This window comes from Rhinichthys klamathensis, unplaced genomic scaffold (genome assembly GCF_029890125.1).
Source record: "Rhinichthys klamathensis goyatoka isolate OS25496 unplaced genomic scaffold, OSU_Roscu_1.1 h1tg000567l_1, whole genome shotgun sequence".
Lineage (NCBI taxonomy): Eukaryota > Metazoa > Chordata > Actinopteri > Cypriniformes > Leuciscidae > Rhinichthys > Rhinichthys klamathensis.
In genome coordinates, this window is record NW_026607033.1 from 29,889 (window position 1) to 151,784 (window position 121,896).

Below are 121,896 nucleotides of genomic sequence, written 5' to 3' on the forward strand. Positions count from 1 at the left end.
GGCCTGTAATTGACTAATTCTGTAGGATCAAGTTGTGGTTTTTTGACAAGCGGTTTTATCATAGCCAGTTTAAAGGTTTTTGGTACGTATCCTAGAGACAAAGATGAATTAATGATATTAAGAAGAGGATATATGACCTCTGGAAACATCTCTTTCAGTAGCTTAGTCGGTATAGGATCTAACATACAAGTTGTCGGTTTAGATGAATTAACGAGTTTGCAGATTTCTTCCTCTCCTATAGCAACAAATAAATAAAAAAATTCCTCAGGGAGACTACAATGCACTTCCTGATGCGATACTGTGTTAATACTGTGACAATGTTAATACAAAACATTGTCTTACTCTAGTGCGATTTCATATAGCTGTTCTCCCTGTTGACAGCATTATTACCAATACTAAATTATTTGATAGACAAATCAGTAGCAGACCATGAGTTGTTGTCTCATATGTTCACCCGTTTTAGTGCACTTCCATCGTAGAGACCAGCGAGGATCCGTGGTTGAGGTGTGAGCATTGGTCTTGGTTTCTCCAGCTGATTTGAGAAACCGGATGGCCGAGACATCTGTCTTCCATCTCCACTAGTATAGACAAACATATGCAACGGCTCACACACGATGCTCATCTCCTGCTGTTTATGGCTGAAACAGACAGAAAGACTGCAGATATATTTACAGTGTGTGGAGAGGAATGAAGTTTCGTGTCCCTTCAGTTTTACTGTGGACCGTTTATCTCAAGACGACTGGACTTTTCAAGACAGCTGAAGAGTACAAGTGATAAACGTAATTTATTAGACATACTCATAGCCTTTCATCTTCAGTTGTTTTAGTCAGATGTACACAGATAATTTAGGTCATCTTTCTGCCTTAATATTTATTTTACCTCTACACAAATAAGGCTCTGTGAAGTAAGGGCCATCAAACCAGATCCTCTGCATTTGTTATCTCGTCCGTCTCAGTCACACAAACAGCCCAAAAACCCTCCAGCAATTCAATTTAGTGTTTTCGTTATTATCCAATAACTTACATGGCTGCATGTTTTAAGCGAGTCTTTGCAAGAACCACCATACAACACCAAAGATCTTAAAGGGATAGTTCACCCAAAAATGAAAATTCTGTCATCATTTACGCACCCTCAAGTTGTTGCAAACCTGTATGAGATATTTTGATATTTGAAGAACGATTGGAACCAAACAGTTGTGGGGCACCATTGACTTCCATAGTAGAAAAAAAAAAAATACTATGGAAGTCAATGGTGTCCCACAACTGTTTGGTTCCAATCGTTCTTCAAAATATCTTCCTTTGTGTTCAGCAGAAGAAAGAAACTCATACAGGTTTGCAACAACTTGAGGGTGAGTAAATGATGACAGAATTTTCATTTTTGGGTGAACTATCCCTTTAAGAAAATAAATATGTTTTTAAGAAAATATCTAAAAACTTTTTAAGAATTTTCAAAGAATTGCACTTAATAACATTCTTACAAATTCATAAGATATTACGTAACATTTCTTAAGATTTCGTAGATCTGACCCCAGATGTATCTTTAACATTATTTTTTTAAAGGACTAGGCCTATATAAATAATAAATAAAAAAGATCTATATAAATATAAAGCTTTTACATACCTTTCTGCTAAATAAAATCTTAAATCAGCCTTATGTGGTTTGCTGGTCTTAACTGGTCCCCAAACCTGGTCAAACTGGTCTGTTTGGAGGTTTTAGAGGGGTTTTAGACACTTTAACTGGACATCTAAAACTTGCTAAACCAGCTGGTTTAAACCAGTGGTTCTCAACCAGGGGCCCAGGGTCCACTAGGGGGCCCCAGAAAACTTCCAAAGGGGCCAAAGATTATTTTAAATTATTTAAAGTAAAAGACAAAACAAGCATAAAATAATCTAAAACAACTACAAACGAGATACTTCTATAATCACTCCCTCAGCAACTGTTTTATTTTTTCTTTGAAGGACCTGGATTCCCATGATCTTGAACTTGGCCACATTATGTGTGATTTATAGTCCAGGAAATGTCATGCAATCTTATAACAAATATGTTATAAATCGGGATAAAAACATTTATTTATTTTATTGGTTTAAAAAAAATCTATTATTTAATCCTTATTCAGTAAATCATAAACAACTTGAAAAGTCATGGAGGCTTCAAATATTGTAGTGGATAATATGGAGCATTATTGGAGTCAAAAAGAATCCAACCACCGGTTAAAATGGGATTTAACTCTTGCTGGTTCTCCAGCATGAAATAGACCATCCTGGGCTTTTCTGTAATATCAAAAGTTGGGAGAGTGAGACAAATCAATGTCATTTATGATGTCACAGTAACAATTTGAAGTAATATACAAAATAAGACATTGATTTATTAACGATATTTTCCGAATATGTATTTATGCATATTGCAGGATATCTTGTATGAGGAAAAGGGTTAAGGAAATCATGAGGAATTGCGGTAATGTATCTCGAGAAACTGTTGAGGCTCAACCCCTCAGCGTCTCATACACACAGACACACTCACACACTAGTCCTGCAACATTAGTGAGTGGCTGACTGCATGCGAGTGTGTGGGACAGACTCTATACCCTCCCACGGCCGCTCTGCGCCAACAAGAAGGAGTTTATTCAACGTCCCGCTGCTGATTTCTATTTGTTTGTCACTAACTTCGTATCTACTCACGTCTTAGGAATGCCATGGCTACTCAGAATAACCAGGATTACTTCAGGTCGGTCAGCAGCGAGTCCACCACATACATGATGGTTCCGGCGAACAGCCGTGGTCGAGACTCGCCGTCAAAGTTATGGATCGCAATGGTCGTGATCGTGGTGGTCGTGCTGCAAATAGCCTCGACCACCGGACTCTTTGTCTACTTAAACATGTCTTTAACGCAGGTAAGCGTTTTTTTTAAGTTGCACTGATTATTTTCTTGTCGATATCAGATGAACAGGCCGTGTCTTAAAACTTTGTGAGTTTTTTTGGGCATCACAGGCGCGTTCGAGGCGAAACCTACTAGTGCACTGACTAGACAGCATGTTTACTCGTGTTACTGTGCCATGACTCCCCAAAATGCTGTCAAGGTAGGCAGCTCACAAAGACTGCAACAGAGGAGAACTTTTATTAAGTTGCAGATCGGTGATGTATCAGTTAATATTCCGAGATACAAAGAAAATAATGCTACTATGATAAAAGGCATTAACATAGTCAAAGGAAGCAAAGCACTAAATTGTGATGGGAAAATTGTTAATTTAATTTGATCACTTGAGGCTTTGAATTCACAAATAATCAACACCATAATTCAGATCAAACTGATTTCAGATGAATCAAATCACATTTAATGTGTGCTCTCGGGTAGTAATAAAAAAACATACAAATAAAAACAATTATTATTAAGTATTATTATCATCATAATAAAAATCCAAATATCTAAACAAAAAAATCTGCACATGAACAACAAAAACATGGTTACCCAATCAAAATACTGAGACAAGGAAGTTGTGTACTTGTTTTGCAACATTGTATTGTGTTGAAAACACTACACAAGTTCCCATTCTTTACTGCCTAGCCTGGATGTCAGCACAATAAATAGACAGTGTTAAGGAAATACACACAACATTCTATGGGTTGCACTTTATTTTACCATCCTGCTTCGCATGAACATACTATGTACTTATTGGACATACTAGGTACTAACCCTGAACCTAAATGTTGATACCTTACATTACCCAGTATTTTCGTGGGTAAGTACACTGAAAGTCCATGTACTGTAAAATAAAGGCCAACCATTCTATGAATCAGAATCACATTGTTGAGATTATTGGATAAGTGTCATTTTGACAACAAGTGTACTCAACAATATGAAGTGCATATCTCTCATGCTCTGCCTTTTTGTGATGCGTTTAGTCATACTCTGACCCAAAACCCAGGTTGAGGTAGGATTCTGTAAGCCCTGTTGAATATTAATAAACTTTGAACCCATAATAGGGTTATTTCAAAGTCAAATATGACAAAAATATCTGTAGTTACCTAGGCTGTAATACTCTCAATATAAAACTACCCTTCGGTCAGCAAAGCCGGTAAAACGATAGCGCTCGGTGAGATAAGACTGATTGTTTCAAATAAACGCTCTACCTCTGCGGGGGAAAAGAAAGTGAGGTTAATTCACGGTCACACTGCGAGACGGTAAACACAACAGAGAGGATAGAGGCAGAAGCTCCCACGCAAGTCATCACCGTTAAAATTGCAAAGAGTTCCGGGTGACCTATTTATAAATAACTACGATTCACACAATCAGCTTAGATTAGGTGTGGGACTGAGCTGGAAGGTAGTGCAGGGGCATGGTACTGTCTGGTGCCTGCAGTTTCTACCAGCCTCAATCTCCTTCTCCCTCAACTGACACGATACATGTAGTTCTAGACTGGCCCCTCAGCAACAATAACAGAAATTCATTGTAAAGCAATACCCTGCAAGCAAATGTTTGTCTCCTCTCAGGCTCCCCATGGTAAACCTCCTGTGACATTTTCCATTGCCAAGATCCACAACGTCTCACTCTCTCACCCTCTTGTTTCCCCTCTCCTTTACATTTGGTCTTTATTCTTATTCAATTTTCCTCTGTCTTTCCCTTTCGTTCTTACTGTAATAGCATGCTTTTTATGGAGAACATATAATTACATCTAATTGTGGCTGCTTTTCTCTGATAATTCTTTGCGGATTCAAGTTACGTTATGTTTGCCAGGCCCGAAGAAGGCATGGATAGATTCCAGTCTTACACACTCTGGTTCAGCCTCAAATACAAAACTGACACAAGGACAAAGCTCTGTATAAATGTCACCGATATAAAGCAACTTTGAGCTATAAATTTGATAAATGTATAAATTTCGTCCTGCATCTAAATTCATTAGGTAGCACAGAGTAGCTACTTTTATTTTTCATCTTTGCTAAGTAAATTAAACTAGGCCAAGCAATGATTCACTTCTCGGTATAAATCTTGTGTAACGCACAAGTCGCGGGCTTTTCTAATAAATCTGAGAAAAGGTTTGAAATATCTCCCGGCCTATTTCAAGGGCCCCGAGTTATGATGAAGTTTCAGTCGTACATGAACAAAAAGCCTTAGGAAAATATTTTCAAGGATTAAACATCAACGTGGTGTTAGTGAAGGATTAAAGATTTTTTCCCCCATATTGACGGTCATCAATTCAACACAACGACAAGCTGAAAAGGAAAGAAAAAAGAACTGAGGTATTGAGTGAGAATGTGCTGAAAAAAAAGAAAACACATATGCACACGCTCTCTCTCTCTCTCTCTCTCTCTCTCTCTCTCTCTCTCTCTCTCTCTCTCTCTCTCTCTCTCTCTCTCTCTCTCTCTCTCTCTCTCTCTCTCTCTCTCTCTCTCTCTCTCTCACACACACACACACAGCTGTTGCCTAATGAACATTCTTTAGCACTAACATAAATATCCTGTGCTCATCTTGGTGCACTGGCCAGATGGGATGCTCACAGTGTTGTCCTAAAAGACGAGTAAACACCTCCATTTTACCAAATTATCAGAGCCTGCAAGGACAAATAAAGCCCCGGTTTACACCAACAGGACGGCTAATAAACAATGCTACTCCCTCATTTAGCGCCATTAGCACAGTAATGAAAACTCTGCGGACTGAATGTTCCAAAGACATTTAGGGGCATTTTATCTGTCTTTATTTGACAATAATCAAATGTAACGGTCTTTTCTGGTGTGATTAGCCCCAAAAGGATGCTAAAACGTATTCAGTCCAGTAACTTGAGTTAAACTAAGTTCATAATTACTCCAATCTGTTCCTGTCATGTTTAATTTCTGTATTAATTATGTGCAGAGAAAAAAAAACAAATCCTGCTTCTCAGAAGTGCTTAGATATTCTAGCAGGACGAAACGACTGGGGCCCCATTTGGTTCGGGAAAAGAAACCGGGGTCCACTGACAGGCACGTAGTTGGTATTCTAGAAGTGTAACATTCAGTCAGACAGAGCAGAACGGGACAGCGATGGCCCGAGACTTCATAGAACACCCAGAGGGCTTTAAAAACGCATCACAATGGACTCTTAATAAGGCCTGTCTTCATTGGCCATTTACCAAAGATTTATGAGCCAATGAGAGGAGCCAAGACAAAGGTGATTATGAGAAAAAAGAATAGTTGCCCTTGGCAACTGGGGCTTTTGCCACACACAATGGCACGGGTCATTGTAAAGTTGAATGTTTGTATGTACAGGTGTGTGCTAGAGGGCCGATGGCATGCTGAGAATGCCCTCTATCACTAACTTTAACTCATTGTTTGTGTCACATGCGCTAATTTTAGAGAAACTCGTCATTGAGAGGAAAGCACCTACTGAACTTGTTTGCATACTTTTCATTGTGTGAGTCTAAATAAAACTCAAACTTTTATCAAAATGGGGGTTCCCTTCTTATCGTGACATGATTTGTTGCTTTTAGAGACTAGTCGACCCAAAGCCACAGCATTGCTTTCTATTGACTAGACAGGTTTTGACTTCTGTGTGGTCTTCTAGAGAAAGAGAACAATCTCCTCTGAGTTTGTTCTTTGCCAAATGCACAAATTGAATATTTGGCTGAAGTTTCCTTTGAAGACCTGCTTAGACAAACCTGTTGTCCTCGGGGAATTCATCCGAAGTTGCAGAGCTTCAGCCCTCGCAGATCATTTAGATCACTACCAACTTTCTGCCTGCTTTCCTTTCTTTGAGACCGCAGGGGGGAACTAGAAAAAACATACACATGGATCAGGGATAGACGAAAAAGAGAGAAGCGAGAGGAAGGGTTAGACGTTATAGTGAGATGCAGAGACAGAGAGCCCCTGGCATGGATTTAAGTTACACGCCTGGTTTCTTTATTTAATCCTTTCCCAAAAAAGCAATGGATGTGGAGTGAAGCAGAAAGTTCAGTGGTGGCTTCTTTTCCCCAGCTACAGAAACCAGGGCTAACACTGAAGCATTGTTCCCCACTTCCTGCTGCCCTCACTGGGATCAGAAACCCTCCTGAGCGCCACTAGTCTCACTACCAATGACTCAATACCAACTTCTATGTTGATTTTACCGCGACAGAGCTACATGGTTTTTGTGAGTAGGCCCATCTGTGAACGATTACGTATAGCAATACTGTTGGAGTTTACATGTATCAGGGTGTAGCAGCATTGACCCAGAGTTGTTTAATCTATTTGGTGTAACTCACAATGACAAATGATCAATTGCTGGCTCACACTTATCCACACCCTGGGCAGTACTTCAGATTCCAGGTCATTTGTGACTGACCCATTTCTATGAGAGAAGTAGCAGGAAGAAGGAACTTACAAGACAAGTAGTTGTTTACAGTTATTAAGGCTTTGAACATGTACACGCAAGCACATGTTATGACACATCAGATAAACTGGGTTTCGTGATAAAAACCGTTTCTGTTTTCCAGGTAAAAGTAGATCAGATGGCAATAGCTCAGGTGGTAAATATAGCTTATTAGAGTACAAAGCAACCCCTAATTAGAACACTTTTACAGTAAGGCTCAATATTTGAGTATCATGATCTACAAATGAACAGTACTTTTACAGCATTTATTCATTTTAACATATATTCAGGGCTCACTAATTCGATTTTTTTTCTGCTGGTCTCACCATAAACGAATGATCCACCTTCAGTTTTTGCAAAACTTGTTTGAACTACCGTTCAAAAGTTTGGGGTTAGAAAGATGTTTAAAGAACAAAGAAAGAAAGAAAGAAAGAAAGAAAGAAAGAAAGAAAGAAAGAAAGAAAGAAAGAAAGAAAGAAAGGAAATGAATGCTTTTATTCAGCAAGACTGATGAATTAAATAGATTTTTTTAAATTAACAGTAAAGACTTTTTACAATGTTTTTAAAAAAATCTATTTCAAATAAATGCTGTTCTTTTTGGACTTTATATTCATTCATTCCACAAAAACATTAGGCACAATTGTTTTTAACTGTGATAATAAAGGCAAATTTATACTTGTGCGTCGGACCTATGCCGTAGCCTCTACGCTGTAGGCTACGCATCGGTTTTCATTTATACTTCTGCGTCGTTGTTCGCGTTGACGTGCAATTACACATGCAGAGGAAGTGTGTGAAACCCGAGGAATGGGTTTCTAAAAGACCAATCACAGTGCTTGCGGTCCGCGTAGAATTGACGCGTTGTTACATGTTTGGAGAGGTGCACGTCAGGGAACGGCTAGAATTCGACGCAGAAGTATATTTTGGGCTTAAGCATCAAAGCTTGAACTTCAAATCAGCAAATGATTTCTGAAGGATCATGAAACGGTAATGGAGTAAGGGCTGCTGAAAATTCTGCTTCGCTATCACAGGAGTAAACATTTTAAAGTATTCAAATATATAGCCTAAGTTATTTAAAATTGAAATAAAATGTCACAAAATTAAAAATTTTACAAAATTTTTAATCGAATAAATGCAGCCTTGGTAAGAAGATCTTACCGAACTAAAAAAAATTTGTTACGTTTTTTAGTAACATTTGACTCACTAAACATTTTTTTTCTGTACAAAAAAGCAAATATGCAACATGAATCCAACACAATGCAAAACATTACTGATAATTTTTTTAGTTTTTAACTCATTCTGATGCTTTCAAAACTACTCGACAAAACCTCATCTACTGAATGTTAGCCAGATAAAATGATCTTGGTCACAAATCAGAAGAATTATCAAAAGCCATGTTGAATACATAACAGAAAACCAAATGTTTAAGTTCGCAAAAACAGATGCACAAGATAAATAAAAGTTAAAACTCAAAGCCCAAAACTATTTTCGTTGCATCTTTATTGTTGACCCCTGATATATAGTCAGTAATGTTTACAAATTGAACCATATAGTACACCAAACTTCTTAATGTACTTTTCTGCTTACGCTGAAGTCATTTTAATATGCTGATCCAGGACCAGCTCAAGCTTACCCATGAGACAAAACCGCGAACGGGTTGTCGATCAACACATATGTACAAGTCTGGCCTCAGTCCTGTAAGTGCTTCCAGGACTAGGCTCGTTTGTGCAGTTACACAAGAAATAGCAAAACTGATCTCAGATCAGTCTTGAGGTCTTCCTGTGAGCGCAGCCCATGCTCAACATGGGGGACCCTCATTACCTGTCTGACTCCCTTTGAAAACCGTAACGCGGCGAGAGTTAACGAAACACACCTTCTGCTGCCACGCTCCGCCGGCGACTGGAGAGTCATTAGGAGCTTTGGCGGACCGTGACTCAAGGCTTCGAAATTGCGCACAGAGATCCTTAACTGGAAACATATATTTCTTGGAGCGGCTCCGAGTTTCTGAAAAGGGACAGAAAGAGAGAGAAAGAGAGTGAAAGTAAGAGCAAGGGTTTCAGTGCAAGGTCATTTGAAGTACCTCATTATGTAGGACATACCTCTCCAGCTGGCTCAAGGTCTTTGAGCTGAACTTGTTGCCCATTGGCTTTCCATAGCAAGCCCCGTTGCAGATGTCCTCATCTACTTTCCAGGAAAGGGTCAAGAGGGATACTTGCCCTTGTTTTGATCTTCAGCCTACGCTTCGGCCTTGAGCAGATTGTTTCCTCATTGAGCATGCCTTCAGCCCCCTGTTTCCCAATTTGCTTCCTAAACCAAAGTGCTGTTCTCATCATTTCTTGGGATGACGTGGCATTCAAACCACATTTTATTTTACAGATTAAGGGGTTGTGATTTGGACTTGTGTTCTAATTTTCATTCTTTTGGCAGGTTAAGAGTCAGGGGGTTACAGAAGAGCTGCGGTGCCTTGGCTTGCTTAACGCCCTGGATAAAGACCGGGACATTCCCGAAGACCTGGCCCAACTGTTTGGAGAGCCTTGCATCAAATTAGCTGAGGGTATCAAGGCCTATATTTCCAAGGTGAGTTTAAGTCTCAGTTTGATTTTACTTGTTGCACAACATTCTGCCTTCATTTGTCATGATATCTGTCGAGGCAAGCCATGTCTTAATAACAGCTATTAAAAACATCATCTGCCTTTATAATGCATCGGCACAACAGTTGCAAGTGAAGTTCCTCACTGCGTGAAGCAACTTGCCATTACCATAAATGTGTCCTGGCAAGTGATTACAATCTCCTAAGGGAAGAAAAGTGGATGGTTGAGTCATGGGAGAGTTTTTCAGGCATTTATGCTTGTATATGCAGCATTGTAGAGGGTGACTCACCCCCTTGTCCTGATCATGAACCAGTCTAGCAGTCAGAGCTCGGATTTGTAGGAAATGTCTTGGTTTTCCCCTGGCGTGGCTGGTTATCCCTCCAGCGTCCAGCTTTTTCCCTTCACAGCCTTCCAGTGGTTTTGACATTAATAAAACTGACATTTTTGATAGCCTAGGGCTTTGTTCTAAAAAAAGTCTCGCTCTAAAGGTGTGATTGAAATTGCAAAGCATCAAGTAAAGTCAAACACTTATTTACATTAAACACACTACCATTCAAAAGTTTAGGTCAGTAAGATTTTTTTTATGTTTTTGAAAAAAGTATTTAATGCTCACCAAGGCTGCATTTATTTGATCAGAAATACAGTAAAAGTATTACAATTTAAAATAACTATTAATGTAATTTATTCCTGTGATGGTAAAGCTGAATTTTTTTGCATCATTACTCCAGTCTTCAGTGTCACAATATGCTGATTTGGTGCTCAAGAAATATTTCTCATTATGATCAATGTTGAAAACAGTTGTGCTGCTTAATAATTGTGTGTTCTTTGATGAATACAGAGTTCAAAAGATCAGCATTTATTTGAAAAATGTAAAATTATTTACTGTCTCTTTTGGTAAATTTATTAATTTAATTGATCAAATATTAATTTATTTAATAAAAAAAATCTAACTGACCCTAAACCTTTGAACGCTAGTATTATATGTTAAGGTAGATAACCAATAAATGGACAATATTAAAATGTCATACTATTTTGTCTAAATAAATTACATTTTAAACATGCACAATTATATATTCATTATCCACCAATACAATAAATGTAATAATTTTACATTTTTTATTTTAAATAAATTGTGCATCCCTACTTGATTTTATCCACCAGAGACTGAATAAATAGCTATTTGGCTATTGGTGAACATTATTCAATAGCCCACATAGAATAAGTGCGATCAGCAGAAAAGTAAAAGTTGTTGCAGAAGAGAAAGAATTGTTTTCTTTGGAACAACCCACACCAATGAATCAGTAACAACTAAACCAGGAAACATTTGTTTAGAAAGAAAATAGGGTTAATTTTCACTTCACTTTAGGCATTTTGCATTATGGTGTCGGAACTTCTAAATGCCATGTTTTTTTATTTATTAATTTTCTGTGCCACCCATTTGTTTACCCAAGTCTCTCAGCTCCGGGAATATGTTATCAGATTTTATGGAGCATGTCTACCCTGTCCTACACCCCCCACCCCCCACTCCTGCCGCTATGCGCAACAGCCCGTGCGTACCGTCAAATCTTTCACTACTAATTGAGTGAGGCTGCAAACAATTTATTGGCACTCAGAGACAGAGGCATTTGCCTCTTAATTAAAAACATATGCGCCACTTCTGAGAGACCCAATTATGGTGCGCTAAAGAATTCCCTGATCATGCTAAGGGATCGGTCAGTGGAAAAAGTAAACAAATAATGTAGAGTTTTGCCAGAGCATATGGGGCAGATTGTATGCGAGTCCCAAAGTACATAAAGAGATCAAAAATAAAGTCTATGTGCATGTGTCATGCGTGTTCACGCGTCAATATGAATAAGAGAGTGAGATTCAGATTTACATGAAGAAAGAAGACATTTACACAAAGACAAAGAAACAGGCCGAACAAGCACACGCCAAGGCTTCGGGCTCTTTTCCAGCTTCATGTCAGCACAGAGGTAAAGCACACAGAAAAAGAATGAGAGGATAAGGAGGATCGAGAGAGTGTTCGCAGCGAAGGCAGGGAATGAGTGAGCGAGGAGAGATGAAGGAAATGCATGTTTCTGAAGCGAAGACCTTCAGAATCCAGAGAATGCCAGAACACCTGGTAGTTATTATGGAGGACTCAAAAAAAAAAAAGCAAATAAAAAAAGTCATACATCCTCCAGATTCTCGACTTTAGCCGGACTCAGCACACAAGCGGCGTACAGACGTGAAGGATATGCAAACCACTGACCATTGTTGCTCCTTGACTTTCCATAGCCCTTGTTGGGCTTTGATAATACAGAACAACTGCACGGCTAACAAGAGTGGAACGCTGCAAGAGTTCGGTTCATTCACCAAACAGATGGCTGCGTCCACAGAGAATCACGCAGGCTCACGTGCAGAAACCCTAACGTGAGTCAACAAATCAAAAGACACTACAACATCTCGGCCAGAATGGATACGATCCAGCCCAGAAATGATATCAGCATTCCAAGGAATATTATATCCTCAAACTACACCTGAACAGGAACCCCGCAGCAGCCACTTGAGTCCTCTCAATATCCCTAAATCCCTCCTCAGTTTCCCGCAAAGCTAAATGGGACGTTTTGTCCCCGTTCCCCGCTGGTCTCAGATTCTCCTAATGACTCATTAGATGAGGAAGCATCTCGTCTTCGGGGCTGAGGCAGCGCTGCATCACCACCGGCGTCTCAAACAGATTTACGATGAAAGCAGTGATCATACTCGGGGCATTCCGCCAGCCTCAAAGTTTTCCGCCAGCCTCAGAACAAACACAAAGGCCATCTCTGTCTGCCCTCTAACCTTTATCTTCTGCATGATCATAGCTCAAGGACTGTTTTCGATGATGTGGTCGGTTTTACTACATGCGGTTTTTCTGGAAGAATGTATTGTTTGTTTCGTAAAACTACGGGAAACTACTAACTTGTGGACACGGAGTGGGTTTGGTAACAAGTGAACCCGAGATTTGCTAGGGTGGAAAGAAAGGAAAAGAGAAAGAAGTTAATAAAGTAATAAAGGCCGGTCCAGTTGGTGTTCTCATGTTGCTCTGCATGGAGTACACGATGGCTCGCCTCCTGCCAAAAATGTGCTGAGCTCTCAAAGCTGGTATTACTTAGAGTCGAATTTCAACGAGTGCTCCACAGCGACCTTCCATCTAAAAGAGAGAGAGAAAACGAAAGAGAGATTAAGTCGGGTTTAAAGCCTCGGAAGTCTTCAAGCCCATTCTCCACACCAAAAGAGAGACTGAAGACAGCCTGTCACATCTTTAACACCTCATTAAGTGTCACTGTGGCAGAGATCCCTGACGAGAGAGAGAGACAGGAAGACACGGGCACAAACAGAACTAACCCCGACTGCTGTTTTTAAAAAGCAGGGTAGGGTTGCACCAGCTATTTGTAAGACTTAAGACCTAAATGCAGACATAAAGTTCACACAAATCAAGCTCTCACTGATGTAATCCAGTCTGTCATATTACTGGCAGACCAATCGCATTACATACTCCCGGTCGGAAGATTTCATAAATATTTAGTTTAAACAAAGGGTTGCATTTGATTTAAGTGCAAGAGTCCAATGATCACATTTTCAGTGGTCGTAGCATAGTTCTCATTTATGCTAAGCTGTACCTTACGCACAGCTGGAGCAAACCGGCCCCAGGTGAATAGATACAGACTTCTACAGAGGGGGCGGGAAAAAGAAAAAGAGAGATTAATTCTCACAGGGCTTAAGGTCAGATCCAGGAGACTGTTGTGCTCTAGTGGAACGGTAGGTCTCTGGTGAAGGGGGCCGGGGGACAGAGGAATGGGGCCGACCTCAGACGGCAGCCAAAAATGGCAGGAAACAACTTGTAAGCATATACACACACCCCATTCATTCAAAGGCCCATAACAGGCGTGCACTGATTTTATCCAGCAGAGAGTGTGTGTACAGTATGTGTTTGTGTCTCAGTTCTGTGGGTTATTAGCCCTTTACCTGAGTCACGCTCTGGGATTTACTGTTTGCCATGCTCTACGCCTCAAAGAAAGCAACAGTTATTTATTAATAATCCTCCTGGAGGAGGGGAACTCGCTGTGCTTCAGTATCTCAACGGCAGAGTAATCTCTGGCACTGGTGGCCACATAAAAGTATTGGATTGTCGTCTCCACTAAACTCAGCTGGAGAGAACGCTAATGGCTTACTTCGCACGCTGTGTGCATGCACTCACCCGCTTCCTGCTATGAATGGAGGAAAAATCTTCCTCGGCTGTACGCCTTTTCTGGCACACGGGTGTAGGGGCCAAAGGTTTAACTCTGGGTGTGTTTATTGTTATTGTTGAGGGCTTTGTATGGGTCTCCACCTTCTGAACTCTGTTGTGTTTTCCAGAAAACAGATTGCGTGCACACTTTAACTAGGCCTTACTGATAAATGCTTGTGTGAAGGATTCTTACTGGAATATCTGTCATAAATGAGAACCATTCCAAAAGGAACAAAATGGGATCAACTAACAATTCCATAAGATCTTCCTGGATAAACCAGGAGTTTTCAATTCTTAATTGATTCTTACAGTCTTATATTATATTGTCTACAACCTGACTTGACAATCCTTTCTGTCTGTCTGTCTATCTATCTATCTATCTATCTATCTATCTATCTATCTATCTATCTATCTATCTATCTATCTGTCTATCTGTCTGTCTGTCTGTCTGTCTGTCTGTCTGTCTGTCTGTCTGTCTGTCTGTCTGTCTGTCTGTCTGTCTGTCTGTCTGTCTATCTATCTATCTATTTATATATATATATATATATATATATATATATTCTTATCTATCCATCTATATATACTTCCATCCATCTATATCCATCTATCCATCCATCCATCCACCTAGCTATCATGTCCTAGCAACCACCCAGAACACCCTAGCAAATGCATAGCAACCACCCAGATCACCCTAGCAACTGCATAGCAACACCCTAGTAACCACCCAGAAATTTCTAGCATTCATCCATCTTTCTTCAATATCCGAGCATCCACCCCAAACACCATAGTAACCATCTTGCAGTATCCTAGCAACAGTCCAGAACAACATCATAGCAACCCTCTAGCAACCACCCAGAACACCCTACCAATTGCATAGCCTATCCATTTATCCATCTATCTATCTATCTATCTATCTAAAAATAAATTTAAATAAAAGCAGGAAAGAGGATTATGAAGACAATTGAAATGATTTCTATGAATCCATCTTTTTCTCTTTTTCCTTCTCTCTCTCTCTGACATGCAGCATGTACACAAACATGCCAAAACAGCCTTTATCTGCTGCAAGATGTGGAATTGATTTCAGGACCATTTACTGCACCAGAAATTAAAGTGAAAAAGGGAAAGCTTTGGTCAGAAATCCATCTCTGCTGTGGTCTGGGTGAGATTATGTCACGTTATAAAGCCTGCAGGCGCTCGGCTGTCTGATGAATGGAGAGGAGAAGAGAGAGAGAGAGAGAGCCAAGAACAACAGAGACTCCATCACACACTCACGCTTGAGTTGATGATGCCAGACAGAGAGGGACTGGGGAGGAGAGAGAGAAAGAGAAGGGAGGAGAGGGAATAAATTATTATTCCTTAAGAAAAAAAAACATCTTGTTTTATCAAACTCAGTCATTTCGAAAAGCTTAAATTAAAGTGTTTGTTTAAAGAGCCATTCATATTTTAGCATAGACAGTACACAGCAACCGAACACAACATAACGTACTGCGAAACACGGAAAGGCAAAACACTATAAATTTTATAGACTAAAATAGATTGTAAAACTTACATGCCAAACTTTATATTTATCTTAACTCTGGCATTTAACCTTTATCCAAGAAGGATTCAAGAAAGTGGAAAGAAAATGTTGAGTTGGGTTAATGTTTGGCTTGTTACTTAGTAACTTTTTTAAAATCTGAACAGCTTTATGGCTAATATGGAATTGAATTTTTTTTTCACCACTTCCTTGATGAGGTTTTTTTTTTTTTTTTTGCTGAATGATATTAATACAGTGATTCAAACACTGACTACATTTTTAACAAGTCATCAAGAGTTTTCAATTCGTTTAATTTAGTTCAATTAGGTGAGCTGAGGCTGGCCCGAGGCAGTGGAAATGAGCCAGTAATCAGAGTGTTTTCAGTTCAAGACCTAGTCGGTGGAACTAATGATCTGGATACTGGGGTTTGACTGGTTGAAATATGGCTGTCACAGACTACTGAAAAACTGCCCTTTAAAAAGGTGACCTCAAAAACTATTCTTAGTCGTCTCATACACCGGCTGACTCTCCAGCTCAACACAAAGTGAACATTTCTGTCCTTAGAAACTGCCGACTTCAAAGGCTGAAAGATAAATAGGACATTTTACAACAGAAATGTTTCTGTTTTGTAACTTGAGGTAAATTTGATCTGCCTGTGAGACAAGAAACCAAAAGGAGGAAAGACAAGATTATAAAACTGAATCATCCAGTTTCACATTCCTGTTGACAATGTAGAATTTGTGAAGTCATCATATGTCGCTCAGTTCCCTGTACTAATGGAAGTTGTTGTTTGTTTCTGTCACAGGTTACAGACAGCATCATCTCCAAACAGGCTTTACATGGTGAGTATATTATCAGTCATCATTTCTTAACAATTGATACGGAGGAATAATGACACAAAAATAGACAATAACAAAACGCAATGCAGTTCAAAGAACAGGTTAAAATCTCTTGCACAACACCGATATTCATATTTTATGATGTATTTGAATGTGCTGACTGTCTACTGTCTGTCTCTTTCTCAGAAGCAAGAGCCATGCCCCATTCATATAATACATCAGGGTCAAAGTTCATGACCACAGTGACACAGAGGCCATCAGCCCACCTGACCCTCAGCAGCCTACCAGGTGAGTTTATATATAAACAATAAATAATACTACATTTAAATATTACATTTAGTCTATAAAACTAATTTAATTTAACCATAAAGCTTTAGGTCAAAAAGTCTATAGGGTATCACATTTTATGTTTGTTGTGTTCAGAACAGCTTGAAAGTCTGTTAGTGTGTGATCCGCAGTCGTTTAGTGCATGATTTGCAAAGTTGAAAAATGTCTTTAAACAAAAAGATCTGTTCAGATGTTAAAAGTCATGTAGTATATGTCCCTTCATGCACATGACCCATCCGTCCCTATGAAAAGCCTGGCAAACAGCTGCAAAGGAGAAATTGATTATACAACAGCCTGAAATTGTTTAGTTATTTATAATAATATCACTAAATATCCCAAAATCTTGTCTGTTCCTTTGAAGTTCATGCTACTCGGATCAAAGTCCTATTTACTGCATGCATGCCAGGAAAAAAAAGAGATTTATTCAGTCACGCATCTCAGAAGGAAATGAAACCGAGACAAACCAGCTTTGTTTTTGGAGCACGAGTCATGAGTCTGATCATTAAACTGCAAGGACTTTTTTTTTCTTTCTTTTTTTTTACACGTGCATGCATTATTCACAAACCTGTCTGCATAGTGCTTGATGATGGATCACGTACACGCACTACGAAAATTGCACATGCCGTTATCTTCAAAAAGCCGAAATTGTTAAATCCTTGAGAACATCTATATTAACCGCCGTAGTGGGCTTTCCTGCACATCTGTACTTCATATGTGTTTTTCTTTATCACTTTTGTCAGAAGAACGGCCCTTTAAAAACTTGTCGAAGCAGTAAATCAAAGAGCAGGTCTAGCGTTATTGATCTTCTTTGAGGAATGTGGCTCATTGTGTTTGAGGAACACGCCGCCTGCTCCTCCATGTCCTCTATACCTCCCTTCCTCCCCAGCCTCTTTCTCTCTGTTCTTCGATTTTTCACTCTGTCCGTGACTTCCTCTCCTGTGCAGCCATACCTTCCTGTTCGGATCTCTTCTGTACTCTTAAGACAATCCACCAATCTTTCATTCCTCCCTTTTACCTTCTGAATTATGTGCCTTGCCTTAATCAGAACCTGCTCCTTGTTTTGGAACATTTATTCTTATTTTTTTATTCTTATTCATTCTTATTTTACTACTGAATTTTTGGGGGGTTTTAATTATTTGCTTTTCCACATGATTTATAGTATATTTAATTGTGCGTGCTTATTTCCCCTATTTTAACATTGAGATTAACTTTATGTGAGTTTTAAGTGACGCCAAACGTAATCTTTATAAAAAATAATATTTCCTCGCCATTGACAGAATTTTCTGTCATTCATGAGACAGTGCTTCCTCGCCATTGACAGAATTTGTCGTAGTTTGTAAGAAAAGCAATAAAAGCATTGCTTTTGCACATTTTCTTAGCTTTTAGTTCAAAATGTTGCTTTTTTATGAGACTTACCCACATTCAAGTGTTAATAAAAAAAGAAAGCATAAAGCTAGAATAAAATGTTTTTGTTTTGTTGTTTTTTTAAAGCAGAGGCTATGTTCTTTTTTATATATTGCATGTTCAGATATTCATACAACAAAATATTCTGGAGGCCATGAAAATTGTTGAGAAAATTATAAAAAATCCTTTTTTTTTTTTTTTTTATGCTGGTAGGAAAGAGTTAAATTTAATCTTTAGTGAATCTCATAACGAATATCCATTTTTCATACTGTACATTTATAATGCAATGCCGGAAACAATTGATTTTAGTTTTTTTTTGGTGATTTATTTTTAATTTATTTAACCAAAACTAAATTATTTAAATTACCTAAACAAAATTTTAATATCAAGAATTTATCAGTTATCAGCCATAACAAGAAAATAATTAGCAGCTTTATTTAATATCCGTGCTTCCCCACATAACACACATTCATGGTTTTTTATTTAATTTATTTGTATAGCTATTTTCATAATACATATCATTTCAAAACAGCTTTACAGAAAATGCATGTGTCGACATTACAATCTAGAGTGATCTGCTATCAGAGGAGACTGTGTCCAAGTTATGGATTTCAGCAATGCACATATACAAATCACACAGTTAGCTAACAATGTATTCATTTAAACAATGTATTAATTTAAGGAGCAGAAGGAATGAGCTCATTGAAGTAATGAATACATTTTCATTTCAAAACATTTCATTTTGCATGATTCATCATCAGTAAGTTATTCCAAAATGAAAAGGTTGGCCTTTAATGTTAGCTAACTATTAAAGTAATAAAGATTATGTCAATAGTAGCAAGTAATGTCATTTTAGTTTGTAATGATCACTTTTCACAATCCAATCACTTCCCTACGGATGAAAGATCTGCCATACCTTTTTGTTTCGTTCAGTGTTACTTTAGTATTATCTCTATACTATTATAGTATTTATATTTTGAATTAGCTTTAAATTTTAGTCCAAGTTTATGTGCTTGTTATGAACATCAAAAAGTTTCACTCAAAAATACATCACTTATATATAAATACATTAGTAATAAAACAGTTTGCGAATGCCGTTTCGTGCTAACCAACATGAGTCAAACTCCAACCAGCTCCAAAAGTTGGTTTCTAGTGATCCTGAAGACCTTGATTAGCTGGTTCTTGCATGTTTAATTAGGGTTGGAGCTAAAGTTCGACGGTTTGACTCCCCTGTGCTAACCGAAAGTCCGTCTCCTGCCTTTTTTTCAGCTGGTGCTCAGTACTCCACCCCTCAAGCAGACCTGCACCAGTCCTGCCGCCATCCTGTACGTTCCTGGGCCAACCAGAGCTTCGGCGCTCATCTACACAACATGACACTGGCCAACGGGCGCCTTCGCGTACCCCAGGATGGCCGCTACTACCTGTACTCCCAAGTGTACTTCCGCTACCCCTCTCCCAGCGAGGGGGATCAAAACAGCGTGAGCCACCAGCTGGTCCAGTGCATCTATAAGAAAACCTCCTACCTGAGGCCGATTCAGCTTCTGAAAGGAGTGGGGACCAAATGTTGGGCTCCAGACGCAGAATACGCCCTTCACTCAGTGTACCAGGGCGGCCTGTTTGAGTTGCGAGCGGGAGACGAGGTCTTCGTGTCAGTCTCGTCTCCTACGATGGTGTACGGCGAGGACTCTTCTAGCTATTTCGGAGCTTTCCGTCTGGATCTGTAAGAGCACGTCAGAGGAACTGGATCGGGACTACATTACCCACCGGGTGGAGCGTTTTGGAGCTGCGACCCAAAGAGAAAAGACTCATTTTAATCGTTCAAATTTCCTTTCTTTAAGACTTTGAATATGTGAAGGATGCATGAATGAGAGACATTTCGGACAAGGTTATTTCTTTTATAGACAGAGGAATGTATGTATATTTCTACAAATCACATCAAAGATGTGAATCTTTGAAACGGTAGCAAAACAATGAACAGGAGAGACAAAAACTCACACAAAGTGAATCTGTGCCAACGGTGTGTAAACGGTTTGATGTGTGAACTCCACTCGCTCTCGTCCGCTGGAGGGGAATATTTTTGTGTACGGCGGATCTAAAACATTTTTAAAAACAGAGATATGAGAAGAGAATGATGACAGCGGGAATGTGGAGGAAAGAAAGATGAGAAGGGGAAGTATGTAGCTCTACCAGCCTCAAAGGAGCATCCTGGCAGGTTGCAGTAGTGTGGAATTCTCCCCGTCCTGTCGGACCAGCGGAGCAGCATGCCCGGACAAGAAAAGGACCTAAAAAAAGTTCACACGCACACATACACAGAGGAATTCAGCTTGTTGTATAGACTGCATTTGAAAACACTCATACTCCTCTGAGTATTTATGGCTTCCAAACATGCAAAACACAGCGATAAGATAAATACACATTCGTTCAGTCTCAGACACAAATCACTTTTACAGGTCTCCCTCTGCTGTCTGGTCCGGGGTGCAGGAGGAAGTACTGTCAGGGAAAGACACGTGCTCCCCAGCTCACGTGGTCCCGGCCACACGAAAGGTTAAATAAACACTACGATACACGGTTTGTTGAAATGTCGCGCCCATATAATGCTTTGTTGTTTTTTTCTAGTGCTGCACACACATAAAAAAACACACACTTTTCTGATAAGTGGCGCTTCATACTTGTACATCCATCTCTTTCTTTATGTGGTTGGTTGGTTCAACCTGTGTATATATTGTATTTAATTCAGAATCATGAGGTTTGGAATTGAATGTATGAGCGCTGTGATGTCGCATGAGAATCCCACAAAATGAGCCCCCGTTACGTTTACGTTTTAAACGTAAAAGCCGTGGCGCTCTCAAAATGAAACGGCGCTGTGAATCTTGATACGAGCCTGTTTTTTCGGAGGAAAAAGTGTGTTGTTTTTTTTGAAGGAGGAGTGGGTGGGGGTGATTACTTTCCACTGTAAATGATCAAGTGCTGTCACAATGGTGTTTCTGAGAGCAAGCACAAACACTCGCTTGGGTTTCATTGTAAACCACAAGTGCGTTTTCTTCTCTCTGGACTTTCCCCCCAGTTTTTACTGATAAAGTGAGTGAGGAAAAGGGCCCCTGCCAAGACAGTGCCTTAAATCACATTATACAGCGAGAGCGATCGAGCCAAGACTCTTTGTGGCATTTAGCTACGGACATAATGCTAGTTATACTACACATTACAAAACTTTACTGACTCTTATCAGCAATTTGTCTGGATAAAGAAACTCGGACTTTGATTTAATCCAAAGATGGAGAACAAATTGTTCTTCGGCAGGTTTAGTCCATTTCTTTTGACTGGTATAATGGTATAAATATCCCCATACAGGGTGCCTTTTTAGGTCTAGGCAATGTGACGTCAGATACCACTAGGTTTTGTATGTGTAAAAGTGCCTTTAGGTTGTCGTTATGCACTGATCTGAGAACACTTTCAATCTAAACACTAACTTCTATCATGTTAAGGGAGGTTCAAAGCGTTTTAGATCAGTGTTGAAGTCATACATGACCTCATCAATGCTTAGAACCACATCATCTCACAGCCCAGTGAGACCTAATGAAAAATTGTCATCATTTACTCTCATGTCCTCCCAAACCAATATGACGAAGATGATTTTTTTTTTTTAATTGTATGTTTGTTTGATTTTTGTCCATACAATGAAAGTCAGTAGGATAACGAACAACATCCGACTGCCTTGACTTTCATTGTTTAGAAAAAAAGCATTCTTTAAAATGTCTTTTGTGTTCTGCAGAAGAAAGGAAGTCATACAGGTTTGGAACAAATTGAAGGGAAAGTAAATGAAAGAATTTTCAGTTTTGGGTGAACTTTCCCCAATGGAACCTGGATAATCCCACTAATTCGCACTAACTGAGCTTATTATCCCAGTCGATCTGCTCCGGCCCGTCCAGGGTCTCGTGTGAGTGTGCACATGTGTAAACAAGTCGAAATATGTACCTATCTGTACAACATGGAGGTCGTAGTGGGGTGAGGGGTGGCCAAGAAAAAGAAATATGGCTGAATTCCATCGGATCTAGACGGATTACTGCAGGACTTGCCCTCTGAACCACGAAGAACCACAATGTGAACACAGAAGACAAATGTATGTTAGGTGCGTACATACGTGAGTGTGTTTTTTAATGAATTGCTTGACTGGTTTCTAAAACAGTGGATATGATGGTTTGCATACTATAAATCTCACGGAGTTCTGCGGAGACTTTATGGGACTGCTGTGAAAAACTTAAGGGGGGCAGAACACCATGAAATCCAGTGAGCAACGTGAACTGTCAGTTAAAAACAAAAAGACTATTGTGTTTCCTTTTCCAGCGAGAGTTTTTTTTTTCTTGGGATTGTTAAATTCTCTGACCACCGATCTGTGGGACTGTTTTCCATTTAAAGAAAGACGTTATGCACTGTTTACCAATGTCGCGTCTCCATCTTGGTAAGAATGTACTGATATCTCTCACACTCTCCATCTTTATTGTATAATTTTACAATGTCTGATCTGTGTTGTAAAAACAGAAGTTCAATGTGTCATTTTCAACAATTAAAGTGCCTTTTTGAATCATGAGTCATAGTTTGATAATCTCTTTAGGTTGTGCATTTTTTCCCATACTGATGACTTCCAGCAGGAATTCTACACCATTTGTTTTCTTTTTCTTTTGCCAAACTTGCACACAATACCACAACCTACCCACCCACACACCAGGACACACATGGTTCTCTCACACAAAAGAAGATTTCACACACACAATGTTTGTTTTTCTATCATGGTGGGGACTTCCCATTGACTCCTATTGTTTTACACTCTTTAAATCTTTTTTTATTGCTTTATACTCTTTTTGCAATTTTTTTAAATTAAAATCTGGGAAGATTTTAATCAGATTTTAATTTTATTAAGAAATGAATGCTATTCTATTTATTCAAGCAGGACAACTGTTTTCAACATTGATGATAATGATAAGAAATGTTTCTTGAGCACCAAATCAGCATATAAGAATATAATTGTTTTATATATATATATATATATATACAGTATATACTGACCACAAACTTTTGAACAGTATATATATAAAAAATATATACAATTATATTTGAATATGAAGATTTGCTGCTCAAGAAACATTTGCTTTAATATGCTTTACATTTTAATGCCAAATAAAAACAATTATTTAAAAAATATATATTTATTTATTTTACTTATGAACAGGGCATAGGAAAGATCTGAAAAGTTGTGGGGCACATTACAAACCTTACCAGAACAAGAATATATCAAGAATATTAATTATATGACATAACCCTCACCAATAATTCATAACTAATTAGCTGAAAATCAGAGTGGGTGCTAACTATTTTAGGATCTCCACTAATTGATTATACATTAGTTTGATTTACCTTTTGGAAACGGCAGAGGTTTCTGTCATTTTAATGATAATGCCATATCTATATAATGACTGCTGGTCCTGCTTATGAAGCATTTTAACCTTTGATGACATTCCTAAAGGGATGTTTTGTCAGACAAAAAACCCACATAAGTGTATAGTCTACACTTAAAGCCAAGTTTAAGATCACTCCCCAGCTCTCTGTTCTCATAAGTCTTCCAGACAACCAGCTATGAGTCACCGTCATTCTCACTTCACACACAATCTCAAATACAAAACACACTCAGAGGCCACACACACTTACACACCATTTGACTAACCCAGTGTTGACCACACACCAGTCTATTCAGTTTTAGATGTGGCCACACACACGCTGTCCGAAACACACACACTCGTTAAGACAACCTGCCCTGAGCACCCAGACTGCCCTTGTTCCTGCCTGCACAAATATACCCTCACTTCATCACACATTCCCCTTGCCAGCGCTCCCTAGCAATCCGTCACTCATATGTGTCATCGTTAAAGCTTTTCTGCCATTCATTAAGACCACCAGGCATTCCTATTCACACACCTAAGTTTGTCCTCCCCAATTCCTAGAATCCACCAGAACACTCCGGAATGTCACAGGAATCGCATCCAGGCACTGACCGAATCATTCAACATCTCAGCACACACACACAGGCCTCACTTATCTCATTCATTCGTGCAGAGCCTGGAAAGAGTAAACACAAATAAACAAATGGGACAGTTGGCATGAGGGGAGCAACGGCTGGGCTGGAGATTAGCTGGATCATCTCCCTCCGGTGAGACCAAGAATCTCCGCCATCATCCCTCAGGTCGACATTAGTCTCCTCTCCTGTCTGAGGCACAGAAATTAGGCCAGTTTGTGATCACTTACTGTGACGACTATTCTTGCCGATTCTTGATCATGGGGATGTAGTGTACCAGCGTGCTCCCTCTTATATTCTTGCCTCCCTAGATGCTGTGTATCATGGTGCCTTAAGATTTATTACGAATTGCACATTTTCCACACATCATTGTCCATTATACAATACAGTTTCTTGGTCTTCTCTTGCTGTACGAAGGAAAATGCACTGGTACTCATTGATATACAAAGCAATTTTGGGGGTTTTACCATCTTATCTTTGTTGTATGCTTAAGCAAAAAGTAGCATTCACTGCGTTCACAGTTTTATTACAATCTGCATGTACCTCGAGTTAGAACTAATTTAGGTAAAACTGCTTTTAATTATGCTGCACCTTCAGAATGGAACTCTCTACAAATGACATTGAGGCTGAATCATCTGGTGTCTTTCAGCAATTTTAGAACACTTATATGCGCTAGAGAAAGATTTAATGATTTGCAAATGCTTCTGAGGTTGTATTTTTAATACTAATTTATTGTGTGTTGTATTGTTTTATTGTTATATGTGTGTTTGAACCTATTGGGCCGCCTATCTTGGCCAGGACACTCCTGTAAAAGAGATTTTAATCTCAGTGAGGTTCTCTCCTGGTTAAATAAAGGTAAAAAAAAAAAACCTTGCTACACTCAAAAAAATGGTTTTGTGGCACTGTTCTTTTTACCCAAATATGTTTTGTTAAAGTAACACATATATTTATTTTACCACCAAAACACTATTGTATTGCGTTTAATTAACTTAACCTGTATAATTTTCAACTATACTTAATTATCATTCGTTAAACTAATGTAGAGAGTTTAATTTCGCGATTCAAAAAACCCTGGATGTGACTATTTCCAACGTATTGGATGAAGATCCCGTGTGAAGAAAGTGGAAAGTTGCATGGCCTCAGAGAAAATATAAAGTTAATCTAAAGGCAAAGTCTTTCATTTCTGTGAGTATTTCGGAAAGTCTGTCCTGGAATGCTTTAAATATATTGCAATGAAAAAAAAATATTTTGGCTGCTTGTTCAAATTGCTTCAAATGAGCTTAAGCAACACAATTGCTAAATTTTGTCCAAACTTAATTTGATTGTGTTCAATCTGCTTAAATATGTAAAATTAAAGTTTACTTAATCCGTTTGTGTTGGATTACATGAATGATTTGTGTTGCATTAACTTAAACTGGGCGGTGCTTGTTAGTGCCCAGCATGCTTTGCATATAGCTGAATTAAGAGAGAATAAATGTTGAAATTAAGTGTTATTTTATGTGTTTTCGAGAAAATGAGGAAAGGGGAAGACTTTATAGTGTGTGATTGTGTTTAATGTTCAATTACATTGCAATTATTAGAACCATTTAAATTACAGTGGGTCACCATTGTGGAGAAGAGTGGAGCATTTGGTTAGGATGTGGACTTATTACTAAACTATAACTTTTGTTGCTGAAAGAGCATATACATCTTAGCATTTCATATGTTAATAAGTGCTATTATATGCTAATAGCAAGCTATAGTATAGAATTTCAATTGAGAAATTATGTAAATCCTACATACTTTTATTTGTCAGTGAAGATTTAAATAAACTAAAGCATGTTCACTAAACTTAGCCGGTTTAAGTTACAGGGAAGCAATTCCATTGATTTGTTTGGACTCATTCAGTTGTGTTGTCACAACACAAGGAGCTTACATAGATTCAAAAAATCCCATTAATGTTAATAAAACGCAATTTGCTTGTGTGGAACCACTGTCCATAATTAAATTAAGTAAGTTTAAAGAGTAATTTTTTTTGAGTGTAGATCTAGATCTCTAGACATGAGAATGAACCTCATTGGTTCTTGCAGAAGCTCAAACGTGCTGCGTAACACGAGAATGAACCTCATTGGTTCTTGCAGAAGCTCAAACGTGCTGCGTAACACGAGAATGAACCTCATTGGTTCTTGCAGAAGCTCAAACGTGCTGCGTAACACGAGAATGAACCTCATTGGTTCTTGCAGAAGCTCAAACGTGCTGCGTAACACGAGAATGAACCTCATTGGTTCTTGCAGAAGCTCAAACGTGCTGCGTAACACGAGAATGAACCTCATTGGTTCTTGAGGAAGCTCAAACGTGCTGCGTAACACGAGAATGAACCTCATTGGTTCTTGCAGAAGCTCAAACGTGCTGCGTAACACGAGAATGAACCTCATTGATTCTCGCACGTCAAGTGAACATGCTTGAGCTTCCGTTTACCACAACTGATGTTTGAGTTGATTAATTTTTATATGTGAATAAAAGCCTAAATTTAATTAGTTCATCATATAAAGCGTTTGGGGCATATAAAGTCTCTTCAGAGAATTTTGGACTAAACTGCTCAATTCATATTGGATTAGTTTTACAATCTCTTTATGAACTTTTTGAACTGTCAAAGTGTCAGTTGTGTGGCAGTCAATGGAGGGACAGAAAGCTCTCAGATTTCCTCAAAAAAGATCTTCATCTGTGTTCGGGTTTGGAACGATATGAGGGTGAGTAATGACAGAATCTCTAACAATTTAAATCACAAATCACTGGTCAGGAAATTTTCAAAAATTGCACAAATACTGTAGATAAAATAACATACCTTTCCATCGCTTTTTACAGGAGGAAGAGTCAGTGTTGTTCCTCGGTCCTCACAATGTTGATGGCTTCAAATAGTTCATGAGTAGTTGAAAAACGTCTCCCAGTTAGTTTAGGTTTAAAGTGAGACCAAATATTCACTATATCAAATCTGGACTCTGATCAGGCCAAAACATGAGCCTGATGGACTTGTTCTCAAGGCACTTCTTTGTTGTCTTTGCAATTTGGGCAGGATCATTATCTTGTTGAAAAACAACATCTGATCATTCCTCTTTAGATAACAACTTTTTATAGGAAGCAAGCCATTCTGCAATATTCTTCTGTACTCCAAAGCATTAAATGCCTTTTCACAGTGAAGTAGCTCACCAATACCAGCAGCAAAAAGACTCCCCACACATGACAGCTCTTCCTCCATGCTTCACTGTAGTAGAGATGCATTTATTGTTATATTTCTCAGCAGATTTTCGAAGATACCGCTCTGGAGCTTCAACAAGCAACTCGTTTTTCATTGCTACTCATCACTCCACACACAGCTTCCCATATTCTGCCAAAAACTTCATTCTGTCTGAGGTTTTTCTGAGACAGCAATGGCTTTTTAAGTAGAGCATTTCCTTAAATTTAGCTAATTTCCTGACCAATAATTTGTGGTTAAGCCATTTTGGACTCTGCCCTTTTTCTTTCTTTTTGCCCTGGAGTGTAATCAGTGTATTTGCAGAGACACATTTTTGCCCATACAAAACTCATTCCCACAATGCCATGGTGTTGTTATATGGTTGCGAAGATGTCCTCAGTGTTTTCAGTGTGGTTGTCATGTGTTTGCTAAGATGTTCTGGGTGGTTACTAGTTAGATGATCACTTGCCCAAGCCAAAAGAACAGTTATTTTGAAGGGAAGATAGTTACTATGGAAGAGTGTTATTTTAGTATCAGTTATAATACTATTATATCATTTATTCATATTTTTAATTCACTTTTATTTTTGTTTTCCTTTTCATTTTAAGTTTTAGTCATTTTAGTAGTCACAATTACGAGATAAAAAGTCACATTGTGAAATTTTGGTCTTACATTATGAGATATAAAGCTGTAATTGTGCGATATAAAGTCAGTTACCTTTTTATTTATTTTATTCAGATGTGGAAACATGCTTCCATACATTACTCAAAGCATGGCATAAGTAATGTGCTGAAGTTTAATACTTAAAACTTCTAACGTCAAGTATATAAGTGATATTCGTCTAAGCAAACACTATCAATAAAGGAAAATTAACCTAAAATGAAGATTTATAAGGGTGTGTTTCATTCAAAGATCCATGTAAAATTATCCTCCAAATCATCTGAACACAAAAAGTTGCCCTGGACGGATCATTTCAGATTGTTGCTACTTCAAGAAGCATTTGTCCTTTTTCAAAAGAAAATACTCCTTATAATAAAGCTACAAAATAATAGTTATTAAAATGTTGGCCTTCAAAAGATGTGAGAAAGTCAGAATTCAGTAGAATCAAATAAGACTCGCCCCAAAATCCTGTGGTGTTTTAAGAGACCCTCAGCAATTTCCTTGAAATACCACATTTAACATGAACCAGTGTGAGCCACCAGAGCGATTTAGGATTTTAGGGAATAAAAATGCTCATATTTCTGGAATTTTAATGTCTTGGAGTCTTTGATTATGTAAGATAACCCCCCCAAATATATATATATTGAGGCCACAAGCGAGTCTTTACATAGCTGAAGCATAAACACATGCTCTTTGACCTCCAGAATGAATGCAGTCTGCATGGTATGCATCATTCAGATTTATTCAAATGGACAAAAGTTCATTTAACAATATGATATAATCAACGTCACATACAAATACTGCAATCGAATTTTTGTTGTGGAAAATAAATACATATTAAAGTTAACATGTCGTCAATAAAAAGACAAATACATCATCTCGGAGGAGTGCTTTGGAATAAATCATGCATAATTCTTTTGCTTCCAAACAATTTGGTAATAACCGTATTGCCTTTTTGGCGAGAAAAATCGCAGGTTTCTTCGGATCTACATCGTAAACATGCTCACTGACGCCTGTAAAAGCAGTTTACTCAGGTTTAGCATTTGTCCTCGGCCCTAAACTGGCTATTTGCGTAGAAAAAGGCAGACACGTTCTCAAGTAGACGCAAGCTAAACAGCTGTTTACTTGCTGCTTGTTTGCCTTCCTGACTTAGTTAAAGCCCACGTTCTGTAGATAAGAACATAGGAGGTCCTGTTTTACATTAGAACATTTCATTTGGTCCCGGTCCTGGCCCGGCTCCATTTGCACCAATTGAGTGTTGGGTTACAGCGCAAAGAGGCTCAGCACCCACCCGGATTGCAGGAATGAGTGGAAGTCCTTCGTGCCAAGTCTCTCCAATAACCCCTCGTGTGACACAGAGGGGACCTTTGTGAAACAATCCTTGCACTGACCAGTGAACACTGTTTAATTAACCTTTTCTCCTCTCCCTCCTCCCATATTCCCATGTTTTCCTAGGGAGGCAAAAAAGAAAGCCATAATCTCTCCTTCCAACACCCCTACGGCCCCCCACACAAATACACACACACCTTTTCTTTCAGTAATCAGAGCGCAAGAATTTCTTTTTCCCTCCCGCTCTATTATAACATTGCAGAATCGCCCGTTGTTTAAAGACTGGACCGGAAATTGTCTTTCTAAGAGTGGAAGGCGGTCAGGGCTGCGTGGCGGTGCTTGAGGGAAGCGGTCGGGGACATCCTGGCGACCGGGAGCCCAGACGAGCAGGAGCGAATGGGAACAATAGCCCTCCCCGACCTCCACGGCCCGAATCAAACTCCCGGGAATTACGGCTTGCAGGGAAAGAGAGCGTTTAGAGCAGGCATGAAAATAGTCGAATACCTTTAATAGGCCATAAAAACTCAAATACCAATGCAGGGGGGAAAAAACATGGAGGGTGGAGGTTTTCAAATGCACCGAGACGAAAGCCGAGCGAGTATGCCAAGGAAGAGGACTATAGTATGAGTTTAGCCCTTTCGTGACAGGGAGGATCTCGTTATGTCATGATCAGATCCTCACAGCCAAACAAGGGAGGTGCCGAGAGATGCTTTGCTGAGGTTGTCTGAGGACGACAGCGTGGATACATGGGAAAGAAAGTGAGGATAACGGACGGAGGAGTGGATTCACATCTCCAAAGACTGTATGTAAGGGTCCAGGTGCTCAATATGAGCATAAAGATGTTGGGGGAATGTAGAGTCCCGAAGGTAATGACATGAGAGAATGCCGCAACACACCCAGTGAGTGAACCGGGCCAACAGTCAATCAGATGGTACACAATATCCAGAAGGAACAAGCTGTGAGATTGTGAGTGCCTCCTGGTGGTGCCGAGAGGGAATTGCAGCTTGGTTCATTTGGGAAGCTGAGTGGAAATTGGCAGCCACTACAAACTTTTTTGGAAAACTTAAGCCAATGGTAAGGCTGAATAGCTTGTCGGGAGTAAGAAAGAGCTGAGAGTGAGAGAGACTGAAACAGAAAGACGGAGGGAGAATCAGGGCACTTCAACCCAATGTGAAGTATTGAAAGCATAGTTGACTCAAAAATGAGAATTCTCATCATTTACTCACCCTTGTGTTGTTCCAAATCTGTACCACTTACTTTCTTCTGTGGGCCACAAAAGAAGATATTTTGAAGAATGTTGGTGAAGTTGAAGAGTTTTTGTTGCCATTGACTCTGATTGTATGATGTAATGTCTTATGTTCCACAGAAGAGAGTCATACAGGTATAGAATGTCACAAGGTTGAGTAAATTATGACAGAAGTTTTACATTTTTGGGTGAACCATCCCTTTAGACACCTTATGTCGTAAAATCAACTAGTTTCTCTCCAGTTGTAGTTGAATGTACATTTAAACTTAAAAGAGTGGTACGTGATCTTCAAAACTTGTCTCAAAGTCTTCAGAGTGACTAATGGAGGAAGTTGAACGGCACTACTGTGGGCATTTTGTTAGTATGTATAAGTGAGAAAGAATAAGTGTGGCTTTTTCAACATGATACACCAAATCTCACTGCATTTCTACAAAAGACGGCACATCTTCCCACAGGGATCATTCGACGCACGCAGGTTCAGACAAGACAACCTCAACGCACGTTTCACAGATCATTTCAGGAATGTTCTCACCCTTCTGAAGTTCCTTTCGAGGTCAGACGTCACTCCAGGGAATGAAAACCCTGCTAAAAAATAGCTTAAACTACTGGTCTTGGCTGGTTAAGGTCTCGACTGTTGGTCTGGTAAATGTAAAAAAAAAAAAAAAAATTAAAACCCGCAGCCTGAGACTAACAACCATCTTAAGCTAGTTTAAGCTGATTTTTTAGTAGAGTAAAGCACCATAAATGAATTAAAAGCTCGAAAAGAAGTCGCCCCAAATTTGAAAAAACGTGTTGGCAGGAAAAGCATTTGGTCCACATACCGAAAGTCCTAATGGCAACCATTCAGATCAGGACTGAAATGAGTTTCACAGGTGTGAGAGAACAGCATTTGTCACATTAATGTCTCTGTAGCCTCCGGACAGGCTAAAGGACAGCTCCTGTCTGAACATGTCCAGTTCTGGAGCAGCAAAAAGCTGCCTTAGGCCAATCTCATACCACTCTAGAATAGCAGTACCTCAGTGACACACACAGTCCAACCACCACCATTATCATCATCATCCATCACCATCCTCACAGGATGATTCAGTGTGCATGTGGGTGTGTGCAGGAGTGTGTCCTGAGAGTCTTCAGTTGAAGAGGATAGAATCCGGGTCTCTGTTGGCCATCTGCGCCATGTGTTTAAGAACATCTTTTTTAGTGATGATTCCCAGCATACGCCTAAAAGGGCGACAGAAAAAAAGAGTCAGAAAAAAGGATTCTTGTTTTTAGTTAATACAAATCACTGATCTGTCAAGTCAGAAAATTATTGAACAGATGGTCCTAGTTAGCATATGCATGAGAGAGACTATGTTTGCATAAAATTTCAAGGCCATGTGTACTAAGTGTGTGCATGTGCGTTTCAAGTCTACTTTCTTTTTATATGATGTCATTTCCTTTTATTGTTCTAGATAGACTTGAAGGGTGGATCATAGGGACCGAGAAAGACCAACAGCCACGTCGATCTACTCAACATCGGGAGCTGATTAACACACGCACACACACACACACACTTTAAAAGGCAAAACAACTGCAACTAGAATCAGCTTCAGCTGTTTTGAACAAATATGGCAGGAAGCGCTCTTATAAGAAAGGACCTATGTGGAAACAAAAGAACAGACACTCAATATGGCCTTTTATAAGAACATAAAAAACATACGGATGAAAATGTCCCATCTCAGAGGTGCTGAGATCATTTTATTCAATCAGTGCTAAACTGGATATTTGCAGTGTATTTCTTGGTTCAATTTAATTGTATTGCGCTATTCACAATGCATATCGTTTCCAAGCAGTTAGTGAGCGAAAGTGGTGAGGAAAAACTCCCCAAGATGTTTATGTAGTAGTGAATGCAAAAGAAATCTTGGGAGGAACAAAGACTCAGCAGGGGAAGCCCTCTTGCTTGTGTTGGCATATATTTAAACAAAGTATATTTTAATAAACAGTCTAAACTGCAACGTGGAGACAACAGATCTGTTCCCAAACCTAGTGAGCTAACTTTTGACACTGCAAAACACAGCAAGGCAGCATTCAAACTGAGGCAAAACCTAATAAATGACTGATGTGAAATGCTCAACACCTCACTCTATTGGAATCAATAGTGAGTCAACTCTCCCATATTTGTATGATACATGTTGCTAAGATTACCTATTTAAGCTAATCTAACCTATTTCCTATTATGACAAAGCTGCTCAAAAACTTATTTACAGAAACCAGGAGTATAATATATATTAAATATATATTAATAATATATTAAAATAATAACAATAGAAGTAATAATACAAATAATAGGCTAATAATTCCATAATTTTCAGAGTTTACACTTTTTATTACCACTTAATTCAAATGACTTTTCTAGTCATTTGTGATAGTTTTTTCCTCGCAGCAATTTCTCCGATATTTCTACCCAAACGCTTGATATAACTATGAAAATGTACATTCATTCATTATGCAAATTTCCATTATTATAAGATTTTAAGTCCATGACTTTTCCAGGTCTATAAATCACAATTCTTTCATATATCCAGGTTTTCCAAAACCATAGGGTTTTAAAAATGAGTTGTTGAGAGAACAAAAAAAAAAAAAAACGTATTAACCCTGGTTGAGAACCACAGACCTATATACTTTTTTCAGTATGTAATACAATTTAACATTATCAACATTTCTCTCAACTCTTGTCCAGCATTTTGAGGCATTCTAGGGTTGCCTTATCTGACTGTGATGCTCAGAGTTTGGCCAAATGTTAAATGTATCTTAGAATATTGCACAGTGTTGCTGCCACAGATGTTGCCTTTAATGTTAGGTAGCTCAAGCTCACTAGATTTTGGAACAGAGCTAATGTGTGACTTTTAGGGTGAGATTAACATATTTCAATCTGACTTCTAAAGTTGTAAATGAGACATTAACACTAAAATGCAGTTTATTTCAACTTGGTTCAGTTGAATCTAGCTTGAGATGCCACAAAAATAATTATACCCTCATTCTGCTTCTCATGGGAGAAAACAAATATCTGCTACACGCATATCTCATCCACTTCTTTAAACGGATCACACAGCTGTACACGTCACCCATTCCCACAGACTCACCCGTTCTGAGTGACGAGGCACTGCCGCAGGCCTAGCTTGCGGAAGATGTCCACCACGATTTCCATGGGTGTGTGCACAGTGACCGTGAAGGGGCTAAGATCCAAGATGCTGTGCAGTTTGACAGCAGGAGGAGTGTTGGGTGACGCGGGCAGATCACATTCACTGAACAGGACGGCAGACACGCTGACCACACCTTCCTGATGCCGACGTGCATTTTCTGAGATGATTGAGTGAAAGTTATGCAGGAAAAATATGAAAAACAGGAAAATTAGCAGTATAAACGCAACACTAATACATCAGTTACAACTTACAACAAGGGTTAATTAGCAAAACATCCCACGGACAATCATATTGCACACAAGAACTGGCTGAAATCACTGCTTCCAATCTAATTGGCTGGCTGCTCTAAACATGTCTTGGAATAAGGATACAAAGGTTTATAATTAGTCAGACAAGAAACAAAGTCGCGCTTACAAGGCGCCAGGCTGACAAAATCTTGTGCTATCAACTCTTTGACAGAGATTCAAGAGTTTGGTTTGGGACACTTAGTAGCAAGAAAATCAGATATCCTCAGGCTCAACTTGATCTCCCAAAATTTCAGAAAAATATACAAAAACTGCTTTCAGACTGTGGTTGGTTGCGTCAGTCGGCTGGTTTGCAAGACTCCTAACAGTCAAACTGATGTCATATATTTGTTTAATCTACCGTTCAAAAGTTCGGGGTCAATTTTGTTATATTTTTGAAAAGAAGTTTCTCTTTATGCTCAGCAAGGCTGCATTTATTTGATTAAAAATTACAGTAAAAACAGCAATATTGTTAAATATCATTACAATTTAAAATGACAAAGGGATAATTCACCCAAAAATTTAAATTCTGTAATTAATTACTCACCCTCATGTCGTTCCAAACCCATAAGTCTTTTATTCATCTTCAGAAAATAAATGAAGATCTTTTTGAGGAAATCTGAGAGCTTTCTCCATTGACAGTTACGCAACTACCACTTTGATGCTTTAAAAAGAGATTATAAAACTAATCCATGTGAATTGAGCGGTTTAGTCCACATTTTCTGAAGAGATCGCTTTATATGATGAACAGATTAAATTTAGGCTTTTATTCACATTTAAACATTGATCAGCGAACATAAACAGAAGTCTAACCTTGATATGCGAGAACAAACCTCATTGGTTCTTGCGGAAGCTCAAACGTGCTGCGTAACCAGTGTTGGGAGTAATGTGTTACAAAAGTAATGCATTACAGTAACATATTACTTTTAGCTGTAATGGAGAAGTGTAAGGCATTACTAATCACTTTTCAGTAATATTTTACTCGGTACATGTTCAGTAACGCTTGCGTTACAACACACTTTTAGCCCAAAATTTAATTGTTAAAAAAAGAAAAAAAAAGAAAAAAAAAGAAGAAAAAAACCAGCAAGATCGCGAGACATTAACGAATGCAAAATGCAAGTACGATATTACCTGTTCGTGGTCAGTCAATAGCCGCGTGTGGGGTTCAAGTTTGTAAATAAAGACTAAATGACAGCTTCTGATATATTTGTATAGCGATTAATTTCATTCATCTCCCTCTTGCTGGTGTACCTTTGTATTGTGTGACATAGTCCAGTGAAGGTTTAGGGCAGGTTTTACAGGAGTGTTGCGAGGCATGATTTCGTCCTCTGTGCTCGCGCTGGCCAGTGGAAAAGTGGCTAATGTATGAAGATAGCAGAAGACGACTGTCCATTCGCGAGATGGACGTATGCGCATTACTTCGAGTTTGTCAGAGATAAGGACAAGAAGAACGTAATAGTCAAATGCAAACTTTGTCTAAAACCGAAAGAACTGGGAGCACTTCGACTCGGCGCAGTAATATCATCACTCGTGAAAAGTCCTCTCCCCCCTCTCCCTCTCCGGAGTGATGATATTACTGCGCCGAGTCCATAGATATATATGCGCCAAGTCGAAGTGCTCCCAAGCACTTGCTATGGTATTCCACCATACATTATAGTTATCCATTTTACACGCTTAGAAAGTGCAACGTTTTATTTTGTGTCACCATTCTTGGTCGAGTTACACTACTCGTGTAACTGTATTTAAATAGGGAAAACATGGAGGTGTTTGGTCGCTTCTCTGCTTGGATCCTAATGAATGAACTGGGCTAAGCTAAGTGCTATCAAAGTTTCACCGCAAGACAGAGCGATTGAGTGCACGCACTGAGACGAGAGAGGTATGTATCAACTCGTCTTAGTTAAGGGAATAACATAGTTTAATATGAAAAAAACGGTGGAGTATCCCTTTAAAGAGGCCGCTAACTCTTGTGGGTCGCCACCACTCACCATACTCATCCTTAGTGCTGCTATCTCTGACTCACTCACTGGACCGTCGTCAACCTGACAAAAAACTGCATACATATGCGGAGCTCGCCTAAGGCGGGGCTAAAGATTATGTGTCCCTAAAGAACCCGCGTATCTAACAGTAGTTCCGCATTACATTAATTAATTTGAACGCGAGTTTAATTATTTTTATACCGTGTATTCTCCGTGTAAATTCATGCACCGAACCGCGACGCCAGTACCATTTCGGTTCAATACGAATACATGTACCGTTCCACCCCTAAAATACATGTATATATACATTAACAGCATAAATATGTGGAGCACTGATAAAAATAAATACTCACCTAAAGATATTACCAGATCCCTCCTCAACACAAAGCCCACCAATCTCTGAGACTGGTGTGAGATCACTACAGGAAAGCCACTGTAGGTGGTGTCTCCGATGAGTCTCTCCACCTCCTCTACAGTCATTCCGCTCTGCGTCAGCACAGACAGCGGTGGGCCGCTCCGCCGTGGTCGCATCACATCCGTGGCAAGAGTCTTGTGGCGGAATTCCTCTTTGGCTTCCAGGAAGGGGTAACCGTTGAGACGGATGTGGGCCTCGTAGATGCCCTCACGACCCAGAGCGTCTGCGACCCATTTGCTGGTCATGGCAGCAGCCATGAGAGGCACAATGTACTCTAAACCTCCAGTCAGCTCAAACATAATGACCACCAGAGAGACTGTCATACGGGTCACACCACCTAGAATGGGAAATTAGAAGGGAAAAAAATACAGATATAAACCACTAACCACAAATATGAACAACAATAATAGTGAAGATCGCCTTGGCAAGCACCAATAATTAGGGTGTATAAAGGAAATAGCTCATTAAAAGTGCGACAAAGTCGATGACTAAGCAAGGTCAAGCCATGTTCCTGAAAGCCAACATTAAATGCTTCTGCATGGAAGACTGCACAAGGCAATTTGGTTGTAACTGCAAAGTAAAAAATAAATCATCTGGAAAACGAATCTTCAGTAAATTTTTCACAGAGATGGAGCTAAATCCCCCCTCACCCAGACAGGCTGCTGCGCCCACCATGGCGTACAAGCCCGGCGTGATGCAGTACGCCCCAGGAGAGCACCAGCCTCGGAAAACATTCCAGTCATGGTGGTAGATGGCCAGCTGCTCCATGCCCACACCAAGAAGCCTGCCTGCTATAGCTCCCACCGCCATACTGGGGATGAACAGACCGGATGGCACCTAGAGAGGAACAAAGAGCAAGACAAAATAAATAGATAAAGATGGCAGAACTTACATGTTATGCAAGCAGTGATTTGTCAAATTCTTAAGAAGGTTTGATTGTGACTAGGGTTGAATCGATTTTGGCTTCGTTATTCGTTTGTTACCCTAGGTAACAAATCGCCTCAGGTGATTAATTTATATAGGCAATGTAACCAAGGAAAACTAAATAATGTGTAATTGTTGAGTCCAAATTTATTTGGATGACATTTGAAATGAAATAAAATATTTTTTTTACTCTCATTAAAATGCTGACATTTCTGACATAACAATTACTATTATTCTGTGAAAAAAATGCCAGCCAAACTAACTCGTAGTCATGTGACGAGAAAAACAAAAAATTTTATGGTTTTCTACTTCTAAATTTCCAAAATTATACTGTAACTGTACCATGGTAATTTTGTGGTGCTTAAGTGTTTGGCTATTATTATATTGTATAGACAATTTGGCTCTTTTTGGCCCCGATTTGGCGGTTGAGGAATAAAACTGCAATTTACTCATGGAGGAACATTTTTGTAAAATTTTAACCCTTGTGCATCCTTGAGGCCATTTTTGTCTTTTTTTTTTTTAAATGTATTATTACTTATATATATATATATATATATATATATATATATATACATTTTGCCAACTGCATACATTTTGGCACAAGTGTGTATTTATATTGGAATTTTACCATTTATCATTTACTTTAATGAATCTATTTTACACTATAGGTACACAAAATAGTTAGACTTAAGACCTCATTAAGATGTTGTGTGGGTGCAGTACAAAACTTTTTCCATTAGATCCCAAGTACACACACACACACAATTTTTTAGTACATCCATAGCACACTCTGACAATCATACCATCACACCCACACAATTATAGCTCCATAATTTATCCAACTGGCTCTAAAATTCGCTAAAGCAGATAACAGGGATAAAGACAAAGACTATAATTTTAAATGTTCCTGGGATTAAAAATTGCAGTTTCAATGGGGACATTTTTGAAAGCTCTTCTTTTTTTTTTAGATATCAACCTCAAGTTTGAAACAACTTTTTTGTTACTTTTTTTTTCACAACTTTGATATTCTAGCAGTTTTTGAATTCAACATGTTTTATTAAATATATATAAAAAAATGTGTATATATATATGGGGAAAGGTGCATCTCCCCCCGTGCAGTCAAAACACATCTAGGTCTGTTACCTTCATGCCAAATGTAGCCACAGTGATGAACATCTTAAAGATCAGTGCAAGAGCAAGCAGCAACATAGCCGTATAGAGCTTTGGCCCCTCCGGACGATCCGCCAGACCGTTAGTGACAGTAACATTAGCACTTCCTGTTCTGCTTCCACTGTAGTCGCAGATTCTCGACGAGTCCAGCAGACTACAGTCGTTGAACAGCTCGGAGATCAGTTGGCTGCCACTCATCCGAGTGTACTCATTCGGGAACGCTAGCAACGCTGTGATCAGGGTGACCAACAGAACCTCGAGGACAGGGTAGTGCCCAAGGCAGGTGTTCTTTCGGAGACGGCACCAGGCGATGTTAGCACGAATGAAGAAAGCCCCCCAAAGGCCACCAAAGATGCCCAGAAATATGAAAGGTATGAGTTCTAGAAAATGCCAGGGAGTGTGGAACTCCACGTAGAAAAGGACCAGACGGCTGTTGCCGAAGGGGTTAATGGAGCGAAGGGTGAATGCAGCAACCAGAGCAGCGAAGAACGAACGCCACAGAGTCTTCAGAGGGAAGTAGTAGCTGACCTGAAAAAGACAATGTGAGAGACATTTGTCACTGTCAGGTGTTAGAATAACATTCAGCAGATGTTTTCAACGTAGATAATAATAAACCACTTGGGAGCAGACACCACAGCTATTTGTAGCTGCGTGCGCATTGTGGTGGCAGAAAACAGTGGTAACAAGTGGAGGAAAACAAGCAAAATCCAAGGAATAAGAGAAAATGTCTTCTTGTGCCTCTGGATGTCAGAATCGGAATGCAAGTAAAGATGGCTTTCTTTATTTTTTAAAATACTGTCGTCAAAGACGCCCTTTGAGGCCGAACGCAGACATTTATGGTTGCAAGCCATTAAACAGACAGACTCGACTGATGAAACCTGCGATCTACTATTAAAGCATTAATTTGATGTAAATAATAGGTATATATAATATTCATATATGCAGTTCATCGGGGACATTAGCCCTACAGTTACAGCATAAAATAACATTCAAACCAATAACATTTTTATCTCACATTTCTGACTTTTTTCTTGCAAGTTTAAATCCCAAAGATTTTTCTTTTCAGAACTGAGATATAAACTCTAAATTACTTTTTTTTTTCTTTTTTTTTTACCCATTATTCTTTTATATTAACCTGTCATTTTCTGCCACCAGGTGGGCTCCACCCACAAAACACATCATCGCTGTGGTCTAATATCAGATATTTGTGTCAATAGCGTGACTTGTTTTTTTCTTTTTCTTTCAAGAATGCATTAAAAACGTAATACATTCAGAGAGTCAAATGACAAGAATACATTTAAGATATGTCTATGTTTTAAATTACCTGAAACTTTAACTTTTTCTTCTCACAAAAAATATTTTATTTTAACCATATTTTATAGTATTATTAATTTCTGAAAATGTTTTGTTGGCCAAATAAAATGATACCACAATGATATATATGAAAACTGAATCACAGAGATTTATTTTCAGTTTATTTGGCTTCCAAAAGGGATAAAACGCATCAGAAACAGTACTATAAAAATAAATGAATCTCTTTGTTTATGGCAGGACTGCAGAAATATAAAGCGCTCACCTCCTCAAGACTGAAAAGCACCCCTCCAATAGGAGCACCGAACGCTACGGACACTCCCACTGCAGATGCTGCAGACAACACCTGATACACACACACACACACACACACACACACAATGAATATTTACTTAATTTACAATCCATTCCATTTCTATTCCCTAACTAAAATGCACAATAAAGAGCATATTCAACCTCATAAATATATGAACAATGAATTATACAATTCAATTATATAATCCTGATCACGTGATTCAGGAGGACAGCCTAGAAAAAGCCTCGTCTGTTCACGATTTCTATTACCAATTTGGCACTGGCAACTTCCATCAGTTAACAGAGACCAAGCCAAGAGGTTTATATCAATGTATTACATTACAAGTTTTGGTCCAAGACACAAAATACTTTTCTGTTACTTTTCTGTCAGTCTATCCCACACTCCCCTCTCCCTTATCACTTCATCATTCAATTCCTCCTCTCCTCATCTCGCTCCCCAGTTCCTCTCACCTCTCGTCTCTTGGCCTCATTTCGACGGTATTTGGTGAATAAATGGCATAGGATGTTTGCGCAGCAGCAGGCTACATGAACCAGTGGACCCTCTTTCCCCAGACTGAGGCCGGAAGAGACGGCCAGCACCAGCGTGATGGTCTTTATGATCAAAGTCCACTTTCCCAGGTACCCACGGATTATGAAGCCACTCAGGATGGTTTTAATCTGCAAGAATTAGGGATAGGTTATAAAGGATTCAAAATTATTCCCAAAAACTGGCCATTTTCCAGACCAATGGTTGAGGAGCAAATATAATTCACTTAAGCAGTTTTTCTTGGCATATGAACATGTCTTAATGGATCGTTTTAAAAACGGTCCTTAAATCTCCACTGACAACTCCTCCACATGAATTTAAATCAGTATTACAACTGCAATCATCTAACATGGGTTTTTTTCAGACAGACAGTGTGACTTATGTCAGAAAGCCCTGCATTGTTCTCTCTGCCAAGGTTAGAGTGCAGAAACAATTGTGGTTGAACATCTGAAAACATTTTAAACATCTGAAAACTGCAGAAAACTGTAGAAAAATTGTTTGTCTCTGTTCACTCTCTCGCTTTACTCACAGTTTGACATATAAAACTGAAAAAAGGTGTTTTTAGTCTCATTTAAAGTGAAGCTTAAGTATGTAATTTCTGCACCACTAGAATTGCAAAAGTAACTAAATTTTGACCATTTCTGAAGAAATTGTGATTGTACGGCTAAAGGAAAATTGTATTGTAGGTGGAAAGAACTTGAATTTGTGAAAAGATACATGGCTCATCATATGCGAGCATCTGAGGAGCTTCTCACCTCTGGTATTCCTGAACCGCAAGCATAAGGGGCGAAGGCTCTCACCAGAGTCACTGCCAGGAAGGCGAAGAGAAGAGCCCAGCTCACATACATGAAATAACTCACCACATACGCACTGGCCCCCTGCAGGACACACACAGGACACAGCTGAAATCAAGGGGGCTTATACACCGTCACCCCCTACAGGACAGTTAGAGGCCACACTTATTCTTACATGCTATTTACTCACATTCTGAAGTTGATAATCATGAAATGAATAATGAGGCATTTAGGAGAATGAGACCTCCTAATTGAGACTTGAAACTCCCTCCCTAATAATATGTATATCTTTATTCTAGATTTACATGAAATGTTGGTTTAAAGGTCTTTAAAAGAATTCCTCCAATTCTCAATAGACTGGATACTGAAAAATTGAAATTACTGCAATTCAGTATTTGTGAATAAAATAAATAAATTTTAAAAAATGAATCCGAGATGAAGATGTTTTACTGTAAATTATTAAACTTTCTACATTGTAGCTTTGTCTTCATACCACAAGGGGGTGATATATTACCATTCAGAAATCTGGGGTTAATAAGATTTTTTTTTTAAAGATACTAATACTTTTATTCAGCAAGGATGCATTAAAGTGACAGTAAAGATATTTATAAAATAAAAAATAAAAATCTATTTAAAATAAATGCTGCTCATTTGAATTTTCGGTTCATCAAAAAAAGAATCCTTAAAAAAAAAGTAATATTAATATTACTGTTTTCAACGTCGTTGATAAGAAAAACTTCGAAGAAGAACTTGAGCAGCAAATCAGCATATTAGAATGATGTTACACTTGTGGTGTTCCCGGTCAAAAATGACCGGTCTACAAAAGATAACTTGTGTAATACTTAAATAGTTTGTGTGTTTTAACGTGTGTGTGTGTGTGTGTGTGTTGGGTAGCGTGTGTATGCATGTATCCACACATGCACAGGTCCAAGGGCTCGACGTTTGCAAGCACACATGCACATATGTGTACATGAACATAATGAACATGCTCCTGAAAACTAAATATTTATCTTATTTTCAGTCTCTCCCATTCACTTTCAATGGCCGGCTATTTTTGACCGGGAACACCACAAGTATAACTTTGTGCCATTTTGTACAAATAAAAGTTTTTCAAAACAAACTTCCTTGTGAAACATTAAAGTAGACTAGTGTGATTAACAGTGCAATTTTTTCATATTTTATTTAATATTTCCAAAATTATACATAAATAATGCATTTTTTACTCAAAAATTTAGATGCCTACTCTCAGATAAATGAAGCCTACGATTAATCAGAAATATAAAACCAGTCCTAATTGAAAGAGAACAAGTTGACAAAAAGATTGAATCCAATATTGGGTGATAATATAGCATAACAAGATTTATAAGCAATTTTTTGTAGGCTGGTAATTTTTTACCAGGAAGGATTAGTTTTAACTTTCTGCTCTGATTTAAGACCTTTTAAGGCCTCATTTTTGTAAGGGTAAATTTACACTTTTTAAGACCTGCAGAAACCCTGATATTAACAGATTTCTTTTATTTAAAAGCAGCACCATGAGCTGCAACATGGGTGTAAATTTAGTGAATGTGAACTCTTCTTTACCAATGGTGCAGACGGAGTTAAATTTCCCGTTCAGCTCTGCCAACTGAGTGGAACCAAAAATTGAACCCGATCCGGAATTCTTAGCCACACACTTGTCCCAGCATTTCTTGTGCTTGGCACTCTCCTGGTGTTTAATCAAGCTCTCACGCTTAAAATGTGTGGATTCAGTGGTGAATGCAGCATTACCTGCAACCTCTGTCCCACGGACTTTACAGTAAACGCAATGCATGGAGCCATTTACATAGCGGAGCATAGCGAAGTCTTTTACATAGCCATTAACAAAGCAAAGTCTTTCAGTCACTCTCTCCAAAAACTGTAAACCTTCTCTTCCGCTGGTGAATCCACATTCACCACATAATCGCGTTTACCAACTCCAGGAGTTACATTATCTTTAACTTTATGCAGCTTGCAAAAGAAAGCTCTGTTCTTTTCATCTTCTCTCTTCAGCTCTTTACATTTTGTGCGCTAGTTAGCTCCCTGTCACGTGACAACAGAGCGCAGTGAAAGGGGTGACTGATGGCTACTATTAACCAATCTAAAATCTGCCATTAAGTTAAGAATGTAAAGAGGATGTTTCATTGGTTGTGTAACGTTGGATGGAACGGTGGACCGGTCCCTCTATCAGCTCACAGCAGGCAGCAGGCACATACTCTGTGCAGTAATTAGCAAACGTTTTGTAGAGAAATGAAAACAGGTCGCACCACAACAATTATTTGCACTCGCACAAATGCTCCCAAATATTTTTGAGGTTAAATTTCGGAAGCATATGTGACCAAAATGGTTGCAATTTCGAGCCTTTGATTACATATGTAATATGGTGCAATGGTAACATGGATCTCTGTCACGCAATGCTTCCGTGCGGGTTGAATATGGAACCCACCTCATTGACTCCAACCATGAGCTCTGCCCAGCTTTTCCACTGAGGACACCTGTCTCTTTCCTTGAAAGTGGTTTCATTGGATGTCCAGCAACAGTCCTCATGATTAAACCAGAACCCGTTTAGGCACACGCCCTCTTTAAGGTCTGTCATCCAATGGGCGGCAATGTCTATACCTCCAGCCAAGGCCCCTGGTGAGGGAAGAGATGGGACACAAAAGACATTCAAGTCACACATCATACGAATGCATTTTCACACAATAAAGAATTATCGATACTTTTTACGTTTTCTAAATAGAATACGAGTGGTTTTTGCCCATGAAACCTAGCCATCATGATGCTAGGATATTGTGGGAGGTTGCCAAAGTATTCCTTTAGGGTTGCAAAGGGTGTTTTAAGCATTTTTAGCTAGGTGTTTGCTTACAGGCCCAAGGCAAACTACCCCATCCTCAAGTCCCTATGACACTCTGGTCCTTTCTTCAATGCAATTGTATGGGATATGTCAATTGATTTGTTGCCTTTTTGTTAATAAAATCATAGGTTTGAAAGCGAAACAAAAAGTAATAGCACACCTCTTATCAACTTTTGTTTTGATAAGTATAATCCTTAGGGCTATGGGATTTTAAAATCACGCTTTGGTAAACAATAATTACTGAAGTGATAATTATGACATACCAAGTCATAAATGTGTCATAATTTGTATTTTATCTCATAATTGTACTTTTTTGTTATAGTTATGATTTACGACAAAAGATTAATTTCTTATAATGGTGGAATGGGTTTCTATACTATAAAAGCCCACTTCCGACACATAAGCAAAAACAATTATAATGATGAAAGTCATAATTATGAGATACCAAGTAAACAAAATTGTGTCATAATGATGACTTTATCTTATTATTTTGACTTCTCATAATGACACATTTTTTATTATATATATTTTTTATTATATATTTGTATTATATATATTTTCTAATATGCCAGAAATGAGCTTCTATACCTTTATGATTCAATACAGTACAGTACTGAAAGTATGCAGGTCTACTTAGAAAGTATGCAGGTAAAAATCGTCATTGTACTTTGTGCATTTAAGGTCAGGAAACAAATAGAAAGATATTAAACAATCAAGACAGCAACAAAGGCCAAAAAAAAAGATCAGTAGGGGCTCCTGACCGTAAATTTAGGTAGGACAGATTCTGGGTCTTAGTGCTAGTTTATGATAAACTATTTGTAAGCTTTATATTGTAATTGCTGAACACAGGTAGAACACTTTTGACAGAGGTTGCGTTATTCAGCCTGAGGGTGGCACTCTAATGTTGATTGATAGTATTCTATGTGTGTGTCAGGTGTACTTAAAGTCTATCTAAGAATTGTCTTAAAGAAATTTTAATTAGCCCATGATTTACTCACCCTCAAGTCATCCTCCTAGGTGTATATGACATTCTTCTTTCAGACAATGTATATATTTAGTAATGCTGATATTTACGCTACGCCATGACGCACTATGCTACTTCCAATGTCACAAGTTGCGTAAGTTGTGCTTTAGGTGCAAGTAGACTGCGTATGGTCGTTTGGCCGAAAGCTAGAATTTTACTTTGTAACGTGTTAAAATATGAATATTTTTCTTACACAAACGCATTGCTTCGCTTCAGAAGGCCTTTATTAACCCCCCAGAGCTGTCTGGAACACTTTTATGATGGATAGATGCACTTTTATGATGGATAGATGCACTTTTATGATGGATAGATGCACTTTTATAGACTTCAAAACAGAAACAGCCATTCACTGCCATTATAAAGCTTGTAAGAGCCAGGACATTTTTTAATATAACTCCGATTGTATTCGTCTGGAAGAAGAATGTCATAAACACCTAGGATGACTTGAGGATGAGTAAAAAATACTAAAAACAGAGCTGAAAAACGGGTCTGGTCACCCTACATAAAGACAGACAAGCCAACTAGTTACTGACCTGATGCAGACTAATATACACATAGTTGAAGCGGATCGATCAATTAGAGCAGGGGTTCCCAAACTTTTCAATTCCAGGACCCACCTAGACAAGAATAATCTATCTCAAGACCCATCAAAATTTTTTAAAGCATGAATGTGGGGTGGGGTGGGAGGCGTTAGTTCTCTTTTTTCCTTGTCATAGTATGAATGACATATAAGTTTAATTGCAATACAAACTTATGGCACATTATAAAAAAATTCAAGAATTAAAATAGCAGCCTAATAGCTGTTTAAATAATGTGAAGAATACTGAGTAGTTTTTGTCTGCTGTCTCAACTGATTTACCCAGACATGGCAGAACAAATTTAAAGAAATGAAAAAGATTAAGTAAGCTTAATCTTAACTGAAGGTTTGATATGACAAAAAATCTGAATATTAAAAAAAAATAGACTAATAATTTTATTTGGTAGGTAGCAAAATGCATACGAGGGAATGCAAACAACGCACTCTTACGACGACCATATCTCTGAAAGACAACAGCACTGTGTTGAACAGACGACAGAGATTAATGCGTTTCCCAAAAGCATTGTATGCCTAAGTAGATCGTAGAACCATTGCCACCGATGGTCTCTACAATCAACCTAGCTCACGCTGCTTTTGGGAAACGCAGCCCAGACCTGAATGAGCCTTTCGTGACATTTGAATTCTCCGGTGTAATGCGATCTCATGCAGAATGCAGAGCAGTGATTGGAGTAAACGAGTTTCTTTTACTCGTTGTTAATAATCTTTAACTGTCACCCCCCTTTTTCGCAAAGACATGAAAATCACTATCCAAACTTAAATGGTTGTAATTAAAGAATGCTTTGGAATAAAGACCTTGTTTTAAAATAATACATTTGCCCGATTATTGTAGACGTGAAATAAATTATGAAAGTGAAACAGAAAAAAAGTTATACAAGTTTGTGTTTATGAAAATGTACAATGTAAAAATAGAATTATTTATATTTTATATAAAATATATATATTACAAAATATATTTTACTCTAAAACTGCAAGAAAATGAAAGCCAAAAATTTGAACAAGTTGTGTTCCAAATTTAAGGTTGATCTAAAAAAAAAAAGAGCTTTCAGTAAGAGTTTATTTGGGCGCAGTACCAAACTTTTTCACTAGATGGACAGTCAAGCTTCCTTACTAGTATAGTAAGCTTCCGTATAAAGGCGCCTCTATTTTCATATATGTCGTAAACTCGCGCTGGGGTGCGTTTCCCTTAGCCAACTATGGTCGCAAGTTGGTCGCAAATCCCATTGAACTCTATTGGTAACGACGGAACTTGCGACCATAGTTGGCTAACGATGCTTTCAGGAAACGCACCCCTGATCGGCCCAAAATCTGGCATCCGACCAGCACGAAAGGTCAATGTTTTAAATGATCTGAACCATGTATTTCCATAATTTTCATACAATTTATGAAGCAGACATCCTATTCAGAAGTATTATGGGTGGTTGTATTTGATTTGAATTCAACCTCTAATAAACGCAGAAAAAAGAGCACATATGTGCATTATAGCTCGCAGCAGCATCACAAATCGAGAATCCATAATATTTTTCTTTATATTTAAAACTTTTTTCTCGTAAAATTGAATTGGTGTTATCTTTTGAACTCTTGGCATGAAAACAAACTGAGGTTTCTACCAATCTTTCATGATTTTTCATATTTATTGCCATTTCAAAATAAAGGCCTAAACACGCATGAATATGAAATATTCTTGTTGCAAATTGATAAATTACTGCTTCTCTGTAATTTATAAAAAAAAAAAAAAAAAAAAAAAACAGCCACCAAATATGGAAACTAGAGATTGTAAGCTTTCAAATGATATATAGTTAATATTACTTTAGGTTTTTACTAAGATTTTATTGTGAAAATTGTTATCACAAGAAGTCACACGCGTGTGCTTCATGAAACACAATGCTGACATATTTATCTAATTAAAATCGCACTAAGCACTATAGCGATTTCTATTTAACGTTGGTACATCGTGCAACCTGTTTGTATGTGTGTCATTCATGAAACGGAAATTTTGCTGCAGCCAATAGTGACTGCGTGACCCACATCTTCCCAATCTGCGACCCACAGTTTGAAAAACCCCTGAATTAGAGTGTGGAAATAAACAGGAAGTGGGCAAGACGTGGGCTGACCTGACATGAGTCCAATGAGGAGCATAAGAAGCCAGCCAGAAAAGGCATCACTGATGCTGATGAGCAAGGCTAGTGTAGACTGCTTACTCTTATTGGTGATCTGAAAGAAACACAAGGTGTTAGAGCAGGAAATGTGGGTGGAGTTTCAAAAGCAGGTGGAAACCCCGCTCACCTCTCTATGTCGATCTCTGTCTTTAGACTTCTCCCTAACCCAGTCGATGGTGTTGAAGTCCTCATAGGTGCCAATGCCAGGAATGGTGTCATCCAGTAGATCCAACAGCTTAGGACTGTTGTATACTCTCCAATCTGCTTTACAGCGGCCTACGTCTACAGGAACAAAACACAACATAAATACTCATGGGAAACCTGCAGACACTCTGTATTTTGCGTGCAGGATTGCATGCCTATGCTGTTTTTCTATTGTGAAAGCAGAATGCAAATAAAATGCCAATTAACGATGGACAATTCCCATTGTGGCCTGAGAGGAATTACAGATAACCAGTTCACCATTACATTGTCAATCAGAGCCGTTAGCGTGTGATATCGCTGGCAGGGCAAAGCCTAACGCACTGTGAATGACCCAGACAGACTTAACAAAAAGAAAAGGACTGATGTTGACCTCAAATGCTGACCATAAAATAACAGTGGATGAAGTCAAGTCAAAATACAAGCCAGTTAGGACAGGATACAAATCACTGTTACATATGTTTACACAGTACATAAAGCACTTTTATTTTACTTTTAGTGTGTTTACTTCAAAAACAATGACTACCCTCCAGAGCACAAAATTCTTTCATGCTTCTTTAGTAAATTATCTTATTCCAAGAACTAGGAGACATGTAATGGAACGCCACATTAGAGTCAATACTGTGAACTCACTTTTGTACAGATTAGACAGCAGTTAACTGGACAAGGCTGCGTTTCTTAAAACCAGATTGTAGAAGCATTAGCACCAATGGTCTCTATGCTTTTGAAAAACGGAGCCCAGGTCATTTTGGCTACCATCTAACTAACGTCCGTATGCAAATAAGTCAAATGACAATGAACTGAACAAATGTTTCAGATCAAACTAGTTTAGCTGGTTTAACAGATGTAGAGCGAGAGACACCAGGCCTTCACACTGGTTTTAAACCAATGTGTGACACAAATTGAAAAAAAGATTCAGGTTCAACTTGAAACAAAAGGCGTCTGACAGCAACATCTGACACATAGGACAGTAATGCTGCTGGCTATAAGGCCGCATTTCATGCTTAATAATAGGACCAGTTTGTGAAGTCAGAATCTTTGTCTGAGCAAAATAAAAAAATAAATAAAAGGAATAGCTCATTGCAAACTTGAATGATGTGTTGCTCCAGAGACACACCAGTGAAAATATTTCGAAGAATGTCTAAACTGTTCTCTTCCATACAATGCAAGGGAATGGAGACTTTGGCTCCAAAAAATACAAAGCTATCATTTTTTGTCATAATTTTTTGGTTTGTTCCTCCTGCCAAACAAAAATAACGTTATATTGTTACACATTAAAATCTATTTCAAACCTTTCTTTTCAATCAAAGAATACTGAAATATATCCGTTTACACAAAAATATTAAGCAGTAAAAAATGTCCATTGATAATAATAAGAAATGTTTCTTGAGCATCAAATCAGCATATTATGATTTCTGAAGGATCATGTGACACTGAAGATGGGAGTAATGGTGCTCTGCCTTTAAAATAATAAATTACATTTTAAATTATATTGAAATAGAAGTTTTTTTCAATCTTATCAACCCAAAAATTTTGACAAAAAATAATGACAGTGCAGACTAAACTCTTATTAAATGACTACTGACTACAGATGTTTTTGTTTCTCCTCAAAAAGAAGAAAAAGATCAACAGTGGAACTCGGTGCGAACTAAAGTTTACAGGAAAATAAAGTTAAAGGAGAAGTGTTGACTGTAATTTGAGTCTTGGTGGAAAAGAGGTGGAGGTTTAAGAGGAACCAGCAGCTCTGTAAAATGAGTCCGTGTGTGTTCTCATTTAACTGTGATCTCACATGCTGTCATGAACAACAGCAGCTCAAACTAAAATAAACTCTCAATCTACTTTCTTTTAGTTTCCTCTTTAGCTTAATTCCCTGGTGACTCCCTCGATCCAAATCGTTCAAGCAATGAAATTATGCGAATGCTGCTGATGTCTTTAACAATCCCACTGAATATGAATATGACAGCATCAGTTCTCAACGAGTGGTAAAATGCATACGATGGCTGTAACTACACTTCCTTCCTGTCACAGTGAGTCATGACTGCCAAATCATACAAACAGAAAACCTCAGACAGAATTGTGCTGACCTGGTTTGATTCTGTGTCCATGAGCTGCTAAACTATCTAAAATACTTGTATCTTCAATATCGTTGATCTCTGCACTTTATCTCTCAGTGCACCACTGAAAACTAAGCTGAAACACACACAGTGCATAATGTTGGCTTAGGCTCACACAAGTCTCCTCCATTAGTGTTTTGCCATTGTTTTCTCAATGATTAAAAAATCATTGAAACCTTCAAGATAAAAGCCTTCACGCTAAACTTAAATTAGTCTGAACAACCACACAAAACATTCATACCAAAGAAAATTACACTAATATAATAGTACCACAAACATATGGGGGAAAAAATCTCTAACTGTAATTTTTCTGATAAAAGTTGTGATTATGATTTAAAATGCGACTTTTTAAGAGAGTTTCAGCAACAACAAAAAATTGCTTGCTTGTAGGGCTGCGCAACTTGGACAGAATTTTAATTTTATGTCTATGAAATAATATTATTACTACTACTAAGTAATAAAATAAAAATGACTAAATAAAAGCTAAATAAGAAATATGATTACTGTAATTTCACTGTAAAATAAAAAAATGAAAAAAAAAATTTACATTACAGCTGTAAAATTAGAATCCTAATATTTATGGCTGTTTTAATTTCTTCATTTTCAAATTTTAAACTAAACAAAATAATTCAATTTAATAATATAAATAAATTTAAAAAATAGATTAAAATTAAATAATACATTTAACAGTTCATAACTATAGAGTAGAAAAATACAATAATGTGACTAAATAGAAACTCATTTAAAATATACATTTTTCAGTGTTTCAATTGGGTGTTTATAAAAGGTATATGCATTTTAAATTTTAGGATGAGGGTCACACACAAGGATGATCATATTTGGGGTCGGTGGCATCTATAAGAGTGAAAAAAACCTTGCTTTAGGGTCCTGGGGCCGTTTGCAACAGCTGTGCTTAAGTTGCAACTTAGCCTAGTTTTGACGTAAATGGGCACTAAGATACAACTTATGCACTACTAAATATTTCTGCATTGCACCATTACACTTAGTTGAAGCGTAACTCTACGTATAAACTAAATATTTACGGAAGCCTCCAATCAGGAGTAACGGTTACTAAAATATCAGACAGACTGCGCTGCATCAATAAGCATTTTACCTGACAGACTTTAATTCTTTAGACATATATGATAATGCTGACATTTACACTCGCTTACATTTTAAGAAAGATAACATTATGTGAGTAGATTACTTTGTTAGCGGCTCATCAACACGAACCCGTCCTACAGCGCGCCGCTGAGTGCATCTGTCCCATCGCTCTGTGTTGTGCATGTCAAATAAAATGTTTTTTTGTATCATCACTTGTTTATCCTTATTCAATTTGTTTCAAATACAGTTTCTGAATGTTATTTACATATAAAAACAGTTATGTTATTCATGATTAAGTGCTTTACTTTACAGAGAGTTTACGACCTACTCTACGTTCTGCCTTACGAACAAATGGTCCAACGGAATAAAGTACAGAGTTAGTTACAAACTAGCTAGTAGTTACTAAGCCTCTAATGTGGGCTTTACGTTCCAATTTAAGAAAGAACTTACGAACGGCTGGTGCAACCCTACTGTCTTTGCTTCAAAGACAAAATAATATAGAATTAAATTGTTTTTCAGGTTGTACCTTTTCAAGCAAACAATATAAAACAGTTCAACATAACAGTAAGAGTATAAGACAGGAAGGCAGTGAAATGGGGAAGAAAGAATAGATTGTGAAATGCACACATCAAAAGAGGAAGTTCCTGGTCTGAAAAAAAGGAGTCTGTTTGTGACATCACGCACGGCATCATCTGTATCTGTGCAGACAGAGAACAGAGTGATCTGGTCCCACCACAATGACGTGACTAAAAGATTAAACCTACATGTTTTACAAAACAAGTACATGATCATGGCCATACTGACCATTGAGGTATTTATATTAGCCTACCGTTACGCTTGACAGAGGCCGAGTCTCAATTCTATCACAACACTTCACTTTTTAACAGTCAAAAAGTGAGATGTAGGATGCAAGTAGCAAAACGTAATATAACTATGTTATGATAGAAATGTTAATATCCAATGATGCATTTTCAGTAGATTATAAGCATGAGATTAACAATGAATATGTACAAATTGTGAATGCATTTAATCAACTTGGTTACACTTTACTGATAGCCTTTCATTTACCGACTCAATTTTAACCCTCAGACCTAAACCAGAATATAGTAAAACGTGTGACTTTGACAAAAGTATTTACAGGATGTGGTCAGGACAGACATTTAGCCAATATAGATTTAATAAAAATAGATCAAATGCATTACTTCACAATGAATTCTAGTTCTTTACGTTTTTTTTCTTTATACGTCTCCTTCTTTATTCCTTTAATTTTTCACAAGACCCCCTTAAATGTCTGCATCCTTAGTATACTGATATGTCCACTGCTGGTCTGACCTCAAACTTTAAAATACATTAGATAATAATTAAAATTCTATTATCATCCTGTTATTATTTACCAATGAAAAGTTTTATTAGAACAGGAAAAAATATATTCATTAAAATGTTCATGACGATTTGTTTACTTTTTTTTTTCACTGACACAAACGAAAATGAAAAAGGTGGACGTGGTTTTAAAGCTAATGTTATCCAATCTTTGCCCTCAAGATTTCTTAAAATGCACAGATGTAGACCAAGGGAATCAAATCCAACCCCAACCCCCCCTTGGACCTTGGTATTTCTAAAACCGAGTGTACGGCCATGTATATGATATGACGTTCAAACTGTAAAAGTATAATCTTTATTTATCAAATGTTTGTAACCAAAGCTTAATATCTAAAAAAACTCGTTAATCTTGCAAAACCATAAAGTTCTTTGATAAAAGCTTATATATGAAATAAAAAAAGTACACTGCATCCAATAAAGGTTCATGTCAACATATGTCGTGCCTGAGTACGCGACCCTACCTGTGCTGTAATCTCGGTCCAGAGGCGGGACATCCTCACTGAAGTCCATCGTAACATCTGAAATGTCCACCAGCTCATCATCACTGCTTAAATTGTGATAATTATCATCGCAAAACCCTCCGTTGTCCATCATCCCCCTGTCAGAGCAGAGAGAACATAAGGTCATAGGAGAGTGAGTGCACAAAAAAAAGTCATTCTTATTGAATTCATCATCCTCAGAAGCCTGTTGCGAAATTATGACGCTGTCTGCAGAGCAGATATGACAAATCAGGAATAAACCAGAAACAGTTCAACCGCTGAATGTCATTGTTAATGAATGCTTAACGTTGATATACTAAAAGGTATTGACTAATACAAGGTGTTCAGAAATCGTTCAGCTGGTCGCACTGTACGTTTCTGATTCACTAAAAAGAACCGGATTATATGAGTTATTTGTTCAGGAAACGGCAGGCTACACTGGTCGCATTGTACAGCTATGGCCAAAAGTTTTGGCTGTGACAAAAATATTGAGTTTTGCAAAGTTTGCAGCTTCAGTATTTGTAGATACCGCCTTCACCATTGCAGAGCTCACTCAATATTGGCAGGTGACACGATTCCATAGCCAACTCCTCATAAGGAGTCCTGGCGCTTGCTGGACACTCTAAGTCTAAGACGTCCTGAAGCATTCTTCAGAGCAGTTGAACCTCTCTCCTAGAAGTTTTTGATGATCCGGTAAATTGTTCTTTGAGATGCATGTGAGGCTATTTTGATGCAACTCGATGATGGCTGCACATCTTTGGAGGTAATCACTGCTAACACCAGAACACAAGGATTTGAAGCACTTCTTCCCTCCTTTTATAACAATCTGTCTGCTCTTATAATGCAGTTCAGAATGAGTGATTTTACCTGACTAGTACTTTTTCACACTCTCACATATGCTGACAAAAAACAGTGATTTTTTTTTTTTGCAATTATTTAAAATGCAAAAAATTTATTGTGTCATGATTTACTCACCCTCACGTTGTTCCAAGACCATATGAATTTCTTTCTTCTGCTGAACACAAAAGAAGAATTTTGAAGAGTGTTGGTAACTAAATAGATGGTGGGCCCAATTGACTTCACATCAACTGTTTGATTACCAATTTTCTTCCAAATATTTTCTTTTGTGTTCAACAGAAGAAAGAAATTCATACAGGTTTAGAGCAACTTGAGGGTGTGTAAGTTAAACGATGACAGAATTTTTGAGTTAATAAAGTTAACCCTTTAAAAAGAACCGGCTGATAACAGTCATTCATTCATTAGTGAATCGCTCTGCACTGTAACGTTAGTAGAGGCAATAGCCGTGTTAGTGTAAGAATGAAGTAGTGCAGAAAACACTGTCAGGCAATTTTAAAAATTAGAGAACTGATTAAATAACTGTTCAAGGAACAGAAAAGAAAAACATGCGGCTATACTATTTTTAATGGAATCGGTTCTGAATAAGAACCGGTTCTCCGTTTCTAATCCTACCGCAATGAAATGATGCATCGGTCTCCCACCTTTCACTGACGGGACTCCTCTGAAATATGATGATAGTGAACCTCAGTCAGGGTTCAAATTTCTCTACCACTTCCTTTCTATTTCTTAGCAAACGCTTTACAAACCAACTGATACAAAGTTACACAATTCCCCAAAATACAGCATCACCGACCGTCTGAGGGCTTTTGAGTAGTCAGTTACTTTTAAACTCTAAGCAAAACAATACCGATTTATTGACCGTGTACCGTGTTGTAAAGTCATCAGATAAGTTGTCAATTATTGTAGAGCTAGAGCAATAAAGTGACCCAGAGTTAGTGAAGTCCTCAGTTCAAGTAGCTGATAAGAGTTTTGCCTCCGAAGTTTTACCTCATCTAAACACAGCTGTCAATTGTCTTCGTAATCTGTCACTTGACTTTTAAATCGACGCTAATTTGTTCTTTTGAATGATTCAATCAGTCTAAATGATTCAGTTGCCTGGATCCGAACAAAAACATTTCTGATACATACCTCTTGGATTTTTAGCGTAGTACTTTAAGGCGCCAAGTCTTGTGATCTGGATTTTAAAGTGCCTCGGTTAAGCAATGCCGACGTAATCTTTCCCAGCTGTCTGCCAGTACCGTCAACTGGTGCGTCACACTTTACCCGGCAAAAGCATCTCACCGCTTCCTCACTCTTCTTCAGTGCAGTCACACAGACCTTTGGCGTGGGATAAAGTTTGAAGTGGAAGGGGTCTGTCCATGTACCGATACATCGCTGAGGGATTTTAGTTCAAGAACTGTCTCCTTCCTCAACAAAGTGAACTGTTTAGGGGTCAATAGCGCCACCCAACGTCTTGGTTCATTTTGTTGTTGTTTTTTATTTTAGAAACAAATTCTTTTGTTCAGCAAGGATGCATTAAATTGATCAAAAGTAACAGTTGAGACTTTTACATTTTGACAAAAAGTATATATTTTTCAAATAAATGCTGTTCTTTTTATCTCTATCCATCTAATAATTCTGTATTCTTTGTTAATAAGAAATGTTTCTTGAGCAGCGAATCGGCTAATTAGAATGATTTCTGAAGGATCATGTGACTGATGATCTGATGATAAGATATTCATTTAAATGTTAATATATATTAAAGCAGAAATCAGTTATTTAAATAGTAATACATTTACAACATTATAGTTAAAAAATCTATCTTTAACAATCTTTAAACAAACTCTTTAACAGTAGTGTATATTAAAAGGATAGTTCACCCAAAAAGGGTTCCAAACCTGTATGCGTTTGTTTCTTCTGTTGAACACAAAATAATATATTCTGAAGAATGTTGGTAATCAAACAGTTGAACAGTTGAATCAACAGAAGTAATCTCATACAGGTTTGGAATAACATGAGGGTGATGAGTAAATTATGACAACATTTTAATTTTTGGGTGAACTATCCCTTTAAACATTCTGTATTGTCACATGTAATACCAACATAAGAATACTTGCAAAAAAGCAGAAACAGCGATTAATTTCTTCATCTTTTATTTATCATTTTGTCTCTCTTCAAGGGTATCAGCAGGACTGTTTGGTGTGCGTTGTCACCCATAATAGGGGCAAACATTCAGAGAGAACAAATACTTTATCACATTGTTAAAGCTGTTAACACAAGTTACAGGTTAGGTTGTCAAATCTATGTAGGGGTGACCAGGAACTAGAGATAAAATCCTACTCCATTATCACTAAACCAGCAATTCATGTCTAGTTTAATTGTCGATTTGTAGTATTGTCTGCTAGCTTCCAGCAAATCCAAAAGCAATGCACAGTACATCCTTGTTACATCTTTGTTTCCTATTCTAAGAATAGAAGTCTATCATAATATATCTGAGTAAATACAGTTCAGGCTCTTGAACGCAGCCTGGCATGTATGGAGAATCACACTCTAGTGCTATATTATAGTTTCACTGGACTCAAAGCAAAGTTTCATACAGGGCCTCATCATTCCTGCAGGTCTTATTTTGTGTGGTGTGAAAAACAGAGTTACAACAGTATATGTGGAAAGAGCTACAGTACAATGCTTCTCCAGGACAAAATTGACAGATCATGACTAAAGTGCTAAAGTGAGGAGCTCTGCGGGTGGAAGAACACATCATGAGCACCAACAGGCCAATGAGAGACAGGCAGAGATTTACACCTAAACATACACAAACAACACTCATATTATGGTTAAGGCAGGTAGTTTCAAGCAGTCAGAGTGCGTGACGGACATGTCCAGCAGGAATTTTACATTGAATATGGTACAATTACAGTCATAAAAGCCCAAACTGCGTATGTAATAACTGCCTGTCGGAAACTAAAACAGCCTAAAATTGTCATTTTGCCACAAAACACAAAAAAGACCACATTAAGGTGGTTTCTCAAATTGTTTCCATAACAGTCACCATCATGCTGTGAAATGTGGCAAAATACAGACAAGTTTTTGCTATGCTTTGACCTCACAGTGTACGTTTGGTTCTCCTGGATGAGGCTGTGCTATTCTGCTGACGTGGATAGACAAATACATCACACCTTTTTATAATACTTCACAGGAAAACTAACATTCTTACACCAACATATGCTGTATTTAAACATGCCACAAAACTAGATGCGCTGACAGCTCGTTGCTGGAGCAGGGATGCAGAGAAATTGTGTGAGGCATTCTGGCTGTCTGACGACAAGATGGAGTAACATCTCGCCTTTATACATCTTCACAATGTTAAATAAATTGAATGTGAGAACAGCTACAACATTGGAAGATTTTGATATTGTGGAAGGACTTAGCGGGGGTCATCTGGGGCTGCGATCTTCTCCAGACTAGGCTCCATGCCCCAGATCTCACGGGCGTACTGGCCGATGGTGCGGTCACTGGAGAATTTGCCACAACCAGCAATGTTGTGGATGACCATCTTGGTCCATTCTTTAGTATTCTGTTTGAGAATTAGGAAGAGGAACAAGCTTCGAGTCAGTTCCAGCATTGTTGTGTTTCTGTTGTGTAAAGCCTTTGAAGAACAATGAATGTTAAGTACTATTTCCATCTATACATTTCAAGTGAATCGTATCACATATTTCCAAATAAACTGATGGAACAGCTATCATGAATGTAAAATGACATGCTAGTATACTCCTAATAAAACAAAATAAAAATGGTAGCACATATACACATTTGAAATTTAGGTAAAATAGACCAAAAGTATTAATCGCTCATCTTGTTCACATACACTACCGTTCAAAAGTTTGTGGGCTGTTTTTGAAAAAAAAAAAAAGTATCTTATGTTAATCAAGGCTGCATTGATCTATCTATCTATCTATCTATCTATATTAAATACACTGAAAACGGTAATATTGTGAAATATTATTACAATTTAAAATAGCTGTTTTCTATTTGATTATACAGTAAAGTGTAATTTATTCCTGTGATCAAAGCTGAATTTTCAGCATCATTGCTCCAGTCTTCAGTCTCACATGATCCATCAGAAATCATTCTAATATTCTGTTTTGCTGCTCAAGAAACATTTCTGTCTTTCATCATGTTTTTCAGGATTTTTTGATGAATAGAAAGTTTAAAAGAACAGCATTTATTTGAAATAGAAATTTTGTAACATTATATGTTTACTGTTACTCTTAATCAATTGAATGCATTCTTACCATTAATATCTATATAAAGGCTGGATATCTCGTCCGCGCGGCTGGCCAATGGAGGTCTACGTCCGCACCTGGCGGCCATCTTGTCACAGGCAGCTCGCTCACTCATAACATTGTGTTTTAATGGTGCATGTACTTTTTAAATAACCATAACTTGCTCAATTTTCTACCGATTTTCAAACGGTTTGGTTTGCTATAAACGTCAGAGATGTAGTTATGACACTGCATACTTATGAATAATAAGTGTATAAATAAATAATCATCCAGAATTATAGCCACGTTAACGTTAGTAAGAAACCAAACCGTTTGTAAATCCGTCAAGATTTCAACGAGATAAGAGTATTTGTGTTCGTGCTGATCACTCATCTTACATCAGATACCACAGAGTCCGGCAGAAAGCCTGCCTGTGACAAGATGGCCGCCGGTGATGACGATAGAGACTCCGCCGTAAGACATCTAGCCTTTATATAGATATCTATGATTCTTACTGAATAAAAGTAAAATATTACTGACTCAACTTCCTGAAAAACACTGAAACATTAGTGGCGTCATACAATATCATATTGTTTTAATACAAACCTTATACAAGGCGCTGACTTTCTCCTGACTTTTAATGTAGTCTTCATAGTCAGCAAACACCTTGAACCTGCAATCACAACCAAAATGTAATTTATATGATCACTATTAAACAGTGACTGTATGCGAAAGAGTGTTAAATTATTATGGTTATTATTAAATCACAACTATGAGTTTTGGTTTTTCTTACCTGTCATGGTGCATCAGCATCTTGACAATGTCTTGAAACTGGTCAGGCTCTGCAGGGCTGAAGAATCCTTTAGAAATCTGATCCATAGCTTGTTTCAGTTCTGGAATGCGGTTATAATACTCCATGGCATCGTATCTGGAAATAAACAAGCTTCAGTTAAGTTAAACAAGACTGTATCTAATACCCTCATGTGTAACCTTTCCTTTAGTACAAAAACTGAACAACTCTTTATCATTTTAATTTCTTCCTTATTTTGCTAATGACTACATCTGTCTATGTGGATGACGTTTTCATAAAATAAATGTCAATGGATACACTTTTTGTAAACATTAATGAATGAATACACTAAAAAATCTAGACTAATGCTACTCAGAAATATTGTTCATTGAAGCTTATGTCGTCACCCTTTCTTATCCAAAGCTTCCACATCCTTCACTCTCATGCCGAAGATGAAGAGGTTCTCCTCTCCCGCCTCTTCAGCCATCTCCACGTTAGCCCCATCCATGGTGCCGATGGTCAGAGCTCCATTCAGCATGAACTTCATGTTGCCTGTTCCAGAAGCTTCTGTTCCTGCTGTGGAGATCTGCTCGGACAGGTCAGCCGCAGGGATGACTGTAAAACGACAGAAAGAAGTAAGCAGAGCGAGAGGTGTGAGTAAATAAATAAGACAAGAAGCTGATCCAATATTAAAATCTGTTAGTAAGTTTGCATGATACCTTTCTCAGCCAGGGTGACCTTGTAGTTCTCAAGGAAGATGACTTTCAGACGATCTCCCACCACACTATCATTATTTACCACTTCTCCAATTGCCGTGATCAGTTTGATGATCATCTTAGCTGTGTGATACCCGGGGGCGGCCTTGAAGATGCATGATTTAACCAATTAGCATTCAGATTTCAGTAGAACAGATCTGACTGGTCAGTGAAGTGATCATTCTCACCTTTCCTCCAATCATAATTGTCCTTGGAGTCCAGGCCTTGTTAGGCTCCTTCTTGATGCCTGATCAGACAAAATAGTCAAGTTAAGTACACTGTAAAACAAAGTTGTAAATAAAGTAAAGATTATTGGAGTACGTTTTACAGGAAAATACTCTTTCGGTCTTTCCACTTCAAAATATCATGTTTAATTTAATGTTACTTGCAGTTTCTTTGTAATTATTTGTGAAATTTATAAGCAATTTCTGAGAGAAAATTGTTTTAAAAAATCCTACACCAAGGCCCAGTTTCACAAACAGCTAGGGCTTGGATTAAGGCAAGATTATGTTATGCAATTAATGTTCCAAACTTTCCAGTAGCATGCTAGAGATATGCATTAGTTTGTTTCGAAACTTGTAAAAAGAGAAATATTTAGCTGTTTCAAGAGAAACTTACGGTTGTAGAGGGTGATGATGTGCAGACAGTTCAACAGCTGCCTTTTGTATTCATGGATCCTCTTCACGTGGACATCAAACATGGAGTTTGGGTTAATCTTCACCTTATATTGTTCCTCTAGAAGCGCTGCAAATTTCATTTTATTCTCCTGAAAACAGCAAGGCAATAGATATGCCATGTAATGTTCATCCTTCTCATACAAATTATGATTATTGCACTAAAGTTCACTTTGAAAGTGGATTCTGTCTCACCTGTTTGACTTTGGCAATGTCTCGAATTAAAGCGTCATCATCCACAAACTTCAAGAGTTTCTTCAGCTGGCATAGGTCACGAATGTAGTCCTCTCCAATTCTCTAGCGATTAACATAAGATAGGGATTTTCGGTCAAATGTATTTCCGAAGGTTATAGTACTTTTTGTATGTTCCTCACTAGTGTTTACACATGTAATGATAGCTTTTTTTTCTTATCAGCAATGTTCCTCACCTCAGCGATAACCTCAGCCAGTCCAGGGTTACACATGACAAGCCAGCGACGAGGTGTGATACCATTGGTCTTGTTCTGAAACTTCTCTGGGTCCACTTCATAGAAGTCCTTAAAACTGTAAACAGAATCAACCCCACCAAATTAGATCCAACTGTTTTTTAGCCGTAAACATCTGTGAGTTATTCACCAGGGCTAATTCTGAGGCAATGTGATTAAGTCATAAAGAGGGACAAAAAATTGTGAAATAAACTATTTGGAATTACATATTGTTGAATTTGCAAGTCTATGAATGTCATTGCACTGAACAATGCTTGTGCTATCTTTCTTTAAAATAAATGCTACTTAGTTTATACACTACCGTACAAAGTTTAGGCTTTATTTGAAAGAAATTAATGCTTTTTTCAGCATGGATGCATTAAATTGATAAAAAGTGACAGTAAAGGCATTTAAAACTTTAAATTACTATTTAAAATAAATGCAGTTATTTTTAACTTTCTATTAATTAAAAAACCCTAAAAAATAGCATGTTTCCACAAAAATATTAAGCAGCACAACTGTATTCATTGATAATAATAAGACATGTTTCCTGAGCAGTAAATCAGCATATTAGAATGATTTCTGAATGTGACACTGGAGTAATGATGCTGAAAATTCAGCTTTGCCATCACAATAATAAATTACAATAAAATATATTAAATAGAAAACAGTTGATTTGAATTGTAATAATATTTCCCAAATAATATTACTGTTTCTATTGTATTTTTTATATAAAAACATTAAAAATGTCATTGATAAAAAATTAAAAACCCAAATTTTTTACAATATTATATATTTTTAAATGTGGCTTAAGTGTCCAGATACTTTTTGGGGCTACTATATATTCTAATATTTAAAAAAAGTTAGAAGACATACACAGTGTCTTTAATAATGTCGGAGTGGATTTGTGCCACGCCATTGACTGCATGAGAGCCAACGATGCAGAGATGAGCCATGTTGATCTTCTTCTGACCTCCCTCCTCAATGAGAGACATGCGTCTCATACGCTCATAATCACCAGGGTAGAGCGCAGAAATCCGCTAAGAAACAGGAAAGAAAATGTAAGGTCAAAACAGAGTGAAATGTACATGGGAAGTTACTTTTCTTCATCTGAGATTTCCTGGATGTTGAGTCATGCAGAGCAGAGGAGGTTGTTTAAATAACCTCACACAGCACAATTTACTCCTTATTTGGAGTCAACACAGTCCTACATTCCCAATGCAGTGAGTTACAGATCTCCCAACCCCTTCAAAAAACATTTATTTTTTTATCTACAATAAAATTAAAATGCAATGTTCCATGAACATAATGTCAGTTCCCAGACCTCCAGGTGACGTCGGTTAATCTCGTAGATGATCTCTAGGTGACGGGGCAGAAGGTTTTGGAACAGGTCAACGGGCCAGCGTTCCAGAGCTTCTGGTAAAACAGTGTGGTTAGTATATGCACAAGTACGCACAGTTATGTCCCATGCCTGAAAAGAAAAAGAGAATGAAAGAAAGTCACAGGAGAGTGAGAGAGAAAGAGAAATTAGAAGAGGTAGAGGTAGAGGAGTACAACATTATGGTGTTGGTCTACATGGGCAAATTTTCATTCTAGAAATCAACAAATTTAAACTTTATGTATGGTAACACTTTAAAATAAGGGGTAATTTGTTAACATTAGTTAACTACATTGGTTAACAAGAACTAATAATGAAATACTTCAACACTCTTTAAAATCAAGGTTCCAAAAGAGGGTTTTCGCAGCAATGCCATAGAAGAACAATTTTTGGTTCCTCAAAAAAATGTTCAGTGAGCAGAAAGAACCATTTTTTCTTCTAAATTACCTTTTTCAATGTTGAAAAACCTTTTGTGCAATGAAAAGGTTACATGGATGTTAGAGGTTCTTCACGGAACCATAAATGGCAATAAAGAACCTTTATTTCTAAGAGTGTACAACATTTATTAATGTTAGTCGATGTTAATTTCAACATTTGCTAATACATTTTTAATCAAAAGTTGTATTTGTTGACATTAATGCACTGTGAACTATTTTTACTATCTACCATTAAGTAAGATTAATAAATGCTTTAAAATATATTTATATATTGCTCAACATTCGTTCATGATAGCTAATGCATTTAGAAATGTTAACAAAAAAAGAAAAAAAACGTATTTATGTCCCTGTATTACCCTTTTATCAATTAACTGAATAGTCCTACAGTTTGACTGCAAATCCTTTTTTAAGCATGTTAAAGGAGAAGATGTGAATTTCTCACTCACCGTGTCCCACATCAGTTTCTCGTCATCCAACAGTATTCTCATCAGTTCAGGGATGGCCATTGCAGGATGAGTGTCATTCAGCTGTATAGCAACCTGAACGACACAGAAAAAGCAAAGAATCTCTGTAGTAGTTTTTAAATGTGAAACCAACTATGTTTATCCCAATGCATTAAGTTTTATTGCTCAGTCTCATTAATATGAATAAATGACACCAGATACAATGTGAATTGTGATGAATGTTCTCTACATCCCAGCATCTTAACATAAAACAAAGTGCTCCAGGGATGTCCCACCTTATCTGGCAGTGTGGTCAGATCCATGCGCACTTCCTCAATTGAGCCAAACTTGGAAGCTTTGAACCTGCGGATGATGTCTTGGAGAGTCGCAGCCACCACAAAATACTCCTGCTTCAGACGCAACTCTTTCCCCTCAAAGAACTGACATACACAAACAGGAGCATTCGTTTACATTTAGGCTCCAAGAGTCATGAGATTTGTTTCTTTATATGAACCACTTGAGTTGCACTCACGTTGTCGTTAGGGTAAAGCACACGAGAGATGTTCTCAGCAAGATTCTTATCCAGAACGGCCTGGATGTAACCACCAACATTAACTGTTCAGGAAGACAGAAAGTCAGTCATAAGATATAAGGCTCAAAGATACAGTATACCCATTCAATAGTTTGGGGTCAGTCAAATTTTGTCGAAATAAATTCATACTTTCATTCAGCAGGGATGCATTAAATTGATCAGAAGTGAAAGTAAAGACATTTATAATGTATTTATATATTTTATAATATATATTTTTTATATATTTATATATTATATAATATATTTTTTAAATAAATGCTGTGCTTTTAGACATCAAAGAATCCTGAAAAAATGTATCACAGTTTCCATAAAAATATTAAGCAACACAACTATCTGTATATTAAAAAAGAAGTGATTATTTTTTATTTGTAAATTTTAATAGTATTTTACAATATTACTGTTTTTGTTGTACCTTTTTTTTTTTTTAAACATGAAAAAATCTTACTGACCACAAACCTTTGAACAGTTGTGTATATGGACACAAATGGAATAGATCAGAGTTGATTTTATAAATAATATTACAAGTTATTTTCATAATAATAAATGAATGATAAAGCTTATGGTTGGTTCAAATGTCTGATGATCATTGATTGAAGAGAACTCACAGTCTTTGAGATGGAATTCACATGGAGCTTTGGCAGACCAGAGCCTCATTGTGTTAACAATGTTGTTTCTGTATCCTGGGACAGGTGTGTCATAAGGGAGAGCAAGGATCACCTGGTGAGACAAACAGGAACAGATTTAATAGGAAAACATGGAGATACATCTGTAAAAATGACACAATTCATCTGAGTCTTGCGTTGCATATTGGCCGTTCTGCTTTAGCTCTACTGAACTTCTTGATGTACACTCTGTTCAAACGTTTGGGGGCTGTAAGATTTTATGCTCACCAACAGCATTTAACATTATGCTTTATATTTTGTAACATTATGTCCTTACTGTCACTTTTAAACCATCTGTCCTTGCTGAATAAAAGCATTAATTTCCTTTAAAAGCAAAACTCTTACTGACTCCAAACTTTTGAATAGTAATGTACTAGAAAAATTGTATTTTACAATATGAAAAATGGCATTTCCATACCAATTAAATGCAGATACATGGTTTCTATGCTCTCACCTGTGTGTCCACCCATTTCACTCCATCAGGGTGGTGCTCCACCCGACCATAGAAATGCACAGGACGCATGTATTCAGGCCGGGCTTTTTCCCAAGGGTTTCCATAGCGCAGCCAATCATCCGCCTCCTCCACCTGTCAGATGATGTCAGTTGTTTACCGAGATCCAAATTAATCAAAGGAAGAGAAATACATTTAATTGAGATATTGTTGCAAGTTTGTTTTACCTGCCAGCCCTTCACGATTTTCTGATTAAAGATTCCAAACTCATAACGGATTCCATATCCATACGCTGCCAGGCCCAAGGTTGCCATGGAGTCCAGGAAGCAAGCTGAAGAGGAATAGAAATTAAAGTGAATCAAAGCACCAACTCGACAGTGCAAGCCTCCATTAATCTTGTGATCAGTGCATTTAAAGAGACTGAGTTCACCTGCCAATCGACCAAGGCCTCCGTTGCCCAGGCCAGCATCCTCCTCCATGTCCTGCAGCTCCTCCATATCCAGACCCAACTGAGAAGAAACAGCACATGAGAGCCAGGCAGGACCAAATCCGGTGTATAACTTCTCAAGAGTACAAAACATGCCCTGTTGCATGGTTTCATCTTTCATCAACATATCTTTATAGTCATTCTCAGCATAGCAGTGCTGATATAGAATGATTTGCCTTTCATATTCTAATGAATAGGATTAAAGGACCAGGGGCAGCTATTCCAAGATGAGCAGTATTACAGTACATACAGCACCAGATCTCTATTTTATATATTTATGATTATACTATCACTGATGATGATAATTACTGTTAATGGCTTCTTTTCTTTATACAAAATGATTTTTTAAAGGTAAAGTATTGAGGTTAATGGAATAATAACAGATAATGGTCCCCAGGTATTATAGATCTCCTCTATTTGGACAAATGAATATAGTCCCACCCCATACACACCACTGGTTGAGCCAATGTTGTTATGTAGAGCCCAGCTGGCCACTCACACAGATTGTCTTTAAAGGTGACATATTTACCTTTCCACAAGATGTAATATAAATCTATGGTGTCCCTAGAATGTGTCTGTGAAATTACAGCTCAAAATACCCCCCCAAGATAATTTATTATAGCTTGTTAAATTTGCCCTTTTTTGGGTGTGAGCAACAACATGCCGTTTTTGTGTGTCCCTTTAAAGGGGTCATCGGATGCAAAATTCACTTTTATATGGTGTTTGCATATAAATGTGTCTTTGCAGTGTGTGGACACAACCACCATACAATGAAAAAAATCCATTCACTCCTATTTTTTTAATCCTCAAAAAGCCTAAACACGCTCAATAATCAAGCAGTTTGGATTTTCTGAGCAATATTGCTCATGCTCCACCCACGACCACTGACGGACTGTCCCGTATTAGCATATTTCCTCCCTCAGCCATTTGTATACTTTCAGCGAGGCAGGTTGCCATGGCAGCACTTTGTGTCTTGTGTCGACATCATAGACAGTAAAAGAAATGGACACAGCGACCCCATAGATTTCAACGGAGAAAACTGAAGCCCTTTAGAAGCACTCACTTCCTGATAGCCAAGCGTACTGCGCATGCTCAAACTGAGCTTGACGACGGAGATGTGACGTGAGCAACCTAGTAGCTGCGCCAGCCGAAATCTGAATCATTCCCTTCCGAATCTCACAGAGCCGGAGATCGTGAGTATTAGCTGTTCATGAGCTCGCAGCAGGAGCAACTTTATGACTCTCCATAAATGGGCCTGTCCCTTGACTTTATGCCTCCACGGCCCCCCGATTGCCCGCGAGCTCATCCTGTCTGTACAGTCATTTCTCTTGTGTGCGCCAGAGAGTCGCAGGGTTATGACGCAGTCGTTAGCCTAAATTTACAAAAACGGCTTCTAAATCGGCCATAACGTAAGATACACAGTAATGGAGCCTTTTATACATTGTCGTGTTTCTTTAGAAATAAATAATGGACAAATGGAGTCTTTGGACATCTCCGATGTAAAGTTATTCGCTGTCAAAGTGACGCCAAAATGAATGGGAGTCAATGGAATGCTAACAGCAGGTGATAGTCAGCTACAATGGCGGCGCCCAGAGAGGCTTCAGTTTCCGGTTGATGGATTACCCCCTTGGTCGACATGCTCCATGGCAGAGAGGGATGGGGTGAGCAGTTGCTCATTATCATTTAAAGAGACATGCACCGAAACGGGTCGCTGTGAACAGAGCTGTTTTTGAGGAGCTAAAAAGGGTGTTGTTTTACACAACCATTGAGGAATTTTACCCAAAGTATGTTACAAACTTTACACGAAGACCCTAAAGAATCATACCAACTTGTGGAAAATGGGCATCCGATGACCCCTTTAAATGCAAATGAGCTGCTGCTCCCCGTCCCCGTTCAGAAGAGAGCAATCCTTTACACGAGCTTCGGATACTCCGGCAATAACAAAACACGTGAATCTCACTCATCCAAAATCTCACAAATAACCAGTAGCGAGTGCAGCCTTACGGAAAGACTCAGGAAGAGGTTGCAACTTTTAGACGCACATGGATGTTTCTGAATGGTTAGTGCATACGTTTATGTATAAATATATACATTTATGTAGTTGTTGTGGAGTTACATTAATTCATCGACTTGCATGTGATGTGATGTTTAACCTTTACACAAGTTGACACAGACAGACAGCTGTGACATTTTTTGGTCAAATAGTCTTCAGTGCTCGTCTGTGCAACCAATGACAGAACAGTTTGCATGCTTTGCTGGAACTTTTGCCATTGTGTTAGAACTGCAAAAAAAAAAAAAAGGTTACACTGTTGTCGCTTGTGAAAACCAAATGGCGCCGCCGTGGGTGGAAACGTGCAGATTGAGGGGCGGTTATATTATAATAAGATCCCCTTCCTAGGACAGAACGGGAGCGAAATCTCCCTGCGAAAATCGGATTTAAAACACAGAGAAAGGCTTACCAAAACAAAGTTACTGGGTTGCCACTTTTCATGTTTTCTGGGTTGGTAGATGCACCGGGGACCCAATATGTCCCCTTTAAAAAGACAACTGCTAATAAGTGGCTAAATGGAATTACAAAGGTTAAGTGTCATCATGTCGAACAGGTAAACTCATCTACACACTAGTCCGTTTCACAGCCTCGTTGTGTTTTAAATTGTGCTCTTTCCAACTCAATCTATCAGAGAAAATGTTTAGCTTCAGGGCTGCCAACTCTCACGCATTCACCGTGAGACTCACGCAATTGAGCCAATTCTCACGCTCTCACGCCACACCCCCGATTTCTCACGCTGAAGTGTCAACCCGGTCGGTCAAATGCCTGAAAGATAAGTTTATCTATAGATCTACCAGTTGAGCCATTCGTGATCGACTAGTTTTACCGCAAATTAGTTAAAATATCCTGTAATCTATAGCGAGCGAGCGTGCATGCGAGACAGATGTGTTGAGCTCTTAACGGCGCGCTCCTAACCGCGCACGACGGCAGAGAGGTGATTAAGCGAGCTTGCGTGTCTTTCGCAACACAACCCAGTGGACAGTTACACTGTATTGAGACAGTTGAGAAATAATAATATTTTTACAGTTTTCAACAATAATTGTCATTGTTGAACCCTTGCTCTTATTAAATTTCTGATTTCTCAGTTTTGTCATTATTTTAGCAAATCATTTATTTTATATGTTTTGTGACAGTTTGTTTTAAGAAGTTTTTAAAGAGTTAGTAAAAGAGTAAAGTAAAAGTTAAAACTTTTTTATTTAAGTAGGCATCTATTTTTTATTAAGTAGGCCTATTTATTTTGTATTAATACATAACCTTACTGTATTCATTCATAATGTATCATTATTGCGTGACATTTGTGTCAATAATCGTCAAGCACAGGGGACTCCGCGTAGTGGGAGGGGGCCCCCAAATCAAATTCTGCTTAGGGCCCCCAAAAGGCTCGGACCGGCTCTGGAGACCAGACAGACAGTGTGAGTTTTTTGTGACAATTGTGAGGGAAATACACAATTTATTCCCATAAACTGTGTAGTCAGCCGTTCTCCCTGCCATCTGCACCGTGTGAATAGTGAACGCAGGCAGGTCAGTGAGTTACAGGGCGCTCCTTGTCTCCATCCAGTTTAGGCTGGTAATAGGCCTGTTATATAGTTTATATAGAATTAAGTTAGCAATAGCAGAGTTGTTTGTTTTGCAGCACTGAGCAGTTATTTTACATAAATTATATTTACATAACTTTATCATAAAAACAGTACAAAAGCATTTCCAGATGACAAATATGGACATAGTAGTTAATGTTAATTATTGTTTTCTAAGAACAGAATGTCAATTAAAATGTTAAATGTAAAATTAAATGTAATGTAAATCTCCCAAGAAATTCTGTACAGATACCAAATACTTTGACAATCAATATATACTTAATACACTTCTGCTAATGCAAGGATTTTGTGTTTGTATTTTTCCCCACACCAAGCCACGCCCCTCAATAAGCCCCTCCCCCCATAACCCAAGCCCCGCCCCCCAAAATCTCACTCTAAGCTGAACTCAAAAGTTGGCAGCCCTGTAGCTTAGAGATGGTGACGTTGAAGTCATGCGACCGTGGTGTAATTCATTTATAGCCTACGTTTAGATTTGTACTTGTATTTAGGCTTCAGAATTCATAAAAGTTCAGAATTTATCTAGAATGCATTAAAGTTGTGTTCATTTGTGAAGATTATCATGATGAACAAAACATGTAAGAATCAAACTTTTGTTAGTCATAGAGCTTATTTTCAGCAATAATCCCAAAAATCCTACTGGGTTTTTGACAAGGGAACTTGCAAGGTGATGCTAACTTCAGGGTTGGCCTACAAAAATATGTCATCTCATCCCAGCAGAACTATTTGCTTTTTGCAGTGTTCAGTTGTACATATCTCCTCTCACCTGATAGATGGCCTCGTCACAAGCATTCTCCAAAGCTAAGTTTACCATGGTGTTTTGAAGGGTCCGACCCATGTAGAATTCCAGAGAAAGATAGTACACACGCTACAAGTCGGGACAAAGAAGAAGAAAGGGAAAAAAAGGTAAAGACAAGATAATTAAAAGTAAAAAATCATGTTTTAATACTTAACACCAACAGCTGAGAGCCATTTAGAGCAACAGTGAAGTAGGAGCCATAAAAGCCCCTGCTGAGCAGACAAATAATAGTGACAAATAATATTGTGACAGGTGCGCAACACAAGCCTAATCTGTATTCCATGTCTTGAGACCTCATTGACCGCCAACGCAAAACATTCAATCGTTGAAGGTTGCCCAATGACACAGCTACCATGGAGGATTTGCTAGTAAACAAAAGCTAGCTTGTAATATTTCAGTCTCTTGGCTATAAATGATAACAAAGGTTAGGAAAGAAGAATGTTTGTGTGCTATGTCTAAAATGCTGCTAAAAATAGCAGCATTAGCTGTCAGCGTTTAAGGTTAAATACTCTGTCAGGATGCCAGCCACCCAGATAAAGATGACACAAATTCCAAATACAACAGTTTCCTACCCTTCAATAATTTTTTTACTTGAAGTATTTTTTATTTTTTTATTTTAGACTATCAATTTTTTTTTGAAAACATAATTTCAATTTCCTGTAGGAATTGGGTAAGCTTCGGTTTTGTGATTACTTATGCGTTCCTTTCCCAGCAAAATTACAGTTTTGGATTTATGAGTAAAATAATGTCTGTGGTAGACATTAGCCAACTAAGTTGCTAATGAGGGCTAAAATGATTGACTAGCCTCCTTGTGACAACCAGCCTTCCCCTTTCAGGTTTTAGGACTGGACGACAGACTGAACGTTGTAAGATAGAAAGGACCAATCACAATTATGTATGCAAATGAGCACAAGAAAGAAAAGAAATCCCAATGAGGTAGGCTATACGCATCAATTATAATGACATTGTGATGACAACAACATTGTATATCGATGGGAGATTTTTAAATTGTAATTTAAACGTGTAAAGTCTAAAATTATGTTTAAAAAAAACCAATAAATAAGGTTTTCGTCTGGAATGAGTAACTTATATTCAGCGGTTCAGCGTTGTAATCTAAAAGATGTTTCGAATAGGCATTACAGAAATTGGGTTTTTAGATTGTTGCTACTTGTTTAAATATATACAAGAATGTGCACATATATACCGTAAATAACTCGCACTCAACGATTCAAAAATAATTAGACCTGTTGATACTTGTCAATGGCACATAGAAAAGCTCTCCATACATTCTGCGAGCATTGAATTGAAGGCGCTCCTGACATCAGTCATGGAGAGAGATTATGTAATTATTAAAAAAAGCCCTACCATCTGCTGAAACATTAGCATTAAACGTCATTTCCTGGTGCAATACAAATACGTCAATATTAAACCTCCAACAGTGATAGAAATGTTTCTTTTTACATTTTGCAATGTTGCTACTCTACTGCGCAACATAATGTCCCCTAATGTGTGATCCGACCCCTCCTCCCTCCTGTCAGTGGTGTACGTGCGGCCCCGATCTGTAGGATGAAACTGCGGCATTCGAGTTTCTTACTTTCGGGTCTTTCTCGTAGTAATGCTGCTGCGTCCGGATCCATCTTCCCACCAAATGGTCGCGCACGGTGTGCGCCAATGCGAAGTAGTAGTCGCGCTTCGTTGCAACATTACGGTCCTTAACCAAAGTAAAGTGCAGATGGCGATTAAAATTGGTCTTGAGGTCCGAGACGTTTTCAACCCCGGCGAGACCTCGCACGGAAATTTGCTTCCTCTTCTCTTGGTCCGTCAATGGCTTGGACATCTTGTAATAGTGGGTTTCGTGCACCAGGAATATTAGTCTACGAGACTACGTGATGCCTGCTGCGTGTGTTGCGACTGTTTTTTTTCTTTACAGTCTATGGTTGTGACGCGCGTCACCGTGATCTCCAGCTGATGCTTCAGGGTCAAGCGCGCTCATTGGCGGCGGGCACACTCTCTCTCTATATAGGCAATATACATGACTACTATATATTTACAGGCTGGGCGGGCCACAATAAATGTAGGCAAGGCAAGTTTATTTATATAGCACATTTCATACACAATGGAAATTTAAAGTACTTTAAATTAAAAAATATTTGTTTAAAGCATAAAATAATCATAACAGGTGTTTAAGAAATAATAAAACACATTTAAATAAAAATAGATTAAAAAAGCAATTACAAACTAAGAAGAAAATCGAATAATAGTTCCCAGAAGACAATTGTGAAATACGAATGACAGATTTACCCGTTGTAAAATGCAAAAGACTTCGTTTCGGACTTCAGAGTGGTTAAAAAAAAAAAAGAAAAAAAAAGAGAGACAGCAACAGGACCCATGCGAAAACAAGGATACATATCGGAAGGGCATTAAATGCAGTCACGCAATGCTGATGTTGAACATTAACAATTTGAGAACAAAGTAATTTGCACGGTTTTGCGTGATATGATACACGATTGTTAGATTTAATCAGCGTGATTTACTGCAATGTCAGAAGCAGAACAAAAGTGGATGTTTCTTACTTGTTCAGATGACATTTTCTGGTGAAAATTCTTGTTGGTCATACTTCCAAAAAGAATAATCTGTGATTGCGAATGCCGGTGACTGACAGCCTCACAGTCTCCTCAAACTTTGTGTGTAACCCGCGCTGTGCCGTGTCGAAGTACAACTCACGTAAAGTTGATAATTCCGCTAATAACTGCAATTGCCGATTTCAAACAGAGATGGCGACAGAGGAAAAACTGCGGACTGCAGCTTTAACAAAACAGATGTGAAAGATTGACACCAACAATTCGACACCATGCCAACTTTTATTTAGTTGAATGCTTCATTACAAAAATATTGAAATACATTTGGTGGAAGGCATTAATGAAAAGTTCTTTTAAATAAAAACAATTTTGGGAGGGGTGGGGGTACAAGGTGAGCACAAAAATTAGGCTATACAGACCACCTAATAGAGTAAGCCAATCATCTACAACATCTTGAAGACATAAATGTCTTTTTATACTATGCAGCAACAAATGCACAGTTGGTTAAGAGTGTAATACACTAGTTGTTTATACACCTGTTGGAATGTTGCTAACTGAATCGTAAGCAGATGTCATTTTTACTTGCTGGAGACGGTTTGAAATGAAACATGAAATAGCAGGCTGGCAGAAACAAAAACCAAACACACATTCCTTGCACAACATCATTTTGAACAAATATTATCCTAACAGTTCAAATACTACAGTTAAAAATCATTAACAATTGAAGCAAATTTACAAATAAATCACACCGTCTCTCACACTCTCTCTAGCTCGATTTTGAAGTTTGAACCGAGACCAATCAATAGAAAAAAATAAACCTTTAGCAACTAATCACATCAAGCTGTTAAATGAACAGAACAAGGTATAGTCCTGTGATGTATCTTTGTATATATTTTAGGCATCACCGCATGGTCACAGGGCCACAGAGACTAAATTGAGCCTTTAACTCTGGGGCGGAGGGGGTGGAGGTGCAGGAGGCATCCCGTACGGTGGCATACCGGGAATCCCCATCATGGTCACAAAGTTAGGGTCCATGGGTGGGGGTGGGGGAGGGGGTGCATACATCATGCCTGCTGAGCCAGGTGGAGGGGGTGGAGGCGGCGGGGGGGCACCAGGAGGAAGTGGGGGTTGGACCCCAGGTGGAGGCGGGACCATAGAAGGGGTACCCATGGGCGGAGGGGGCTGAGCGGCTGAGGTGGCCGTCTGCTGAGGCTGTTGCCAGGGTGGCAGGTTTCCAGTGGCAGAAGTGGATGTGGTGGTTGTATCTGGGAAAGCGGCAAAAAAAAAAAAGTAGTAAATCAGTGACTAAAGGAAAACCTTTATTGATATCAAATGTGTACTACTGTAATACACTTACTCTGTTGCCATGGCAGTGGAGCACTGGTTGCCATGCTGCTGGTGGGTGGTGGGGGAGGGGCCTGCTGTTGCCATGGTGGCAGAGGTCCTGATGGTGGAGGTGGTGGTTGGTTGTTGGGGGGAGGTGGAGGTGGGGGCATCATACTCATGGGTGGCGGCAATAAACCTGATCACCAGGCAAGGGAGTAAAACAATGAGCTTTCTGGAAAACTAAGTATCCAAGTATGAAAGCAAGCATACTTCAATATTACCAAACACAGATGTCAGTTGGGAGTTTTGTGGTCAAATAAGCTTGGATATAAACAGAAGCTTTTGTCCTCTGATAAAGATAATTATATACTTCCATCTTTCCAGGGAAATGTTTTAATACACTTCATTAAGCAAGAATTGCACGACTGAAAGTCTAAACATCACGGGCTATACTCACTCATGTGGTGTCCGGGTGGTGCTGGGCCTTGGCCCATTGGGGGAGGGGGCGGCTGCATCCAGGGTGGTGGCATTCCATTGGGGTTTGGTGGCATAGGAGGGACGCCCATGTTTGGCATTGGTGGAGGGAAGTTATGAGGGCCACTAGGACCCTGGTGCATGCTGTGGAAATTCCTGTTATCGGTAGGGCCTGAATTCATCCAAGGAGGACGATTCTGAAAGGTGTTTGAGAGAGAGAGATATGAGTTTTTGTGAAAAAGTAATAGTTATATTCAGCAAGGATGCATTAAATTGATCAAAAGTAAGAGTAGAGACAACAAACTATTTAAAACAAATCCTTTTCTCTTGAATTTTCAATTCATCAAAGAACCCTGAAAAAAATATATCACCGTTTCCAACAACTGGTTGTTGAGCATTGATATGAAATGTTTCTTGAGCATCAAATCAAGCATATTAGAATGACTTCTGAAGGATCATGTGACAATGAAGACAGGAGTAATGTTGCTGAAAATTCAGCTTTGCAATTACAGGAATAAACTACCTTTTAAAATATATCGAATAATATTGGATTTTTTTTTTACTGTATTTTTGATCAAATCAATGCAGCCCTTGGTGACTATATCTACAATACAAAAAAACTAACATTAGAACAGTAATGTATGTGTGCATATCATGAAGAATTGTCGATGTCTTTGGTCTTACTGGTGGTTGTTGGTTGTTGTTGGGTCCTGATGAACGAGATCCACTAGTGGGAGGATTGTGGCCACCACCGGAAGAAGGGACTGGAGCCTCTCCTAATTCTGCCATGAGAGACAAGTACTCTTTATCCATACGGGCCTTATCCTGAGCAGACTGGGGTGGTTCGCCTGGCCGGGGAGCAAAGGAACTGCAGGGAAGAGAAATAAAATTAACCCTAAGTCTGAACTTTACTTGACATAACCAGAAGGTGCTAAACTTCTTGGAGGGGATTTATTTTTTAATATAATAAATAATTGCTGATCACTGATGGGCTTGCCTGGTAAACTTGCAGTCTGATGAGATGTGACCTGCTCCTCCACACTTTGTACAGACAGTTGTGTTTGTGATGCTGCGAGGCTCTGTGCTCTGCCATGGGCGCAAGATCCTAAAAGAAAAAAGTACACATTGATGAGTATAAAATACATCTACAACATTTACTCGCCCTGTTGCTCTGAGAAAAGGGTCAAGAAGTCTGTGTGCAGTCTCCCACCTGTTATCATCCTCTCTCAGAGTGCCATTGAGTCGTGCCAGCTCCCTCAGTTGCATCTTTCTTAGATCATTCTGGTCCTCAGGGGTCTCAATGCCCTGCTTGAGGATATTACGGATCTGTGGACAAAAAGAAAGCACTTAGAAACATGCAATAGAATGATTGTTGAAGCCGATAGCTATGCTTTTTCATTAAACTGATTTCTAATGCGTTTTCGAATTCCAGGTGCAAGAATGTCTGAAGAAGACTCACCTGCTCTACAGCTTTCTTCACATTCTCCATGGTGTTAGCAGTGACCAGTGCATGAAGAGGTTCATCTTCTCCTGGAAGCATCTGTCCATCCTTACGGCCCACCTTCCCTTCCTTCACTGAACCTTTACCACGAATCATGATTTTAGCACAGCACTCCTTCTCAATGTTCTTCAGAGTGTTTCCACTGGAGAAACAAGCAATAGACCAAGTTAGTTTAAGTAGAGACTACGGATTCAGCAAACATTGAGTTTAAAATCATGCAGCTTACCGTGGACCAATCAAAAGCCCAACAAAGTTGATCTCTGGATATTCATCCTGAGGAATCATCACCTTATCACTAACCCGAGTAGCTGGTGGTCTGAGTAAGAAGAAAAACAAGTAAATATCAGACACCGTAGAACCAGAGAGAAAAGAAAAGAATTTGTATAAGCCATACTTGTAGTCAGCAGGGGGTTTGAATTCAGGGTTCAGCCCCACCATCTCTGTGATGAGAGAATGTCTCTCTTCCTCCAGCTTCTTGCGTGTACGATATTCACGCGTGTTAAGCCTCTTGCCCTCACTGTTGTAGATGGGCTCAGGAGATGGAGATCTGTAAAAAGGAAAGAACAACAGAAAGATGCAGCACAGTCAAAATCATAACACAGTACTAACACCCTCAACAGTTAAACATTCAATGGCTTGCCTACTCTTAACTGACATGGTTTGACTTGTTCTGTGGTCATAAAAAAAAAAAAAAGTGCATGGGATGCCCCGGAGTGCTCACATTCTAATGAGACGAGAGCGAAATAAAAGTGGCCACTGGAAAACTTATATTGAACCATTTAGAAAGGGGAAAAAACTTCAGATTAAAGAGCTTGAAGCTAAGTAAAGCTTTTTTTTTTTAAAGGGCGACAAAACTTTGTATCAAGGAGCCCACTAAATTTTTGAACATTAATAAAACGTGTCTGTCTCAATATTATTTGGGGGATGAAAAATAGGACAAATATCTGAGACAAATGGGGCAACCAACACACTTGAAGAGCTTCTGTTCTTCAACGCTGATCTAAACCTTCACACGCCCGGACATTCAAACGGTTACCTTCCCCTTGGACGGTGATGAAAACCTGTTAACCTGCACAATGAGGCTCTGTGCTTGAAAAAAGTTACGAGGGGGAATTTGGGTTAGAGAAATAAATTGGGATTAAATATTAACCTTCAACAGCCCTCAAACAAAACAGCCACACAAACGTGACAGGTTCATGATAGGCAACCCGAAGAGGAGAAAAGTGGGGGGAAAAAAGAGGGAAGAATTTTCTGCTGGTTTTCTTTGGGACTGATATCTCCAGCGCTGACAACCTGAAGCACCCCCCAGCTTTGTTTTGCGAGCTGGAAGTTGATGAGCGATCGATCCTAAATCCTGGAGTGGATAGACCTTTAAGAAGAACCTTTTTAGAGTTGGCGGTGTAAAAACGTCGGATTAAGATTCTGCCGGAGAACCTAAGGCTGTTCAGAGAGCAAGGGGTGTGGCTACTAAAAAGACACTCTCACGTCAGAAACATGACATTTCCTGCTATGTTGGATGCTTATGAATTCTATGAGTGGCCAAAGTGATCAAAGTGTTAAGGTTATGGTTATTCCAGAAAGAAAAGGTCAGAGGAGTCTCCTCCGAGTGGTCTTCCAGTGCGGAAATCTGTAATACTGTGGAAGTTCCTGGACAAAATGGTGCTATCCCCATTATGGAAAACCATTATTGACCATCCAATTAATCAACCATTCAGATTTTTAGATTTAAGGACACGGTTGTGTTCATTAACTGCATTTCGGAGGTGAGAAAGATGGGGCATTTAAAATGCAATATAATCGAATGAAAAACAAAATTCCTTTAAATGGCTTAAATAGTGGATTAAACAAACCTACTATCTTAGACTAGAGGAAATAGGGCTACACTGGGATAATAAATTCTACACAAGCCTTTAAAATACATACGTTTCACAGAAAATAAACATGCATGCAATCAAACCGAATACTTACAACAACAAAAAAAACAGTTCAGAATAAAATAAGATTTACTTAAAGACGATCAAGATTAGCATTGTTTATATGACTGCACATTATGTTTTGGTAAAGTTGGGTGCTATGTATTATCAACAGTTAGTCCTCACTGTCATAAGATATAAAGTAACTTCAAATTTCAGGGTATAACACTGGCTAGTTACCTGGGAACACTAACTGAATGAAAAAATCTGACCTTTCTTATGACAATATCCTACCATGATAGCCTTTAGTCATTTCTTTGCCTCTGTGTACAGAACAGATCCAAACATTTATCTAAAATTCAACTAAGCATTTCAAACACTAGAATGTTTAGACATGTAACAAAACCAATTTCATTACAATCAAAACATTTTCTAAACTCTTTAACTAGAAGGCAAAGATATGAGGTAATTTTAGACAAAGGCATTTGGACTTATTTCTTACCCTTACATACACATTAGTACACTTACGATCTGGCCTCACAATAAAATGGCGCATTAAAAAGGTAAAGAAAATGTTACTGTTGTTGGGTTTAAATCGTTATTCCGACCTGTCCTCAGGGTTAACAGGGATTCCCAGGTCTCCTGTACGCAGTTTACGTGTCAGGTCTTCAATCTGCAGTTGGACTGGAAGAAATCAGGTTAGGAAAGAAAAAAACAAGGATGGAGAGAAATGTGGTTAACAACAAAAAAACCCCACAAAAGCAGAAACAGTACACTGTAAAACTCAATGTGACTACGGTTAAACAAGGAAAAACATTTTTTACCATGGTAATTGTCAGTTCACTAAGAATCAGTCAACTGAAGACTTTTGATTCTCTGCAACACATTTTCTGAAATACTGCAACCCCGACAGGAATTTTAGAAAACAACCTTGTTTGAGCTTGAAATAAGCCCATACATATTTCCCCAAACATTTAGAAAATCAAATATCAAGGTTTGCCTAAATTAAGATTCAGAAACCTGGGGGGGGATTTCAGTAAATAACCATTTCAGAAAAAGGTTAATTGCAACAGGCTTTCGATTTCATGCCACCAACTTTGAGACGTGAAACCACTAAAATTCACATTTCAACCATACACTTAAAATATTAGTTCACATACTATTTTCATATCAAGTGAGCTAAAAAGGTGGCAAAAACATGAAGGCCTGTCAGGGGTGGGGGAGTTGGGTTTGAAGAAATCAAAAATCATATTGGCTAAGTGGCTTGAGCAACTGCATCCTCAAAATGATTGAAATTAAGTTTAGAGAATAACACCAGTGTAACTTAAAAGAAACATTATTACTCTATAAAGAAAAAAAAAAAATTAACATACTGGGTGTTAGTGACCCTTAACCAACTTCAATAACATTCAACACAAGTTTTTTGGTTCACTTAACACTAATCAGTTAGGACAACTGAGATCTAATATTTAGAACTGATTAGCCAACCAGACCTGCCTTTAGTTGATGTTTTTTTGTTTTTCATGCAAAAGACTAGATTTAACTAGGCCTCAAGCCACGGCAACCAAATCAGCCTGTACAAACCCAAAAACTGACCTGTATCACTCATGGAAGCATTTAATGGGTTTTCACATGCATTTATCCATGACATGCTTAAGAGAATCAGACCCCACAGGTCACACGTTGAATGGTGCAGGTTGATGGTAGGTAAAGGACATGAGGTGTCAGTTATCAATAGAGGACTAGTTAAGGAGATGTAGGTCACATTATCATTGAAACCACCACATCATCACATGCCATTGCAAAACAAGTGCCTGACAGCAATGAGAAAGCAATTTACTACACACTGCTTTCAGACACAGGGTATGGAGATGACTTTCGCAATTCAGTGTTGGACCTGCATTGCTTTGCAGTCAAATTGGATTTAAAGACATTTTGCATAGTAAACATGAGCAGTGATGGAGTCCTGCAGCTGGAGACAGTTCACAGCAAGCAGCCACATCAGAAAAACACTGTGGGTTCTTGCTAATGGACATCGGATGGTAAGCAAACATTGACAGTACTACAAATACCTCAGTGCTTCCTAGACAAATAAAACGTCCTCACATTGCACATCGATGGAGTTAGTACATTCTAGTGAACATGGGCAAAGTGCTGAATTTCGATGGATCGACTTCTTTGAGAAGACCATCTCTAATACATATGAGACATATAGAGATGGCCATTTTGCACTGCGACTTTCAGATCGAGGGTTAGCAAAAAACCAAATGGTTATCCCATTAATAGACATCAATTATGTCAACAAAGAAGTCAGACCAATGAAATTCAGCAATTACATCCTGCATGTGATGTGCAAATTGTGAGGAAATAATAAAACAATTTTTGGGACAAAAAAGTGAGTTGTCTAGGTGTAGACAGAATTCCCACCCCAATTCACAAACACAATGTTCTGCAACTTAAACTATTTGACTCAAGACACACATTAGAACAACAGTAAATTTAGATGCTCACCTATATAAGCTCGTTCCTGGTCCCGAGTCAGCCCGGGAGGGATCACGGTGGGCATGCCCGGGATGACGGTCTTCTGATCCGGCGTCTCGCTGCTCCAACGACTCCTTTTCCTCTGCTTCTTCTGGCAAAAATCTAACAGAGAATGTTATATGGGTGTCATTGCAGTCCATATAAACCTACAGTATCATATTTGATTTGTAAATTTCTTAGGCCTCTAAATGATCAAATCTAAACATTTCTGCAAAAAACTATTGTACACAATCTACTGTATGCCTTCTGCCTTTTGATTGATCATTCATACTTAGCAAGTAAAAGGCCTCGGTAATTCAAAAAATGTCAACCATGTGTCTATTTGCTGTGAAATCATGAAAGTTAATTTAAGTACAAAAATGTAATTGTCAGGTTTACATATATCTTAAGACGTTATTGAGAGATACAAAGTGACAAGTATTTTATGTAGTCTGCTATATTGTTATAAAGATCTCCCTGACTTACATTAAAACCTATTAGAATTCTTTTTGGCATATAAATAATCCATCAATGATCCAAAATGCATATTTTGCTCAGATTAGGCCTCTGAATAAAAGTCTGGTGTATCAAATAATACACAAAACAAGACATGCATGGAAACTTATTTTGTCTAAAGGTTTAATAAACCGCTTTTCATCTGTTAGGCTTTACAGAGTTCAACATGTACAATTGATTTTGGGAACTCACATAAAGTCTATTACATGACCTACACTAGAGGTTCATGCACTGCACAGTCTAAAGCTTTTTATTAGACAATTCCATTGACAAAACAAGAAATCAAAGACTAAAGAGCCCAATAAATAAAACCACAACTATGGAACAGGCCGTTGGCCCTGAAAGTGTCTCAGGCCTGTCCACGCTGTTTACCTCCACTTCCCGTCTGAGCCGGCAGTACTACTCCGACTGGGTTTGAGAGCGCAGAACTCACAGCTACGGGGAACTGGGGAAAACCTGGGGCTGTTAATTGCGGTTGTTGGAAGGTCTGCAGCGGGAAAGAAACCGCAGGCACGGGCGGTGCCATTAACCCCGCGCCGGGGCCGGACTCAAAGCCTCGCTTAGCGCCGATACTCGGGTGCAGCTTCCCCAGCGGGGTTGCGTTGGCTCCCGTTGCCATTTCTGGGCGTCAGGAGCTTCTCTGTTGTTTTATATCTGCACAAAAAATATATATTTCCTTTCTGGAAAATGTATTTACTACGAACGTATGCCTCCCTAACCTGCAACCACCTTCTGTTACCCGCTGGCTAAGATGGCGTCTGCTGAGAACGACAAAGGAGATTTGACGTCTATTTAGAGCCATCCGATTGGTCAATGATGATGTCAATCAATTTGTTGTTTACAGTCATTGGTTCATTCGGGTCTCCGACGATACATTTTATTGGCCTCTCATTGGTCGAAATGGTGCTCGCTCCGCAAGCAGGCCAAACCTCTAGCAAGGTAGGTTGGCTTCAGCACTGGTTATCTTTTTTTTTCCACAGTCTATGCTGGTTATCCATAAGACGACACATCATTTGGTCTAGTGCTAAAATACTTTCTATAAGCGGTTTAAATAAATGTAATAAATTGTCATCATTTCCCATTACTTTTGATTAAAATAAATAAACTGGATGTAAATGTGTTCTCTATCTCTCCCTTTCTATCTATGCCTTTATATTACAATATGGAGAAGAATAAGAAATCTGAGAATCTAATAGATATATTTTTATGCATTTGCACTCATAGAGCAACATTTCATAATTTAATTTCCAAGCTAAACAACTGTTTTAATTGAATCATAGTTGGTTGAATAAAACCATATTGAATGTATCATGATCTGAAATCATATTTTAATGAATTCAACCGCTGGAATTTTAATTGAATGGCACACATCACCTACTTTGTAGCCTGTACATCATAATTGGATTTTCTTGGTGAATTTTCCATTTCTCTTTATGGTAGCAGCAGATTTTTTTTTAAATAAAAAAGAGCAGTGTATGGAGAAATTTAAAAGCAGTTGAGTTGGTACCTGTCTCCTCAGAAGTCAAATATGATCTGTAATAGTGTGTGTGGAAAATAATTAATTATCATAATTATATTTTTTAAAGATTTAACATTCATAGACTGTAAAAAAAAGGTTGGATCACAGAAAAGGGTCAACAGAAAAGTTAAAAACAAGAACTGTTAAGAAAGAAAGGAAAAATAACAAGTGAACCAATGAGAAATAGCTTCTTTGTGTCTTGTTTAAATGCAAGTAAGAATCTAAATATTGTGCATGAGCTGATAGATTCTCTACTAAGAGCTCTCCTGGCCGTAGAGAATAAACTAAGAGAAAGAAAACTTAATAATGCAAGACTCTTCATTGAGGAAAAAAATTATATTCAGTTTTCCACTACGTGTGTCAGCAGAGTTGACACGTAACGTGAGTTAACTAATCAGATTACTTTTTTTTAGTAACTAGTAAAGTAACACATTAATTTTAAATTTACAACAAAATATCTGAGTTACTTTTTCAAAAAAGGAATGCAAGTTCCAACCACTCCTGTCCCAATGTTAAGAGAAATCATGAGTAAGGTGTAGAGGTGTTGTCTGCGCTGTTTATTCATTGAAATGAAAATTCAGATTGTTACCCAAACTTGCAATACTTAAATGTTAACACAAATATACTTTATTTAAACTGACTAATAACCAATGTATTTGCTGCTGACCTTCTATGATCCAATTCAACCAAGCAAAAACGACTTTAGATAACCATCAAATTTGTGTTTTGTTTTTTTGTGTGTTAGGTGAAAAAACTTTTAGGTACTTTTTTAGGGAGTAATGCAATATTGTAACGCATTACATTTAAAAGTAACTTTCCCCAACATTGTGTGTCAGTGACGACATTGTGTGTCCGGAGCACCTGCAAAATGTGCAAATCAAAGACAACGGCAATGATCTATACAGAAAAGATAAAAAGATGAGATTTCTTTTTAACTTTTATTAACGAGGAAAAAAATATTTACAGGTATTTGAATTTGTACTGAAAATCAAATAAAAAAAACACAGGGCTACATCAAGTTTGTTAAGACAACAAAAGTAGATTAGTGCCATGAAGTGGGCCATCTGTTCTGTCCTTGGATGCATCACAACTTCTAAAATGATCCATGAGCAACCAAGAAACACCTGGAAAGATAAGAGATTGTCATAAAACTGTCAATCATTCAGTTATCAATATTGCTGATTTCCATGTGCCCATACTGCCAAACCACCAACTTGAATTGTTATAAGACACTTTATAGATAACAGAAAGTGTTTTAAATTGACAAATCTGGCTGAAAATAACAATGCCAATCTTTTGCCTCTTGGTATTTGTAAACATAATTGACCTGTAACCTAAATATCCATGAGGTCATAATGAGGCTATGTTAAGCAGGACCTTACCAAATTTGAAGATAAATGACACTGATAACAACACTTCAGTGCCACATGAAAGGCAGAACTTTTAAGGGCTAGTTCACCCAAAAATTTAAATTCTGTCATCATTTAGTCAACCTCATGTCATTCCAAATCAGTACAACTTTTTTCCGTGGATCACAAAAGAAGTTGAGGTAAATGATGACAGAATAAAAAAAAAATCTGAGGGGGGGAGGGGGAGGAAATTCCCTTTAACAGTAATTCTGTAAGTTTCAGTCTGACCAAACTTTGCTCCAACCTTTTGTAATCCTAAAAAGGTCTCACCTGAGTGCGCACATGTATTAGGCTAGTAAGCATAGCGCGCCCGTTCGGCATATGGATCCCGCGGTATGTCGTACGCAGAACTCCTGGGAATCGAAGAGACAGGAGAGAGGCGCGACCGTTCATACGCATATCCCTCTGCCTCAAGGGGAGGTCGCCGGATTGGGCTCCGTTCGCGGACATAATATGAAGAGGTGGGCGCCGGAGGAGGGGGAAGGGGATGGCGCTCATATGGGTCAAGTTTAGAGGAGGACAGGTGCTCTCTCACAATCACTGAGGAGGACGGGGGAGGAGGGACAGGAGGTGGAACCGCGCGTCTATCTTCGAAATAACTGGCTCCGTACGGACGTGCCCGATACTTCTCGTAGAAGTCCACCACCTCGTACGGATCTCTTTCCTCATAGGGTGCTCGGCGTATCGGGTACGCAGGCAACGCACTGCCATAGGCCACGCCACTGCTCCCATACGCAGCCTCACTCCCGTACGCTGGGGCCATGCTATTATCCGCGCCAATGCCGTAGCCCGCTGGCATACCGTAACTCATTGCACTCTCAAAACCCGCACCCCTTCCATACCCAGGGACGCCATACCCTGCTCCCCGGGTGAAGCCATGTGAGGGTGCAAAGCTGCCACCGTAGGCTGGCTCGCCACTGAAGCCGCGGTGAAAACCCCGGCCACCACGATCGCCACCCGCACTGAACCTGAGGGGCCCATATCCTTCCGAGCCCGGGCCCTCTCTGTAGGAGCCGTTCTGGTCCATTGGGCATTCTTTGGACCAGTGGCCTTCCTGCCCGCACCGATAACAACCCGTTCTCTCTCCCATTCCCGGCGCGGTACGCAGACGGCTAGTCGAAAGCTTCACGCTCATCAGTTTGCCTTAAGGAAAAGAAAGAATTTGCCATGATATTTCTATTTTTTAGCATGCACACGGAGAAAACGTTCATAAGGTCAAAGAAGCAATAAATAAAAATTTCACGCTGTTTCAACACTGCTATCGACAAAAGCACGGCCAGAATTTTTCAACTGAAAATCGTAACCGTTAGAATTCAATTGTGATTTTAACATGAAACGCTGTTCAAAACCCATTTTGCTTCGGTGATCTGCCGCATTTCAGAGCGAAACGCGATAAAAAAAAAGAGTTTTATGGCCGATAAACAAATGGCAGACTTTTGTTATTTATTCTTTATATAGCCAGGAAAGTCCCATTGAGATGATTAAATCTCTTCTTCCAGAGAGTCCTGGTGTCAAATTATTTTTGTTTTGTATTATTTTTGTAATGCACGGGTGCATTTAGAGAACATAACATTATAATGTAAAGTTGCAAAGATGGATAAACAGTTTGAATTAGAAAATAATTAAAGTCCATAATAATGGAGTTCAAAGAGTTATCAACAAAGAAACCAATAGACTTGAATTATTAATTTGGTATTATAAAATAGTGTTTGTGTGTGTGGTCTTAAAAGGAGTTTATGGCATATTTCCAAGTTTCAAATATAGGTTGTTGTACTCCCCCCCCCCCCCCCCCCATTATTTTTTAACTTATAGTTTTCTGCATTTAACTTAAAATTTTTGCACAAACACACACAGCTCTGCTATCATTACGTGTGCACAGCCAATATTCACTCTTAAAGGGAAAGCTCTTTTCAAGAGAAAGTGCTCTCTAAAAAAACAGTTACTAATATGGTGCTAATATTTTGTGCATGCCTAATTAAAAACAAGCAAATAGCTTCAACTTTCATTTCATGTTGACTTTAAGTGTGTCTGCTCGGTTTTCGATTACTCATGAAATGTCTCTATAATGCCCACTTTGATGAAACACAATTTCCCTTGGTTAAAATTATTTCTATGAGGAATTGATCAACTCAGTGGAAATATTTGGCTGTTAAGACAAAACTTGTTGTATTTTAAACTAAATGGACCTAGTGACCTCCATATAGTAAACTCCAACTAAACAATTCTCCTTCTCTCATCACTTACCAATTTTTCTACTTACCAACCTGTAATGAGGCTCACTTTTGGTACAAACGTGACAAAAATAAATACTTTTTTGAGCTAAACTGGGCAAAGGACCATACTGGTTCACCTTGAAAGGCTGTGTTGTCCAAGCCACTGATGGCCTCCATTGCGTCTTCCACTCGCTCCATATGAACAAACGCATAGTCCTTCACTATATCACATTCAACCACAGGTCCATATTCCTCAAACTTGGCCCTGAGTTCTTGGTTGGTGCAGCTACTGCTAATGTTGCCGACATGAAGTTTTGTAGAGGTCTTGGGCTTCCCTTTGCTCATCTCTACGTTCATGGCCAAACCGTTCAGCATGTAATGGTGAAGATTTCGAATGGCTTCGTCGGCCTCTGCTTTGTCATCCATGTGCACAAAACCGAAGTTTTTGACAATGTCACACTCAGAGATCTTGCCATACTGAGAGAAGAGGGAGCGGATCTCCTCGGCAGTAGTATTCGGCGAAAGGTTCCCAACGAAGATTTTTACCATTTTAGTAATGTAATGTCAACTTTCAGGCCCTGTTGGGAGAAAAAGAAAATATACAGTTCAGGTACATGTACTGCATGTCTAAAAAGGCAGGTAAGCTACATATAATTATGATACCAGAACAAAGGCAGACTTAAATAATAAAATATACATATCAATTTTCTCCCTGCTTATATTAAACTATAAATCTCGTAAATACATATGATAAAAAAGGTTTATAATTGTATAAATAACATCAATGACCAATTCTTGAACATATCCTTCATTTGATTAGAAGCTTTTCAATAAACGGCTGAATCGGTTCTGAATCTGAATAACGAAATCAGTCTGAGCGGTTCACGGGTCAACAATTTAAAAGACTCATTGAATCGAGAACCGTCTCTTTCGTACATGTCCGATTTGTATTGAAAAGAACTGATGAGTGATCTTTTGAAGTGAACAGAGAATTTGAATTAATGAACAAAAAGTACGAAGTTAGTTAAAGTCAGCATGAAACAGATGTTGCGATTTTTTTCCCCCTCCTATTTTGACAAATATCTCAAACATGAAAAAATTGTAGGGCGGGAATTTTGTCCATTGGGAATTGTTTGAATTGTTGGATTCTTGTCGTTTGCAATTTCCATAGCCGCTTTAAGGCCTCCAAGGTATGCAGTGAAGGAGACTAGAGGCCGTTTTTATTAACGGATGTCAATGGAGGAGAGGCACTGAATAAACTACTTTTGTGGGTAGTTGACAAACACTGAATAAACTACTTTTGTGGGAAATCATTTAATAAGTCGACAGCCTATCGGCTAATCTTCAACATGTTTTCCATTAAACATGCATTTTGTATTGATTTAGTTTCAGAGTTTACACCAAAAAAAAAATGCTGTTTTACAAGAGAAGTCAAGGACAATTTTGTGACGGGTAGGATTCAGTTTACGGCACTTCTCATTGATTTTTATGGTCTCCGCAAACAGTGATTCCAATGGTAGAACCGTGGACCCTGCTATCTCCCAATAATAAGACACTGGCTGCAGTGTGAAATCGCATACTTTCCAACAATATAGTAGGGGAAAATCAGTATGTGACTAAAACAGGCCTACTTCTGAATTGACAGTACTCATAAAAGAGTCTGCAAAAAGTACCCGGATGACCTACTATGTCTGGCGAGATTCTCAAATGGACACTTTATTATCCCATGAGGCCACAGGAAAGGATTTGTGAATGGCAGTGAAGCAATGCAACTGACCCAGGTAAGTCACATGCTAAAGGTGAATGATACATACTCACAAAGTACTTATTCGAAATAAGTACAGTAAGTTCTTACTTGTCCGAATTCACAATACTCATAAAAGAGTTAAAAAGTGCTCATAAAAAAGTACATAGATGAACTACTTCCGACCACGGGAGAGGATTTGTGAATGGCAGTTAAGCAACTCTCACGAGTCGGTCACGATAATGATGACACCATGGTGAATGTAGCAGTGGGTTTTGGATTACATTCATTGGCGCAAAGTAAGTACTTATTCAAAATGAGTATCTACTATCTACCTACTCAAGAGCGTATGCGATTTCGGAAGCTGCCTATGATATCTCATATTGCTGTGATCTCATGTGAGTGACAGGTTACCTTATAAACATTATCAGAGGGGAAGTTATTTTGATTAAATGTTACGAGGGGACATAAATAATACTAATAAAAAAAGTTATGCAGGGATAAATCATTTATAATAATAAATAATTCAATATTTTATATATATATATATATATATATATATATATATATATATATATATAAAGGAATCACATTTGATGTCGAATTGATTGTATGACGTATACAAAACAGAGTTGTTTTTAATAAATAGCATTTTATTATGGAATCGTGCAAAAACTTTAAAAAGCGATATAAATTAATAGAGTTTCGTGTAAACGTGCATTATAGATTCCTAATAACTTTATAAGCTGAATCATGGCAATAACACATTAAGTTACAAATAATTCATGAAACATAAATACAAAAAGAAATGTACACTAGAAATTGCTTTATTTTATCGTTTTAGATAATTTATTATGCCACCGACGAACTGCTCGAAAGAATCGACTCGAGGAGACGAGGCGGGCTTCCCATCACTAGCAGAGGACAATGGGAAAAAGCTACACACGATGTGCAGATTTACAAGTCGCGCGACAACAAACCCTCTACATGTAAAATATGAATACATTGAGACCAGCTTTGTATCAATAACTAAAGAATCCAAAGCATTCATAATGCATATAGTATATTAATCAAGTTTACAGTCCATTTAGCCCTGCAACAACTAGCTAACCATGAATACAGGCAAAAACAGTGTAGTGAACGAATGAATCATCACGAAACATACGAAATGCAAGATAAGAGATTAGCCGTTCAGTCAAGAGAACATTGCGAATTTTGATGAAGCATAATGGATGATATTCATACCTTTTCACAATTCTTGCAGGAGCCGGTGCGAGATGAAATGGCGTCACTCTTGCGTCGCATAAAGCGAGGCTAGCTGGAGAATAGAATTGCATGGTGGTATACACACTGCCCATCCCCTTTCATTCCTTCATAGTGAAAGCCTGCTGCAATAAGCTCGCAACTAGAGCTTTCAATCATTTTAAAACAGCATGTGGCCACATAGGTCGTGTAATTTGTGTTACATAATAAAGCACCCAAGTACCAATAACGACACGTCAATTTTAGTCATATTTTAAATATATTTTAGTATGAAAGACAGACAGTTATTTTGTCACCAAAATATTGGTTTATTACAAAAGATAATTCATAAAACACACTCCTGACTTCTGTAGGAAATATACAAACTACAGAAAATTAAATTTATAAACATCTTCACAGAGCTTCCCAAGGCACCCATAAAGAAGAAACGCCAGTAAACGCCAGCAGTCTCAAAAGGTGAATAAAGCCCTGAGTGAGAGTTGGTAAGCACATCTAATGCAAATGTCCAATTAACTCTCATTTAGAGTCCACCTTTCCATCTAGGTGCATCTTCTTACAATCTAAAGATCTCCTCTTATAAACAGTCATTTGTGTGTACAGAACAGAACACGGTTTGCATCCCTCTGAAAGCTGCCCAACTACTTGGGTTGTATATTAAATCAGATCTTCTTTTTTTTTTTTTGAAAGACTAACACATCAAACAGGGGAGTATACAATCAAAAAAGTTCAGTAAAATCATTTCTCCAAGATCACAAAAACTCAACAGACATTGGCAGGAGTAACAAGTTGTCTGTCCTGTTGAACATAGGCCTACCCATTTGATACAACACAATTGAACAACCAAGATGTAAAACTCAATTCTGAACAATCACCTGAAGCAAATAAGAATAAAAAGAAAAGTGGAATGTTGAATTTTAGAGTTTATTTTCCCATAAAGCTTTTTGCAGCTGCAGGATTAATTACAATTTGCCACTCCCCCCCAAAAAAACACAATCCTGGGATTATCGCCAAGAAGAAACATAACTAGATTGTCCACACAAAACTTAAATCAAAGAAATGAAGTGGCAAGCCAACCCAACAGCTGAAGACAAGTCTTGGAGCATAAAAAAAAAAGTTAAATAATAGTGGATCACAACTTGACTGGGGAAAAAACAAGTAAAATTCTTCACAATCTCACAAAGTGTGTTTAATTGCAATTAATATCCGAGTTAAAAAAAATATGCTGACATGAAACACCCCACTTTACCTCTGGATACAAGTGAAAAGCAAAGCAAAAACCCAAAAAAATCACAACTACTAATTTTTGCAATCATACGCCAAAGTCTCCATTAGAAAGGGGAAATTAAACAACAGTTTACATATTATGGGTAAAACATTGTGCAGAGCTAATTAGCATTGTGATCGATGTGTCTATCCAATCCTGCATGTTTGAAATCCGACGGAGCGTCTGATCGAGGCAAAGTCATAATGGTGGAGGGGAACTCTCGTCACTTGACAAAACCTAAAGAACAGGAACAAATGTTCTGTGAGATGAAACATTTGACAGGCATTATTTTCTGACTGTACTTTTTAACCCGAGTAAAGCGGCTTCGCTTACTACTGTACTCGAAACGGCTTACGCTTAGAACAGATCACGCTGACATCTCATCTGAGTCAAAGTTAACGACCCGCATTCGCTCACCTTAGCATGTGTGTGGCTTAGTATGCGTATCGAACCCGCTCGGTGTAGTTCTCCCTGGCCCGCGGCACGGCGTAAGTCGATGAGCTCCTTGAGACCGGGGAAAGTCGCGAGCGCTCGTACGAGTAGCCTTCCGAACCGGCGCCCACACGTCTGATTGGGCTCCGGTCCCGCGAGAAGTACGCTGATGCTGTGGGAGGCGGAGGCGCCAGTGGGCGCCTCTCATAGGGATCGAGGCTGGGAGGAGCCAACCGCATCCTTGAGAGAGAGGAAGAAGAGGGAGGGGGAGGAGGAGGGGGAATAGAGAGAGGCCTATCCTCGTAGAAGCTAGAGCCAGCCGGACGAGCCCGATACTTCTCGTAATAGTCAATGCTTCCGTAGCGTTCTCGCTCATATGTGGACGACCTCTCCGGATAGGCGCTCGGTGGCCTGCTGGGGTACCGCTCTCGAGCATCCGCGCCGTACTCGCCGTAGCTGGGACGCCGGCTCATGGGTGGGGGAGGGGGAAGTGGCCCTGCTGGGTAACCTCTATTAGGAAGACCTCCAGGGCCACCCATACCGTAACTCGGGCCGCCCCTTGGGGGGCCTCTACCGCCGGGGAATCCCCCCATGCTTCCGCCATAGCTACCGTTCTGGCCACGTCTGCAATCTTTGGACCAGTGGCCCTGTTCTCCGCAGACGTAACAGCCAGTTTGGTCTCCCATGCCAGGCGCTGTACGGAGGCGACTCGTGGACAGTTGTACTTTGATCAGCTTGCCTTGTGGAAGGAAGAGAACACACGCAAGACAATGTGAAACTTTCTTCCGCTCACGTAAACCGTCATTTTAAAAGAGAATTATTGCATCACGACAGCCAGAGCACTTATATCACTTAAAGGGTTAGTTCACCCAAAAATGAAAATTGTCATCGTTTACTCGCCTTCATGTCATTTCAAAACCCATAAGACTTTTATTTTCGAAGATATGTTTAGAGATTTCTGTTCTTCAACTGAAAGTCCATTTACTATATTTGATGTGCTCTATGTATGTGTGTTGAATTTTGATCGTTGTTTATGTGAATAAAAGCTAAATTAAATCTATTTGTATTCATAAACACACTGGTTTGTGGTGCAAATTTCACCTTTTACTGCACTTTGTTATTCTAGTTATTTACATATATTGCAGCTAATGAATCTGAAGTCTCACACATTCACAGAAAATGGTTTACTTCAGTGTTGCAAAATAAGGTGGATAATTCTCTCAGGTTTTATTAAGAATATTTTCATTTGTGTTTCGAAAGTGAACAAAAGTCTTATGGGTTTGGAACGACATAAGGGCGATTTTCATTTTTGAGGGAATTATCCCTTTAATATTAGTAAATATGATGTCTACTTCCAATTGTCTAGAAATGGCTTCAGTTTAGCAATTACAAATAACTTAAAAAGGAGTAGTACATTCCTCCCATGCTAAAAAAAAGTCAAATGCAACCCTGGGTAATCATGGATTTCGTCGTTTCAAGGTTAATGTTCACCTTGGAAGCTTGTGTTTTCCAGCCCACTGATGGCCTCCATGGCATCCTCCATTCGCTCCATGTGAACAAAGGCATAGTCCTTCACTATGTCACACTCAACCACAGGGCCATACTCTTCAAACTTGGCCCGGAGCTCCTGATTGGTGCAACCACTGCAGATGTTGCTCACATGCAGCTTGGTGGAGCCCCTGGGTTTCCCTTTGCTCATTTCCACATTTATGGCTTGACCTTTCAGCTCGTGATGGTGGAGTTTGCGGATAGCCTCTTCAGCCTCCTGTTTACCTTCCATGTGCACAAAGCCATAATTTTTCAGGACGTCACATTCTTTTACTTTGCCATACTCGGAAAAAAGAGAACGCAGATCTTCCGCGGTCGTGCTTGAGGATAGGTTGCCAACAAAGATCTTAACCATCTTTATTGTCGTTTTTTCCTGGACAGAGGGAGCATAGTTTCGAAATGCACGTTATATCAACAGATGTCTCCCTACATTACTGCTGCGTTGGCCTACAAAACCATAGACAGCCTAATCCCATCCGAGTTTTATCATCGATTGTGTGGCTGCATGCCAGAATTATTTACGTACAACTCCAGCATTAACATGCTGTGCGTGTAATACTCACTGACCCGATAAATATATGTAAAGTTGGAGACCAGGTTCAGTTGTTGGACTTTATGGCGCAGTTGAATTAACACGCGTTGCTAGGCCACATAACGTTATCCGCGTGACTATCACACCCATCGAATTAAACCCCTTAGGTTTTATTCAACATTAAAGCAAGTTTAACGACCGATACACGATTACGTAAGCAAGCCCGACGAGCGTTTTTTTTTTTGTAGGCCAATTGTGTAAAACTAAGCTAAGTTAGCACGACTAACTTACTGCTACATAAAGTTACCCGCAAGACGACGTCGCCGCATTATGAAATGTAGTACTATAAAAAGAAATGATAGTACTCCGTCTGCATTACCTTTATGTACAATCGAAACACTAACACTCATGTAATAGAGTTGATTGTGTAGGAATATCATTGCCTTACCGTTGCGAGCACGTACTCTCACTGCCTGCAAAGATGAATGAAGCCTAAAATGGAGTCGCCCGCCGTCACTGACAGCACTTCCGGTCCACGAGCTCAAAAACAACCCCGCATTCAGAGCAGTTCGTGTCTGAATAGCTATATATTTTACCGATTGTGAAGACAAGATATTTCAAATATGATGAAATAAAAACCAATACAGCAATGAATTATATAAACAACCTAATGTAGGCCTATAGTACTAATACTACCAAATCGTAACGTTACACAACGAAACGTGTTCCCCGTAATCTTTTTGCTTTTCATTAAAAAAAAAACAATATTTTCTAACCTAAACTTTTGATATAACTATATGATATTTTATGTATGACCAGCAATTACTGATCCAGTCGTGTACCTAACTAAAAATAGCCTGGTAGAATTAAATTAAACAGTCACTATTTCTAATACACTCAAAATACAACATATGCACGCATGTGTATAAAGACATATATACACCCTAACACACGACTGCCATATTCTTCAATTTTAAAATAAAAACCAGGAAAGAGTTTAAGCAGAAAAAAGGCAGCTTTATTGAAAGCGCATCAATTTTTATTTCATTACGTGTCTGCAAAGTGAAAAAAAAAAAAATGCTTTGTACCGAGAACATTACTGGAAGAGGCTTATGCATTTTGTAACCCACATGAAAATGAATGACAGCCATAATTACATACAGTAGATTTTATTGTAAAATTTGTACAAGACAAAGATACGAGACAGGGAAAATTGCCTGAGTTAACCTTCAATATAAAACTTACCCTTAGTCATGGGGTCATCCTTAAGCATGTCATTTGCAGAAGTAATCAAAACATTGATTTAAATGCATATCATTGTAATACAAATGCACTCTGTACCATCACTGCAGTCTACATAGTAAAGGTATACCTTAAAATCATGTAGTTATAAAAAGGCATGCTGGATGGTAAAGAAACTAAATGCATCAAGTGACTTACCTGGTATACTCAAACATTTTCTAACTTAAAAAGGGACCATTTATTGTTAAAGGAAAATATTGTGAAGTCTACCTACTTAATGAACCAAAATAGGATCTGGAAAATCTAGGAATGGTTGAAGGCAAAATAATAGCCTTGAAGACGAAAAGATGGCCATCGCTTGCATTTCGCCGCAGCAGCTGCATTCTCCGTAACACTAAACTAGGGAGCCAGATGTTGTGGCTATTAATGCGAAATTTATGTCAACCTCTAAGCTACATGGTTACTTTTGTGCCTACTTGGGCAAGTTAGGTTTAAAAGATTGGCAAGAAAAATCAAAACGACGAACCAGGTTCCAGTATTTTTATTAAAATTCAAATGTTTCTATGAAAGAAAATGATACAAAGTCCTTGAACTGCGATTCTCTGCAATTAAAATGCACACTACAGAACAATTTCAATAAAGGCAGTAGACGTAAAGGTTTTTATTGCTGCGGAGATTGTATTCTTACTTGCATGCCGCACTTTAAACAAAAGGCTTAGAGAAGAGGAAAAAATTAAAATAAAAACCTTTACACAAATGTATTTTTGGTTCTAAATCAAAATTGTCATAGCGCTTGTTACAGTAGTTTAATAACAAACGATAAGATCATTCCAAATTTTAAAGATAAAAAAAGTACAGTGATACATTGAAGTTCTTTGAAAGAAGATTTTTTATATGCGTTCCTTTAAGTCTTAACCAAACCACCAAGTTAACCTAATTTATGTAATCTGGCTCAGTGCTTTACTCACCCATCAAAATGTTAAACAATAAAAACAAGGAAAAAAAGCAGAGTTGACAATTTAGCATGACGATTTTAAGCGTGTAAAAGCGGTTTTATAGAATGTGCAGTCCGCAACAGAACTCTTCCACTATGGTGCGCAGGCGAACGAAACGCGCTCTGGCAGACAAAGACGTATCGCGGCACGTGCACCTGGAGACAACGACGACGACGATCTTGTTGAATAATTTACACCTGGAAAGAAAGCAAACCACATGAGTCAAACGTCTGTAGTGCCATCTGGCATTACTGAATCGACAAGCCAAGTTAAAACTAAAAAGGATTTATTATGCAGTCTATTTGAATTATGCGAAGTGAGATCTTAATATAGCATACGGTCAATCTAAACACTTCGATACGAAGTTCAGTGTTGCTCGAGCAGTACTTTAAAAAGACAGTAATGCCATTAAAAACTTACGATCCAGGCACTTTGATACAAAGTTTACGCTACTGCTACTTGCGCATCAATTACACCACACGCACAACAGGCCAAGTACGTAAATTCTGGGTTCTACATTAAGAGGGCATTTTAGAGCTCATTTTTGGGTTGCGGGACCTATTCTCACCTTGGGTTACGAAAGCGCAGGGGTGCACTTTAATACGAGTAGCGCGCAGGAGGTGGAGGTGGCGCCGCCCTGTCAGCATAGGGGTCTCTGGGCCGAGGCATGCTGTACATCGGGGTCCGAGACATGGAGAGAGGGGAGAGACGAGATCGCTCGTACGAGTAACCATTCCCGGCGGGTGCCGGTGGGGCAGGAGGAGCACGTCTGATGGGACTGCGGTCTCGTGCATAGAACGAGGATGGCGGGGGTGGGAGGGGACGTCGCTCATAGGGGTCGAGGCCGTTACCAGCCAGTCGCTCTCTCATAATGGCAGATGAGGGGGGCGGAGGGGGAGGGGGGATGGCACCCGCACGACGGTCGTCGTACGAGGAGACGCCGTAAGGGCGAGCGCGGTACTTCTCGTAATAGTCGACCACACCACGTTCGCGCTCGTATGCTGGTGCTGGACGCTCTGCATATGGGGGGCGTCTGGGGGGAGGGGGTGGTGGAGGAGGGGGTCCAGGGGGGTACCCAAAGCGTCCCCTAGGATAACCAGGGGGCTCGGGCCGTTCAGGGAAACGGGGTGGCCAATATCCACCATCTGGGGGGCCATAGCCTTCCTCCTCCTCGCCTCTTGGTCGACTCTTTGAAATCTGCACATGAATTCGTTTTCCTGCAAGAGCAAAAACATTTGATGTATTAGAATTAGACAATGCCATAAATGTGCAAAAACATGTGAAAGGAAGTGATAAAACTATGGCTTTATACCTTGGAATTCGGAGTTGTCCAACCCCTTGATTGAATCCATGGCCTCATCAGAGTTGCTCATGTGTACAAAGGCAAAGTTCTTGATGATGGCGCATTCGGTAACTGAGCCGTACTCTTCGAACAGCGCACGGAGCTCTTCATCGGTTCCTTTCTCCACATTGGCAACGTGAAGCTTCACCGGACCCTGGTTCTTGCCTCGACTCGCTTCAACATTGATGGGTGTTCCATGCAGCTTGTACAAATGAAGGTTTCGGATGGCCTTTGTTGCACTTTTGCGATCGTCCATATGGACAAAGGCAAAGTTTTTGATAATGGCACACTCAGTGACCGTTCCATATTGAGTAAACAGAGCCTTAATTTCTTCTGCTTCTGCCTGTTGAGGCAGGTTTCCGATGAAGATCTTCACCATCTTAGCTGATGTGGTAAGCAGAGCCTGAAACGCACTGTGAGAATATACATTGCAATGACTTACCAACAACACAAATTAAAAGTCAAATTATTATAGCTATACAATGGGCTTTGGTTTGTTAAAACAAAAATCACGCATAAGAATGATAACACGAAACCACGCCCGGAGCTTAAGTGAAATCGAAACAGTTGGACTTCCTGAGAAGCCAATCAACCAGTTGAACCAGTTTATGCAAAATACTTAAATGCATTTCCCCATACATATATGCAAACACCGATAGATAAATAAAAATTGTTAACTTACATAAAGTAGAATTTAACATAAATTGTCGTGCCAAGACAATTCTCCTCACATTATATAGCTAGGCCACGGCCTCGTGTGATTACTTAATGCTAGGTTAGCTGACTAGCGAGCCTCGATAAACATTTAGTTAAATTCACGGCATAATATTTTGTGTATTAATGTTAGTAAGAACGCTTATCGTCATGAGAATATGAATATAGCAAGTAATCGTCGTCTTGCGTGCTCGGCGACCTGAGAGAAACCCATATTTCCGTTGCTACGTTTGAATAAGCTAACAACCTTAGCTTAGTAGCCGAGCAGTCGTTACGCGTCGTCGAGATAAGTACGATGTATTCGGCTTTTACAGGTAACCACATTTTTTCTACAAACCATAAAAACGCTGCTTACATCTAAATTGCTTTAATAAAGCGTACTGAATTTAAAATCTAAAACTGACTTTTTAAAGGTCAAAATACAAGAGCAACAATACTCACCGTCTGTTTCTCACCACAATGAGGAATAGGGGTGGGCCATTCACAAATATACTCCCTTAGTCCCGCCCACATTTCTGAATAAACCAATTAAATATAAGAATGTGGGTCACGCGGAACGAAACAAGCTAGAATTTCTAGCTGTGGAAAATTAAAAGAAACCCTGGTCTGAATGTATGAAATTACTCCGCTTTGGTGTATATTTGTTATTTTTCAGAGGCGCGGTTGTTGAACTCAGTGAAGAATATAAGTTAGATTTATCAGTTTTTATGTCTATGGTCAATTAATTAAGATTAAACGATATCAAACGTTCAGACTTACAACAGTCTGAAGCAAACTGCAAGGAATGAAGTTGATATTCAAATACCGCATAGCAAAACAGAGACTATAGGGAAATCAAAACTGGTAACATTAGTGGGAAACAGAAACAACGTGTAAACATTTATAAACAACGCAACTAAGCACTTTACCAAACCATTTATATATATATATATATATATATATATATATATATATATATATTATTTTGTCTTTATTTTCTCACATATATATTTCTATTAAATTAAATTTCATTTAAAACTGTACGGTGATTTAAATAGGCTACTCAGGCTACCAGTAGGTTGCGGTAAAACGCTTGTTTAAATTGCCGCCCCTGAGCAACAAAAATAAAGAGGGCGTTTACCTAACCGGTTTACCTAAACTTTGACTTATAATAATGTATCATAAAAGCCCTTGCACACTGAGTACGAAATTTTTGTATGCGTTTTTTCGTATTCGTGATTCGGTGGCTCTGAATTGTCAAAACACCATTCAAACTGCTTGCTACGGATGCGAAAAACGCAGAAAATCGAACCCAATCAGAGTTTTTTTACGACGGACGAAAGTTTCGGAGGCAGTGTGAGCAGTTTGTTAAATATAGGATGTGAAATGTAGCATTCACGTCGCGCAGTTACTTAGGTGCTGCTTCCCTAAACGTTATATTACTTTCAAAGGTTTTTATTTTGTTGTGATGACGAAACTATGCGACACACTCTTCCTGGAAACGCGGTCAACATGTGTCATCTGATCAGCTTACCCTTCGCTGTGATTTTACAGATTTGTCAGACAGTTTGTGGGGAGAGACTGAAGACTTCACAAATGATCATCATAAACGTACGTGTCTAGATGTCTAGACAACACAGGCTGACTGGTTATTAAAAGCATGTCACAATACAAAAACTGGCGATCGAGTGCTTGAAACGTTTTTTTTTTTCATCGAAACGATAATAAAGCATGTTTTGCCATGGGAAATCATTGGGGAAATATTATTTTAGAAATACAGCAAGAAATAGATAGCGAAAGCATATAAAGCAGTTGGGCAACTCCGGGGTTTTTGAGAGTCACGTGGGCAAAGTTGGAAGGGGTGTTGGATATCAGTGCTTCTGATGCAATTCCCTCTTTGTTGGTTGTTGAGCTCAGTCTCGCGATCTCCGCTTCAGAACACCACAATAGTCCGTTATAGTTGATGATCGTTGCATCAGCTTCTGAAGGTGAGCTCTAAAACTTAATTATTTAAAACACGTATTCACAATATACTTTGTGTTACGCTAGATCTGTGAATCAGTTTTATTCTCACTTCAGTTCAGAATATTCCGCTGTGTTGCAAAATATAACTGTTCAGTCATTTACCCATGAGTTGTTGTTTTTTCTTAGGTCTATCAGCAGGGGAATTTAACCCTTTTGCCTCCATTTGTCACCCAGAATGAATATCAATAGCAAACTCGAAACTGAAGAACTGCTCACTTGTCTTCATATACATATCTTCCACCCTAATCAAGCCAGTCGCCCGCTCTTCCAAAACCTGCCCCTAAATCAACCATACCATATGGACGCTGAAGATCCACTTCGGCTTGGCCGTGATGGACAAACCTGCATCTTTGTCCTAAACGACACCTCTGTCTCCAGAAAACAGCTCTCCATACAGGCGTATAGGAAAGCCGGCAGCCATTTCTTGAGCTTCATGATCCAGAACATGAGCCAGAAGGTCAAACTCATGGTTGGTGGGTCCGAACTGAGATACCTCGAAAGAGCTGAGCTTGATGACAAGGTGCTCCTCCGCTTCGGAAGATATGAACTGCTGATTTGGCAAGAGCCAGGAGATTCAGAGCATAAATATGAAGTCCTGTTTGAAACATGCAATACACCCCCTTCACAGGAATTGGGCATAGATGTGCCGTGCAACCCACCTGTTATGGATACTGGTTTGCCATTGAGAAGCTTTGAGAATGGAGGACCTGTAAGCCAAGAGCCACTGGAGTCAGATGAGACAGCTATTTTAGTATAGATATTTTCCAGACCTTGCTCTGCATATTATTTTATTATCATCATTGATATACTGTGTTATTAAAATGCATCTCAAATGTAACAGACAGATGTGCAACTGTAGACTTGTGACGTATAAGTGACATTACAAACATTGTTATTATGATTTCTTCTGGAATGCCACTGAACCAGTTTTGTTGCCTGTACATATATATTTTGTTTTTTTTTACTAAATTCTATTGGGTATTTGTCACTTACATGTTTGCTTATAAGGCACTTTGTGTTTTCACTCCATTATTGTTTAGTGTTCATTGCATCATGTGTTTAGCTAGCATTTTTATATGACATAATATTTATTTTATATTGTATTGACTGTTACTTGATCAAATGTGAATCACAAACTTTAAAAAAAATGTGAAATTACAATGATTGAAGGATTATTCATAAACTACTTACAACATGTTGTATATTATATAAAGGAATAAACTTCTTTTACATTGCTTTTGTTCAGATTGCTTTTTTTAAATAGCTATTTAATTGAAAATGTTTGTTTTCAGGTTCATACTGTACATCTAGCATTATACTAAAAAACAAGATACAAGGTCAACTTAATACAAAGTAAATATTTTCCAGGTATTTTAATCAGTTGCTTCAGTATAATGACTATAAAAAAGCTTATTTTATAATAATAAGCTATTCTTAATTAATTTAAGAAACACAACGTTGTCTTTCTGTGATGGACTTGCATCTGTCCAGGGTGTTTCCCCCGTCCGTGTTCTGAGATGATGGATTAGGCTGGATGGATGCGTCATCTTTATATCATCACAATTAATATTTTTCTCTCATGGTAAATTGAGATTTTATCTATGAAAATATAGCTGCTACAAATTTGAGGGTTCTTCTTGGCATCAAAAGTCAGAAAATCTCTCTTTTAACCTTTTACAATCGAGAAATAACAGAGAGTTGCTTTTACTGTAAACAAAACTATTTAAAGCCAATAATTACTGTATATTCCTTTTGTGTCATTCAAAAAACACAGTATAGGTCTGAAAAGCAGAATTCTTGATGATTTCACCTGTTTCAAACATTGGATTATGCTGGAAAATCATGGTTAGTTACTGATCTCTAGATAGCAGTTGTACATGTTTCATTTGGCAGAGAATTATACATCCAAAGCAGGACTGTCAAAACCATCGATTTTGTATTTCTTTCTTATCGATCTTAGAAAGGTTAATCCCAGGTGACCCAGGAACTGAAACTCACCTGAGATCACAATTTTGTTCCATAACTCTTTTGCACTAAAACTATAAACACACCTCCAGTCCTTACTTACAAACAACCAAGGCACTGATAAGCATCAGCTATGGCAGATAACAGATGATTTACAGTAAACACTGTCAGTGGTGAACAGACAAGATCGAAACTCTCAACTGTCTTCGGTGGCGGTACTGATCTTTGTGAAATATACATATAAAAGCAGTATCCCCCGGTTTCACAGACAAGGCTTAAGCTAGTCCCAGACTAAAATGCATGTTAGAGCTTTTTTAACTGAAAGCAACTTGCAATGACATCTCTTAAAATATGTCAGTGCCAATGTTTTGTCTAAAGATGCACAACATTAATGTTTTTGTTTTTTCTGGCAAATTTATAAAAGCTACTTAAATGTCCTAATTTAACAAAGGCCTAATCCTGGCTTAATCTAAGCCCTGTCTGCAAAACCGAGCCAATATATCTTCATGTAAAAATTATTATTAATATTAACTTCAAAGCTAAGTTAAAGTCCCTCCCACATAGGCCTATATGACTTTATATTTATTACAAAGTAAACATCAGTATGTGAATTTGCACTGTACACATGTAATTATAATTCAGGTTTAAAATATAGCACTTAGTTCTATCCAATATTGAACTAAACACTGAGACTGACTGATTTCTCAGAACAGCATTGATTGTCAGATGTCTCCGCATTATCACACTCCCCTGTTATCATGTGGGTCTCTAAGCTTTGGTCAGTGTGCAGACGGTTGTCTGCATGCTTGCATAGATAGTTGCATGTACAGACTGGTTATTTGCTGACTTGCAGTGCAGTTGATGGGTTTTGTTAAACACTTGTGGAGAGTTCAGGCGTCTCACTTATAAAAATGTGTGTAGGATCCTTACTAAAAGTGTACATGCACCCGAAAGCCAAAAATGGCGTACGGCAAGAAATGAGGTTTGATAAACAAGGTTCGGGAGGAGCAGGTGCAGTTAATTAACCCAATCAGCACCAGTGGGGAGCAATCAGTAATCAATCTAGGACAGGATAATATCAGCAGAACCCACACTGGTTCCTTGACAGTTTATCAGCATCCCACCTCCACCCCATCTCCTCTCTTTCAGTTCCATCTCTAGTTCCATCTACTCTTACCACGGGGGAGTACTCTGGGTTCGGGCAGAATTCCGAGCTCGGAGCCCTCCACCCGGACAGCACGCCAAGTACGCACAATCTTTATCATAATAATTATGTGTAGATGCGAACTCGTGAAATATTCAGACTTATAAATATACGAATAAACATGCGTATGCCAGAACCTGTGCAAAATTCCCTTTATAAATCCCAGTCAGCGGAAGATTGTGCGCACATGCGTCTCCACCCCATCTCCTCCCCGAAATAACCATATATGGAGCTTACAACGCCTGCATATCATCATCTGCATATCTTTTGCATTCAAGTGATACCATGTTTAACAGTACAAGACATTATGAAAATATGAGATACGGATGTGCCGTCACATTACGTAGTTAAAAATCATTTAGCCTATCCTTGCCTTGTTTTTGAATAAATAAATACAAATAGTATAAAATACATTTCAGAGAAAGTGGAAAGGGTTTCTCAATCGTTTCCATTGGCCAAATAGTATTTTTTAAAGTGGAAAGGGTTTCTCAATCGTTTCCATTGGCCAAATAGTATTTGTTATTGCTTTATATTTTTATGGAAACATAAAGCCCTTATTCTGCATTATTGAACATTATTTGCACGGAAATATTTTCTCAGACCATGCCATTATGTTTTGCTATTACTATGCGCTAAGCAATCCTCACTCTAGTTAAAACATTAAAACACAGCATGCCACAGGAAAAGTGTTCAAAAGCATCGCATCCACTACAAATATTTCTATTTATTAGAATAAAAAATTAAAAAATAACTTCTTGGTAATGATTTCATGTAATTTAGGCGCCATTAATGAGAATGGCATATTTAATCTTAATGTGTATATCAGTCGTATATTCTTTTATTTATTTATTACTAACGTGCTCTTTAAATAACAAAAAAAATATTGCGCCATTGACTTTAGACCAGGTTTCAGTTGGTCAATGGCGCAGTCAAAATAGCAACGCACCAACAATGCACCCGAACACACCTAGTTTTCAGACCAGCACGCCCATGGGCGCAAATGCATTTGCCATTTAAAAAACGTGGCACAGGACGTGAAAATGATAACTGCGTCGGGCTGAAACTAGCAAAAAACCACTTGCGTCGCACCTGGCGCTGCATTGCACCGGGTGTATGATAGGGCCCTTAAAGTGGTTTTCCTTCATCTGCCATCAGTCCCTCAGCTCACCATCGGTGTCGCCAAACTGCTCCGTCTCCAAAATGTTTGTACGCATGGGTCAGAGTTTGCGTGCAGGTGCGCAAATTTTCCCGTCAAGTTTGTTTTTATAAATCACAACTTATGCGTCGGAAGTGGCATACACTTCTTTCAGGGCCTGTTTTGTGCGTACGCAACGGTTATAAATGAGGCCCCTGGTCTCTTGCATCTTTTCCACCAGACAAACAGTACAGCAGGTCACCATGTGTCATTGTGCTTTAAACCTTTTAAGGAACAAAAACATGGCAAGGCAGGAAATGTGATGCGATGTGTAACATCAAAATATTGCACAAATGTGGAAATGACAGGAAGTGAGAAACCTATCTGAAAGAACACATCATTCTAAGTCATGAGTATCAGTGACTTTATTAGACATCTACAGTTTTAAACCTTTGAGAAAAGTTTACGAATAAAAGACCAAAGAACTCACACATTTTTATATAAGGGACACCTTTTGTTAAAATGTTTGATAATTGAGAAAGGGTCAGAAGTGAAATCAGTTTAGGCAACAAAAGCTTGAGAAAACGCTTTTGCCGTTTTAACTATTATAGAACATAACGGGGAAAAAAGGGATCTGTTTCTATACCTGCTTTTATGAAAATACAAAAAAAAAACTTATTTCAAATGTGAAGTTTCACCACTTTTTATACTCACAACTTACAATGACTGTCTGTATTTTAATAATCAAAAGTATGCCAACTGAACCAGGGTTATAGTCTCATTGAGATACTATCAAAGTTTTTATTATCTATCACATCAAGCATAAAGATAAAGCTAGTTGCATTAAAGTCCAATATAATATACCAAACCAAAGAAAAACAAAAGATGTATTGACTTGTGAATATTATCTTGTAATTTGATATCAGAAACACATAGTACAGCAAGTCACCAAACAGCAGTTTTAAATGTCAAGTGTATTGCTCAAGGTCCAAGGCTCATGTCCATTTCCACTAAAGTCCTTCTAGAGCCTCTTTTCAAATAAAAACTACTTTACAATGTTTGCCAGTTAGGGGTTAGCAGCCTCCACTCAGTCAGCAAGGATACAATGACACGTCTTTATGGTTACGAGCTGAGAACTATTGAGTTTGCATGCGTAAGACTGAAAGGAGGGGAATTGGACATTGACGAGATTACAAAATTAACATAACATTACCACAACTACATTTTTACAATGTCATTAGCATAACATCAGGATCACAATACTGTAGGTATGCATACTAAATTGCTCTCCTTTTTTTTTTTTTTTCATCATCATCATGTTTATTCTTTCAGGCACACCCTCTGCAGCGAGTATAACAAATCTATAAACACAAATATTCAAATACTGCAGCGAGTATAACAAATCTATAAACACAAGACCTTATTCAGAGCAGCGCCATGACCGGTGTGAAAGGCTGTGAGGGACAGACTTACCGTGTTTTCAATGGCATCCACTGTAAAAAAGCTGTATAAAGTTCCTGGATCACTTATAATTTTCCACAGCTCATATTGTCTGGAGGTTTTGGTCTACTGAAATTTCTTGAAAAGATATTTTTGCAGTGTTTTGTCAGAACAATTCAAAAACATATAAAATAACAATACAGCCTGTACTCAAGAGATGTATGTTTATCCCTCACAGCCTCACTTTCATTCCCGTTAAAAATCAAAGATGGCACTGCTGTGAATAAGGTCTATAGCTTAAATAACTTATTCTTCCCATTTCCCTTTCTCCCTCTTTCTTTTCTCTACTTTTCCGCAGTTACATTTATGCACTTTTGTACAACTCTGTTTTACTCTTGAAATTCTAGCATTGCCATCTTTAATACATGAAGAATTAATTGAATAAATTCCACAAGCAACATATGCAGTAAATTGAAATATTTTAATTAAATTACATGATTTTGTAAGGCTCTTAAAACGTGAATCTAAAAACCATGCTTTTATTTAACACCACAACCTATTCCTGGTTTCACACAAAATGTTCTGCCATCTTCTCACTCCTGCATAGTTTCAGATTATCAGACTTCCAGAGTCAATCTTTCTTAAAGGGATAGTGACCTAAATTAAATCAAGTGGTTCCAAACCTGTATGAATTTCTATCTTTTGTGGAACACACACACAAAAAAAGTTTTTTGAAGAATGTTGGTAACCAAACAGTTGACAGTCTCCATTGATTTCCATAGTCATATGGAAGTCAATGTTGCATATGCAACGATTTGGTTACACATATTCTTCAAAATATCATATTTTGCGTTCAGCAGAAGAAATAAATTCATACATGTTTTAGAACAACTTAGAAGTAAGTAAATTATGACATTCATTGTTGGGTGAACTATCCCTTTAAGGATCGTAATCCAAAAGATATCGCCCAACGTGGGGCTCGAACCCACGACCCTGAGATTAAGAGTCTCATGCTCTACCGACTGAGCTAGCCGGGCTACATGCTAACTATATATTTGTCTACAAACAAACAAAAAACGGTTTTAAACCCAGTTTCTACAGATTAAAATGAGCAGCGCGTCCTGATCCGGACTACGGCTTGGTTCCATACGGACTGAGAGACATAATTGCACAATTTGACCGTTTCTACAGATTAAAGTGAGCAGCGCGTCGTATTCCCATTCCGGACCACGGCCTGGTTCCATACGGACCGAGCCGAGGGACATAATTGCACCATTTTACCGTTTCAAAAGATTAAAGTGAGCAGCGCGTCAAAACAACGGAGCGGTTCACACCACAAGCACTCAGGGTTGTTTAAAGTAATGACCTCTCGTAGCTATATCTATATATTTTTTTATCTTGAGCCAAAAGTGCTGCATTCAAGGCAAGTAATTTCTTCTCCGTGCGCGTTGCTTCTGTCTCCCTCACTAAAAACGTGAGGCGCCACATCATGAGCTTCAGACAATGCGGACATTTCAACAACAGTAGCAGAAACACGATGAGCAGCAACATAGATACTTTCGCTAAAATAGTGCAGAAAACGAGAATGCAATACAATTATTTTTATCTGTCATACAGATGACTGTAACTGTTTAACTAAACCAGGTTTGAGACAAGTAAATGTGGCCGCTTTAGACGCTCCCCCATACATTTAGCATTTCATAATGCACAATGCTAGAATTGGTCAAATTATTACAAGTTAACTTTGTTTTGGCCTCATGATGAGAGTTTTGATTATTAGACTATGTACATTGTTTTTAGTAGTTATTGCTTTGTGCTTGCAAAATGGTCCATACTTTTCTGTACCCCCAGTAAGTTTTCTCAGTCCCAAGGCCTTCTATGTGCCTGTGCCATAGGTGTCTAAATTAATCAATGAATAGCCTACAATGCAGAAAATTACAATGGTTTTACTACAGTAACAAAATTACAAATTGACCATTGTTTTATTGCAGTAACAATATCTTAACTATGATCTATGTAATATAATTATGGGAATACAATTAAGCTGTTTAAAAAAACTTGGCTACTACAATTTATAGTAGAATTATAGGAACTACTTTTTCATAAAAAACCTTAAATTTTTTAAAAAAAACCTTAAAAAATATATAGCCATCTGTCTCTGTGGCGCAATCGGTTAGCGCGTTCGGCTGTTAACCGAAAGGTTGGTGGTTCGAGCCCACCCAGGGACGAAAGCAAATTTTGAATCAGGAGCTTACCACCGCCATCTGATGGTGTTGCACAAAACTATCATACGCGTGGCTGAGTAACGACATCCAATCAGGATGAGCTACTCCATCTTTGCTGAGCGAATGACATTCTCTGGCTTCATCTTTGACCGTGCCATTTTGCTTAGACCCGACTAAACATAAATATCATAAACGCACTTACTTTATTTTTTATATTTTTATTTAAATCTAAAAATAAAAAGGTAAATCTAAAAATGAAAAAGTACGAAAGAAATTATTTGTTTTACAGCAAACTTATATCAGTAACTTTATTATTTTAATTTTACTGGGATTTTTTAAGTATTTAGAAATTCTAAGATTAATAAATTAACATAACATGATTTATTTTATTTGTTGTTTGAAGCAGTGGTTTGTATTTGGATTTGATGAGTATCTGCAACTAGCAAACACTGCCTGATGCAACAGAATAACAACAACAAATAATCACATTAAATGGAAATATTAAAGAATCTTCTTGAGCCAATATATATTTGATGCTCTGTAATAATTATCCAGAAATATGACTTTTTTGTGAAGTGGGCTTATAAGGCACGGCTCCGTTGACCCTTTTGTTCCTAATAAGCCCATTCCGCTAAGAGCTCATTTACATTTATTCATTTAGAAGGTGCTTTTATCCAAAGCAATTTGCAAATGACGATTACAAATTAATTGAACTTCATATAAAATTGCATTTACTGCCATCATTGTACTCAGAACACATCCATTTAATTCATGAAATCCTCATTGAATTTGCCACTCTGTAAGGACTTTAAAGAACTATAGAGCCTTAAAAACAAGGGAAGTCTCATAGCTTGCTACATATACTAACATATTAAATATGATGTTTATTAAAGCTCTAATCCATATCTGTCATGTTAACGGAAGTCCATTTCAATTTCTATAAGAAAACACATAAACGTACATTTGGATGGGCCTGATAAGGTCACGTTCCCTATATATCATGAGTATAAACTGGCTGAGCTAAGGGTCAAAACCTCAAATGGTGTCTCAGAAGAAAGAAAAGGTGGCATTTATTATCTAGCTTAACAAATGCACACGTTAAACTATACTTGATTAGGTTATGCTATTCAATTTCCAGCAGTCATTCTGATTCAAAAGTTCCTTTCGTCCCTGGGTGGGCTCGAACCACCAACCTTTCGGTTAACAGCCGAACGCGCTAACCGATTGCGCCACAGAGACAGATGCCCTTGTTTTTTATGGAGATGATAGAAAAAGTAGTTCCTACAATTTTATAATAAATTGTAGTAGCCAAGTTATTACAACAGTTGTGACCATAGCCCTATTATAATTTTTATTAAGAAACTGCTACATCAAATTTGTCTTAAATTTATGTAGCATGTTGCCATGTTCTACCATTTATGATGGCTTTGTATAATGACCACTAGATGGCAGTGCAGACTAATACATAGACAATGGAACAAAAAATAGCCAAGTTCCTAGTTTGGGGTAACACACATTTTGGATTAGGATAGCAAGTTGTTCACAACCGGATCTGCTTACATCGGCGGTGTCCAGACTCGGTCCTGAAGTGATACTGTCCTGCAGAGCTTAGCTCCAACTTGCCTCAACACACCTGCCTGGAAGTATAGTATGCTTAGTAAGACCTTGATTAGCAGGTTCAGGTGTGTTTCATTGGGGCTGGAGCTGAAATCTGTAGGACAGTGGCCCTCCAGGAGCAGGATTGGACACCCCTGTTTGCTAGTCTACCGAAATATTGTTGCTTGTGAAATAATTATTAAGTAAAGGTGCTCTAAGCGATGTCACGCGTTTTTTAGGCCAAAACATTTTTTGTCACATACAGCAAACATCTCCTCACTATCCGCTGGCTGCCTGTCCTCTGAACACACTGTAAAGAAACGCGATCTCTGTAGACAGCCCAGGCTCCACAAACAGCAACAAAAACAAACTGCAGCGACCCGCTCCCCGAAACATAACAAACTGTTCCAGCCAATGACCGACAAGAAGGGTTTGGGGGGTTAGTGTGCGGATGAGGAGGAGGGAGGGTCTCTAGCTAGCCTCCGTTTTGTTTGACAATAGTTCGAACGTCAACAAGAAGTGACGTCACCCAGGATCGCTTAGAGAACCTTTAAGTAAACCTTCTTTTAATGACATTTTTTTTTCAATGTATTGTTATTCTCCCCATAATTTTGTTTTTAAATGTACTTAAATGTAACTTGAATAAATACATGTAACTACTAGAACATACATGAATCTTCTACATAAAATAAAGCAAACAATAAAATAATTTTAAAAGGAACTATTATGTAAATGATGCCAAAAATGCAAAAAAACAACAAACATTATGGTAAATATGACCTGGACATTTGACCGTTTCTGTGAGCATGGCCCGTACAGATTATGGCTTTATGTGTGAGTCGTGTCTATAGGCTGCTACACATACCTCCTGAAAAGAGGTCATACCATTTCTTCTGATGGGGAACAGGCGAGTTGCCAGCATCCAAAGGTCGATTCTCTGTGGATGCAAACTGTTGCAGTTTGGACACCCATTGCCTTATGTGACTTTGATTGGGACATTTTCTGAAAACAAACACAAAGAAAAAAAATTCTCTTCTACTTTCAGCATCCAACACCTGCAACGTCTGTGTTTTTATTATTATATAAACACTTCAAAACATTTGTTGCTTCTAATTCAAATTTTCTTCTAATTTTGGATCTCAAACTTTTTGACTTCAAGGAAATATTTGTTGTGGACAGATTCTCTCCAATAAAATATTTTAGAGCTTGGCATAACTAGATGGATCTATTTGGTATAAAAAATAATCAAATACTTAGAAATATCTTGGTTTTTAGTTGCTTTAGTTGCTTTTTAATGCTTGTTTTGTCTTATTTTAAATAATTTAAGTCATCCCTTCCCGATGACCACTTGGAAGTTTGTTAAGGCCCCTTGGTTGAGAACCATTGTTCTAAATTTTTGAAACTGCTCATATTTCATTTAATTATTTAAATTCTTCAGAGAAGTGTGGGTGGTCGAAAACCCCAAGGGATAATTCAACCCTGCAACTCCCATCCCATGTGTCCTGGTTTGATAATTTAATAAATCTAGTCATCAATATGCAAGCTGGGCCCCTATGAAAAACTATAACCTGTTAGTTTTTCATTCCATTGACCCATGGCTGCCTACTTCAGCAATATTAGTACTCGGAGCCGTAGTACTGAACTAGAAGCTTGCTTCAATTCTGAGAGAAAATGTTAGTCGTTTTTTAGAACTGCACTTGATATTTCACAATTCTGACAAAAGGCGTCACAATTGCGAGATATAAACTCGTAATTGCGAAGGGAAAGACAGAATTGCGAGACGCAAACTCGCAATTGTGAGGAAAAAAGTCAGAATTCTATATTCAATTCAATAATATTTGTAATTGTTTTATTCCGTGGCGGAAACAAGCTTACATACCGAACAGTGTAATCTAACATGACTACATAGAAAACGGGTAAATGCTTAGCTGTCAACTTTAATAAAAGTTACCTTAGCTGTGGAAATTCGGCTGGCTCGTAAATGGCCTTACATGAACTGCAGCAACAAACAACTCGTGATTCAAAGATGACAAGTAATTAGACGAATCCAGATTATGATGCTTTGCCGAGAAGCAGACGTCTTGTGATTGAGTTGCAAATGTAAAAGTCTTTCTCGCTTACGGCATAGTTTTGCTTTATCTCACATACGCCATACATACGAGACTACGCACTCGATCTATTTTTCTCTGTTCGCCCGCTATTTCACTAGCCCGGCTAGCTCAGTCGGTAGAGCATGAGACTCTTAATCTCAGGGTCGTGGGTTCGAGCCCCACGTTGGGCGAAACATTTTCATATGTATATTAAATACTTATTGTAAATTAAAGGGTATAATATCTATGTAATCTTTAGAAACAAAACTACATGTATTTTGCGGAAGAATATTGTTTTGGTTGTGCTTCGGCTCCGCGTGACTGCGGATGAATATTGTTCTCTCTCATAAAAAAAAAAAAAGAGCGTCTGAAATCCGAAATCGCCCTCTAAACCTTATTTTACTGTCTATGCTCTAAACCAGGGATTCCCAAAGTGTGGTGCGCGCACCCCCAGGGGTACGCGAGCTGCCACCAGGGGGTGCGCGAGAGGAAAAATGTAATGGCGGTCTGTTTTGTAAGTGGGATTTTTCCATACAATAAAATAAAAACCATGAACAGTAAACATTTCCTTTGTAATCGCTTTTATTTTAAATAAAAAAACTATAATTTATTAGTTTTTGATAGAAACGTTGAAAACAGCTGCTGTCTTCTACGCACTGCAGCCGGTAACGTGACAGATGTGCTTTCGCGCGTTGGCTGGCGCTGAGCCAGTGCTGTCATATATCACAACCATTGAGTGTTTTCAACCACATAGTGTTTATTTTAGGTTTCAGACATTTAAATACACATAAGTACTAGCAAAACAATGATTTTGATTTAGCTGATTTCTATGGAAGCGGCAATATTAATCCTTTTCATTATAATAAGATGACACGTTTTATTCATATCAGATACACATTGTGTACGTAGCTTCACATTTGACCCTATTCTTCTCCCAGTTCACCGGCCACTTACTTTCATGTATTTCGTGAGAAGTGGAGGAATTGACGTCACGTGTTGTAAATCCAACAGATCCGATTCTCTGAACTGTGGCACAAACTAACGATCGTTATGAAGGTGTTTGAACAATAAAACACATCCACTTGCACATATTTGACAATCGGAATATCAGTGTTTCATGCTATAGCTAATACATTTGTGAATATTTTTGATAAAAAAGGAAAAATGACATAAAAGCAGATCATCATTCATTCAGCGCTGTGTTGTGGTTGCGCTGTGTCACGTGACAAGGAATGACGCGTCACCATGGAAACATTAAAGTAACAAGTTCTAAATAACGGTCGCCTTGAAAAACTCACGCTGGGGATCAGTTAGAATATTTTAAACTTACGTGTGAAAGGGTTAAAAGTGGAAGCTTGTGCGTAGCTTTGTTGCATTATATTGAAACTTTGTTGATGTTGTTATTGTCATGCATGTTCTGGTTATTAGCGCATGATTAAACATGAGTCTTTATAGGGCGATAAAACAAAGCTTTGTTGCATTTTTTTTTGAAGTGGGGATTGGGGGTGCGCCAACCCGGTTGGGACATAGAAGGGGGTGCGCAGGAAAAAAAGTTTGGGAACCGCTGCTCTAAACCCCTTATGACAAACGTAGGGAATGGTGAATAAGGGGTTTAGTCTAAACCCCTTATTCACCATTCCCTACGTTTGTCCACTAATACTGTTCACTTGAATGAAAACTAGTAAGGGAATTCGGACAGCCGTTTAGTGTGCATCAGTTGTACACTCGTTATTGCGGTGCAATTGTGGGATTGAATGAGTGCACTCACTGACTGCACTCATGGTTTCGGGCACCACTACAAATAACTGTCCAATGCACTATTTGATGGTAGGCTATATGTGACGATTTCGGATTCAGCAAGCGAGATTATACAGCTCATAAAACACTACTAGGCTTTAAAATCAAGAGATATAACCGGTGTAGATTGAAAGGATCTTAAAATGACTAGCTTAAGACGTTAGCCTACTTTAAATCCGTTAATACACAGGATAAAGTAACTTCCTTGAAAATAAATCCCAGATCAGCTCCACAACAATGACACTAAAATGACCGTTCATAACAGATCATGTTTCATAAGGAACTCCCTTAGAGAGCTAAATGGTAATTTATCTGTTTAATAAAATACCGACTCACCTGTTAAACTAACAAAAAATGCCATCTCCGCGTCGCATTTAAAATTCAAATCTCAGTTCTTGCCATCACCGAAAAGCCAAGCCAATGTTGATTCTCGTTTTATTACGAACAGTATCGAGTTATCATTTTACCAGCTGTAATTCATCGAAGGTTCGAGATGGAGATTTCTCGATTTCCATGCTCCACGTCAACCTTTCTCGCACGACTGACAACTAACCTAATCCCACCCCAGACCATACAGGAATCATCAAATTGTATTAACGCCATCATTTGGGCTGGAGTGTGGACGAAACTTTATAATAAAATAAAATTACTTATGCAATAGCCTATGTGATTTTTAAATTCTACTTTTCAATCCTGTTATATATAGCCTATATAATATATATAAACTTACATTTTATGTTAATACTATAGGTCTATTATTTGCATGCATTATGCTTGTTATTGGCTGCCTAGAAGACAGATGTGATTTATTTCCACAAAAAAGGAAGTTTTGCTGTGCCCCATATTAAAAAGACGTAGTACGTTACATTCAAAGACAAATCAGATACATTTTTCATCATCATCTCATCCTTTCCTTAACTCCTCCAGCAATTGTCTTTAATTCATGTAATGAAAATTCAACATCAAGATTGTCACAAGGCCTATTCTCCATGGGATGTACCTTTCTACTTTGTTCTCCGTTTATTTTCATTTCTTCTGATATGTTATTGTTACATTCTTTTCACATTAATTAGACTTTCTGAGTTTCTTTTAAAACCACCCATTTTTCTGATCATACCCCATTCTTCACTGACATCTACTTCCATCTGCATAATTACACTAACATCCATACCTATTTTACAACAAAGTCCTCGCAGACATCCCATATATATGTAAATATGCAATTACAAGAAAAGGCAATCTACCTGTTGTGGAAAAAACTAACAAAGCATAGGCCTACCTATCACAGCAGCAATCGTTCTCCCCTCCACCATGTTTAAAGTTTAAGGCCCGCCCATCTCGGGAATTTGGGTATCAAAATTATCTCCGATCTTCCCAGTGGTAAATACTACATCAGAGGGCATTCATGTGCAATTTTACCTAGGAAACTTGAATTAAAAATAATTCCGATAGCATGTGAAGACAGCATTAAAGAAAGTGCAGACTTTTCTATTTACAATGAAGTAAGCTAATTGCCTACATAAAATATGATAACATTGCAATATAACAATAATAATGTTAAAGTTTACAGTGGTTTCATAAATTAATTAAACATAAAAAAGCGAAACATAGCCTACTGATGCACATTCTTTGTTCTTTATTTTCTAGAAGTATAGAGTAAAAACCTTGCTGTATTTTTGTGTAGTTAGATTATGGACTTTCGAGGGGAAAAAACAAGTGCGTAAACACAAATATTGATCCTTAGAAGTTTTACACAAACAACCCTGGGCAAAAAGTAAGTAGGCTATAGAGTGGTGCAGGTATGACATCACTTAGTAGGCCAAAACGTAGCACTTCCGGTTCCCTCGTCCCGAAGTCAATGGTTTTTTTTTATGGGATTTAGCTGAAATAAGGTCTGTGGTGAACACACTCTCAAGGCACTTTCACGTTTTATTATACGACATAAAATACATCAGATGTTTAAAACCTGTTAATAAAAGTCGGCTGCTTACAAGTAGCTAAATGGGACTACAAAAGCTGTCGGGGACATTAAACGTCATCACGCAGAACTACTCAGTCCGCTTTTACAACCTTATGCTTATAATTGTGCTCTTATAAACTATTCTAACTCAAACTTTCAGGGAAAATGTTTTTAGGTAAAAACTTAAAGAGTTGTCAGAAGCTTAGTGTGACGTTGAAGTCGTGGGACCGTGGTGTAGTTCGTTTATACCTTTAGCTTTTTATTTCTGGCGATTGCATTTAGGCTTCAAAATTAATAAAAGTTGTGTTCATCAGAAAAAATTGTCTTGATGGACAAAACGTGTAAGTATCATAAACTACTATTGATCACAGAGCTGCATTATTTAAAAAAAATTTTTTGCGATAATCCAAAAGCCTAAAAATCCTATTGGGTTTTTGTCCAGGGAACCAGTGTGATGCTAACAGCCGATTGGCCTACAAAGTGACGTCATACCTGCACCACTTAATAGGACGTATACGTGCGTATGGCCCCGACTCTTTTGACTCCCAGAGAAATGGGAGTTCATGAAGTGATAAAATGCCCCTTGAAATCCCGCAAGTTTCCCACATAGATTTTGTTCGTGTTCAAGTTGGTCACGCGTATTCGCTGTGTTCACCAACAGAAAGCAGCTTGGGATTGAAAGTGACTTCTGTGTGAGCTGTGCTTCATACAACATTTTTACACTGTTAATGGACTTTTTAAAGTTTTTTTTTATTGCTTTATTATCAACAAATAGAGTGTACAAGAGTTACTTCCATATTACAGCAGAAGTACCTGTTACATGCCTCACAAAACAATGGAAATTATAAAAAAAAAAGAAAAAAAGGCTGACCTTATAGGGTAGGCTAAGGATACTAAGTTAGGCATTTTCAGACAGGCTATCAAGCTAGCTTTGAAAGCAAGATCCCACTTTCCCTTCAGAGCATCTCCAAATTTTCCTAATACATTTTAGCGGTAATATGAAAATGATATCAGGACTTCAGATCAGTGGCCTTCAATTATTCATGAACTTTAGTTATAAATGAACACATCAGTCAATAATATGCATGTGAACATGCAGAAATATTTTTCAAGGTCTGGACATGTGTTAAGAGCTCTGGAACGGTGTGAACAAAAAAAAATCGGCAACGCTTCCTTTTACAGTACAGTACTTACGTGTACTTACAGTGTAGCCTACCTAGAAAGTACTGGCTAATATAAGGTAAGTACATGGGTTAGGGGTAGGTTCAGGGTTAGTAACTAGTTATTACCCAGTAATTGTAATTAATAAGTACATAAGCGTTACCAAAAAATCAAGGGTTTGATTCTTTAGCCAGTTTAAACGTGTTGAAACTGTTGAAAACATAAGTGGTTTGAACCCCAAATCATGATGGTAAGAATCAGATATCGCTTGAACCCATTAGTATATGTGTCTTGATTTATTCTGGCATCAGGCCCAAACACAAGGGCCAACGGATTTCACTTACGTGCACTGCTCAAAAGACTCTCTGTTACCGAAGACTTGTACCGCTGCCCAGACAAACTACAAATAAGTTTAAAGACGGTCCAAGACTTCCAGAAAAAAAGGGAAAAAAACTCCTGCTGCGGCGGGGCCTTGTTTCACATCACGTTAGATTGCTCTGAGCACCAAACACTTGTCATAAGCTTACAAATTTGGAGATTTTTATACCCAATCTCATGTCCATTATAATCGCTGATTGACCTTGCATGACATTTCCTATGGATTTCCCCCTCGTTTGCAGAAGTTAATTAACTTGTGGAAAGCCCTCTGGTGGCATGGTCAACTCGCTGCAACTTCATTTAGGACTAATCTATATGAAATGGGTGGTTTGTGCCGAGAAAGGCTCAAGGTTGTGCTGGGATTTCACAAAACTGATGCCAATGCTCTGGAGTGCATTGCAAATGACTCCAATCAAAGAAAGCTGGGTTGATTTTTAGCAAGACAAATCAAGTCTCAGATTCAGGGAAAGAGCAATATAATAATTAGGGAAAATGTAATCATGCTTATCTATGTCGAAAGGGTCATCTGTGGATTTAAACAGAGATCTGTGAGATTGCTTGACTGAATTGAATTTATGACATTGAGTCATTGGGAAATTTGCCAAAAATGCTAATTAAGTACATGACAGACACATGATACACACTGCTTTGGAAGCATAATAATGTATATGATATTAATCATATAAAGTGATTTTCATTAGGAAATTCAAACAGTAGGTGGCATTATTCTCACATAGTTACAATTTGATTTCCTGAAATTGTTTTATTGCAATGAATATAAAGACAAATGTGTAATCAGTCTCATTCCAATCATTTCACAATAAATCCAGAATGACCTTTATTTAATTTTAATTTAATATGAACTAATTTGACCTTTTACTATATTTCTATTAATGTAATATATTTTAGATACATAATATATATATATATTATAGACTGTTTATAAAGTTTCCATTATTTATGTTTTAATAATTTGAGATATATTTCTTTCACTCTCCTGAAAGTGAATTAATATTTTTCTTTTAATAGCACCATTTACATTTATTCATTTAGCAGATGCCTTTATCCAAAGGGACTTGCACATGAGAAATACAACAAGCGATACATCTTAAAGAGGAAATAAACAAGTAAACAACTAACCTAAGAGAATCACTAGTTGTTATTACGGTAGTTGAGTATTATCAACTTTTGTGGATCTTTTCAACGACCTTCTGAAAGTATACTTTGGTGTCAAGTCATTTCAATTTTCTGCCTTATTTTCCAACAAGATGTTCAACAGATGTGAGATATTGTAAGATATGACATAACAGATGTCTTCATGTAGTCAAACCACAGAGAAATCCAGCTTACTTAAACTGGATCTAGTTTTTAATCTTATAATGCCAAAATAAAAAGTAGCCATGCATGCAAAGCTGTGATGGCCACATACAGAAGAAGCTTTATGCAGAAAAATGTCCAACTGTGCAAAGAGCAATATGATAAACATGTTAGTGACAGATTGACATATCCACCTGTTAACCTCTCACTAACATACCTGCCAGCACTGAAGGAATCATGAGAAATTCAGCTGGCCGAGCTCTCCGGAGCAACGCACAAGCCAACTCTATACCTGCCAAAATCTGCTCTGTGGGCAGCAAAAAAAAAAAAAAACATTATGAAACCACCCCATTTGGATTTTAAACCGATTTGGAAATGATACAGGATAAAGATGTGCTTGCATTTAAGTTGCACACCAGAAGCACAAAGTCAGAAAGATGGAGAATCCCAAAATCGCTGTCTCTTTCCACATGACTAGAAGTTATTCTGGTTATATTTGATAAATAAATGCCTTTAGCTTACAAAATGAGCCATTCTGTTTCAAAACAAGCATATTAGCATTTTAAGGTAGCCTATCTGATCCAGATGCAAAGGCTTTTCCAAAAGTAGACAATATGCTGCCATATAAACCCAGCAACAACAACAAAAACATCCCTTTTTCACGATACTGTATTTTAAAGATACTTTTTTTTACAGATCTTTATTGGGAAGTGTTTTAACAATATTTTTCATGTTTGTTCAGTGAACCATGAACAATATTTGCACATACACCTGTGGAACAGTCCTTACGACACTAAGTTTACAGACAGTAGACAATTAGGTCACCGCTATATCTTAGGACTCTAAAGAGATCTTCCTACTGCTGAAAAACACCAGAAGAAAGATGCCCAGGGTTCCTGATCACCTGTGTGAACATGCCATAGTCCTGCTGCAGAGAGGAATGGGGACTGCAGATGTGGCCGGAGCAATAAACGGCAATGTCTGTATTGTAGGATGCTTAAGACCGTTGGAAAACAGGAAGGAAAGCTAATCGTCTTTGCAGTGTAACCATGTCCCCCCAGACATGTTCGAGAACTTGCAAGTGCCTTGGTGGAAGTAGAAGTGGAGTAACATCTCACAGCAAGAACTGGAAAATCAGGTGCAATCAATGTGGATGAGATGCTCTGTAGTAGCAGCTGGTGGACACGCCAAATGCTGACTGCTTTTGATAATGACCCACTTTATTCACTGACTCATTATTCCATTTCTGTTCATCAAATGTCTATGAAATTTGTTCAGTTTATTTCTCAGTCTTTTTATGCTCATACAAATGTTTACACATAATAAGAAATTCACAGGATAAAATGCAGTTAAAAGTGGGAGAGCATTTCTTTTTGCCGAGTATATGACACCTCATTTGGCCAAATTCAAATGAAGCATCTTATGTATTCTTTGCCAAGAATAATGCATAATTATAATGCATAATCCCATAATGCATTGCAACATGCTCAGTAAACAATATTCAAGATGGTAGACTAAGTGAGAAAATTATAATCAGTCTATAAACATGATTGTTTTAATGTTGTTTCATGGTTTCTCACTCCTCTAGTCTGAACCTCGCAGTTTTGTAACTTTGTATTGCAGCATTCTCAGCCTATGTTTTTTTCTCATTTTTAAGGATAAAAGTGTCTGCAGAATGAATAACTGTAAATGAAATATCATATCAGCCCTATTTCAGATCACAAAGGACATCTGGGTAAAGGTGACAGCGCGGTGGTTTCCTTTTGAGATAAAGTTTGACTTTAAGAATGAACACGACAGTAGGCCTACGCTTCTAATGACCTGCTCAATTATTCCTCTTCATTGCTCAGAATGAGCAAGTAATAACATGCTCAGTGTCGCCGCTAAAAGCCGTGGCGATTTTTCACTCTCTACCAAATGATCGGCTTGAAAAATAAAATGAGCTTGGCTCTTTCAGGGACACACTCTTAAAAAAATGGTTCCAAACGGGCGTTTTTGGTTCAATTTTTGGTTCCTCAAAAGAACTTTTCAGTGAAAAATTCTTAAAATACCCTTTTTTTTTCTTAATGTAAAGAACTTTTTAATAATTTAAGGTAGGGGTGGGGGATATGAGCAAAATTGTATATACCGATAGGAGTAATTTTATTTCACGATAACAAAAAATAACACATATTGTGTTATTTTTGCTTTAAAGCTGCAGTCCGCAGGTTTTCCTCTTTGTCGCCATCTCTGTTCGAAATCTGCAATTGCAGTTATTCGCGGAATTATCAACTTTACGTGGGTTGTGCCTCGGCAGGCACAGAGGCGAGCGGATGAATCCAATGTTTGAGGAGAGTGTGCAGCTGTCAGTCGCCGCGCTGGTGTGGATACTGCCATTCGGAATCACAGATTCTACTTTTTGGAAGTATGACCAACATAATTTTCACCGGAAAATGTCATCTGAACAAGTAAGTAACATCCACTTTTGTTCTGGTTCTGACCAACTAAGGGGAAAAAATCATTGCAGACTGCAGTAAATCGCGCTTATTTAAATCTAACAATCGCTTATCATATCATATAAAACCGTGCAAATTATAGCTACTTTGTTCTCAAATTGTTATTGTTCAATATCAGCATTGCGTGACTACATTTAATGCCCTTCCGATATTTATCCTTGTTTTCGCACAGGACGGTGCAGTCTCTTTTTTTCTGTAGCCACTCCGAAGTCGGGTGAGTCTCCAGTTGTCACTGGTGATTGTCTGAACCTTTCTGGATCCGCCATCAAATTGATAAGTTTAATTGTATCAAGTGCTGTGAGAAAAGGCTAAAATCTCAACCCTCAAACATCCTCACACTCATAGCCTGCTAGCCGAGACTCCTCCTTTACAGATGTGACGTAATGACGCAAAGACATGCTCGAATCTCCCGCGGAAATCCACCAGTACCACTGGAATTAGAAAAATATTATTAACGTAGACTCACTGTATTCCGGACATCACGGTATTCCGGACACTTGACCTTTACTCGCAAATTCTATAAATAAAAACTTTCAGGTCACGGTATATATCCTCTTTCTTATACTCCTCCTCTTTCGATTCCGACCAATCCTATGTTTCCAGAGCCAGTCGTTTCAAAGAAATCATAAAACATGTTCACCCACCAGAAAATGACAAAAAAAAAACATTCTTATGGTCTTATAAAATAATTATGAGTTACAATTTGCAAATATTTGTACTTTTTTAAGGGATTTAAAAATTGTAAATATTTTGACAGTTTAACAGCATCCCTCCACCACCCCATTTCATCACGTCTAGTCCTAATACTCTTACAACAACGGGGGATGTACTCTGGGTTGGGGCAAAAATTCCGAGAGCGGAATCTTTTCCGAGATTCCGAGAAAAATTCCGAGATCGGAATGTGCTTTTCCGACACGCCAAATATGCATAATCTTTACTCTGTTTAATTGATGTAAGTGTGAACTAGTGAAGAACCTTTTGTGCAATTAAAAGGTTCCATCAACTTCCATGGATGTTAAAGGTTCTTCATGGAATATAGATGACAATAAAGAAACTTTATTTTTACATGCCTGACCGGCGAACCGCTCGCGACACAACGCCGTTTTTCAAGAGAAACTTCAGTAAACTTGCACTTCTATTTTCAGGGAGGCGAAACAAAGAACGAAGCTGATCAGGCATGCATAATACCCATGAAATAAATCCAGACTGTGAAATGTTTTCCTTTAAAGCACAGCTTTCAGCACAGATAATGCTCAATAATATTTCAAAGAGGATTGCACGCCGCTGTTATCCTATAAACGTCTTCTGAGGTTATGAGGTTTAAAGACAGCTATGAATATATAGAGCCGAGCACTATATAAGCTTGTGTTCCTTTAAAATGCTCTCCGGCTTTAGTTATCAGAATCTCATTTCAGGTCGTCTATTGTTTTATTAGTGATGTTTGCTGAGGCGAGCATCTCTATAAGAGAGTAGTCTACCGGTAACTCAACCTACATAGTTTGTGTCACTTCAAATCTTGCAGCTTGTTAAGGAGAAGTGTGCTATTAGCCTACTTTTCTAAGCAATCATCAGACCCATCGGAGAATGTTGCCTGGTGAACGATAAAATGGGCAAAAAAATATATAAAATTGAAGGAGGGCCGACAGTCATATAGACCAGAAGACCCAATGTTTGGCTTATTTGGCTATCATTATGGTTGCACGTCTCCAATAGTTATTAACATTAAGTGGCATGGCATCTTACTCACAGAAGCCATTGGCACATGCCGCTATGCTTAGTGGCACATCCGGCACATTTTTCAAACATGTAGTCATTTTGTGACATGTATTTGAGTGGCACTGAAC

The 121,896-nt window shown here is 38.3% G+C and overlaps 8 protein-coding genes, 1 long non-coding RNA gene and 4 other non-coding genes across 17 annotated transcripts; 4 read left to right on the forward strand and 9 right to left on the reverse strand.

The window, feature by feature from the left end:
• Positions 1-2,515: 2,515 nt before the first annotated feature.
• tnfsf10l (TNF superfamily member 10, like) lies at positions 2,516-20,808 on the forward strand. Its single transcript, XM_056239549.1, has 5 exons — positions 2,516-2,890; positions 9,739-9,888; positions 16,473-16,509; positions 16,693-16,794; positions 19,507-20,808. Exons 1-5 carry the CDS (start codon positions 2,693-2,695, stop codon positions 19,959-19,961), a joined length of 942 nt encoding a protein of 313 aa, XP_056095524.1. The 5' UTR covers positions 2,516-2,692; the 3' UTR covers positions 19,962-20,808.
• Positions 4,049-10,361, reverse strand: LOC130074047 (uncharacterized). Of its 2 annotated transcripts, none has more exons than XR_008804405.1 (5): positions 10,192-10,361; positions 9,411-10,103; positions 9,185-9,315; positions 5,444-6,737; positions 4,049-5,207 (listed from the first exon to the last, which is right to left on the reverse strand). It is a non-coding gene; the product is annotated as an uncharacterized LOC130074047 (long non-coding RNA). The 2 variants fall into 2 exon arrangements; XR_008804404.1 differs by lacking the exon at positions 10,192-10,361 and having other exon boundaries at positions 5,444-6,527; positions 6,626-6,737; positions 9,411-9,745.
• Positions 20,809-28,893: 8,085 nt separating the features above from the next.
• On the reverse strand, positions 28,894-55,836 carry clcn5b (chloride channel, voltage-sensitive 5b). The gene is made up of 13 exons (XM_056239594.1): positions 55,553-55,836; positions 53,549-53,685; positions 48,416-48,570; positions 48,244-48,343; positions 44,103-44,290; positions 41,603-41,725; positions 40,772-40,978; positions 40,272-40,352; positions 38,669-39,223; positions 37,252-37,438; positions 36,540-36,938; positions 33,867-34,083; positions 28,894-31,965 (listed from the first exon to the last, which is right to left on the reverse strand). The coding sequence occupies exons 2-13, from the start codon at positions 53,679-53,681 to the stop codon at positions 31,875-31,877; spliced, it is 2,436 nt and encodes an 811-aa protein (XP_056095569.1). The 5' UTR covers positions 53,682-53,685; positions 55,553-55,836; the 3' UTR covers positions 28,894-31,874.
• A 1,905-nt stretch (positions 55,837-57,741) lies between these two features.
• pygmb (phosphorylase, glycogen, muscle b) lies at positions 57,742-72,076 on the reverse strand. The gene is made up of 20 exons (XM_056239593.1): positions 71,834-72,076; positions 70,207-70,308; positions 65,742-65,820; positions 65,539-65,642; positions 65,315-65,446; positions 64,804-64,915; positions 64,139-64,221; positions 63,903-64,046; positions 63,610-63,702; positions 62,673-62,819; positions 62,225-62,388; positions 61,313-61,427; positions 61,080-61,181; positions 60,829-60,976; positions 60,399-60,457; positions 60,175-60,316; positions 59,863-60,070; positions 59,459-59,593; positions 59,272-59,338; positions 57,742-57,977 (listed from the first exon to the last, which is right to left on the reverse strand). The coding sequence occupies exons 1-20, from the start codon at positions 72,074-72,076 to the stop codon at positions 57,828-57,830; spliced, it is 2,529 nt and encodes an 842-aa protein (XP_056095568.1). The 3' UTR covers positions 57,742-57,827.
• Positions 72,077-73,081: 1,005 nt separating this feature from the next.
• sf1 (splicing factor 1) lies at positions 73,082-81,841 on the reverse strand. Of its 2 annotated transcripts, XM_056239541.1 has the most exons (12): positions 81,441-81,841; positions 80,544-80,675; positions 78,641-78,716; positions 76,514-76,666; positions 76,346-76,435; positions 76,078-76,261; positions 75,829-75,944; positions 75,616-75,723; positions 75,303-75,486; positions 74,602-74,815; positions 74,176-74,340; positions 73,082-74,083 (listed from the first exon to the last, which is right to left on the reverse strand). In XM_056239541.1, the coding sequence occupies exons 1-12, from the start codon at positions 81,685-81,687 to the stop codon at positions 73,761-73,763; spliced, it is 1,992 nt and encodes a 663-aa protein (XP_056095516.1). In that variant the 5' UTR covers positions 81,688-81,841; the 3' UTR covers positions 73,082-73,760. The 2 variants fall into 2 exon arrangements, with proteins under 2 accessions (XP_056095516.1, XP_056095517.1); XM_056239542.1 differs by lacking the exons at positions 78,641-78,716; positions 81,441-81,841 and having other exon boundaries at positions 80,544-80,667.
• A 1,564-nt stretch (positions 81,842-83,405) lies between these two features.
• rbm4.1 (RNA binding motif protein 4.1) lies at positions 83,406-89,328 on the reverse strand. 2 transcript variants are annotated; one of them, XM_056239544.1, is made up of 4 exons: positions 89,199-89,328; positions 86,347-86,787; positions 84,267-85,139; positions 83,590-83,711 (listed from the first exon to the last, which is right to left on the reverse strand). In XM_056239544.1, exons 2-3 carry the CDS (start codon positions 86,756-86,758, stop codon positions 84,289-84,291), a joined length of 1,263 nt encoding a protein of 420 aa, XP_056095519.1. In that variant the 5' UTR covers positions 86,759-86,787; positions 89,199-89,328; the 3' UTR covers positions 83,590-83,711; positions 84,267-84,288. The 2 variants fall into 2 exon arrangements, with proteins under 2 accessions (XP_056095520.1, XP_056095519.1); XM_056239545.1 differs by lacking the exon at positions 84,267-85,139 and having other exon boundaries at positions 83,406-83,711.
• Positions 89,329-89,880: 552 nt separating this feature from the next.
• Positions 89,881-93,183, reverse strand: LOC130074044 (RNA-binding protein 4.1-like). Its single transcript, XM_056239546.1, has 3 exons — positions 92,404-93,183; positions 90,898-91,651; positions 89,881-90,717 (listed from the first exon to the last, which is right to left on the reverse strand). Exons 1-2 carry the CDS (start codon positions 92,813-92,815, stop codon positions 90,915-90,917), a joined length of 1,149 nt encoding a protein of 382 aa, XP_056095521.1. The 5' UTR covers positions 92,816-93,183; the 3' UTR covers positions 89,881-90,717; positions 90,898-90,914.
• A 1,577-nt stretch (positions 93,184-94,760) lies between these two features.
• On the reverse strand, positions 94,761-97,016 carry rbm4.3 (RNA binding motif protein 4.3). 2 transcript variants are annotated; one of them, XM_056239555.1, is made up of 3 exons: positions 96,542-97,015; positions 95,798-96,446; positions 94,761-95,426 (listed from the first exon to the last, which is right to left on the reverse strand). In XM_056239555.1, exons 1-2 carry the CDS (start codon positions 96,948-96,950, stop codon positions 95,827-95,829), a joined length of 1,029 nt encoding a protein of 342 aa, XP_056095530.1. In that variant the 5' UTR covers positions 96,951-97,015; the 3' UTR covers positions 94,761-95,426; positions 95,798-95,826. The 2 variants fall into 2 exon arrangements, with proteins under 2 accessions (XP_056095530.1, XP_056095531.1); XM_056239556.1 differs by having other exon boundaries at positions 94,761-96,446; positions 96,542-97,016.
• A 2,235-nt stretch (positions 97,017-99,251) lies between these two features.
• On the forward strand, positions 99,252-100,453 carry tifa (TRAF interacting protein with forkhead associated domain). The gene has a single exon (XM_056239557.1). The coding sequence runs from the start codon at positions 99,465-99,467 to the stop codon at positions 100,044-100,046; it is 582 nt and encodes a 193-aa protein (XP_056095532.1). The 5' UTR covers positions 99,252-99,464; the 3' UTR covers positions 100,047-100,453.
• Positions 100,454-105,997: 5,544 nt separating this feature from the next.
• On the reverse strand, positions 105,998-106,070 carry trnak-cuu (transfer RNA lysine (anticodon CUU)). Its single transcript has one exon. It is a non-coding gene; the product is annotated as a tRNA-Lys (tRNA).
• A 1,117-nt stretch (positions 106,071-107,187) lies between these two features.
• On the forward strand, positions 107,188-107,261 carry trnan-guu (transfer RNA asparagine (anticodon GUU)). The gene has a single exon. It is a non-coding gene; the product is annotated as a tRNA-Asn (tRNA).
• A 1,162-nt stretch (positions 107,262-108,423) lies between these two features.
• Positions 108,424-108,497, reverse strand: trnan-guu (transfer RNA asparagine (anticodon GUU)). Its single transcript has one exon. It is a non-coding gene; the product is annotated as a tRNA-Asn (tRNA).
• A 2,565-nt stretch (positions 108,498-111,062) lies between these two features.
• On the forward strand, positions 111,063-111,135 carry trnak-cuu (transfer RNA lysine (anticodon CUU)). The gene has a single exon. It is a non-coding gene; the product is annotated as a tRNA-Lys (tRNA).
• The last annotated feature ends 10,761 nt before the right edge of the window (positions 111,136-121,896 follow it).

Coding starts and splice junctions, on each gene's coding strand:
- tifa (XM_056239557.1), top strand. CDS start 99,465: ATGAATATCAATAGCAAACTCGAAACTGAAGAACTGCTCACTTGTCTT.
- rbm4.1 (XM_056239544.1), bottom strand. CDS start 86,758: ATGGTAAAAATCTTCGTTGGGAACCTTTCGCCGAATACTACTGCCGAG. Junction 85,140..86,346: donor GGACAACACAGCCTTTCAAG/GTGAACCAGTAT, acceptor CTTTTCCTTAAG/GCAAACTGATGAGCGTGAAG.
- sf1 (XM_056239541.1), bottom strand. CDS start 81,687: ATGGCAACGGGAGCCAACGCAACCCCGCTGGGGAAGCTGCACCCGAGT. Junction 78,717..80,543: donor CCAGGAACGAGCTTATATAG/GTGAGCATCTAA, acceptor GATTTCTTCCAG/TCCAACTGCAGATTGAAGAC. Junction 75,945..76,077: donor TGAAGAAAGCTGTAGAGCAG/GTGAGTCTTCTT, acceptor TTTTGTCCACAG/ATCCGTAATATCCTCAAGCA.
- pygmb (XM_056239593.1), bottom strand. CDS start 72,076: ATGTCCAAGCCATTGACGGACCAAGAGAAGAGGAAGCAAATTTCCGTG. Junction 65,643..65,741: donor AGGCCTTGGTCGATTGGCAG/GTGAACTCAGTC, acceptor ATTCCTCTTCAG/CTTGCTTCCTGGACTCCATG. Junction 64,222..64,803: donor TGAATTCCATCTCAAAGACT/GTGAGTTCTCTT, acceptor CTTCCTGAACAG/TTAATGTTGGTGGTTACATC.
- rbm4.3 (XM_056239556.1), bottom strand. CDS start 96,950: ATGGTGAAGATCTTCATCGGAAACCTGCCTCAACAGGCAGAAGCAGAA. Junction 96,447..96,541: donor GGACAACTCCGAATTCCAAG/GTATAAAGCCAT, acceptor TTGCTCTTGCAG/GAAAACGAATTCATGTGCAG.
- clcn5b (XM_056239594.1), bottom strand. CDS start 53,681: ATGATGGACAACGGAGGGTTTTGCGATGATAATTATCACAATTTAAGC. Junction 48,571..53,548: donor GGACCGAGATTACAGCACAG/GTAGGGTCGCGT, acceptor TTGTTCCTGTAG/ACGTAGGCCGCTGTAAAGCA. Junction 40,353..40,771: donor ATGAGGCCAAGAGACGAGAG/GTGAGAGGAACT, acceptor TGTGTGTATCAG/GTGTTGTCTGCAGCATCTGC.
- LOC130074044 (XM_056239546.1), bottom strand. CDS start 92,815: ATGGTTAAGATCTTTGTTGGCAACCTATCCTCAAGCACGACCGCGGAA. Junction 91,652..92,403: donor GGAAAACACAAGCTTCCAAG/GTGAACATTAAC, acceptor TCCTTCCACAAG/GCAAGCTGATCAAAGTACAA.
- tnfsf10l (XM_056239549.1), top strand. CDS start 2,693: ATGGCTACTCAGAATAACCAGGATTACTTCAGGTCGGTCAGCAGCGAG. Junction 2,891..9,738: donor TAAACATGTCTTTAACGCAG/GTAAGCGTTTTT, acceptor TTCTTTTGGCAG/GTTAAGAGTCAGGGGGTTAC. Junction 9,889..16,472: donor TCAAGGCCTATATTTCCAAG/GTGAGTTTAAGT, acceptor TTTCTGTCACAG/GTTACAGACAGCATCATCTC.